This window comes from Neophocaena asiaeorientalis, unplaced genomic scaffold, assembly GCF_003031525.2.
Source record: "Neophocaena asiaeorientalis asiaeorientalis breed wild unplaced genomic scaffold, Neophocaena_asiaeorientalis_V1.1 scaffold138, whole genome shotgun sequence".
NCBI lineage: Eukaryota > Metazoa > Chordata > Mammalia > Artiodactyla > Phocoenidae > Neophocaena > Neophocaena asiaeorientalis.
Window position 1 is genome coordinate 6,373,430 of NW_020172632.1, and position 144,179 is coordinate 6,517,608.

Consider the following 144,179-nt stretch of genomic DNA (forward strand, 5'->3'; position numbering starts at 1 on the left):
AGGCAAGAATATACCCTGATGGTTTGCACACTGGCCCCCTTATATAGAAGGCAGGGAGAGACCAAAGAAAGAGGCAGATCACTCCAGATTGGTAGGTGGCAGGATAGCATTTTAAATAAGCAAGGGGATTTACGAGGCTTGTCTTGGGCAGCCACAAGACAAGTTGATCTCTGAACACACCCCACCATTATCTTAAAAGTTTATACAGAGGACTTAACTGGGTTCAATCATATATACCATCCAGATGGTCTCAACATCTCATTACTATCTCAGGCTGCATACTTGGGTAGCTTCTAGCATGGGGAAAGCAAGCAGAACACACATTCCAAAGACAGGGGAGGAGGTGAGGAGCTTCTGATTGCCCAAGTCCAGCTTACAGGTTAACCAGTGGTCATGTCCTCTCAGTAATCTCTTCCAATATCCCCTCTCACCACTCTTTCAACATCATACTGGAAGTCCTAGCTAATGCAATAAAAGAAAAGGAAATAAATGTATACAGATCAGGAAGAAATAAATAAAGCTTTCTTTGCTCATAGATTACACAATTGTTTATGTAGAAAATATGAATGGGGCTTCCCTGGTGGTGCAGTGGTTGAGAATCCACCTGCCAATGCAGGGGACACAAGTTTGAGCCCTGGTCCAGGAAGATCCCACATGCAGCGGAGCAACTAACCCCGTGAGCCACAACTACTGAGCCTGTGCTCTAGAACTGGCGAGCCACAACTACTGTGCCCACATGCTGCAAGTACTGAAGCCGGCGTGCCTAGAACCCGTGCTCCGCAACAAGAGAAACCACCACAATGAAAAGCCTGCGCACCGCAACGAAGAGTAGCCCCCACTCGCCGCAATTAGAGAAAGCCCGCGCGCAGCAAGGAAGACCCAACACAGCCAAAAATAAATAAATAAAATAAATAAATTTAAAAAAAAGAAAATCTGAATGAATTGACCAAAAAACTACTGGAACTAATAAGTAATTATAGCAAGTTTGCATGATACAAGGCTAAGGCACAAAAGTCAATTGCTTTCCTATATACCAGCAATGAACAATTGGAATCTGAAATTAAAAATCATAATACCATTTACATTAGCACCCCCCCCAAATGAAATACTTAGGTATAAATCTAACAAAATATGTAGAAGATCTATACAAGGACACCTATAAAACTCTGATAAAAGAAATCTAGGAAGAGCTAAATAAATGGAGAAATATTCCATGTTCATGAATAGGAAGACTCAATATTGTCAAGGTGCCAGTTCTTCCTAACTTAATCTATAGAGTCAACACAATACCGACCGAAATCCAAGCAAGTTATTTTGTGGATATTGACAAACTGATTTCAAAGTTTATACAAAGAGGCAAAAGACCCAGAATAGCTAGCACAATATTGAAGGAGAAGAACAAAGCTGAAAGACTGACTCTACTTGACTTCAAGACTTAATTTAAAGATACAGTAATCAAGAGAGTATGATATTGGCAAAAGAATAGACAAATAGATCAATGGAAAGAAGAGAGAGTCCAGAAACAGACCCACACAAATATAGCCATGTAATCTTTGACAAAGGAACAAAGGCAATACAAAGGAAAAAAGAAAGTCTCTGACAAATGGTTCTGGAGCAACCAGACAGCCACATGCAAGAAAAATGAATCTAGGCACAGACCTTACACCTTTCACAAATATTAACTTGAAATGGATCTTAGACCTAAATATAAAACACAAAACCATAAAACTTGCAGATAACACAGGAGAAAAACTAGATGACCTTGAGTTTGGTGATGACTTTTAGATACAACACCAAAGTCACAATTCATGCAAAAAGAATTGATAAGTTGGACTTCATTAAAATTAAAAACATCTGCTCTGAAAAAGACACTGTCAAAAGGCTGAGGAGACAAGCTACAGACTGGGAGAAAATATTTGCAAAAGACATAGCCGATAAAGGACTGTTATCTAAAGTAAACGAAGAACTCTTAAAACTCAGTGATTAAAAAGAGAACAATCTGATTTAAAAATGAGCAAAAGATTGGAACAGACACTTCACCAAAGAAGATATACAGATGGCAAATAAATATATAAAAAGATGCTTAACATCATATGCCATTAGGGAATTGCAAATTAAAACAAGTGAGATACCATTACGTACCTCTTAGAATGGCCAAATTTCAGAACACAGACACCATCAAATGCTGGTGAGGATGTGGAGCAACAGGAACTCTCATTCATTGATGGTGGGAATATAGACTGGTGTATCCACTTTAGAAGACAGTTTGGCAATTTTTTACAAAACTAACCATACTCTTACCATAAGATCCAGCAATTGTGTTCCTTGCTATTTACCCACATGAGTTGAAAACTTATGTCCACGAAAAAACCTCACACAGATATTTATGGCAGCTGTCTTAGTCCATTCAGGCTGCTATAAAGAATACCATACATAGACTGGGTAGATTATAAACAACAGAAATTTATTTCTCACAGCTTTGGAGGCTGGGAAGTCCAACATCAAGGGATCAGTAGATTTGGTATCTAGTGAGTGTCCACCTCCTGGTTCCTAGGCAGCCACCTTCTTGTTGCCTCCTCACATGGTGAAGGGGCAAGGGAGCTCTCTGGGGTCTCTCTTATAAGGGCACTAATCCCATTCACTAGGGCTCTACTCTAATTACCTAATCACCTCACGAAGACCCCACCTCCAAATACCATCTTTAGGGATTAAGTTTCAACATATGAATTTTGGGGAGATATAAGCATTCAGGCTATAGCAGCAGCTTTATTCGTAATTGCCCAAATTTGGAAACAAGATGTCCTTTATTAGGTAAATAGATGAACTGTGGTACATCCAGACAATGGAATATTATTCAATGATAAAAAGAAATGAGCTATCAAGTCATGAAAAAACATGGAGGCGGGCTTCCCTGGTGGCGCGGTGGTTGAGAGTCCGCCTGCCGATGCAGGGGACGCGGGTTCGTGCCCCGGTCTGGGAAGATCCCACGTGCCGTGGAGCGGCTGGGCCTGTGAGCCATGGCCGCTGAGCCTGCGCGTCTGGAGCCTGTGCTCCGCAACGGGAGAGGCCACAACAGTGACAGGCCCGCGTACCGCAAAAAAAAAAAACCAAAAAAACCATGGAGGTTTCTTAAATGCATATTACTAAGTGTAAGAAACCAATCTGAAAAGGCTACATACTGTATGATTCCAACAATAAGATATTCCAGAAAAGGTAAAACTATGGAAACACTGAAAAGATGAATGGTTGCCAGGGGAGAGGGAGGGATGAACAGGTGGAGCATAGAGGATTTTAGGGCAGCAAAACTATTCTTTATGATACCATAATGGTGGATACGTATATATCACATATTTGTCAAAACCCATAGATTGTACACCACCGAGAGTGAACTCTAATGCAAGCTATGGACTTTGGGTGACAATGATTTGTTAACATAGGTTCATCAGTTGTAGCAGATGTACTACTCTGGTGGGATATGGATAGTGCGGGAGGCTGTGCATGTGCAGGGGCAGGAGGTATATGGGAACTCACTGTACTTTCTCTTTAATTTGCTGTGAATCTAAAACTGCTCAAAAAATAGCCTATTTAAAAACAAACAAAAACAGGAAAAAACAACTGACACCAGGGATATAAGATTGCTTTGTACCTGGCAAAATGCTACATACACATGAGGGTTATTATGGCTTGAAGAGGCAGGTGCCTGCACTTTGTGGGCACAGCATGTGGCATTTGCATTGATATGCTCAGAAAGAGAACATCTTTTGGAGCCGGTTTTTCTTTCTCTAAATAAAGTTTGTGTGCTAGAGGCCAAGGCTGACACTTTTTAGAGGTGACAGCCACTTTCCTGATATTCTTCCTTCTGCCCTAACACACAGGTATGTAACTGTCTCAGGAGGGGTAAACTTAAGCTTTGTGAATTAACTCCTTAGAAATTATTAATGGCAGAACTGGCCTGAGGCCACCTCCCCTCTCTGGGCCTCAGTTTCCCTGCTTAAAAAAGAAAGTGGTTTTCGATGTTTTCTAAGACACTTTCCCTCTCTGAGCTTCTGTGATTCTTCTCTCAGTTTCTCCAATGAGCCAGGCTCTCTCTAGCTTGTTTCTTTGGACGTGTGGCTCCTTCCACCAGGACCACTGACCCCACTTGCCTGGTTTACTGCTTGCTCTTCTGTCTTTCTGGTTTCAGCATAGACATCACTTCCTTGGGGAATTCCTCTTGACCTCTCTAAACAGAATAAGCTGCCCCTTCTCCATGCTCCCATAGCCCCCACTCAACCTCCGTCTCTGTACTTAATACACTAAATGGTAATTTTCTGTTTACTTGACGCTTCCCTGCTCCGCACTGCACCCTGCCGAGAGCAGAGCGTTGTATTTATTACTCTACCCCCAGTGCTAAGTGGAGGCGCAGTTCCAGATTTCCCAGTTCTGTCTACCTGGAGAGCTTCCAGACCCAGATCCTCTGGGAAGGGTTATGCCTCCAGAAACTCTCAACCACCAGCTAGAAGCTGTGAGTGGGAAAAGCATCCTTCAGTAGGAAAGAACAATTTACGTTATTAAAAGACTACTTAACATTAGAACTTACTTACAGCAGAGCCTTTCTAAAGAAACACAGAGTCCCTCTAAGTGTGACCTTTTAAAGTTTTTGTGTTTAAAATTTATCAGAGGGAGAATTTAAGATCTGAAGTTTCCCAGTCCAAGTATCTCTCAAAGGCTAAGGCAAAGAATCAGAAATGATCATTAGAACAGACCTTTAGCACCTGGCTTGGAATTTTCCATTCCACTGACGGGAAGGCAAACACCTTCTGTCCTGGCACCTTCTTCATATCCGGGTTGGCTGCTGCTACCCTGCACCTTTGTTCAGCTCCACCCCTTGTGGCCTGGCGGTTTCCGCTCTGCCCACCAGCCTCAGAGCCAGCTCTGGCTCTGCCATAATGGGGCTGCCCCTGCCAGGGCTGTGGCTGAAGAGGCTCTGGGTGCTCTTTCAGGTGGGCCTGCACGTGGCCATGGGCAAAGTGCTTCTGACACTGTTTCCCAGGAGAGTCAAGCAGAACATCCTGGCCATGAGTGAGAAGACTGGCATGGCCAAGAATCCCCACTTCTCCTGTGAAAACTGGATACCCACTTTCTTCAGTGCCCAGTATTTCTGGTTCATCCTGAAGGTCCGTTGGCAGCGACTGGAGGACATGACGGAGCAAGGGGGTCTAGCCCCAAACTGCCCTGTGGTCCGCCTGTCAGGACAGAGGTGCAACATCTGGGACTTCATGCAAGGTCAGGAAGCTGGTCTAAGCTTGAAAGGTGCTTGGATGGGGGTGCTTGATGGGGGTGGGAAGGTGGGTTGGAAAGCCTGAATGCTACTAATCCAGCTGCTTCTTTTTTGGCTTCTTTTCCTCTTCCCACTTCCTGAAACTAGCACCTCTCCTGGGTTCTGTTCTTCTAAGTGGCATTGTCCCCTTCCCGGGCAATCAAACCGCAAACCATCCACACTGGCTGTCAGCTCCTTCAGCCCCTCTCTTACTGCACAGTCACTCTGCCTGGGATGCTCTTCACTGCCGCCCCACTCTACACCCCACACCTGGTCCACTCTTGCCCAGTGACACTTCCTGAGACAAGCCAACCCCCGGTCCCCTGGCCTACTCCCTCTTCTATGCTTAACATCCTAAACTTTTCTTTATCACACCCATTGTGGTTTGTAATCATGTGTGGGTATTTGATTAATGTCTGTCCCCTTCACTAGCCTGCAAGCGCTGTGCAGGTGGAGATCATGCCTCTAACTCACTATTAGGTCCCCCTGGCTGCTGCTGGCTCATGGTAGTTGCTCAGTAAATATTTGTTGAAGATTCTCTCTCTCTCTCTCTCTCTCTCTCTCTCTCTCTCTCTCTCTCTCTCTCTCTCTTCCAGGCAAACCAGCCCTATTTGGGTTCTTAAAGGCCTCTCTGGTCAGTTTTCCCTTTTTGTCCTTCCTCCTCCCCGTCTTGCCATCTCTTCCCACCGAACTTGTGGATGGCTGCCAGATTCCCCTTCCACAAGCACATCCCTGGATGACTGGTACCCCAGCTCACCAACCTTCAGCAGCCCCCATCTGCATTTGGGATGAAACCCAGGCTCAGCCTTGTGCTGAAGGTCCTCCCTGATCTGACTCCAGTTTTTCTTCCCAACTTCACCTGCAGGCTTCCCCTCAGGCCCACTGCCTCCAGATGAACTGCTGGTTCTTGTACATCCTTTGTGCTTTCCCTTCTCTTTGCCTTTGCTGGTGTTGTTGGCCCTTCCCCTCTGTCACCAACATTCCTCGTCGTCAGGGTCCTGCTCTCGTGCCTCCCCCTGTGAAGCCAGCTCAGATCCCTACACTGAGGCCCGCTCTCCCTCCCTTCTAAACTCATGGATCTCTGCCTGCACCTCTCCTGGACATTGATCCTTCCTACCCAGCACCCGGCTACCGCAGCTCAAGTGTCATCCTTCTGCCCAGTGGGGAGGCTTGGGACAGGGCTGTGTCTGATTCATCTCTGAATTCTCAGGGTACAGACACAGCAGAGTAGAGAAGGCCCCTGAGGCAGCTGGCTAATCTAGTGATTTTCAAAGCATGTTTTTTGGAACCCAAATCCCACACATGTGCTTTACTACATAGAGTTCCCTGGTCAAAATAGTTTGGGAAACACTGCATACTATACTCTCCTCCTGGAAGTTCATCGTGCACATGAACATATAAAAGGCTCCAAGACACCCTGAAGCTTAAAAACAAACAAAACTTGAAAAAACTTTAACACAGCACTGACTACTTTTCCTGACATACACATACAACTCCCCACTCTCCACCAGAGGAAAATCTTATCATCATCGTATTGGTTCCAAAGGACAACCTCTGGGAAAGGCTGACCTGATCCAATGTTTTCATTTTAAAACAGAAATGGAGGAAACTGAGAGCAAAGGTTACAGGGCCAGTGAGAGACCAAGTCAGACCCAGAATCAGGGCTTCTTCACCCTGTTTTTTCAATACACCTCAACAGACATTTGTGAGTGTTCCCTATGAGCCAGACCCTTAGCTAGATGCCAAGGACTCAGAGCTAGGAAAGAGCTTGCTGTTTTGCTTGAGGAATGTATGGTTCCACGGAACAGACAGATGTAATAAACAAATCCGTACAGTTCCGTGAGGTGGGCAGACAAAGGTATGAACTTTGCCTACAGGGCTTGGAAGATTTCCTGGAGGAAGTGGCTTTGGAGTTAGGCCTTGAAGAATGAGTAAGATTTTTATAGCTTGAAAAGAGTGTTGCAATCAGACAGAAGGGGAAGAGTTTTTTGCTCATGACTTTAAACCATTGTGCTGAAATGACCTCTATTTATTCAATAAACATTCACTAAGTGACCACTGATAATAAGAGCAATGAGAGTAATAGCTAATCTTCACTGTGCGTCTACCTCGTGCCAAGCACTGTGATAGAACCAGGCCAATTTGCTGACTTTTGATGGTCTAGTGATCAGTTCCATGAAAGCCAACTTGCCTCACGGCCAATTCACAGCATTCACTTGCTTATTTTAACTGTTTACTTTCCAGTGAGCCAGTGTACATTTTAAAGACTGTTCTATTTGTCTCTGCTCCCTGCTGCTACACCTGAAACTGAAGATGGAGAGAGGAGTTTGAGAGACAAAAGAAAACTCTATTTATAAAATAGAGTTGGCTTTCAGCACATTGGCCCAGAGTCCCCTGAAATAATAGATACTGACGACACAGAAATCAACACAACTGGAAGATCTCATAACTCGCAGAGGGAGATGATGGAGCGGGAGAGGGGACCCAGCAGTTCTGGGAGGAGTCAGGTGGGGTAGGAAGGTGGCCAGGGGAAGTTTTCCTGGAGAAGAGGATGGTGAGCTGATGGTCTAGGGACAGAAGCCTTGAGGTGGGTGAGGAAGAGGAGAGTGGTGACCGGAGCCGCGCAGAGGGGAGGAGCAGCAGAGGTCTGATATGTGGAGGGGCTTCGGTCAGTTTGGCAGAAGTGGGGTGTGGGAGGTATGAAGGGGTGAAGAATGAGGCTGGAGACATCATCAGGGATCAGAGCTTGTGGGGCCTCATGCGTCTTAGCAAAGAGGGTATCCTTTATCCTGTATTGGTGAGTTCTAGAAAGATTTTCAAGCAGGAAGTTAACATGATCAGTTCTGCTTATTAGAAAGACATCCTGTAAGTGTTTTGGAAACCCACCAGTTCACTAAAAAGCTCTGTTGTATGCTTTGGGTATAAATATGAACTCATTTGAGAGTCACAGACTGGAAAGTCTGGAAAACTCTTTACAGATAATCTAAAGCAACCTTTACATTTTTCAGATGCAAAGGCCCAGGAAGGTAAAGGACTTGCTCAGAGTCACACAGAGAGTTCTTGTAGAGTGAGAACCAGCCTTGAGCCTTAGGACTCTCAGCTAGTGTACATTCTGTTGTTGGATCAAACAACAGAGGCTCAGAGCAATTCCCAGCCACCTCTTATCCTCTGCATGTACGTGCACACACAAGACATACCCACACTCTCAGAAACACATGTACTGCAAAACATTGATTAACTGGCATGTTGGGGTAGAAGGCAAGTCTGGATGATTTCTTTTCTTGGAACCTAGCAGTTAATCTGAAACAGGATTTATTTCAGCCCCCATTTAAAATCTTCTAGAGTCTCTCCAGGTATACTTATGAGGGGTCAACTATAAACTAGCTTTCTCTGCTGAGAGAGCCTGGTGTAGAGAGTTGATTTACTGGTTTGGGGGTCAACCAGTAAGTTAACCAACAGTGGGTTCGAGTCTAGTGCTACCACAGAGCCGTTTTCCCACTTATACAAACAAACTTTGTATAAGTTTCCCACTTATACAAACAAACAAACTTGACAGTCTTGCCTGATGTTCTTGAACTGGTGTCCTCTGCACTGCGGCCTGTGGACATGGGCAGGCTGCCAGCCCCCCATACAGCCACCCACTTGCGCCCATCCTTCCTCTCTCCGCTAGCAGGAAAGCAGGGAACTAAGTTTAAACTTTGCCCTCACTACTGGTCACTGCACCCAGACACACTATAAATAATTAAACAAATGGCTCTGCTTCTTCCAGTGTCCTAACCAGTGGATGGTGAAATTTTTTTTATCCAATTGAGAACAAAATTCCAGACAGCTCACGTTTTGCACAGGTCCTGACCTTACATCTCCTCTGTTCTTATCTGAAGGGTGACTCCCTGGGGTCACTGGGGGCCAGTGGCCGGCCACTTGGCCATGACTGGCCTCTGAGCCTCTCCTGCTGTGACCTGGGCAAACCCTTCACATGGGTGCGGATGCGACCAACTGAGGCCCTCTCAATGCCTCCTAGGGCCTCCTATGAGGAAATCTGTGAGACAAGGACGAGGAGAACTTTGTATCTCCAGAGAAACTGGCCTGCTTCCTCCTCAGGTACTGAAAAATGAGGAATATATAAGTAATCATGTTTCTCCTTTTCCTTGGCCACCTGGAAACTCAGAGTCAAATATTAGCTCAGTTATAATGAATGCATGAGACCTGTTCTGTGCCTCTCAGAGCGCCATGTTTTTTTTTAACTTTTATTTGATATTTTATTATCATATGTATAAATAAATAATTTTATTTATTATATGTATAAGCTGCTTCAAATCCTTTGCAGAACGAGGTGAGGGAATAACTAACCCAATAAACCACAAGTCAGTTAAGATGCCCTCTACTCCCCATCCATCAACAAGTCCTGTCAGTTCTACCTTTTCCCCTTCCCCACTGCGCACAAACTAGCCCAGACTCCATTATTTCTCATGTGGATTCCACCAACCCCCCCTAACTGCCGCCATTCTCACCCTCAGTCCTTTTGCCACTGAGCAACCAGAGTGATCTTCAAGTGTAAGCTGACAACTTTTCATCTCACAGCCTACTGTAGCAGTCAGAGTTCTGCCTCGCAAGCAACAGAAACTCACTCTGATTTTCTAAGTCATACACATTTACACACGTACAAAGTGTATTAGAAAGATGTTGCAGGCTCCCCAGAATCAACCACAGCTGGAGCACTGGGCCTGGACCATCTTTTAGCATCAACAGTTGGGCCTGGAAGCTGCTGTCACTGTGATTGCCATGGGAATTCGTCACCACTATAGGACTCCACCATCATGACGGGGCACTACCACTGGGCCGTGGATGAATTCTACCATCTCAATAACTCCAGAATCAAAGAGCTATGTGAGAGAGTCCAATCGGCCTGGGTCACTGCCTGTGCCCTGGCTGCTGGGAGCGAGAATGGACCTGGCCCCCCTGCCTTCTACAGAGCAAGGCTGGGCGCGCTCCCCCATTAATAGTACACAAAATCTAAATTCCAAGGAGGAAGGAGGGCTAGAGACTGAGCAGCCAAAATGTAACAAATATCCAGCATCCTTACTTTATCTCCATGATGTCCCCTTGTACCTGGAAGAAAATCCAGCTGCTATACAAGGCATAGGAGAGCTTGCCTGCTTTGGCCCATACCTACCTCTCCAGTCATGTCTCTCATTGCCCCTGGCCTGGTTCCAGTCACAGCGGCCTTGCAGGTCCTTGAACACACCAAGCTGTGCTCTTCTTTGGGCCTTTGGACATGGAGCCCCTTTGCCTGGAATGCTCTTCTCCTCCCTTTGCCCATATGTAGCTGGCTCCTTCCTGTTTCTCAGGATAAATGGCATCTCCTCAGAGGCCTCCCCTGACCCACCTGTCTTCAAGGAGGTCACTCCTTTATAGTCTCTTTTGTGTCACTTATCACAACTTGAAATTACTTCACTGATGCTTTTGCTTGCTTCCTGCCTGTCTCCCCATTAAACAGAACTCCAAGTGCATGCAGGCAGAGACCCGCTGCTCTCGCTCTCTGCTGAATCCCCAGTGTGTGGCAGAGAACCTTGTGCATTATGAGCGCTGAGTAAATGCTTGTAATGGAATGAGAGTGTGCTTGATGTTGGGGATATGAAGAAGAATGAGGGACAGGCCCTACCCTCAGGTGCAATGAGTAGCCTGGGGGATACAGACACAAACCGGCCATGTCACAGTGCGGGACCTGCCATGCTCTATCTAATAGGTGCACGGTAAGGGTTCAGCGACGTCAGCTCTGGTCATAAGTAGCCACGGGGTGCTAGCAGCTCCCTAGAGTTACCCCCAGTCTAGACTGGGGGAGTTACAGAAGACTCCCACCAGGGCTGACTTCATGGGCCCGGGACCAATGAATCATACAGGGTGCCATGTTCAGAAAGGCCCTGAGCTTGGGCTGAATGCTCTGCAGTAGCTGTCTTGAAGTTCTTAATAGCTTTATCTTTTTTCTTTAAATGTATTTATTTATTATTTTTTTATTCATTTATTTTTGGCTGTGTTGGGTCTTTGTTGCTGCGTGCGGGCTTTCTCTAGTTGCAGCGAGCGGGGGCTACTCTTTGTTGCGGTGCACAGCCTTCTCATTGCAGTGGCTTCTCTTGTTGCAGCATGCAGGCTCAGTAGTTGTGGCTCACAGGCTCTAGAGCACAGGCTCAATAGTTGTGGCGCACGGGTTTAGTTGCTCCGTGGCATGTGGGATCCTCCCGGACCAGGGCTCAAACCCGTGTCCCCTGCATTGGCAGGCAGATTCTTAACCACTGCGCCACCAGGGAAGTCCAATAGTTTTATCTTTAATTTGCATTTTGTAAGAGAAGACTTTTCCACAATGGAACATGCCCTGGACACTTGGAGCCTTGGCTCACACAGGCTCCTGCTTCCCACAGCCTCCCTGCCCCCCAACATGTTCTCTAAGGCCCACTCCTCCACTCCCAGTGCCCCAGCCTATCCAGCCTCATTCCTGCTCCCACCCAGTGACTGCTACCACCTTCTGGCCCCAGAGAGGGCCTGGACCAAGGTATGGGAAAGGTTAGGATCAGGTGTGGGCATCCCACCGCATCTCATACTAGGGCGTGGAGGTGGTTATCCCTAGCCTGGGCTGACAGCGCCATGAAGCAACTTGGCAAGTGACTGGGGGTGACTTGGCGGGAGAAGCTTTTTGCCCCCTCTCCCCTCATCAAGGTACCTAGCATGTCCCTGCATGGAGGTTGCAACTGTCTGTGGGTTGGGGTGATGGCAGGTAGGAAGATGATATGTCTGGCTCAGTTTCTGTGCTCCTGGCTGGGGCATGGTGTATTGGTCTGGCGGTTGGAGGGAAAGGAAAGCTGGTAGCCAGCAGCCACAAGCACACATACACATGTGCACAGAGTTTGGGGGCTCCTGGGTGACTGTGAGAGTCTGCATTCGCCCTATGAATATCCCTGTGTCCAGGGGAGCATGACATTAAACAGCAACTGAAAAGCAGCATGCCAGGGCAAGAGAGATACTGCACAAGAAAACTTTATATTTTAATGTATTTAACGGCACTTTCTCCCACTTTTTGAACAAGGGACCCTGCATTTTCATTTTGCCCTGGCCCAGCCGATTATATGGCCAGTCCCCATGCTTCACTCCCCTTTGTGGAGTCTCCTCCACTGCTCCCCACTTCACAGGGAGGAGATGAGAGCTAAGAACATAAGAGCTTACATTTATTGAGCACCTACTATGGGCAGGCACCGTTTTAAGCCCTTTTCTGTTTTAACTTATTTAATCCTTAGAACAATCCTATAAGGTAAGTATTGGTATTATGTCCATTTGTGGGTGAGGAAACTGAGGTGCTTTGAATGGAAAGAGCACCAAATTGAGAATCTAGAAGCCACAATGTTAATTTTAATTCCATCATTGACCTGCTGTGTGACATGGAGCCAGCCTATAAACCAGGGGGAAAAAATCACCCACCTTGTAGTACACTAATTACATCAATGAGAGAATAGATGTGTGCCTGCCTTATAAACTGCATGAAAGGGACTCTCCTTGTCATTATTTTAATTACCACCCCGTGAGTGCAGGTGGTCTGCTGAGACCACCCGATAGAATCCCCTCATTTTGGAGTGGAGTAAACTGGCTCCAGCCTCTGCTAAATCACGCGCTCTAGGCTTCCATCCCGCACTGTGCCCTGGCTCCATCTTAGAGGGGAAATAAAGGTAACAGAATGAAAGCAGGAGTGAAGATGGTGCTTGCAAAAGAAATGCTGTGTGTCGATTATTGGTTGATCGTGATTCTATTTGTTTCAGGCAACAGGCCACTGGTGCTGAATTTTGGAAGTTGCACCTGACCTTCATTTATTTTCAAGTTTGACCAATTCAAGAGACTTATTGACGATTTTAGTTCCATAGCAGATTTTCTCATCATTTACATTGAAGAAGCACATGCATCAGGTAAAAAAAAAAAGATTTCCTGCCTCCATCTCTTCCCTCTCTCTCTCCCACCTTTGCTCAAGGTTGGGGGTAGGGAGAAGAGGAGGAGAGAGAGAAAGAGCCGCTATTTGTTGAGGACCTACCATCTCCCAGTCCCTGCTAGGTTTACCCACCACTCGCTAACTCCACAGTCTGTGCTCTCAACTAGGCACACAGAGCAGAAAACCTGGAGTGACAGGTCTAGCTGGGAGAGCATCTAACATTCTGAATGGATAAATAGGGAAACCAAGGGAGAGGAGCTAATATGAGCACAGCCGCAAGGAATTTAGACCTGAAATGTCACAAGTGAAATGGCGGCTCTATAGCAACCTGTGAAATCCATTCCAACCCTCTCCAAGCTCAAAGGGACTTTGTGGTTCATCTCAGACAGTGGTTCCCAAGCGTCAGTGATCACCAGAAGCGCCTGGAGGGCTTGTTAAAGCAGACTTCCGGACCCCACCCCAGAGTCTGAGTTAGATCTGGGCTGGGGCCTGGGAATTTCCATTTCTAACCAGCTCCGGGTGACACTGAAGCTGCGGACTGGGGACCACACTTTGAGGACCACTGCTCTGGGCCAGCTTCTACCTGGGGCTGGGATCCTTTCTTCAGCCCCTAATAGGTGATGACTCATCTTCATTACCTCATGGGAAATCTTGCTCCTTTGCTGCACAGCTCTGTTTGTGAGAAAGTCCTTCCTTACAATGGGCAGACATGTCCCTTCCTGAAACTTCTACAGCTTGGTCTAAGCCCCTTGAACTTTATAAGATGGTCAGACACATCCCTGTCTCCCTGATTTTCATGGGGACTGAACACATGAGTTTGGCCCAAGTCTCAAACCCAGAGATTGGAGAAGGCAAGAAGGCTCATGTGGCTAAGTGGGACAAGTCCTTTACTCACCCATCTCCCCACAAGATGAGAGGCTGTTTTGATCATCTGTCACACAGCTCCTGGCACAGTACATGTCACAGAGTCAGTGCTCAGTAATAGTTGGGTGAATAAGCGAGCATTTAGGCCAGTATTAGCCTCGCTGGCTTATCCATGTGTTGTAAGCGTAGACACTGCTATTGATTAGTTTTCAGCGAAGCTGGTCCAGCAGCCCTTTCCCCAGTGTGGTCCTTAGATCCCTCATGATTGATCCATCTGGGTTGCTTGTTGAAAATGCATATTTCAGGGCCCCACCCTAGGCCCACTGCATCTTTTTTTTTTTTTTTTTAAACATCTTTATTGGGGTATAATTGCTTTACAATGGTGTGTTAGTTTCTGCTTTATAACAAAGCCCACTGCATCTTAATTCATGTGCACCCAGAGGTTGGAGAACTGCTTTCAACCTAACACTGTGTTCATTTAGCTGGCCATTTCTATCCTCATGTAAGGCTTTGGGGCAACTTAAAGTATTAGCGTAGGGTAACAGGTACATGGAGATTCATTAAACTGCTCTCTCTACTTTTATATATATTTGAACATTTCCAAAATAAAATTCAAAACAAACAGCATCGGTATCAGGAGAGCAAAGGCAAGCACAATGTGTCTCTTTGTTAAATACCCTTCGGGAGAGCAGCTGCCATCAATTAAAGAAAGAGAACTTGGGCACCTACAGGTGTCTGTGGTTTCCACCATTGAGAAGAGGCGATGCCTTGATATTCTCATAGCTGATGGCCAAAGCGCTGCCGAAGCTGATTTACCTGTGGGGTCAGCGCTGCTCAGTCTTTAAAGTGCACTTAAGTCACCTGGTGATCTTATAAAGATTCAGATTCTGGCTCAGTGGGGCTGCGGAGGGGCCTGAGACTTGGCATTTTTACGCAGCTCCCCAGGTGGTGCTGAGGCTGCTAGCGCAGGGACCACACTTGGAGTAATAAGGTGGTAGAGGATCCCGCTTTGATCTCTAAAAGTACACATTGCAACAAAAGGGGTTGGATCCTCCCAGAAATTGTTTCTGGTCCTGATACCTGTCTCCTCCCCCATTCTCCTGGAATCAGACTAGCAGGTTTAACCCTTTCCTGGACCCAGGGCTGTCCACCTCAAGCCACTGAGAAATTTCTCCTGAAAGATGGGTTTCCTAGGGGAAAGGTACTGAGCAGAGAGGACTCGGAAGCATGGAACAGGTGGGGCCAGTTCTGCTGATGGAGTTCAGCAACTTATATTACCCTGCGAGGCAACTATTAGTATAAATGCAAGCCACGTGGCTTCTGAAAGAACCTTCTACCCAAGTAGAAGGGCAAGGCCAGTAGCAGTTTATGGTTATTTTTTCAACCTGTGGGCCCATTAGCTAATGAGTACCCTCTCTTTAAGTAGGCAGATGGCCTACTTAAAATTGGCCTTGCAAACGAGGCCAATTGAAAATCCCCTTCCATTTAAAGTGAAGCAGCTTAAATGGGTTTGGTTTGGGGGTGGGGGTGGGGGTGGGGCATCTCCAGAGCAAAGTAGTAGAATACCTGCAGTATAGAATGAAAACTGCAAAAAAAAAAAAAAGAAAACCGGCTTCTTTCCTACCTGTCTGCTATTTGGGGGCAGTCAGGCAAAACAAACCAATATCTTTCAAGCACCTACTATGAACCAGGCAGAGTACTGGGAATTCTGCAATGTTCTCTCATGTAAGCCTCACAGCCATCTGCAACGTAGGTTCTGTTAATCCCATTTAACAGATGGGAAAACTGAGAATTTAAAGAGCTCGCCCAATATCACACAGCTGGGTGTGTCAGGGAAGGCTTCCTGGAGGAGACGGTGTTACAGCAGTGGTTCTCAACTGAGGGTAATATTTGTCCTGCAGGGTATATTTGGTAATGTATGAGACATTTTTGGTTGTCACGAATTGAAGGCAGGGGGACGCTACTGACATCTAGTGAGTAGAGGCCAAAGATGATGCTCAGTGCCTTACAACACACAGGACAGGCCCCGTATCAAAGAATTATCTAGCCCAAGTTGTCAATAGTGCCAAACTGGAGAAGTCCTCCATCTGCAACTCTCAGTTAAAAGTGTGTGTGGCGGGGGTGTATTTGGCCGACAGGAAGTAGGTGCCATGCCTGTGGGGCTGCTGTCCGGCCTTTCTCTTACAGATGGCTGGGCTTTTAAGAACAACGTGGACATCAAGAATCACCAGCATCTCCAGGACCGCCTGCGGGCAGCCCGCCTGCTGCTGGACAGGAGCCCCCAGTGCCCCGTGGTGGTGGACACAATGAAGAACCAGAGCAGTCAGCTCTACGCAGCGCTGCCTGAGAGGCTGTACGTGCTCCAGGACGGCAGGATCCTGTACAAGGTGGTGACCTGGGGCAGGGCGCCAGGGAGGGCGAGGACAAAGACAGGACTTTGTATCAACGCTCAGAGAAGGAAACTGCCTTGCCCAAGGCCACACTGCACAGGCTCTGATTTCAATTCCAAATCCTCTGGGATGGGATAGGAGTGGCAGGGTTTGAAGCTGCTAATCCCTGAGACAGGCCTGAACGTGGAAGGGGGTGTAGAGGCCAGAAGAGAACCAACTCTGCAGTTAGGAGCTGGAAATGCTGAAGCAGGAATTCGAGACAGGCATTACGTCCAGGCTTCTTTTCTGGTGATTGTGTCACCACCCTTCAGTGCTTCCAGCCTGGCGAGGGTGAGGGGAGTAAGCATAGCCTCCAACCCCGTGGGCACTGGTAGCCTCCCCTGAGAGGATGGAAATTAAGTTTTATAGCTGCTGAAGGGATTCAAGCCTTGGCAAGCACATGAAGCCCAGCCACGTGGATGCTCCTCTGCCCTTTGTAACGGAAGTGCCCCCGATTCTCCATTCACACCCTTCGCTATCATGCCGCAGTGCAACTGTTTTCCCTCTCCACGTTCACATGGTCAGACAGGCCCTACTCACACAGGTGAAACAAGCAACAACCTGCAGATGTATCCTCAGGGTGCTAAGGGTCACAGCACGAGGACTCAGGTCCTTCTTCCTTTCCTCTCTCCTGCGACATGGTAGTAAAGTGGCACGATTGAGGCAAGCTAGGTACCGAGTCCCTACCCTGGAAAGCGCTGTAAACACAAACACAAATTTAAAATGGCCCACATCTTACGTCAAGGTGCTCACAGTTGAGGTGATAAGGAAAACACAAATAGAACGTTAACTTGGCCCGAGTGCTGTGAGACTCCAGAACAGGGATCAGCAAAGCTTTTCTGTAAAGGGTCAGATAGTAAATATTTTCAACTTTGTGGGCCAAATAATCCCTGTCGACATGGTTCAGTTCTGCTGTTATAGCACAAAACCAGCAAAGACAATATGTAAATGAAAGGGCGTGAGACATCAGGACAGATTTAGCTCTCAGACTATAAATTTTCTGAATGTCGGGGAAAGGTAGGCCTTTCAGAGGAGGTGACAACTGAAGCCAGCCACGTGAACATGGTGAGTGAAAACCATTGCAAATATGGGGCAGAGGGTGGGGAGAGGCACTGAGACACGTTAGGGAAGGGTGTGAGTGGAGAATCGGCAGCACTTCTGTTACAAAGGGTTCATTCTGGACCAAGGAGTTTGGCCTACATCTTAGGGCAAAAGAGAGCCACTGAAGAGTTTTGAGCAGGGGAGAGGCACAATCAGATCGGTACTTTAGAAAGATCATGGCCTATTGGGTGAAGAATGGACTGGGGAGAGCAGGGGCTGAGGACTGGGGGTGGGGGGAGGTGTGGCAGCTGCCCAAGCAGAAGATGAAGAGGGCTGAACTGGGGCTGTGGGACTGGAGAGGCAGAGGTAGTTTGAGGTAGAGTGGGCAGAACTTGATGAGAGGTGAAGTAGATAAGGCTGGTCTGAAGGTCTGACTGTGGAAGAGAAGCTTATTTGTATAGACCCCTTTCTCCTTTTAAAACTATTCACTTTACCTGCTCTGGTTTTCCTCCTGCTTCTCTGTCCAGTCTTCCCACTAAGTGTTGGTGCCACTCCACACGGGTGATCTCAACCACCTCATGGATGCCTACCTTGACTACACCATCCTGACGACTCCCACATGTATATCACCAGCCCAGATTTCTCAGTTAAGCTCCAGACCTACTTATTCCTGCAAGGTGGAAATCTGGAAATGCTGACTCATTTTTCTTGCAGGGTAAACCTGGCCCTTGGAACTACCGTCCAGAAGAAGTTCGTGCTGTTCTGGAAAAGCTCCACAGTTAATCTGGACAGATCCCCCAGTTCTAGGTGCTCAACAAAAGGTCTTCTCAAGGCTTGGCTTGCCCCCCATCCCAGCTGACATTTACCTCTTGACCTGTGTCCCCAGCGGAATCACTAGCCCAGATTTTTCTTATCCAAGCAAACAACTGTTACAATGAGAAAATGAAGCTGCAAGTGAGCTGAGTGTTAAAGAAGGTACAACTCCACACTGCCCCCACCTTGGAGACCTTGTTCATTGCACAACGTCTCGGCGTGAGAGCAGGCGCACTCCCTGGGTTTCCTTCTGAACATCCAGCCACTCCACTATGGCATTCCTTAAATGAAGTAACTTCATTTTACCAAATTTGCCATTTATGGAATTGATAATTTAATAAGTAGATTGGTTTTTAGAACTAAGCATGGGGATAACTCCAGGTGTTTAGAGAGAGATGAGGAATTTAAAGAGAAAGGAGTAGGAATGGGAGCAGACAGTACAAGTGGGAACGCTTCCCTTGCCAAAAGATTTAAACCAGAAAGTGGTGGGGGTGATGAGAGATGAGTTTCCCTGGTAATATGTCTTCAATTCTACTGTAGAAGAGGCGGGTACTCACTTTACCATCTTTGAATATATTTCATAGAAGTCTGGCTCTCCATACCCGGGAATCTTCTACTATCTTCACTTACCAAGAGCCACTTGTGGGGAGGACTGGCTTCCTAAAAACATTATAACCTTGACCCAACTAGACCATAGGCACTACAGAGCTGTCATTCAGTTATGCAGAAGCTCATATCTGAAATTCTGCTTCTCTGATTTCTTCACAAGTCTCCTAATGGTCATTTGTGTTAGATTACATCAGACTAATGGATAACCATTGGTATTGATCTGTTTTAACTCTGCCTCTTTTCATATTTGTTTATGACGGCCACAGCCTAAAGTACACACAGCTGTGACTTGATTTGAAAGAAAATGTTTCAAGATGCAGTAAGCTAATACAGAATGATTAAAAAATATCAGGCTATTTTAGATGGCTTCAGTGTGATATTTACACTGTCTTTTCTAATGTGTGTCAGCTTGTTCTAGCTTTTATTATAGACCAATGTAATCTGATCAGCAAAAATAACATATGTTGGAAGGCCCTCCTTTGGAGGGAAGAACACTCAGTCTCTATGTGTTACCTGTCTAACACGGTTTTGTCTTGTGAGCTCCTTGCCAGAGAACGTCCATATGGGAGCCATATTACGTTCACAACGTGACATAATAGAATGGACTTGGGAAGCATTTTTTCTAACATGAAAACACATTCTCCTTGGCTCTGCCTTAGTTGCTACATGTTATTATTAATGTCGTTATTTTATTTTTTAAAAAATAGTTGTTAATCATCTATCAGGCACAGGCACTTTCAGATATGTAGTCTTATTTAATCTCTGTATATTGCAAAGAGGAGATTATTAGCCCCGTTTTACAGATGAGGAAACCAAGGCTCAGAGTTAAGTAACTTGTGGAAGGTCTCAGAACCAGTAAGTAACAAGCTGAGATTCAAACCCCATCTCTAACTTCAAACCAGAGTCCTAGCTGTGCTCTCTGTTGGCTGTGTGTTGGCTGCTTTTGTATATTGAACTATTACAAAACAGGGTATCAATAGGGCCTACCCCACAGAGGACTCATAAATAAAGCACGCAGAACTGTGCCTGACTTGGAGAAAATGCCATCGAAGTGTTGGCTCTTATGGTTACTATCGTTATTGTTCCACAACTGCCTCCTTGGGCCCCCTTCAATTCACGTCTATAAGTGTATAGAAATATCCCGGTTTTAAACAAATAATAGTAGCTGGAACTGAGGAGTTTTCAGAAAGCTAAAATAGATCCCAAACATTCCAATTCAATTCTCTTCAATGTAATGCTTCAGACATTAATTGAGCACTGATTCTTTTCTGGGTGCTGAGTGATGGTGCAAAGATGACAAAGTCCAGCTTTGGTCCTCCAGCAGCTTAACCTCCTAGGGCAGGGGGGATGGGGGTGGACATGCACTGCAATAACCATAATTCAAGCTGGACTCTGATGGGTTAGAGTGAAGACTAAAGCTCAGAGAGCACAGAGGAGAGAGCAGCCCTTCTGAGCTAGGTGCGTCTAGGAAAGCTTTGTGGGGGTGGGAGCCTCTGGGCTTGGCCTTCTAGGATCCCTAGGACTTCTATAATCTGGGATGGGAGCCTGAAGAGTATGGGAAGGGAGAAGAGCATTCAAGTGGGCTAAACAGCATGGGCAAAGGTGGGGAAAAAACCTGCCCAGGAGACTGCAAGAAGTTTGAATTCAGTTCTACTTCATGATCAAGAAAGGGCTTTTCTATTTGAAGGTGACCTCTCTGGGTCTGGATAACAAGAACGATCTTGTTATCCAGAGGAAGTAAAAGAAGCTTGTTAAAATGTCTGGTCCCACTCTGAGTACAGTTTGCTTTCAGAACTTCAACTGATTTGAAGAATCGTCTTCAAAATACCATGCCGGTCTGCTTTCAGTAGGAGGGTTTACGTTTTTAGTTCACTTGTTCTCTAAGGGTGATGACCTTTGTGGTACCTGGCTTTACGTGGGACTCTGAGCCTACACCCCATTCTAGCTGATGCAAGACATTGCCTTATGTGCCTGGCAGGAGGCCCAGGAAACTCAGGCTCTGACTCTCAGAAATTGGCAGATGCCCTCGGAGTGGCCCAGTGACTTTAATGCTTGTTCAACTCCCCAGAGTCAGGCTCTCAACTGGTTCCTGGCCACAGAAAACTTTATTTCTGCTAAGTTCAGCCATTAACTTCAAAAGGTGTATTAAAATATTTTATCCAGCATCGTTAGATGTTCGATTCCAGGATATCCAATTGGCCATATAGATTACATCATTGAAAGTCTCAAGTATGCAGTTTTTTGAAGAAGGGCTCGTGGATCCTGTATTCCCTGAAGTCTTACATGCTTCTAACGACCAGCTGTTGTCCTTAAGCCTGAAAGATATCTGGCTGGGTTTCAGATTCTTATGTTTCAGTCTCTACCTCAGAGATCTGTGGACATTGTTCCACTGTTGCCTAGCTGTCATGAGAGGAAAAGTCTGAGGCCAGCCTCATTTATTTCCCCGGACACTTACTTGCTTTTATTCTGCCTGGAAACTTGTCAGATTCTTTCTTCATATTTGAAGTTCAGTAACTTCACCAAGACGTAGTCTAGCGTTGGTTGTTCTATGTCACAATTTACTGCTGTGGTCTGAATGTTTGTGTCCCCTCAGAATTCATATGCTAAATCTGAAAGCCCAGTGTAATAGTGTCAGGAGGCGGGGCCTTTGGGAGGTGATTAGGTCATGAGGGTGGAATCTTCATGAATGGGATTAGAGCTGGCTTGCCCTCTTCCACCATCTGAGGATACAAGAAGTCTGTAACCCTGTAAAAGGGCCCTCACCTGACCTTGCTGACACCCTGATCTCAGATTTCCAGCCGTCAGAACTGTAGGAAATGTTTCTGTGATCTATAGGTCACCCAGTCTATGTTATTTTTGTTATAGTAGACCTAAAGGACTAAGGTAAATACGACATCCTCTTTCGATCTTAAGATTTCTTTTTTTTTTTTTTTTTTTAATTTCAAGGACATTTTTTGTTGCCTTGAACATCTTCTCTGTTGCTTTTGTTCTATTATCTTACTCACGGACTACAATTATGGGTATGTTGTATCCTTTTTTCTTCCATAACTATTATCTTCTCCATAACTTTTAAAATCTTTGTTCTTTTCAATTCCATGTTGTGATTTTTCTCAATATTTTTCCTCTGATCCTGATTCTTCTTAAGTTGGGTTTGTTATTGTTCCAGGTACAGCTTGTTGGTTCTCACTCTTTCCTACTCTTCCACACTCTCCTCTGGGTTTCAGGAGGTAGAAGCCTGAACGCTGCATTCTGGTTAGGTTCTGCCAATACGAAGCACTGGTGGAGATTAAAGGTGGGCAGAAGGCAGAAGTCATTTTCTCCATCTCTGGCTGTAGGGATTGCAGGAGACTGTGCATGGTAGCTGCTTTAGGATCACCAGCCATGGTGGTGGAGTGGCTTCTGTTCAGAGGCAGTAATGGTGCTTCCATTGATCAACAGTGAGTGTGGCCCATGGGCTTCAGCTCTGGGTTACATTCTCATCTTCTGTTTGTTTTCCCAGACTTTTCAACACTTTGTAACAAATTGCCTGCATCATTTCCTTCCCAGCTTTAACTAAATATCTAGATTGATTTCAGTTTTCCTAACTCAATGCTGACTGCTACAATTATCATCATCATCCCTTTGCTTCTTATGTGGCTTTCACCTCTGAAACAGTTTATTTTTCTCTTCCATTTCTTTTCTCAGCTCTGCCAGCTCAATTTTCATCTTCTGCGTCTTCTTTTTCTTTAAATCTTCGCACCTCTTTGAGCTCTCTGTCTTTTTTTTTTAATTAATTAATTTATTTGGCTGTGTTGGGTCTTAGTTGCAGCATGTGGGATCTTTCGTTGCGGCTCACGGCTGTTTGTTGCGGCAGGCAGGCTTCTCTCTAGTTGTGGCACGTGGGCTCTAGAGAATGCGGGCTCAGTAGTTGTGGCACGTAGGCTCTCTAGTTGTGGCGAATGGGCTCCAGAGCGGGCAGGTTCAGTAGTTGCAGCACGTGGGCTTAGTTGCCCTGCAGCATGTGGGATCTTAGTTCCCTGACCAGGGGTTGAACTCTCATCCCCTGCACTGGACCACCAGGGACGTCCCTCTTTTTGACTTTTTGAGAGATAACTATTGGGTCTCCATTCTTGATGTGTTCTTTGTGTAATTTCTGTTGCAATGAGTGTCCTGTAACTGCCTTATTTTTCTGGGCCCCCCTCCCATCTTTTTGTCTTATAGTTTCTAGTCATAGGTCCCTATAGCACAATGGTTCTCAAACTTTGACATGCATCAAAATCACCTGGAGGGTTTGTTAAAACAGATTCATGGGTTTCCCCCGCCAGAATTTCTGATTCAATAGATCTGGCGTTGGGCTAGGGAATTTGCATTTCTAACAAGTTCTCCGATGAGGAGGAGGTTGCTGTTCCAGGGACCACACTTTGAGAACTATTGTTACTATGGATGCCGTCAGTGTTCTGCCCAGATCCTTTTTCCACATCAGTGCATCCATCTGCCAGTTGCTGTGAGTGTTGGCTGCTAATGGTTCACAAGTGTCTTTTCTCCTGAGAATTGCTCTAAGTGACAGGAGCTACAATGCCTGAGAGGTTATGTTCCCCTGAGGGTGGCCCATGGCCAATGACTGATGGATTTGAGAGCACAAAGGCCTGGTCCCTTGCCTCCAAGTTGGAGAGCATACCTCTCTGGTGTCATTCATGCTCCAAAGCTCCCTGTGGCATCAGGCTGAGGCCAGACTTCAGCTGAAGCCATCTTTGATTAACTTTCTCCCCTGACCTATTCTGCTTCCAGAGAGCACTCCCTCAGTAAATCACTCTTACAACCATTCCTCTCTAAAGCTCTGTTTCTAGAGACCCTGACCTAAAGCAATCCTCTTCGGGATCTTTTCTGATTGCTCTTTTTTAATAGGGCTTGTTATTTGCTGAAACATAATATAGAAAGAGGAACTGTAAGCTAGGGCAATCTGCAACTTTGATTTAGATTGGTTGTCTTGAATACTCTCGTTATTTCCTTTGCAATGGGGCTCATAGAGCCAAGGTGAGCTGCCTTCTCACCACCGGATCTGGACTTAATTGTGCCCTCCCCCCACCCCCATTCATATGTTAAAGCCCTAAGCCCCAGTGTGACTTTATTTGGAGGTAGGACTCATTCAAGGTTAAATGAGTTCATGGGGTGGGGGGGAGGCTGATACTATAGGATTAGTCATTATAAGAAGAGACACCAGAGGGACTTCCCTGGTGGTCCAGTAGTTGAGAATCCACCTTCCAGTGCAGGGGATGCAGGTTTGATTCCTGGTCTGGGAACTAAGATCCCACATGCCGCAACCACTGAGAACGTGGGTCACAACTGGAGAACCCACATGCTGCAACCCACATGCTACAGAGCCCACATCCTCTGGAGCCCGGGCACCACAACTACAGAGCCCACGTGCTCTGGAGCCTGCACGTCACAACTAGAGAGGCTGTGCACTGCAACTACTGAGCCTGCGCCACAGCAGGAGAGAAGCCCACATGCCACAATGAAAGATCCCACGTGCCACAACTGAGACTTGATGCAGCCAAAAATAAAATAAACATTAAAAATGATACCAGAAAGTGCTCTCTTTCCCTCTCTCTCCCTCCCTCCCTCTGCATTTGCTCCAAGAAGAGGTCATATGAGCACACAGCAAGATAGTGGTCATCTACAAGCCAGGAAGAGACATCTCACGAGAAATCCACCATGCTGACACCCCGATCTTAGACTTTCAGCCTCCAGAACTGTGAGAAAATAAAGGTGTGTTAAGCTGCTCAGTCTATGGTATTTTTTACGGCAGCCCGAGCTATCTAAGACGCCTTCCTTCACCATGCGGTACCTCCAGCAGCCTCCGCTGGTGTATCTTGCCTGGCTCCTCCTTCAGCTCCACCTCCTCCGCCATTTTGAATGATTAACCTGAGCCCTGTGGGGACATTCTCCATCCTGAAGCTGCCTACAGACCAAGATCGCTTCAGTCTAATCAAAGGATTGTTGGATAAATCTTTCAGAACTGTGATACGTTTAAGAAAGTGTCTAGCTCTGGGAGAGCATGTCAAGTCTCATCTTCCTCCTTCACTGAATCCTGATTTCACAGTACTTAGTGAGTATGCTTCCCAGTTAGAGGTTGTACCTACTTCCTTGAAGAGAAAATTTTTTCTTCCTCTTTATAATCTTTTTTGTTTTGAATGACTTTTGAGGAAGAGTGGAGTAAAAATCCCTTTACTCTACCATCTTTAACCAGAAGTAACCATTCTATATTTATGTATGATTTATATCCCATTATAAAGTATGATATATGATATCTGTACATATCATACTTACTAATGTATGGATGCAGAGTCATTTCCAGATTCCCATTTTATAAACAGCATTGCTAGACACCTTTGTCCATTTGTCACTTATCTGATTATTTTATTAGAATAGATTCCTAGAAATGGAATTTCTGTGTCAAAGACTATACACATGTTTAAAACTTTGATGCATTCTGCCACACATTAGATTTTAGAAGGCCTGTTACCAGGGTCAAGCTACAAATGGCTGTTGGAACATCACCTAGAAGGGGAAGATCCCAAAAGATGCCTCACACAGAGAGGCATTCCTGAGATATAACTCACAGCACAGTGCTTTTTTAAAAAGTCTGTATAAGTAAGTGATAGACACAATTTTCGCCTGTATAATATTTCTTTGCCCTGCTTGAGTACATGGTTAAAAAGTTATTAGATTTTTACTTTTTTATCCAATCCTTTAAATAAATACTGATTGGTTGTATAACTTTATGCAAGGCATTGTGACAGGCACTGGCCCACAGTAAGTGATCCAAACATGTATATATTATTAGTTAGCTTTATTAAAAATTCCTCAAGGATTTTAAAGTATAAAGAGATATAGACATGCAAATAAATGAACAATGTTCATTTAGTCGACAAATATTTATTGAAAATCTGCTATGTGCCAGGCACTTTTCTACGTCCTGAGGATACAGTCATGATCAAAAGCAACAAAACTCCCTGCCCTGTGGAACTTACATTCTAGTGAAGCAGAGAGACAATAAACATGATATACAGGATAAGTAAGACAAAATAGATAGTGATGAGCAGGGCTGTCCCTAAAAGGGTATGGAAGCCAAGGGCAATTCATTCAGTTGAGCCCCTGACCCAAGATATTCACGCTTGAAAGGAGGCTGCACTGCCCTCTTTCATAGTATGCTTGGGATATCATTAAAGGAAAAAGAATCTAAGTTGAATTTTAGAAGTAGTGAGAAAAGAGGAATAAGGTACAAGAACGCTTGAAGCACAGGACACAGGCTGGCTACCTCAGCTGCCTAAACCCATGGGCATGGGGGCAGGGTTGGGGGTGGGAGTCTGGTGGTGAGGGTAGGGAGGCTCCGTAATTTGAGAGGAAGGCCTCACTGAGAAGAAGATTTTGAGTAAGGATCTGAAATAAATGAGGAAGCTAGCTGTATAGATACCTAAGGAAAGAGCTTTCCAGGCAGAGGAAACAGCAAACTCAAAGGTCTGAATCAGGAGTTCCCTGGTGGTCCAGTGGTAAAGAATCCGCCTTCCAAAGCAGGGGAAGCAGGTTCGATCCCTGGTCAGGGAAATAAGATCCCACATGCTGTGGGGCAACTAAGCCCGTGCATCACAACTACTGAGCTCAGGCGCCTCAGCCAGAGAGCCCCACGCCTCAAACTACAGAGCCCACTAGCTCTGGAGCCCGTGCGCCACAACTAGAGAGAGAAAACCCACATGCCACAACTAGAGAGAAGCCCGCGCGCCGCAACAATGATCCCGCATGCCGCAACTAAGACCCGACGCAGCCAAAAAAATAAATTAAAAAAAACCCCACAAAGGTCTGAATCGCAGTCAGGATTTGGTGGGCAGGTGGAGACAAGGCCAAATGAGGGGGATAGAAGCAAGCCAACTGGGGACAAATGAGACTTTAAAAAGATGATGGGTTCAGCAGTGAAAAACAAAAGGTAAAGCCACATATTATTGTATCTATTGCTTGAGACTTAGAGTGGTTTTATCAAGTGAAAATGAGTTTTTAAAGCCTAGGAAAATGAAGGTGAAAAGATGCTGTTTTCAAATATCATAATGTGGTATTACAAGCACTGCACTGAGAACTTCTCTGCCTTCACAGAAGAGAGAGAGAAAAAGACTTAAAGATAATTTACTAGGCTTGTGCCAAAGAGATCAATCAGATAACCTCTGGAAATCCCTTCCAGCAATCTGTAAGCCTAACACAGTCTAACACAGTATTTCTTTTTTTTGTTGTTATTTATTTTTTTTAACATCTTTATTGTAGTATAATTGCTTTACAATGGTGTGTTCGTTTCTGCTTTATAACAAAGTGAATCAGCTATACACACACACACACATATATATACATAAAATCCCCATATCTCCTCCCTTTTGGGTCTCCCTCCCACCCTCCCTATCTCACCCCTCTAGGTGGTCACAGAGCACTGAGCTGATCTCCCTGTGCTATGCGGCTGCTTCCCACTAGCTATTTTACATTTGGTAGTGTATATAAGTCCATGCCACTCTCTCACTTCGTCCCAGCTTACCCGTCCCCCTCCCCACGTCGTCAAGTCCATTCTCTATGTCTGCATCTTTATTCCTGTCCTAACCCTAGGTTCTTCATAACTTTTTTTTTTTTTAAGATTCCATATGTATGTGTTAGCATACGGTATTTGTTTTTCTCTTTCTGACTTCACTTACTTCACTCTGTATGACAGACTCCAGGCCCATCCACCTCACTACAAATCACTCAGTTTTGTTTCTTTTTATGGCTGACTAATATTCCATTGTATATATGTGCCACATCTTCTTTATCCATTCATCTGTCGATGGACACTTAGATTGCTTCCATGTCCTAGCTATTGTAAATAGAGCTGCAATGAACATTGTGGTACATGACTCTTTCTGAATTATGGTTTTCTCAGGGTATATGCCCAGTAGTGGGATTGCTGGGTCATATGGTAGTTCTATGTTTACTGTTCTCCATAGTGGCTGTATCAATTTACATTCCCACCAACAGTACAAGAGGGTTCCCTTTTCTCCACACCCTCTCCAGCATTTATTGTTTGTAGATTTTTTGATATGGCCATTCTGACTGGTGTGAGGTGATGCTTCATTGTAGTTTTGATCTGCATTTCTCTAATGATTAGTGATGTTGAGCATTCTTTCATGTGTTTGTTGGCAATCTTCTTTGGAGAAATGTCTATTTAGGTCTTTCACCCATTTTTGGATTGGGTTGTTTGTTTTTTTGATATTGAGCTGCATGAGCTTCTTGTTTATTTTGGAGACTAATCCTTTGTCAATTTTTTCATTTGCAAGTATTTTCTCCCATTCTGAGGGTTGTCTTTTCGTCTTATGTTTTCCTTTGCTGTGCAAAAGCTTTTAAGTTTCATTAGGTCCCATTTATTTTTGTTTTTATTTCCATTTCTCCAGGAGGTGGGTCAAAATGGATCTTGCTGTGATTTATGTCAGAGTGTTCTGCCTATGTTTTCCTCTAAGAGTTTTATAGTGTCTGGCCTTACATTTAGGTCTTTAATCCATTTTGAGTTTATTTTTGCGTATGGTGTTCGAGAGTGCTCTAATTTCATTCTTTTACCTGTAGCTGTCCAGTTTTCCCAGCACCACTTATTGAAGAGGCTGTCTTTTCTCCACTGTATATTCTTGCCTCCTTTATCAAAGATAAGGTGACCATATGTGCATGGATTTATCTCTGGGCTTTCTATCCTGTTTCATTAATCTATATTTCTGTTTTTGAGCCAGTACCATACTGTCTTGATTACTGTAGCTTTGTAGTATAGTCTGAAGTCCGGAGCCTGATTCCTCCAGCACCGTTTTTCTTTCTCAAGATTGCTTTGGCTATTCGGGGTCTTTTGTGTTTCCATACAAATTAACACAGTGTTTCTTAAACAAAGAATTACTGACATTCCAGTTTAGGAAGCTGGCGAAAGGAAAATCCTCAGTGTTTGATTTTATTGAACATGAACACAATTGCTCTAAGTCACCTTCCTTTTCAAAAACCTTAAATGGCTCCAGTGTTATGGGAAAATATCTGAAAGCATTAAAGGCTCTTTCTGATCTGGCTGCAATGTCTGGTTTTAGTCTTTTCCTTTGCCCTAGTCAGACGTATGCATTCATCACTCCCTAAATACGTTTTATAAGAGTACTCACCTTCATATCTTTGATGGCACCAACGTTACTCTTGAAGTAGCTTTTCTACTCTCCTCCATTTATTTAAAACGTACGTTTCTGAGAGTAAGTAAATTTGTGCAACAAATCTTGTTAAGCAAATTATCAGAAAGTATCAAAAGCCTTAAAACTGTTCCTAACTTTGTCTAATTCCCTTCTGGGAATCTCTTCTAAAAAATTCATCAGAGGGACTTCCCTGGTGGTTCAGTGGTTAAGGCTCTGTGCTTCCATTGCAGGGGGCATGGGTTCGATCCCTGGTTGGGGAACTAAGATCCCACATGCCGCAGCATGGCCAAAAAAAAAAAAAAAAAATCATCTGAGGGGTAGGCAAAGATTTATGCACAGAGATATCCTCTGTAGCATTATTTATTGTTATTTGTCTATTATGAAGAATTTCAAGCATACATTAAAGTAGAAAGACTAGTACAATGAAGCCCCATATATCCATAACCTGGGTCCAACAATTTATTGTTATATTTGCCTCAACGAACAATTTTTCCTTTAAAAAAATATGTTCAAGTATTTTAAAGCAAATCCCAAATACCATGTTATTTTACCCTACATACTTCTAAATGCATCTCTGAAAAATATGGGCCTTTTCTTAGATAAGCTTAATGCCAGTATCACACCTAGCAAAATGAACAATAAAACCCAGTCCATAAGCAGATTTCCCCAATTATCTTTAAAATGTCTTTTTTTCGGTTGGTTTGCTCAAATCAGCATCCAAATAAAATCCACACATAGCATGTGCTTTTTGGGGCTCTTACATCTCTCTGAATCTAGAGTGGATCCCCTTCCTTAATTAATTAGCATTTTTCATGCCACTGACTTGTTGAAGAAACCAGGTCACTTGTCCTGTAGGATAAGCCATATTCTAGATTTGTCTGTATATCAGCCAGGATAGGCCAGGTTATGCTGGGGTAACAAGCAGCTCCAAAGTATCAGTGACTTGGGAATTCCCCAGTGGTCCAGTGATTAGGACTCTGCACTCCCACTGCAGGGGGCCCAGGTTTGATCCCTGGTTGGGGAACTAAGATCCCGCACATGGCCAAAACACACACACACACACACAACAAACAAAAAAAACAATGAAGTTTTATTTCTCCTCTATGTGTACCTCAGATTGACTGGGACCTCTGCTACCTGTTATCATCAGTCTCACTCCCAGACCTAGAATGATGAAGTAGTTACTGTGGAGAATAAAATTTCTGGTCATTGTGGGAGAGAGAAAAGAGCTTTGAAGGGTCTCTTGAAGGCAATTAAATGCTCAGCCTGGAATTCAACTACCCTTCATCTCATTGGCCAGAAGTGGTCTCATGGCCCTACCCAAAGAAGGCCAGGAAGTATATCTTACCATGGGCAGAGAAGGCACAGATCTGGGCATTTCACTGAGCTGCATTAATGGCTACAAGTCTATTTGCTTCCTTGTGGTGTCATTTTACTTGTTCCTCTCTCTCTTGAACTTCCTGAAAGTGAAAGATAACTCTAGAACTTGATTTGATTCAGGCTTAGTAATTTTGGCACGAGCACTTCATAGGTTGGTCTATATGCTTCACATTGCATCATATCAGGAGGCACCATGTTTAATTGTAGTAGATTCTAGCAGTAGTGGCTACCACTTCCTCCCCACTCCCAATTTAGTCACACCTCCTTATATCCATTCCCTTGGGTAGACCCCTCTTGTTCTGACTGTGGGCTTGGCCATATAACATGATTTGGGAAACAGGACAATAGCAAATATGATACAAGCAGAGACTCAAAGCGTTGGCACTTTGTGGCTGCCCCTCTTTTGCTACTTTTTTAGAATGCTGAGACTGGTAAGAAAGTATCATGTGATAACAAGAAAGCTGGCAAATCCAAAATTTGTAGGGTTGGTCAGTGACCCAGGGAAGAGCTGATGTTGCAATACAAGTCTGAAGGCCCATCTGCTGGCAGAATTCTTTCTTGCCCAGGGGAGGTCAGTCTTTGTTCTACTAAGGTCTTCAACTGATGGATAAGGCTCACCCACATTATGGAGGGCAGTCTGCTTTACTCAATGTCCACCAATGTTACTGTCATCTAAAAGATACCTACACAGAAACATCCAGAATAATGTCTGAACAAATATCTGGGCACTGTGACCCAGTCAATATGATACATAAAATTAACTATCACATATATATTTCACTAAGACTGTGTTGTGGCTTGAACTGCGTCTCCCAAAAGATATGATGAAATCTTAACCCCTGGTACCTGTGAATGCAACCTTACTTGGAAACAGGATCATTGCAGATGTAATTAGTTAAGATGAGATAATACTGGAGTAGGGTGCACCTTTAATTCAATATGACAGTGTCCTTATAAGAAGAGGAGAAGGCACAGAATATGCATTGAGGGAAGATGATGTGGAGAAACACAGAAAGAATGCCATATGACGATGGAGGCAGAAACTGGGGCTATGGTGCCACAAGTCACGGAATGCCAAGGACTGCCAGAAACACCAGAAGCTAAAAGAAAGGCATGGAACACATTCTCCCTCAGAACTCTGATAGGAACAAACCCTGCCAATACCTTGATTTCCAACTTCTAGCCTCCAGAACTGAGAAAATAGATTTCTATTGTTGTAAGCTACCAAGTTTGTGGTACTTTATTACAGCAGCTATAAGAAACTAACATACCCGCGCACCGCGATTAAGAGTGGCCCCCACTTGCCGCAACTAGAGAACACCCTCGCACAGAAACGAGGACCCAACACAGCCAAAAATAAATTAAAAAAAAAAAAAGAGAGAGACTAACATAGACTGCATAGATAAAATACTATATTCTAATGCCATTTTTTTCCCCTGTGGGTTTATCAATTGTAACAGAGTTAGGTTCATGCATTTCTATTGTTTTCAACATTTTGGAATTGCTCTTTAACTTTTGGCTATATTATTTATGTTTTCAAATTCAAGTTGTATAATAAGATATATTCAGAGAAGTCTTATATCCCCACCCGAATCTGTCCTATCCTGTTCATTTCCTTCCCAAAATATAAAGAAAATCAAATAATATCAATAATGGTTGTCTCTGGGAAGTAAGATTATATGTTTCCTAACTCTTCTCTGAGGTCTTGAAATCAAAATAAAATAAAATAAAGACAAAATGATTTGTCCTACAGGGCCCAGTTCAAGTTCCATGACCTCAAAGAAACCATCCCATAAATACTTTCTCTTTTTTGAACTCGTACATTGTTTATTTTCCATATTGCTCCCTTAGCCCTTTGCATCAATCAATCAATAAATTTAAAAAATGAATGCACTGATATCTGAAGGGTACTATGTTAGATACTGTGGGGACACAATGTATTATCAGTTGTTTTCATGTATAGTCACATCCTTGATTAAGTTGTATACCGAAGCAAAAGCTTTCTTATGACCTACACGGTGGCCGTCACTGCTGTCTGATGAACCAAATTCCTACAAAATGTTGAGGAGAAAATAAATAAAAACTGAAACAGATTGATACAAATACCTTTAATAATAACAACTTCATGTTTAAATAAATATATTGTTAAAAAATAGTGCAAAAGTATTTTGTTATAACTATTAAGAAAGATTTGAGACTGCTATTCCCTCTGCAGAAACACTATGCACAGATGCAAAATGATCAAAGGCTGATACAATAATGAATCTCAAGTAAGTGGCGTGGCCATCACGTACCTGTAGGGGAAAAATCAATATAGATGATTTAGAATTCTAGTTAACTGTTAAACAAGCAGTTAGCAGAAGAAAGTGTTTGATGCAAGAATAATATTCTAAATATATAATGATTTATAAGATATAATGTTCAGAAGAGAAGCCAGCCACACGTAACAGTACAGTTATTCTGATATGTAGCAGCCAAATATCAGCCTTGGTTTGAGGAAGAATAGCAGGTGGAGTTAAAAATTGCACTGTACAATTCTGCTTAAAATTTTCAAGTAATTTATTTTATTTATTTATTTTTGGCTGCATTGGGTCTTTGTTGCTGCGCATGGGCTTTCTCTAGTTGCGGCGAGTGGGGGCTACTCTTTGTTGCGGTGTGCAGGCTTCTCATTGCTGTGGCTTCTCTTATTGTGGAACACGGGCTCTAGGCACACGGGCTTCAGTAGTTGTGGCACAAGGGCTCAGTAGTTGTGGCTCACAGGCTCTAGAGTGCAGGCTCAATAATTGTGGCACACGGGCTTAGCTGCTCCGTGGCATGTGGGATCTTCCTGGACCAGGGCTCGAACCTGTGTCCCCTGCACTGGCAGGTGGATCTTAACCACTGTGCCACCAGGGAAGCCCTGATTAATTTTTTTAAGTGTTTTTCTGAAGTATTTTTCATAATAAGAGATTTCATTTGTTGGATGATGCCTCAGAATACACTACCCTGAATATTACTATACTTTTACATTTATATAAAAATGTAAAAAAAGTCTCCAAAAAGCAATTTGGCAGTATATATAAGAAGCTATAAATATGTCTATACCCATGGACCCAGTAATTCCATTCCTTGAAATTTAATTTTAGAAAATAATTAAAAAGGTGAACATTGTGGTAGCAGGAACAGGCATAAGATGTCCCCTGTAGTATTAGTTATAATGACAGAGAGAGGAAAAAGGAAATCAGTTAACATCTATCTGCATACATTTAATTTTAAAATTATAAAGCTTTTGATACATTATTAAATTTTTAAAAGATACAAATTTTTTCATACATACTATTATAACTATGTAATGCATTTGGTTAACAACTAGAAGAAAATAAGTATAGTAAAAGCTGTTGTGAGACGGTACTAAACTTTGGGTGATTTACAGTCTTCCATTCCCCCTTACTTTTCTCCAAATGCTCTATGATGCTGCAACCCTCCCTGATCCACAGTGAGTCCTGAAACAAAATACTCAGCAAAGGCTTACTAGCCATAACCCATTAATAAAGATGGAGAAAAACAGGAAGATAAAATTCAGTCTAATTAATCATTTTTCTGGTCCCCACTGGCCTCCCCAGTCATTGGGCACACTTAGGTGGTAGAGAAGATAATTAACAGGATTCAAAAACTCCTAGAGAATCATTTGAAACACCGATTTCATAGCAGCTGCCAGTAAATTGTGAAGAAGGAAACCTAATGGACAAGGTACCTCTTTAACCCTTATTTAGAGACACCTTAGTTAAATAAACACTACTACCTAAAAAACACATATTCACAGTTGTTTGGCTTTTTGTGTTTGTCTAAAACCAGGGCCTGACAAACTAGCAGGAACAGAGAAACTCCTGATGAGGCAGCAGCTTCCTCATCAACGGGCATTCATTCCACTTGAAAAGCAAAGCCCAATGGAATGTTGTTGGAAACTGCTGGTTCTCTTTTCACCTCATCTCTCTTTGGCTTATTTGTTGCTGATCCTATGCTCCAGTTCCCTTATCTGAATCTCCCTTGTCCTTTCATACTTAAATTAACATCCGATTTTGGCATCTCAACCTTTTTTGATTCCTATTCTATAAGGCCCACAGAATCAAATGAAAGGAAAGCAAGTACATACTACAAAATAAATGAATAAACAAAACAAAAACAAGTGAATTCTGTTCTATCCTTGCCGTCATATTATTATTATGCTGTCATATATTATTGAGAATAACCGTCTCTATTGGTTGATGAGACACAGAACCTATAATATTATGAGGGTATTTATTAACTTTATGACTATGGAGATAGGTGTAAAATTTAAATATGCTGTGCTGGCTAAAGATAATGTTTATCTCTTCAAAGTATATTTACTTACCATAATTTCTTCATTTTGAAGCTGCCCCTCTGTATGTACCAGATCTAAAACACAAATTCAACAGAATTGGGGTAGGGCTCAAAATGCATGAGGACATATTGAAATTTATATTCAGCAACACATGATATCTGGTAAACTATAGTCAGACCAGATTTACCAGTGTTTTGGGGTTAAAATTCAATATAAAAATAGAGATATTTGATATAAAAGGTATGAAAGATAAACTATGAGCTATAAAATATCTCTAGTGAGTATAAATAAAAGTAAATGTAAATTACAGTAAAGGAATATAAAGTGAAGAATTGATAAAATGTGAAAGTCCTTTTTAAGGATCAAGTTACTAAGAGTAATTGCAGGCCTGAAAGGAGCCATCTTACCATTCTCATGGGTACAGACTAGGGCTCAATTTCTCACAATGAATTTTCACTATGATGCTGAGTTATGCCACCCATGAATTGATCTTTTCTGGTGTCCAGCTTTAGAAAACCTTTAATTGTGTAATTTTAGGACAGATTATCTTATTTGGTCATGAGTTAATCACATCAAACATTCTTTTGGAAACATGAAATATTTAATTGATACAATAATGTCGACATTATTTAGAAATTAATTTTGTTTGTATCAAAATAGTGTACATAATTTTAAAAGGCATGTAGTACAAAAAGGGAAGTTTCTGGGAAGTAAGATTATGTATGACTTTCTGTTTCCTAACCTTTCTCTGAAGTAATGAAAAATAGTAATTCCCTGCTTGACCCCTTTTCCTCCAGTTCTGCTCCCTAAAGGCAAATGTTTTCAACACTTTAAGCTGTTTTTCCTGGAATTATGTTTTATACTCCTTTTCTTGATTTATCAATTTTTTACTGACTTTATATTATGGTAGGTAAAATTTATGTCTCTTGGACCAATATCCTCTTCCTCCTCCTCCTGCAAATTTTCCCTCCTGCCATCCTCTCAATTTTGAAATCAATACTTGATGGTTATACTATTATCTATATAAACATTATTTACTGCTGAAATAATAAATTGTGACACATTTTCTTTCTTAGACAACTCCTCCTCTACTAGAAGTTAATAATAACCTCTTCTTTCATTTGCTTCATTTTTTTAAATTATGAAAAATTGGAAAATCTCAAACATACATAAAAGACAGGATATAACTCCTATATATACCCATAATCTTGAATTTGCAATTACTAAAATTTCACCATACTTGATTTATCTAATTTTTTTTGCTAAAGTATTTTAAAGAAAGTCTAAGACATAAGTACATTTCACCTTTAAATATTTGGTTATCTATCTCTAAATAAGAATATTTTCTTATATAACTACAATGCCATTATCATATTACAATAAAAAATGCTTTAATATCCAGTCCATATTCAAATTTCCCCATTGTCCCCCTAACAGTCTTTTTATAGTTGGTTTATTCAAATCAGAATTAAGTCTCTTTTAATCTTGAACTGCTTTCTCTCCCACACACATTTTTTTCCCACACCACTGACTTACTGAAGAGAGCAGGTCAGTTATCCTGTAAATGTCCCTCATTTTCTCATATTGCCTCCTCGTGGTTTCATTTAATTTGTTCTCTATCCCCTTTTCCTATAGATTGGAATTCGAGCTAAAGGCTTGATTATATTGAGGTTTTAAGGCCTTCATCATATGTCTGGTGATTTTTGGCTTCTGTTACTCATGAATAGATCATTTGAAAAATGTGCATGAGCCAGACTCGTTGACTACTGGACTTTGATAGGGTGACCAGGAATGACCTAGCCTGTGTCAGTATCCATAGATCTTCTGGGACCATTCAGTTTCTCCAAAGATGAATCCTCCAATCTCCTGGCTGGGGCTATATTCCTGGTTGCTGAGCAGAGCACAGGAAGGAGGCTGGAGTTCCCACCACTCAATATGTACACTTCCACTTAAATCCCTTGTTTTCTACTCCATGTCTCATTCACTCTCTTTACTATGCCTCGTCTCCTTGAGTCCTGAGCCTCAACATTCAATGTTCCTAGTCACCTCTTGGGGATGGTTTGTGGGAGGAAAGACTGGTCACTAGCTTTATAGGGGAGAAGGTACCTAGGGTCCTTTTTAATATACATATATATGTGTGTGTCACAAGTATCATTCAAGTCATCTTTTTTCACCAAAATGCAGCCCAGTTGGAAATACAGAGTAAAGGACAATTCTCTACTTCTTCATGATCAGAACAATGTTGGTGAAACAGTACATACCTCTTTCAATCCACTGCTCAAAATCAACTGGCTCTTTAGAAGTGCTCTTTTCAATCCTCAAGGTCCGTACTGACATTGTAAATAAACAAAATAAAGTGTTAATATCTATCTAATTCTATGTTGCTGTCCCTGTATTCCCTTTTTCCTTTGTCTGAGACCGTCAGGCATTGGTGGGACTGCACAAAGTACTGGGATCAGGAACAACATGTTCTGAAAATCACTCACTTCCTCCGTTTTTCCGTAAGTCCCTACAGTAAAATGCAGACTGTGTAACTGTAATCTTACAAGTGTTTGCAAGCATACAACACAAAGCTAGTAGGGTCTTTCTGCATTTGGAATTATCTAGATTTTTGGGTTTTTGTACACTGGTAAATAATACCATTAGTGGTCTTGATCATAAAACTTTATGGAGAAACTACGAGTCAGACATATTCATTGCCTCTTCAATCTTAGGAGAAAGCTATTATTAACTTACTTTACTGATGAGGAAACAGGCTTAAAGAAATCAGGCAACTTAGAGAAGCCAGGTGAAGTGTTCAATGATATAGAGCTAGTAAGTACTAGAACTGGAATTCAGACTTTAGGTCTGACTCCAGAGCCTTCGCAATTAATGACAGAAGAGAAAATGCAGTCATCTTCCTTCTGCACTGTTTTTTTTCCTTTACCCCTAAATCAGTTCCCTTCACCCCAAATCCATTCTTCCCCTTCTGTGTTCTGTGCCCTGTGGGGAGGACCCCTGGGGACTGCATCACCTGGACTCACTTGCCCACTGCCTACTGGTTGGATTTGGCCAACTGGAGGCACTGGAAGGAAACTGAAGAGCAGTGGGGAAGTGACATCAGGTTGTATTTTCTCTGCGCCCTTCCCATTTCAGTGCCGTGTCTGACAGTTGTTATGTCCGTTCATGGTTACGGCTCCTGTTGGGCAGGCTCTTATGCATGGGCTCCAGCACTCACTGGGCTCCAGCAATACTATTTCCGTCCCTTGGCCCAGGGGAGGTAATGGCTTACTGCTGTAGCCACTTTCTGGGTGTCTCACCATCCCTAGTTGTTCCCTTAACCCAGGCCATAATTCTGTAAGTAGTCCCATCAATAATGTCTCTTCATCTGAGTCATCTGGGGTGTATCCTGTTTCCTGCCATGATTTTGTCTGACATACTTTATCCTTAAATAAACATAAGACAGGATTAGGATGATGTTCCAGTGGGAGATAGTCTTCCTGAATCACTCGGAAAATGCCATTATTAATAAAAGAATCAAAATTATCAAATGCAAATAATCAGGGTTATCAGATTTTCAGTAAGAATTTGACAGAGAACCCCTAGCCAAAAGAATCTGGAATAAAGATGTCAAGAAACCTAGTGTTCTGGCAAGCTGGCTTCTTATATTCATAACACGGTCTTTTGCCAAAGGCTTTCACGTAGTAAATTGCATGGAAATTATTATGTGCTTTGGAAGGGTTTCAAATTTGCAGTTTCAGAGAGGCTAACTGTGCTCAAGGCAGTTAACCCATACTCCCCACCCATCAACCCCACCAAGAAAACTGGATTCCATGCGGTAAAAAAAAAATCAGTGTTTTGCCAAAAGTTTACATATGTGCCTTCTGCCTATGGAAAAACTGAAAGATGATGAAAATTAATGAAATGAAGTGAAATGAAAATATCATGCTTACCAAAGTAACTCTGGATTAAAAGCCTTTCAATCCTTACATGTTTGTGAAAACAAATAATGAACTCTTGGGGAAACATTCCTGTGGTGGTCCAAAATGTTTCTGGATTTCTATTGTTAATTTTAAAGAAAAAGAGAAAAAAAACAGCCAAATGTTTAGAAATGTTTAATCACAAAATTCTAGTGAATAACTATTTAAAAAAATAAACGACCACCGGATTCTTGCAACCCCTTTCTTTCTTTCTTTCTTTTTTTTAAAATATTTATTTATTTATTTGGCTGCACCGGGTCTTAGTTGTGGCACATGGGATCTTTACTTGTGGCATGCGGGATCTAGTTCCCTGACCAGGGATCGAACCTGGGCCTCCTGCGTTGGGAGCACAGTCTTAACCACTGGACCACCAGGGAAGTCCCACAACCCCTTTCTAACTGTTCATTCTGCCTCTAATCTCTCCCCAACTTTAATAATTCTTTACTATTACCAGATACATTTTTTAAAAAATGGAATTGATGTCACTCTTGCCTAAAAGCAGTGACCCCTTACTGCCTATGAATCTAAACTCCTTAGTATGGCATTTTATGACCCTGTACAATCTGGTCCCATCATTAAGTATATCGTCCCCCATCGTGATATCATCTCCCATTATCGTAGTCACGTTGGACCAATTAAAATTCTGCAAACACGTCATGTAGGCTCATGCCTCTGTGCCTTAGTTCATGAGGTTCTCTTGACCTAAAAAGCCCTTCTTCCTGTGCAAAAGTTTATTCACTTTTTGGTCACATCTCTCCAACCCCAACAAATCACAGTAACTTTCTCCCTCCTTTGCACTCACCTCACACACAGCATCCATTTTTACATTAGCACTTTTCTCTTGTGTTTTTATTGCTCCAGCTACACCCTCTGTAAGTCCAACCACTTTCTCTTAGTCACCTTTATATCCCCAGCAACTATCACAATGGCTGACCCACAGCAGATACACAACAGATGTTTGTTGAAAAAAATTAAAACATGCACTCAATGTTGGTCATATACTATGTAAAATTACATATATACCTAGACACACACACACATATATAGTATTGACTACAGAAATAATCACTTCTATTTTAATTATATAAGGTTTTTCTTTCTCTTTTGGAGGTAAAATTTACCTACAGTGGAATTTCTCTTAAGTGCAATTCAAAGTTTTGATAAATGTATATGCTTATGTAACCAATATCGCAAGGTAACCAATACCCTAATCAAGATAAAGAACGTTTCCATCACTCTAGAAACTTCCCTTCTCTTCCCTCCAAACAACCTCCCTTATGCAACCACTGCTCTGATTCCTATCACCACAGACTATGCTATAGTTTGTTTATTCATTATTTGTTTGATATTTTTGTTGAATATTTGAATGGCTTCCAATTTTTTACTGTTATGAGTAAAACTTCTATAAACATTCTTGTACAGGTGTTTTTGTGGATGTTTTCATTTTTCTTGGATAATTACTAGGAGTGAAATTGCTGAGTCATAAGGTAAAGGTATGTTTAATTTTATAAGATGATGTCAGACTTCCAAAGTGGTTGTGCCATTTTCCATTCCTAACAGAAATGTGACGGAGTTCTAGTTGCTCCACATCCTTGACAACATTTGCTGTTGTCAGGCTTTTTAGCCATTCTAGTGGATGTGAAACGATATCTGACTATGTTATTAATTTGCATTTCCCTGATGACAAATTATTCTAAGCCCTTTTTCATGTGTTTTTGGCCATTCATATATTTTCTTTCGTGAAGTGTCTGTTAAGTATTTTCTCATTTTTAAAAAAGCTCTTTTGGACTTCCCTGGTGGCGCAGTGGTTAAGAATCTGCCTGCCAATGCAGGGGACATGGGTTCAAGCCCTTGCCCAGAAAGATCCCACATGCGACACAGCAACTAAGCCCATGTGCCACAACTGCTGAGCCTGTGCTCTAGAGCCCACGAACCACAATTACTGAGCCCGTGCGCCACAACTACTGAAGCCCATGCACCTAGAGCCCATGCTCCACAACAAGAGAACCCACCGCATGGAGAAGCCCGTGCACTGCATCGAAGAGTAACCCCCGCTCGCCACAACTAGAGAAAGCCCGCACAGCAATGAAGATGCAACACAGCCAAAAATAAATAATAAATTTATTTTTAAAAACTTTTTTTTTTTTTTGTGGTACGCGGGCCTCTCACTGTTGTGGCCTCTCCTGTTGCGGAGCACAGGCTCCGGACGCGCAGGCTCAGCGGCCATGGCTCACGGACCCAGCCGCTCCGCGGCATGTGGGATCCTCCCGGACCGGGGCACACACCCACGTCCCCCGCATTGGCTGGTGGACTCTCAACCACTGCGCCACCAGGGAAGCCCTTAATTAGTTTTATTTTTGGTGAAGTCCAGTTTTATTACTCTTTTCTTTTATGCTTAGTAATTTTTGTGCCTGCCTTCCTTCCTTCCTCCCTCCCTCTCTTTATTTTTGGCTGCATTGGGTCTTCATTGCTGTGCGTGGTCTTCCTCTAGATGCGGTGAGTGGGGGCTACTCTCTTCGTTGCAGTGCGCGGGCTTCTCACTGCGGTGGCTTCTCTTATTGCCAATCATGGGCTCTAGGTGTGCAGGCTTCAGTAGTTGTGGCTCGCGGGCTCTAGAGTGCAGGCTCAGCAGTTGTGGTGCACGGGCTTAGTTGCTCCATGGCGTGTGGGATCTTCCCGGACCAGGGCTCAAACCCATGTCCCCTGCATTGGCAGGAGGATTCTTAACCACTGCACCATCAGGGAAGCCCTGTGTTTTTATTAAGAAACCTTTGCCTACTTCATTGTCACAAAAGTACTTTCTTGTATTTTCTTTTAGAAACTTAATTATTTTAGCTTTGAATTGAGTTCTATTATCCATATTGAATTAATTTTTGTGTTTAGTATGAGGCAGGGGTTGAGGGTTTTTTTTAATCCACATGTTTATTCAGTCATTCCAGCACCACGTTGAAAAGACTTTCCTTGGACTTCCCTGGTGGCGCAGTGGTTAAGAATCTGACTGCCAATGCAGGGGCCACGGGTTTGATCCCTGGTCCAGGAAGATCCCACATGCCGCGGAGCAACTAAGCCCAACTACTGAGCCTGCGCACCACAACTATTAAAGTCCGTGCGCCCTAGAGTCCACATGCCATAACTACTGAGCCTGTGTGCTGCAACTACTGAAGCCCGTGCACCTAAAGTCCGTGCTCCGCAAGAGAAGCCACCACAATGCGAAGACAGTGTACCACAATGAAGAGTAGCCCCTGCTCACCACGGCTAGAGAAAGCCTGCACACAGCAATGGAGACCCAATGCTGCCAAAAAAAAAAAGAAAGACTTTCCTTTTCCTATTGAATCACCTAAGTGTCTTTTCCTAAAATTAATGAACTGTCTATGGGTGTATGTACTTCTGCCCCTCCATTTTATTCCATTGACCTGTTTCTGTATCCTTAGCCTTTTGTCAAAAAGTAATTGACTTTATATCTGTGGGTCTATTTCTGGGATCTCTAGTCTGTTCCACTGATCTATATAGATCTATCTTTACAAAAATGCCATGTTGTTTTGATTACTGTGTATTTATTTTAAATCTTGAAATCAGATAATTTAAGATTTCTTCTTTTCAAAATTAGTCTGACAAGATTAGTTTGCATTTCTATACACATTTCAGAATCAACTTGTTAATTTCTATGTAAAAGTCTATCGAGATTTACTGAATCTATAGGTCATTTAAGGGAGAAACAGCCACTGTAACAATATTGAGTTTTCCAATCATGAATGTAGTATACCTTTTCGTTTACTTAGTTCTTTCATTTCTCTCAGCAACGTTTTATAGTTTTGAGTGTAAAGGTCTTGCATGTCTTATTAAATTTATTTTTAACTATTTCACATCTTAAATGCTAATGTAATTGGAATTTTTAAAAAATTCATTTTCTAAATGCTTCCTACTAGTATATAGTAATACAATTGATTTTTGTGTATTGACCTCGCTAAATTTACTTATTAGCTCTAGCAGTTTTTTGCAGATTCCTTAGGGTTATGTAGATTCACATAATCTGCGAACAAAGGCAATATTTTTTTAGTGGCCAATAGCTCTTGCTTTACACACACACACACACACACACACACACACCTGGAGAAACTGAAACTCAAATAAATATTATGAATAGTTCAAAAGGCTACTTGGTTACAAGATATGTAAAGAGGACTCATTCTAAAGCTTATTTTTCCTTGTTGCCATCTGGAAGGGGAAGGCTCTTTGGGGAAATACCACAAGGGTGCATTTTGATCATTATCCTCATTATGTCTAATAATTTTCTTTAAAAAATTTTTTTTTAATTTTATATAATTTTAAAGGTTACTTTGCATTTACAGTTATTACAAAATATTGGCTATATTCCCCATGTTGTACAATACATCCTTGAGCCTATCTTACACCCAATAGTTTCCCCCTCTCCTCTCCCCACTGGTAAACACTAGTTTGTTCCCTAGATCTGTAAGTCTGCTTCATTTCTTGTTATATTCATTAGTTTGTTGTGTCTTTTAGATTCCACACGTAAGTGATATCATACTATACTGAACAAAGATAATTTTGCTCTCTTTCCAATCTTTATGACTTCTATGTCTTTTCTTGCCTTATTGCATTGTTTAAGACCTCCAGGACAATACTGAATAGAAATGGTGAGAACAAACATCCTTGATTTGTTTCCAATACTGGAGGGGAAGCATTTTTTTTTAACCGAACAGTTGATTTACAATATTATATTAGTTTCAGGTGTACAGCACAGTGATTCACTATTTTTATAGATTATACTCCATTTAAGGTTATTACAAAATAATGGTTATATTTCCCTGTGTTGTACAACAGGGGTCCCCAACCCCTGGACCACGGACCAGTACTGGTCTGCAGCTTTTTAGGAACCAGGCTGCCCAGCGGGAGGTGAGCAGTGGTCAAGTACGTGGAGCTTCACCTGCCACTCCCCATTGCTTGTGTTACTGCCTGAACCACCCCACCCCCACCCCCTGGTCCATGGAAAAATTGTCTTTCACAAAACTGGTCCCTAGTGCCAAAAAGGCTGTGGACTGCTGCTGTACAATATATCTTTGTTGCTTATCTATTTTGTATGTAGTAGTTTGTATCTCTTAATCTCATACCCCTATCTTGCCCCTCCCCATTTCCCTCTCCCCACTGATATCCATGAGTTTGTTTTCTATATCTGTGAGTCTGTTTCTGTTTTGTTATATATACTCATTTGTTCTATTGGGAAAGCATTTATTATTTCATCATTAAGCTGAAAATTTTTAGTAGATACCTTTATCAAACTGAGAAAATTCCCTTCTCTTTTTAATTTTTTGAGAGTTGTTATCATGAATGGATGCTGAATTTTGTCAAATGATTTTTTGGAATGATCATATGATTTTTTTTCTCCCTTGTTCTGGCAATATGGTAAATTACACTCAATCTGTATTCCTGTGATAATGTGGTAAATATGCCAATCTTGCATTCTTATGATAAACTCCATTAGCTGAATTCAATTTATAAGGTTTTTTGGGTCTATGTTTACAAAGGATACTGTTCTTTAATTGTCCTTTCTTGTAAAGTCTTTGTCAGGCTTTGGTATCAGGGTTATGCTGTTCTCATAAAACAATCTGGGAAATGTTTCTCCTCTATTTTTGAAAGGGTTTCTAAAAGACTGGTACTATTTTTTCTCTAAATATTTTACATAATTTCTATAATTGATATAAACTATTCAAATTATTAAATTTCTTCTTGTGTCATTTTTATAGGTTGAGTTTTTCAAGGCATCTGTCCATTTCATCTAAGTTTTCAAACTGATTAGCCTAAATCTGTTCTTGATACTGACTTACTATTGTTTTAGAATCTATAGTGATATTGCTTCTTTCATTTCTGGTACTAGTAACTTGCATTTTCTCTTTTTATTTTAGTCAGTCTTGCTAGAGGTTTATAACTTTTATAAACCTTTTCACAGTCAACTTTTGGCTTTGATAATTTTTTCTGTCTGTCTATTTTCTATTTCATTGATTTCTGCTCTTACCTTTGTTATTTATTGTCCTCTACTTTCTTTTGGTAAAATTTGTTCTTTGTTATCTAGCTTCCTAAGGGAGACATTTAATTATTGTTTTTTGTTTTTGTTTTGTCTGCGGTACACGGGTCTCTCACTGTTGTGGCCTCTCCCATTGTAGAGCACAGGCTCTGAACGTGCAGGCTCAGCGGCCATGGCTCACGGGCCCAGCCGCTCCGCAGCGTGTGGGATCCTCCCGGACATTTCATTGCTGCATGTGGGATTCCTCTAGTTGCAGCGAGTAGGATCTACTCTTCATTGTGGTGCGTGGGCTTCTCACTGCAGTGGCTTCTCTTGTTGCTCCGCGTCAGCTCTAGGCGCGTGGGCTTCAGCAGTTGCAGCACGTGGGCTCAGTACTTGTGGCAACAGTCTCTAGGGCACACAGGCTTCAGTAGTTGCGGTGTGTGGGCTCAGCAGTGGTGGCACGGGGGCTCAGTAGCTCTGCAGCATGTGGGACCTTCCTGACCAGGGATTGAACCCATGTCCCCTGTGTTGGCAGGTGGATTCTTAACCACTGTGCCACCAGGGAAGTCAGAATATTTATTTATTTATTTGGCTGTGCCAGGTCTTTGTTGTGGCATGCAGGATCCTTAGTTGTGGCATGCGGGATCTTTTAGTTGTGGCATGCAGAATCTTTAGTTGTGGCATGTGGAATCTTTAGTTGTGGCATGCGGGATCTTTAGCTGCGGCATGCGGGATCTTAGTTGTGGCACGTGGGATCTTTAGTTGTGGCATGTGAACACTCAGTTGCAGCATGTGGGATCTAGTTCCCTGACGAGGGATAAAACCCGGGCCCCCTGAACTGGGAGCGTGGAGTCTTAGCTACTGGACTACCAGGGAAGTTCCCATCTGTCAGTTTTTGCTTTATGTATTTTTAATAACGATTATGAGGTCAACATACATTTAGATTATTTCTTCTTGAGGAATTGATATTTTGACATTATAAAATGTCCCCTTTATATCTGGAAATACTCCTTATATTTTACTTTGTCTGATATGACTATAGCCACAGCCACCTTCTCATGCTTACTATTGATAGGGTGCATCTTTTTCATCCTTCTTTTTTCAAACTATTCATGACTTTATATTTAAAGTACATCTCTTGCAGACACCATATACTTGGGTCTTTCATTTTTACCCAGTATAACCCTCTCTGCCATTTAATTGAAGTGTTTAGAATACTGGCATTTAATATAATTATTGATATGGTTGGGTTTAAGTCTTGCTATTCATTTTTATTTGTCTCTCCCATCTATTTTTTCTTGTACCATTTCTCCTTTCCTACCTACTTTAAAAAATATATATTTATTTATTTATTTATTTTGGCTGCACCGGCTCTTAGTTGCAGCACGTGGGCTTATAGTTGAAGCATGCAGACTTCTTAGGTGCGGCATGCAGAATTCTTTGTTGCAGCATGTGAACTCTTAGTTGCAGCACACATGCAGGATCTAGTTCCCCAACCAGGGATCAAACCCAGGCCCCCTGTATTGCGAGTGTGGGGTCTTACCCACTGGACCACCAGGGAATTCCCTCCTTTCCTATCTACTTTTGAGTGAATCAACAAAAGTTTTAATGTTGCTTAATTCCTTTATTAGTTATTTAACTATAACTCTTATTTTTAGTGGCTGCTCTCAAAGTTATCAAACCTCATGACAGTCAATTTGCACTGAACTCCACTTTTGTGCCATTGTTTTAATATATTTTATACACACATATATAATAAATCCCACAATACAAAATGTTTTTTCCCATTAAGTGGTTAGCTGTCTTTCAAAATTATTAAAAGAGGGCTTCTCTGGTGGTGCAGTGGTTGAGAGTCCGCCTGCTGATGCAGGGATTGCGGGTTCATGCCCCGGTATGGGAGGATCCCACGTGCCGCGGCGCGGCTGGGCCCGTGAGCCGTGGCCGTTGGGCCTGCGCGTCCGGAGCCTGTGCTCCGCGATGGGAGAGGCTGCAGCGGTGAGAGGCCCGCGTACCGCAAAAAATTTTTTAAAAATTATTAAAAGAAAAGATAGTCTTTTATATTTACTGAAATATTTACCATTTCCAATGCACTTACTTTCTTCCTGAATGTTTGAATTTCTATCTAGTATTTTATCATTTTAACCTGCAGAACTTTCTTTAGCATTTCCTGTGATGCAAGTCTGTTTGTGGTAAGTGAAAAGTCTTTCTTATATCCTATATTTTTTAGTGATATTTTAACTAGACACAGAATTCTGGGTTGACAGGTTTGTTTCTCTTTTCTCTCCAGCATTTTAAAGATATGATTCCATTGTCACCTGAATTCCATTGCTTGTGATGCAAAGTTGGCTGTCACTGGTACCACTGTACCCCTGTATGTAATGTATTTTTTTGCTCCAGTTGTTCAAAAATTTTTTTCTCTATCTTTGTTTTTCAGCAGTTTGGCTATGATATGGTCTGTTATTCATCCTGCTTGGGGTTTGCTGAGTTCCTTGGATCTGTGAGTTGGTATTCTTTAATAAAACTGGGGAAAATTCAGCCAAAAAGTAGAAACAATTCCGATATCCATCAGCTGATGAATGGGTAAATAAAATTTGCCATATACATACAATGGAATTATTTGGCAATAAAAATGAATGGAGCACTGATACATACTACAACATGGATGAGCCTTGAAAACATGTAAGGGAAGGAAGGCAGTCCAAAGACAACATATGTATTATTCTATTGATATGAATGTCTGGATAAGCAAATCTGTAGGGACAGAAAGTAGATCTGTGGTTGCCTAGGGCTCATGGGGATAGGGGATGACAATGAAAGTGTGTGAGGTTTCTTTTTGGGGTGCTGAAATGGATTGTGCAAATGGCTGCATAACTCTGAATATGCTAGAAGCCACTGAATTGTATATCTTAAATGGTTGAATTTTATGGTATGAGAATAATATGTCAATAAAGGTGTTACAAAAAAGAAAAGAACAGAATCCAGGTCTCTAACTCACAATTCTTGATTTTTTTATACTATGCTTACTATTTCACAATTTCTTTTTATTTATATTTATATGGTTTAAAATTTTATTTATTTAAATAAATTAAACAATTTTTACTTGCCCTGTGTTTTTTCTTGGGTGCTTTTAATGAACATGATCAAAGTAATAACATAAAGATATATAGAGATGCACTTGGATTTTAAAATAACTGAATTCCTATAATTAAGTAAAATGAAGTCATCAAAATAGTAGTTTCCTTTAAAACAAGGCCTTATAGCCATTGACTGTTCAACATCTATCATCTTATGTGATAATAAAAAAAGTCACGTAATTTTTTCACAACTCTGAGGTAGTCAGGGAAGGTGGTATTATCCCCACTTTTCAGACCAGGAAACTGAGGCTCAAAGAATAACACATATATTCTTAGCCCAAAGTAACACACATAGTTCACTTACCCAGGAATTTTAACTGTAAATCTCTCATTCTTTTACATTATGCCAAAGGAACCAATTCTCTCTCTCTTCTACTTTTTCTAACTCATTTTTTTTGTGTAAAATTTTTCTCCTTTTTCATTGACATGTTAAATACCAGGGGTCAAAAGTAGAGTCAAGAGGAAGTAGAAATATAATCACTTTTTAAAACTCTGTTTCTGAGGAAATTGAGAATTGGGAGCACTATCCATTAGGGGCTAATTTATAGCACTGTTTTCTCCAAATAATTCTATTGTTATTTCCATTTAGATAAATCAACTTATGAGCAAAGAATAAATTTTACTATCTACTATATAAAATCTAATTGTTTGGAATGCATATGAATTAAAAGTCTCTGATGTGCTCTGTTCAGTTTATCGGGTCAGTAACTACTTTACTCCATATAGTTTTCTGTATTAAGGGTCTTTGTCTAATCTAAAAAATATTATGTACTTATTCATTAGTATGGACTGATAAAGTCTGAAGTATTATGTTACATATAACAGCCAATTTTAATGATCTATAAACATATTCCCTTGAAAGAAAGGTCACCAAAAGGGTGTAAGGTAAATTGATCTTGCCTTGAAAATTTGATTTATCTCCAATCACAGACAAGGAGTATTTTTGGAAAGATCTCTATTTCTGGCAAATGATTTAAGGTACATCTCTATAGGTCTGTGATCCTCATAGCAGTTCCCACATTTATATCTCTACTCTAAGGCAGAGTGAGATAAATAACTATTACCTGAATTTCAGGAAATAAAAAACTAAGAAGGATTAAGAGGCACATATATTAAGTTTTTTATTCAAACCTTAAGTTTTAGAAACTGGGAGTTAGAAGACATGAGTGTTAGTTTTGATTCTGACACTTGCTTATCTGTATGATTTTGAGTAAGTCATTTTACCTCTAATCATTCTTTTCATCATCTTTATAATGAGGGTGAAAATACTTTTTTTTTGGCCTCTTACTCCCCAAGCTTACTTTGAGGGTCACATGACATAACATCTATAAAACTATAAAGCCCTATGCAAATATATATTAACAGATGCATATATGTAAGTATGTATGTATGTATATGTGTACATGTTGAGTGTATGTATGACTAATCTTTGATGGTCTAATTCACAAGCTATTCCACAAATATTTTAAGACACTGTGGAGTCAAAGATGAAGTCATAGTCTCTGACTTCTAGAAATTTCCAGTTGAAAGGGGAGACATACATTAAAAATAAATAATTATATAATAAAGGAATAAATAAGATAATAGAGGTATATATATCAAATTCTACTGGAGCCCACCAAAAAGGGAAACTATCCTACCTGAGGGAAAGGGACAGATGTCAGTCAGAGAGGAGGTAAGAACTGGGCTTAAAGGAACAGGTCCAATTGCTAGAATTTTATACAGATACATGGACCTCACAATAGAACACAAAGAGCCACGAGATCTATGTTACAACTGGCTCTGCCTTCAATAGTTAAAACTAGTACCTGACCTCTTTAGATCTCTCTTACCACAAGTCTAAATGAAAGGTTTCAATAAGATGAACTCATAAGTCCTTCCAGCTCTAAAATTACATGATTCTATGAGTCAAACTCAGATCACTGTACAAATACCAAGAAAGAGAATTCAGGAGGGTAATAAAAGAACTATTAAAAAAGGAGTTTTTCTTGGGTGGACTTGGAGGGTATTTGCTTAATGAAATAAGTCAGACAGAGAAAGACAAATACTGTATACCACTTATATGCAGAATCTAAAAAATAAAACTAGTGAATATAATAAAAAAGAAAGAGACTTACAGATAAGGGGAAAAAACTAGTGGGGAGAGGGAAGTGGAGAGGGGCAAGATAGGGCTGGGGTACTAAGAGGTACAAACTACTATGTATAAAATAATTAAGCTACAAGGATATATTGTACAACACAGGAATTATAGCCAATATTTTATAATAACTATAAATGGAGTATAACCTTTAAAAATTGTGTATTGCTACAGTGTACACCAGAAACTTACATAATATTTAAGAAAGCCTGCGTGCAGCAATGAAGACCCAACACAGCCAAAAATAAAGAAATTAAATAAAGAAATTTTTAAAAAAAAGGATCAAAACCCTAAATATACACAACTGAATTAGCTCCAGGAATGGTACTAAACTAAAGCAACTATACTTCAATTTTTAAAAAAAATTTTTTTGCTGTGGCATGCGGGAACTTACTTCCCCAACCAGGGATTGAACCCGCACCCCCTGTAACGGAAGTGTAGAGTCTTAACCACTGGACCACCAGGTAAGTCCCATATACCTCAATTTTTTAAAAAAAGAAGTTCTTCCATTAACTACTTTTTTCCTGGAATTTAAAAGTCTGAGAATGATATCTACCCCTACCTAGAATAAGCTCTAGCACAGTGAAGAGTGGTAACTGGAATGATATCAAGAAGCTGAGAACCAAACAATGCAGGTGGATAGCAAGAAGTGAAGCATTCAGTTCAGCAAAGATGTTGCTTAGACCAGAAAGAAAATAGGCAGTACATAGTAAGCCATACTGTTTATATTCCTATTTACCAAGAAAAACTTGGAATAAAACCATAACCAGATATTAAAATGTATACTTCCATAAAATGAGGTAGCTGTTGTTTGAAGTTTTGCCTTGTTAGACCACATCTTTAAAAACGATTTTTCTAAAAAGTTCAGTTTAGGAATTCATAAAGAAAAGGATCAGGGACTTCCCTGTTGGCACAGTGGTTAAGAATCCGCCTGCCAATGCAGGGTACATGGGCTCGAGCCCTGGTCAGGGAAGATCCCACATGCCGTGGAGCAACTAAGCCCGTGCACCACAACTACTGAGCCTGCGCTCTAGAGCCCACACACCACAACTACTGAACCCGCGTGCCACAACTACTGAAGCCCACACACCTAGAGCCCGTGCTGCATAATGAGAGAAGCCACCGCAATGAGAAGCCTGTGCACCGCAACTAAGAGTAGCCCCCGCTCGTCACAACTAGAGAAAGCCCGCGCGCAGCAATGAAGACCCAACACAGCCAAAAATAAAGAAATTAAATAAAGAAATTAAAAAAAAAAAGGATCAAAACCCTAAATATACACAACTGAATTAGCTCCAGGGATGGTACTAAAGTGGGTAGTCAGGTAATTTAGTTCACCAGACATTTATTAAACTATGTTTAACAGTGCTAGTTGTTGTAAAACACATAATCTCAGTACTCAGGGGGTTCACTGACTTAATATTAAGACTTTAAGGAAGAAAGAACAGTAACTCTTACCCATCAATTATATTTTCAGGTGGGTGTTTTTCATCACTTGATGTAGCTAAAATCACTTCAGTCCCTTCAGAGCTCAAACATACATCAATGTTTCTCATCTTAAAGTATTTAACCTGCAAGGAAAACAAAACAAAACAACAAAAGCAACCTTTTTATTCTCTGAATTTTATCTTGAGCAAAGGAAGAGAGAGAAAGCCTGTTGCCTAGCACAAAGCTTACCAACCAAATTATTCAACAAGTGGGAGGGACTCTTAACATATTTACTTAGGTAAACTTCTGACCTCTCCCAGGGATAATCTGTGAGATAGGAGTATTTGCACTACTCTACTCCACAAAAGAAGTCCCTGACACCAACATAATTTTTGTTTCTAAAATTAAAACCCTCAACAATTATATGGAAACAGTTAATACGCTAGAGTGACATGACTTAGTAGGTAAGTTTTTAAAGTGTTTATACAGTTATAATTCAGAAATTTAAAAAAATGAAGAGCATAAAAACAGACGCTTTGTAACTATTTATCCATACACATCAATTGAAATAGCAAGCAATATTATTTAAATCTTAAAAAATACTTTATGATCGGTATTTTTTTTTTTTTGAGCAGAAATGGGAAATGAGAGAAGATAACTTTTCACTTTTTTTTAAAGTCTAAATCAGTCACTTGGTTCATGAACTTAAACACATTTCTGTTGGAGAGTAATATTTTAAGTCTGATAAAAAGCATATGAAAAGATATTGCTGAGCTCTACTATGAACCCTGGAGGGTAAGACACAAGGAAGACCATAGAAGATTACATCAGAACTCACCCTTCTCCTTGATCTACTGGTGATAAGGCACAAACCAAAATATAGATGCAAAGTGATGGGGAAAGCTGTATCTATAAAGAATTAAAAGATGAAGAGTGTTTGGAAAAGGAAGAAAGGCTTCTAATACACCTCATAGCCTAGCCCCAGTCTAACTTAAAAAAAAAAAACAAACTATTTCAAATAAACAAACAAGGTAGAGCTAATATTACACTTATTAAACAGCTATGTACTGACTTCCCAGATTTGATGTTAACATTTTTCCATAGGTACTTTTTTTTTAAGAAATAAGTAGCCCCTTACTGTCCTTATTCTCTTCCTTGCCCAGTGGTAACAGCTATTCTGAAATTGGTGAATAACCTTCCTATAGTTTTATTTATTTATTTATTGGCCAAGTCACGCAGCATGTGGGATTTTAGTTCCCCAACCAGGGATTGAACCCACCCACTGCAGCGGAAGTGCAGAGTCTTAACCACTGGACAGCCAGGGAAGTCCCTGACTATAGTTTTATACTTTTACCATATATGTATCAATATGTACTGTTCTTTTAAAACTTAGATGTTTTCACAGTATATATACCCCTTGCTACTTATTTTTTTCATTCAATATTATGTTTTCAAGATTTTACTATGTTGATACATGTATATCTACTTTATTCATTTTAACTGCTGTAAGGTATTTCTCCATTTCTCTAATGATGGATATTTAGGTCTGTTTCCAATTTTTTGCTATTATAAACAAATTTGCAATGCACATCCTTGTGCATGTATCCATTGGCAAATGTGGGAGATCTTTATATTAAAGAGTATCTTTCTTTGTAGAAGTAGAATTGTAAAAATTTAGAATCAATGTATCTCCAAGTCAATAATTGATCTATTTGATCTCTAAATTATAACAATTTATTTTTTTTTTATTTTTTTTTTATTTTTTAAACATCTTTATTGGGGTATAATTGCTTTACAATGGTGTGTTAGTTTCTGCTTTATAACAAAGTGAATCAGCTATACATAAAATTATAACAATTTAAATTATCATTAGCAGTGTATGAAACTTTCTGCTCCCTCATACTCTCACCAACTTGGTATTGTTAGACATTTTAGCTTTAGCCAATCTCATTGGTGTGAAATGGTATCGCAATAAGGGTTTTTTTTTTTTTTTTAAATAAATTTATTTATTTAGTTTTGGCTGTGTTGGGTCTTCATTGCTGCATGCAGGCTTTCTCTAGTCGCGGCAAGTGGGGGCTACTCTTCATTGTGGTGCATGGGCTTCTCATTGCGGTGGCTTCTCTTGTTGTGGAGCACAAGCTCTAGGCACACGGGTTTCAGTAGTTGCAGCATGTGGGCTCAGTAGTTGTGGCTTGTGGGCTCTAGAGTGCAGGCTTAGTAGTTGTAGTGCATGGGCTTAGTTGCTCCGCAGCATGTGAGATCTTCCTGGACCAGGGATCAAACCCATGTCCCCTGCATTGGCAGGCGGATTCTTAAACACTGTGCCACCAGGGAAGTCCTCAATAAGGTTTTAATTTTTATTTCCAGGATTACTAGTGAGGCTGAATACCTTTTCACATTTATGGGCTATTCAGGCCTCTTCTTCTCTTATTCGCTTTTTCTTATCCTTTGCTCATTTTCTATTGGGTTGCTTTTTCTCCTTCTGTCCTTTTCTTTTTGATTTGTAGAAAAATTTAAAACAAAATAACCTGTACACAAGTCCTTTGTTATAGCATTGCAAATATCTTCTATTCTATAGCTTGATTTTTCTTTTTAACTTTGTTTTTTTGTGCAAGAGCTCCTCCCCCACCATACACACTTTCTTTTTTGTTTTTGAACTATAACACACATAGAGAAAAGAACACAAATCATAAGTATATGGTGCAATAGATTTTCACAAAGTAAACACACCCAGGTAACCACCACCCAAGTAAAGAGACAGAACATCACCAGCATTTGAGACAAGCCCTTCTTATGCCCCCTCCTAGTCACTACCCCTCTCTCCTTCCCAAAGGTAGCGTGGTTCTTACTTCTAATCTACAGATTAATTTCACCTGAACTTCATGTACATGAAAATAATACAGTTTATACTCATTTGTATCTGGCTTCTTTCACTCATCATTATGTGTTTGAGATTTATCCATGTTGTTATGTATAGCAGAGTTGAAGTGCAACTAAGTAACCCAGCCCCAACCCAGCTCAACTCTTAATCAGATCAAGGAAATCAACCCCTAAGTAGAGTTTCACAGGAAACTGGGTGTGAGCTAAAAAGCAAAGAAAGATTTCTATGGTCTTGGGTACTTAGATCCCAAAGCCCTGATGAAGGAAGGAACTGATCTCACTCTCAAATATGTGAAATCAGAGGTAAACTGAAACAATTTAAATAAAACTACAACTCATTACAATCCCAGCATAACCCCTAGTTGGACTGAAATGATCTGCCCCTTATCCTAGCTACCAGACAAAGAAAATGGTGTGTTCTCTCTGGGAAAAAAACATTATCTACTTCAGTGTCTACCATTCTTTTAAACACAATGTCGAACATGCAAAGTCATCTGAATAGCACAAGGAATTATAGCCATTATCTTTTAATAACTTTTAGTGGAGTATAATCTGTAAAAATACTGAATCACTATACTGTACACCTGAAATTAAGATAATATTGTAGAGAAACTATAGTTCAATAAAAAATTTAAATACAAAAACTTTTTAAAAATTAAAAACTTAAAAAAAAGTCATTTGAAGCAGATCTATAGATGACCCAGGTGCAGGAATTATAAATTGATTAAAGAATTCAGTGAAAAGATGGACAAAATGGGTGAACAGAAAGGGAATTTTAAAAGAGAAATGGAAACTATAAAAAAGAACACAGTAGAAATTCTAGAACTGAAAAATACCATATCTGAAATAAAGAATTCATTAGATGGGTTTAACATCAGATTGGACACAGCACAAGAAAAGGTCAGTGAATTTAAAGATAGGTCAATAGAAATAATCCAAAATGAAACAGAGGGGGAAATAATGAAAATAACAGAGCATCATATACCTGTGAAACAATATCAAACTAATCTGAAATACATGTAACTAGAATCCCAGAAGGAGAGGAGAAAGAGAATAATATGGAAGAATAATTTAAGGAGATATGGCTGAAAAATTTCCAAAATCTATGAAAGACATAAACCGACAGATCCAATAAGTTCAGTGAACCATAAGTTACATAAGTACAAAGAAGATCCCACCTAGGCACACCTTAGTCAATTGTTGAAAATTAAAGAAAAAAGTTAAAAGCAGTCGAGCAAAAAACACCTTATATGCAGAAAAACAACAAGAAGAATCAAAACTGACTTATCATTAACAGTGGAAGCCAAAAGAAAATGGAATGATGTCCATGACATGCTGAAAGAAAAAATATAGAATCCTATACCCAGCAAAAATATCCTTAAAAAGTGAAGGCAGGGACTTCCCTGGTGGCGAAGTGGTTAAGAATCTGCCTGCCAATACAGGGGACATGGGTTTGATCCCTGGTCCAGGAAGATCCCATGTCCATGGAGCAACTAAGGCCATGTGCCACAACTACTGAGCCTGCGCTCTAGAGCCCATGAGCCACAACTAATGAAGCCCACATGCCCTAGAGTCCGCGAGCTGCAACTACTGAAGCCCGCGCACTCTAGGGCCTGCCTGCCACAACTACTGAGCCTGTGCGCCTACAGCCCACGCTCTGCAACAAGAGAAGCCACTGCAATGAGAAGCCCGTGCACTGCAACAAAGAGTAGCCCTTGCTTGCCGTAACTAGTGAAAGCCCGCATGCAGCAACGAAGACCCAACACGGCCAAAAAAAAAGATGAAGGCAAAATAAAGACAAACAAAAACTGAAAGTATTTGTTACCAGTAGACCCACAGTACAAAAAATATTAAATGAAGTACTTTAGGCTGGAGGGATATGATTCCAAGCTGAATCCTGGATCTGTGGGAAGGAATGAAGAGCACTGGAGATGGCAAATATATTGCTAACATAAAAAAATATTCTTAAAATTTCTTTAAGAGGCTACTGAGTAGGGGACTTCCCTGGCAGTCCAGTGGTTAAAACTCTGCACTTCCACTGTAGGAGGCACAGGTTTGATCCCTGGCCAGGGAACTAAGACCCCACATGCTGTGTGGTGTGGCCAGAAGAAAAAAAAAAAAAAAAAGACTACTGACTAAAGTGAAAACAATATCAATGAATGGTAGAAATTTAATAGATGTAGAAGTAATAAATATAATAGCAACACAAAAGGCAATAAAAAGGTAAATGACACTGTGCTTTCTGTAAAGTACTTTTGCAAAGTTCTTATGTTGAACATGAAGTGATATGCTATTAATTCAAAGTAGAGTAAGATAGTAAGGATGGGGCGGAGTCAAGATGGCATACTAGGAGGATACGGAATTCACGTCTCCTCACATCTAGGGCACTTACCAGGCACCGGTGAGGGACCGTGGACACCTAAGGGGATGGGAAGAACCCCCAGCGACTGGCTTGCGGGACCTTGGTCCCCAGGCCAGAGGTCAGGCCCATGCTCCTGTGGTGGGAGCTCTGAGTCCAAACTGCTAGACTAACAGAGAACCTCAGACCCCAGGGAATATCAATCGTAGTGAGGCCTCCCTGAGGTCCTCATCTCAGCACCAAGACCCAGCTCTACCCAACTGCCTGCAAACTCCAGTGCTGGATGCCTCAGGCCAAAAAACCAGTAAGACAGGAATACAGCACCACCCATCAAGAGAACAAAAAAAATGAAATGACAAATAAATACGTTACAGATGAAGAAGCAAGGTAAAAACCTACAAGACCAAATAAATGAAGACAAAATAGGCAACCTACCTGAAAATGAATTCAGAGTGATGATAGTAAAGATGATCCAAAATCTCAGAAACACAATGGAGAAAATACAAGAAACATTTAATAAGGATCTAGAAGAAGTAAAGAGCAAACAAACAGTAATGAAAAACACAATTACAGAAATTAAAAATACTCTAGAAGGAATGAGTAAGAGAATAACTGAGGCAGAAGAACAGATCTAAGTGAGCTGGAAGATAAAATGGTGGAAATAACTGCCAGGGAGCACAAAAAAGAAAAAAGAATGAAAAGAACTGAGGAGAGTCTCAGAGACCTGGGACAACATTAAATTCACAAACATTCAAAATATAGGGATCCCAGAAGAAGAAGAGAAAAAGAAAGGTTCTGAGAAAATATTTGAAGAGATTACAGTCGAAAACTTCCCAAACATGGGAAAAGAAATGGTCACCCAAGTCCAGGAAGCATAGAGAGTACCATATAAGATAAACCCAAAGACAAACATGCTGAAACACATACTAATCAAACTATCAAAAATGAAATACAGGGCTTCCCTGGTGGTGCAGTGGTTGAGAGTCTGCCTACAGATGCAGAGGACACGGGTTCCTGCCATGGTCTGGGAAGATCCCACGTGGCGCAGAACGGATAGGCCCGTGAGCCACGGCAGCTGAGCCTGTGCGTCCGGAGCCTGTGCTCTACAATGGGAGACGCCACAGCAGTGAGAGGCCCGCGTACCGCAAAAAAAAAAAAAAAATTAAATACAAAGAAAAAATATTAAAAGCAGCAAGGGAAAAGCAACAAATTACATACAAGGGAATCCCCATAAGGTTAACAGCTAGTTTTTCAGCAGAAACTCTGCAGCCAGAAGGGAGTGGCAGGACATATTTAAAGTGATGAAAGGGAAAAACCTACAATCAAGATTACTCTACCCAGCAAGGATCTCATTCAGATTCCAGGGAAAAATTAAAACCTTTACAGATAAGCAAAAGTTAAGAGAATTCAGCTCCACCAAACCAGCTTTAAGACAAATAATAAAGGAACTTCTTTAGGCAGAAAACACAAGAGAAGGAAAAGACCTACAAAAACAAACCCAAAACAATTAAGAAAATGGTAATAGGAACATACATATCAATAATTACCTTAAATGTAAATGGATTAAATGCTCCAACCAAAAGACACAGACTGGCTGAATGGATACAAAAACAAGACCTGTACATATGCTGTCTATAAGAGACCCACTTCAGACCTCGGGACACATACAGACTGAAAGTGAGGTGATAGAAAAAGACATTCCGTGTGAATGGAAATCACAAGAAAGCTGGAGTAGCAATACTCACAGCAGATAAAATAGACTGTAAAATAAAGACTGTTAGGGCTTCAATAAAATAAAATAAAGACTGTTACAAGAGATAAGTAAGGACACTACATAATGATCAAGGGATCAATCCAAGAAGAAAACATAACAATTATAAATATTTATGCACGCAATATAGGAGCACCTCAATACATAAGGCAAATGCTAACAGCCATAAAAGGGGAAATTGACAGTAACACAATAATAGTAGGGGACTTCAACACCCCACTTTCACCAATGGACAGATCATCCAAAATGAAAATAAATAAGCAAACACAAGCTTTAAATGACACATTAAACAAGATGGACTTAACTGATACTTATAGGACATTCCAACCAAAAACAACAGAATACACTTTCTTCTCAAGTGCTCATGGAACATTCTCCAGGGTAGACCATATCTTGGGTCACAAATCAAGCCTCGGTAAATTTAACAAAATTGAAATCGTATCAAGTATCTTTTCTGACGACAACACTCGCTCTGATACTAAATATCAATTACAGGAAAAAAACTAAAAACATACAAACACATGGAGGCTAAACAATACATTACTAAATAACCAAGAGATCACTGAAGAAATCAAAGAAGAAATAAAAAAGTACCTAGAAACAAATGACAATGAAAACATGACGACCCAAAACCTATGAGATGCAGCAAAAGCAGTTCTAAGTGGGAAGTTTACAGCAACAATCTTACCTTAAGAAACAAGAAACATCTCAAACAACCTAACCTTACACCTAAAGCAATTAGAAAAAGAAGAACAAAACCCCCCCAAAGTTGGCAGAAGGAAAGAAATAATAAAGATCAGAAATAAATGAAAAAGAAATGAAGGAAACAATAGCAAAGATCCATAAAACTAAAAGCTGGTTCTTTGAGAAGATAAACAAAATTGATAAACCATTAGCCAGACTCATCAAGAAAAACAGGGAGAAGACTCAAATCAACAGAACTAGAAATGAAAAAGGAGAAGTAACCACTGACACTGCAGAAATACAAAGGATCATGAGAGATTACTACAAGCAACTATATGCCAATAAAATGGACAAATTCTTAGAAATGCACAAACTTCTGAGACTGAACCAGGAAGAAATAGAAAATATAAACAGACGAATCACAAGCACTGAAATTGAACCTGTGATTAAAAATATCCCAACAAACAAAAGCCCAGGACCAGATGGCTTCACAAGTGAATTCTATCAAACACTTAGAGAACAGCTAACACCTATTCTTCTCAAACTCTTCCAAAATACAGCAGAGGGAGGAACACTCCCAAACCCATTCTATGAGGTCACTATCACCCTGATACCAAAACCAAAGATGTCACAAAAAAAGAAAACTACAGGCCAATATCACTGATAAACATAGATGCAAAAATCCTCAACAAAATACTAGCAAACAGAATCCAACAGCACGTTAAAAGGATCATACACCATGATCAAGTGGGATTTATCCCAGGAATGCAAGGATTCTTCAGTATACACAAATCAATCAATGTGATACACCATGTTAACAAACTGAAGGATAAAAACCATATGATAATCTCAATAGATGCAGAAAAAGCATTTGACAAAACTCAATACCCATTTATGATAAAAACTCTCCAGAAAGTAGGCATAGAGTGAACCTACCTCAACACAATAAAGGCCATATATGACAAATCCACAGCCAACATTGTTCTCAAAGGTGAAAAACTGAAACCATTTCCGCTAAGATCAGGAGCAAGACAAGGTTGCCCACTCTCATCACTATTATTCAACATAGTTTAAGAAGTTTTAGCCACAGCAACCAAAGAAAAAAAAAATAAAAGGAATCCAAATCAGAAAAGAAGTAAAACTGTCACTGTTTGCAGATGACATGATACTATACATAGAGAATCCTAAAGATGCTACCAGAAAACTACTAGAGCTAATCAATTAATTTGGTAGAGTAGCAGGATACAAAATTAATGCACAGAAACCTCTTGCATTCCTATACACTAACAATGAAAAATCTGAAAGAGAAATTAAGGAAACACTCCCAATTACCACTGCAACAAAAAGAATAAAATACCTAGGAATAAACCTACCTAAGGAGACAAAGACCTCTATGTAGAAAACTGTAAGACACTGATGAAAGACATTAAAGACGATACAAACAGATGGAGACATACACTATGTTCTTGGATTGGAAGAATCAACATTGTAAAAATGACTATACTACCCAAAGCAATCTACAGATTCAATGCAATCCCTATCAAACTACCAATGGCATTTTTCACAGAACTAGGACAAAACGTCGCACAATTTGTATGGAAACACAAAAGCCCCGAATAGCCAAAACAATCTTGAGAACGAAAAACCGAGCTGGAGGAATCAGATTTCCGGACTTCAGACTACACTACAAAGCTACAGTAATCAAGACAGTATGGTACTGGCACAAAAAAAGAAATATAGATCAGTGGAACAGGATAGAAAGCCCAGAGATAAACCCACACACATATGGTCACTTTATCTTTGATAAAGGAGGCAAGCGCAGCGGTGAGAGGCCCACGTACAGCAAAAAAAATAAAAAAAATAAAAAAAATAAACAAATGGGACCTAATGAAATTTAAAATCTTTTGCACAGCAAAGGAAACCATAAACAAGACCAAAAGACAACCCTAGAATGGGAGAAAATATTTGCAAATGAAGCAACTGACAAAGGATTAATCTCCAAAATTTAGCAGTTGGGGACACAGGGAGGGGGAAGGGTAAGCTGGGACAAAGTGAGAGAGTGGCATGGACTTACATATACTACCAAATGTAAAATAGATAGCTAGTAGTAAGCAGCCGCATAGCACAGGGAGATCAGCTCAGTGCTCTGTTACCAACTAGAGTGGTGAGATAGGGAGGGTGGGAGGGAGACGCAAGAGGGAGGAGATATGGGGATATTTATATATGTATAGCTGATTCACTTTGTTATAAAACAGAAACTAACACACCATTGTAAAGCAATTATACTCCAATAAAGATGTTAAAAACAAAAAGACAGCAAGGATACATGTTATAATCCTAGACTTAGGATAAAGCAACCACTAAAAAACATAAAGAGTTATAGGAAGGAGGCCAACAGAGAGGAAAATATGGAATACCATAAAATACATGGTAAATTTGAAAGAAGGTAGAAAAAGAAGAAAAAAAGAATTAAGTCAGTTAGGACAAATTGAAAACAAATAGCCAGAAGACAGATTTAAGCACAAACACACAGATTATTCCATTAAATGTTAGTAAACTAAACACTTTAAGACTGAAGAAAAAAAAAAAACTAAGTACTCTTTTCAAGAGACACACTCTAAATATGAAACTAAAAGAATAGAATAAGATAGAATAAATCTTAATATCTGGTAAGGTAAATTCCCCTACTTAATTTTCAAAAATTTTTTGTTTTATTCTTTATACTTGATTATTATAGTTTTGTTAAATTATATTAAAACATTTTCTGAGATGTTAACTATAATTCAATTCCATTATAGATTAATTGGGAGAGAAGTGACATGTTTATAATGAGTTTTCAAATCCATGGATCTGGAGTATCTTTTCATTAACTTAAGACTTCTTTTAAGTCAAATTGTTTTACAGTTTTCTAGGAACATATCTTCGCCTTTCATTAGATTCACTCTTAGATACCTCATCATTTCCATTGCTACTATAAATGAGACCTTCAAAAAAATAACATTATTTTTTAAAAAATCTTATTCTTTACAAGGAATATTTCTAACATTTCACCATTAAATGTGATGCTCAGTGAAGGTTTTGTTAGACACTGTTCATTGGGTTATAGAAATTCCCTTCTTTAGTTTGTTAGCTTTTATTTTTTAAGCACAAATGAACGTTGAATTTTATCAAATGCTCTTCTAACATTTACTAAGGTGATCACATAGATGTTTCTACAGGTTAATGTGATAAATTAAATCAAGATTTTCTAATGTTATAGCATCCCCAGTTCTCAGCATAAACTCTATCTACACAGCCAAGGTGTACTGGTATTTTTATCCATAGTTGGATTCAGTTTGCTATTATTTCTAGAAATTTTGCAAATATATTTCTAAGTGAAATTGGCCTATAATTTTTTTTGGTGTTATTTAGTCTATGTCTGGATTTGGAATTTAGACTGTACCCTGAACATAAAGAAGCTGGAGAGCTTCCCTTATTTTTCTATTTGCTGGGTCATTGGATCCTATAAACCTAGTAAAGTGTTTGTACGTAGATTTTTGACTATTTTCAATTCAATAGTTCTTTTCAGGCTTTCTACACTTTCCTGAGTCAATTTTGAAATCTGTATTTTGAGAAAATTCTTTCTTCCTAGATTTTATATTTATTGGCACAAAGTGCATTTTCTATTGTAATTTTAAAATCTAGTATTGATAGTGTTAAAAGCTGTGCTAAGATTGGTCAAGTGTTAAAAGCAGTGGTTCAGAAAAAATCATATATTCGAATATGCTTTTATTTTGCCTTTTTTCTTGCCAATCTTACTACAGCTTTTAATACGACTGATACCAGAGAACAGGTGTTATATGAACACTGTTAACATTTAGTTTGAAGACAAAAAAATACGGTGAATTCCTGGAAATAGAGACTGATGTACTTGGATGTGAATTTTCAACAAAATTCTAAAATTACTAAATTTCATTATTATTAAAAGGATAGCTTTGAAAATCTAAACAAGAAAGTAGTAAAATTGGAAAGCAACAATTTTACAAGTTATACCAAACCTACATATTTCTGTTTGCTTGATAGAGTTACTACCTATTAGGGATATTCCTGAACATTTCAACAAAACTTCAGACAAAGCATCCCAAGACACCCTGTGGATGAGATGAATAAATATGGGATGGGTGACAGGCAATACTTTAGGTAGATATTTATAATTCTTGGAATGGTAATACTCAAAGAATGGTGATTAATGGAACAAAATGAACTGTGTAAGACCTCTACCCTTATCCCATGCAAGATTATTGTTAATTAAGGAAGGAAAAAATATGTTTATCAGTTTTGCAGATGACACAAAGCTGTGATGTCAGCTAATATACTGGATGAAAGAATTAGCACACAAAAAATCTGAGCAAGCTAGAAAGATAGGTTGCAATGAGTAAGATATTTAATATACTCACTTAAAAAAATCAATCACACAAGGAACGGCCTAGATCAGGGATTGTCAAACTACTGCCTGTGAGCCAAATCTACCCTGACACCTGTTTTTGTATGGCCCATAAACTAAGAACCGTTTTTACATTTTAAAATATGTTTTCAAAATCAAAATATTTTGTGGCACATGAAATATGAAATTCACAGTTCAGTGTCCATGAATAGTTTTATTAGAAATGGCCACACTCATTCATTTATATATTGTCTATAGCTACTTTTGTGCTATAGTGACAGAGCAGAATAGCTGTGACAGACTATAAGGCTCATAAAACCTAAAATATTTATTATCTAGCACATAAAAAGTTTGCCAACCTTTCATCTATAACATGTAGAGGATTAGTTGATTGCAAAGTCACTATAAGGCAAGAGTGTACTATATCTGCCCCCAAAGGTAAAGGAATGTTATTTTAAATTACATTAATGTAGCTAAGAAGGAACTAAATTCTACCAAAATCTTTGAAAACCAACTAAGGGCCAGGCACTGTGCTAGTAATGCAAAGACACTACGTAGTAATCTTTGACTATGTAAACCTAAGACAAAGATGGTGACTTAAGAGTTGTTTTTGCCTTTAAGTTCAGAGTCAAGGAGAATGGACAAACATGAAACTAATAATTTGTTATGTGCAAATAGTGTGATCCACATCTAGAATACTGTGTTCAGTTCTAGGTAGTATAATTTACGTAGGACATTATCAGGCTTGATATTGTTCAGAGGAGAACAGAAAGTTCATGATGATCTATAAACTATGTTACATGGAGGGAGTTGAAAGACTATCGTTTAAAGAAGAGATACTTTAGTGAGAGAAATGTGACTACAAGTTTTAATATCACAAGTCTTCACAAATGGAAAAAGGATTTAACTGGACTCAACAAATACGAACTGTAAGCAGGAAGACATCATAGATGTAAGAACTTTCCAGCAAAGTAAAGATTTTTAATCTTTTCCATCCCTGAAAGTGTCCAAGAAGACTAGGGGATAACCTACGGAGGAAACCAGAGAAAGAACTCTTGCACTGGGGTTCTTTTAGCCTGAATGAAATTCTAGGAAAGGTAGATTAGGAACAGATAATGAAGAAACTTGAAAGCCAGGTAAAGATGGTAGGCTTTAGCCTGTAGTCCAGTAGTTCTCAATTGGACTGGGGGTGATTCAGCCCCCCAGGGGACATTTGTCAATGTCTAGAGCCAGTTTGGCTGTCATACTGGGGGTGGGGGGGTGATGCTATTGGCATCTAGTGGGCATTTCATGATGCTGCTAAATATTCCACAATGCACAGGACAGTCCCCCAAATCAAATAATTATCTGACGGAAAATGTGAATAGTGCAGAGGTAGAAAAACCCTGTGGTAACCTACTTGGCAGTGGAAATGTGGGGGTTGGAGACTTAAGGAGAGAATTTGCTTTAAAAAAGTAATATGTTTTAGGGAAATATATCTAGCATTGATGTGTAGTAGATAAATAAGAGCGTGTATTCTCCAAATGTTCAGTTCTTTTCTGACGTCACATTCTTACCACCTAAACTGTCTGAAGGAAGCAAATATGTACTTTAATACAAAACTCATTTCATACGTCCTATAGCCACCAATACCCTTCCTTTTTCCTGTGTTGGGTGGAATTATTTAAATAACAAGTAAGAAGCGGCAGAATTTGGGTTCACTTTAAGGTTCCTTTGTTGCGCTTAATGCGAAAGAGGCACACCAATCCCGAAGAAACCCATAACACAACTCAACAGATATGATGCTTCCTTAACTCCAAAATGCAGGTTCAGGATGTAATCTAACCCCCCATCCTGGGATGCCTTACCTAACTCACACGTGTTCACTCAGGGCCTCAGTTCATCAAAGGTGGTGCACTCTGGGGTGCCATCCTCTGCATTTTTAAAACTCCCTGACCCTGGACTTCCCTGATGCCTTATCCTCCTCTAAACCCAGTGCCACTTACCCAACCCTTTCACCTCCAGTTCACGTCACCTTTCTTTCCAAAAAGCTTTCTGCGCCAAGCCTTCACTTTCTTCTTGTGGTCAGGAAAGAGTACCCCTTGCGTCTGGTACTCTTAGAACCAGACTCCTCAAACCCTTTCCCATAACATCATCCACTGGAAACTTTTGTGTAAATTAGAAAACGGCCATCCTCTGCCTCCCCAGGGCCAGGGCCTATAGCTTGGTATCACTTGAAAGGCAACCAGCCCTGACACTACCCTTTCACCTCCGTCCCACACCCTTCTACTCAGTTCAAGACCATTTCAATAGCTCCAAGGGCCCTAAACACATACTTTTGGACGCCCGGCCCAAATTACATAAAATATATGAACCCACATCCTATATCAAATATAATTCTTAAGTATATGGGTTACGTTCCAGTTAATAGATTACATTTGGATACATTTATTAATTTCTATTTGGAACTGATTTTCCCTTTTGGGGGTCAAAACATTATTTCTGGCTTCCAGAAAGTTCGTGGGCTGGCACTAGTGTCTCTAGGACTCAGGGGAGTGAACAGACCTGCGTCATGCGTCAGTGTTCCACCATCCCGGTCACCTCACCGCCCGCCCACTGTCCGCCTCCGCGCCGCGCGTCTCCTCACAACCCCAGCCAACCTCGCTCTCTCCCTCCTCCACCAGCATCCCCCACCTCCGTCGGCCTCGCCCAGCCAGGCTCCCACCTCCCCCGGTGCCAGCCGAGCCCGCCGAACCACCCTGCTCGCCTGGGCCTCCGGTTAGCTCTAAGCGCGCTGATTGTCGGGCCTCGAGGTCTCCCTACCGCCCCGCCCCCTTCCCATTCCGCAGGCCTCCGCGGAGTTCGCGGGCGCTCAAATCCTACTCCCGGATCTTCGCTCCACCCCGCCCACAGGTTCTGCCCCACTTCCTTACTGCGCGGGCTGAGCTCCGCAGCCCCGCCCAAGGGCCTTTCCCTAGGCAAGCGCCTGAGCACACGATGCTTACCCTCCCCCAGCTAAGCTGGCTCCCTGGGGCTTCTGAGACCCACGGGACCCGCCCTCGCAAGAGCACGCACGCGCAGTCCCCACCTCTCACTGCTCAGAGCCCTAGGCCCTCAGGTCGCCAGCCCCGGGTCCGGCCCCGCCTCCAAGCAGAGGGGGCTGGGGTGTGGTTGGGTGAAAGGTGTGAGGGTCTAGGGTTGTCAGAGACGGGTTTAAGGGTGGAGTTGGGGTGCTGGGGTAGTGTATGGGGGCGTGTGAGACTTGGGGTTCGGGGCCTGGGTGGGAAAAGGGAGCAGGATTAGCTTGGGTGGATTTGGGGAGGGACATGCGTGGGAATTTAGAGAGAGAGGGAGAATTGCAGTACTGGGGAGGGGGAAAAAGTGGGATTAGAGGAGTGCAAGGAGGAAAGGATCTGGGATGGGAATAGGAGAAGGGGTGGGGTTTTGGGGGCTGGGAGAAGTTGTTGGGGCTGTGAAGTTGGGCATAGTGAGCGTGAAGGATTTTGAAGGTTGAGGGCAGAAGACAAGGAAAAAGATGGAGAGTTTGGGGTCCTGGGAGAGGGAATCTCAGAATGGGAGGAAGGGAGGAGTACATGGTGAAGGACAGAGGAAGAGTGCATGGGGGCTAGAGAGGGTGTGGGTGGAATGGTGTGGGGGGAAGGAAGGAGAGCCAGGTGGAGGTGGGCTTGCAGCTGGGCGACAGGGAGCCGTATTTCAGAAGGGATGGAAGGATTGGAAGGGCGTGAGGTTTGAGAGGTGGGGGCAGGGAAGCTGGGCGTGGGTGAAGGGGGTGGATTAGGATTTTTGGTGTGGAGATTGGATCTTGTGTGAGAAGCTTAGAGTTGGCAGGTAGAAAAGCTGTGAAATGTCAGGGTGTAGGAGAGATTGGCCTGTTCTAAGAGGGAAGTAAGGAGCTAGGTATGGGTGAGAAGGCAGGTAGGAAAGTGCAAGTTATAGGACAACAGAAATGAGTTGAAAACTGGATAATGGTGGTGACCCAGAACAATAAACTTGAGATTGTTAGTTGGTTCTTGGTGGTTTGGAACTACTTTCTGTTCAGGTTTTTATGTTAGAAACTTTCTTCAGAATACTGCATTTTCAAATAAACCAAGGGTGTCTGCAGCCTTGGGATGACGGCCATGGATTGACAGGTGTTTTCCTGGTGTGTGGATTTGGGTAATTTCTGCCCTGGCAGAGGAAGGAGGGGAGGCCTCAGTGTAGCTCTGTCCTGGCTCTGTTCCCACCAACTCTTTCCTCAGTTGTCCACTGTTTTTTTTATCTCCTCCCTCTCTCACCCCTCCTCCCCAGCTTGAGTCAGTGAATACCAGAGGGATCCAACAGGTGGGTGAGATTAATTTTTAACATTTTTTTATCCTTAAGGCTGATGTCATATTTTTATTCTTGAGAGACAGCATCATGCAGTGGCAAGAGCTTGAGCTTTGGAGTGATACAGCCTTGAGATTGAATTCTGGCTCTGCCACTTATTAGTTCTGTTTCTTAAGTAAGTTACTTTACATCTCTGAGCGCCTTCATCTGTTAAATGGCGATCCTGACTTCACAGGATTGTTGAGAATTACAGGAATCATTTAATATAGTGCCTAACAGTGCTTGGCAGCTCAGTGGTAGCTCACACCCATATTGTTATCATCATAATCTTACTATGATTAATATTCCTGGGGGATTGTTAACTTACTCTACCTACTGAAGTTAGGCGTTTTCTTCTCTTTCTTTTCAAATTAGATATCCATAGACTCAGCTCACAAATTTAATTGTCTGCTTCCCTGACTCTGTCCTTCCAGTCCACTTGACTGGATAGTCATGAGTCTTGCTTGGCAAACTGGCTTCAAGATCTAAAAAGCTGTTAAGTTTAGTTATCAATTATTTTATCTTGCCTCTTATTCAAAGAGGCTGAAGAGCACTGAGTTTTTAATGTAGTAAGGCTACATCTTAGTATGCATTTGATGAAATGACATGCTTCGTGGTAACTTTGGCTCATTTGTGGTGACCACATACTAGAACATGCGCTATTGTAATAGTTTTCTATGAGGTTTTATGGGTTACAAAACTCCCTCCCTGGAGACAGGCTTAGAGGCTATCAGAATGCCCTGTTACTCTGTCGCTCTAATATGAAGTATAGCTAATACAGATCTCCACTGGACATTGTTATTCTTTCACATACCAATTACTTAAATTTTCCAGTTCGTGTAGTATTTGTGCCATGGTATAGAATAGGCCCTGTCTCCTGAGGGGCTCCCTTATAATAGACCACTCTGTGTAACAGCCAGGCACAAGCAAAGGCAAGTTACAGAAGCTTTGTTTGGAATTTTCTCACCTTTATGGTTCTTAACCGTGAAAGGCATAAACATTAATTCAATTCTGAGATCATTTTATAGTACTTCACAGACTCTCAGGAAGCTCCTTATTGTGAGAGTGCAAGATGCACAAATTTAGTCGTAGAAATCAAAGGTCACCAGGATTTCCTGACCATGGTCAGTTCCTCAAGTATCAGAGTTGAAGAACAGAGAGCCCTTGGGGTTTCTGGACAGATGATGTGGGCTTACTCTTCAGGAAATATTTGATTTTTTTCATCGTTTAGAAAGAGAACTAGCATTTGATGAGTAATTTAAAAGTATAATACAGCCAGAACTGTGCCGTTTTTGAAAATGATCCATGGAAGCCGAAGCTGCCAGGATTTGGGGCAGCCTGGGTAAGTGTCCTCACTTTGGTCCCAAGCTGCTTGTGCCCTCTGCTGGATGGAATCAGATTTTTCTGATTTTCACCGGAAGTGGTCATCCATTCATCCATTTGTCCATTTTACTCCAAAGTTTATGGAAGACACTACTGTAGGTGATGGTTAGGGGTACTACAGATAGGCAGACCCTATTTTGTTGCCAGGAAGTTTAAGTGTGCTGATTACTTATAATATGTTATCTTCCATGGAATTTGTCTTTCTACTTTTAAAATTAAGTCATTCTTGTTTGGGGCCATATCTGGTATCTACTTTCTGGTCTACAGGTAGAGTAGGACTCTGAATGTCCAAATCCAGAGATAAAGACTGAAAGGGATCTGCTTTATCTCCTTATCAAGATTAAACTCTGTGAGACTGAAGGGGCCAGGTGCTTACCCCTGGAAGAAAAGCTTAGAATAACTGAAGTATCTCCTCAGCAGCAGGCACTGAATACTGGCGAGAGTATGGGTTGTGAGAGCTAGCCAATTTTTTTTTCTGGTTTTTAGATTTTTTTTTTTTCCTCCCTGGTAGTACCAGTAGCAATATACTCCCATCATCCTTTTTGCTTCTACCACCTGCAAAAGGGTCTGGCGAGTGGGGGAGGAGTCTGCAGCTGTTGCCTGGTAGAGGAGCTGGCTCCTAGCAACAGTATCAGCAGGCCTTGCAGCTCAGAGTACTAAGTCTGTCCCTTTGAGGTCTCACCCTTCCTCTTCATTTGGTTCAGCAAATATCTGTTGAGGACTTATTCAAGCTAGGCTCTGTGTTGGACCTGGAAAAGAAAAGAGAGATGAATCAAGTTAAGTGTCGTGTACTCAAAGAGCTCACAGCTTTGGGAATATTAGCAAGTGAACGGACAGTACACAGTGCGAGGTGCTATGTAGAAAGAGACATTGGTGCTCTGGGAAAACCAGACAGATGTGTGCACTAGTGCAGGGGTTAGGAAGTTTTCTCAGGAGAGGGATAGTGGTTGAGCTGAGTGTTAATGATAACCAGGAGTTAGCTAGGTCAGGGAAGCAGAGAAGGATGTTCCAGCCAAAGGGAGCAGGATGTGCAAGGGCCAGTGAGACGAGAACACAGCCAACTTACCTGGGTCGTATGGCTTAGCCAGAGAGTAGGGCATAAGGAGATGAGCAGGGAAGAGTGAGGCTCTCGGGCGTGGCAGGGCCCTCTTTTCTGATGTGCTTTTATACACATAATTATCCTCAGGAGAAACATGGATCATACTGATACCCACAAACAGGATCAGTGTTTGATCTCCAGAGACTCAGCATTTTTGATCACTGACTTGATTGATTGTTGACACTTTTAAGTGGCTTCAGAGCTACATCCTAGTCCTGCATTGATGCAGAAGAAGCTGGGTTTGTTCACTCTAAAAGTCAGTCAGAGTCTTTTAGAGATTATAGCGGCTTTTTGACCTATGTTATATTAAGTTTTACCTAAAAATTGTAGCAATGATAATCATATACTTTCATTTTATTTAACTTGGCAATTTCTCGAATATTTTGAAACCTCACAGTTCCTCAGGAAAGCAAGTGTTTATTTCAGTTAGTGCTTGGACACAAAATGTCACCCATATGATTGCATAAATACCCTGCTGGTTTTTGTTCTTTTTACCCTGCTGTTTTTGATATGTTGCCTTACTTCGGAAGTGCCAGCTAACTGAAGAAGTTAAGGCACAAGAGCTAACTAAAGGCTATTCTAGCCCTTGGAAGCATCACACCTTAATAGCTTTTAGTTAGCTCTTGTGGTGGAGGTCTTTATTTGTGGATCCAAAAAACCATGTTGCTTGTGGTCTGTGTAAGGTTTAGCAAAGGAGTAAACTTTAGTTCTACTCAGGGACTATTACATGCCAGAGCACTATGTTGTTAGGGTGGATGAATTAAACATGATCTTTGCTCTCAAGGAGCTCAAATCAGCAGAACACGCCCAGAAATAAATCAGTAGCAGAACTGTGAGCCAAGTGCAATAAAGAAATGTGTGGAAGGTGCCAAGGTAGCAAGGGAGTTATTAGTTTCTAGCCTTTGTTCTGTGTGTAAACATGTTTTAAAAAAACAGAAATAGTTGGACTTCCCTGGTGGCGCAGTGGTTAAGAATCCGCCTGCCAATGCGGGGGACACGGGTTTGAGCCCTGGTCCAGAAAGATCCCACATGCCTCGGAGCAACTGAGCCCGTGTGCCACAGTTACTGAGCCTGCGCTCTAAAGCCTGCTAGCCACAACTTCTGAGCCCATGTACCACAACTACTGAGCCCATGTGCCACAACTACTGAAGCTTGCCTCCTAGAGCTCATGCTCCGCAACAAGAGAAGCCACTGCAATGAAAAGCCCGTACACTGCAACGATGTGTAGCCCCCGCTCACTGCAACTAGAGAAAGCCCACGTGCTGCAATGAAGACCCAATGCAGCCAAAAATAAATAAATAAAAATAAATTAATTAAAAAAAAACAGAAATAGTAAATTCCACGTGTACAATCTGTAACTTGCAAATCAATAAAAAATTTTATCATTTTAATGGCTGCATTCCATGGTATGGATGTATCATCATTTATATAATAACACCCTTGTTGAACAATTAGGTTATTTTCGGTTGTTTTGCTAATATCAGCTGTGCTGCCATGACTTTCCTTGTAGGTGACTCTTTGACCACTTCTGTGATAACGCCCTTAGAGTGAATTTTAGAAATGAGATTTGAGCTGGCTTTTGAAAGATGAATAAGAGTTCACCAGATAGACAAGAAAAGGGGGAGCATAGGAAAGGGCATTCCAGGTCGAGGTAATAGAGGTAACCTCCAGTGCCAGAGTTCACAGGCAACTGGTAAGCTTTGGTTCCCCAAATCAGCTACAGGGCCTGCCTGGAAAGCTCATAAAGCTCTGGGCACAGCAAGATGAAGTTACACGTTACAAATGGCATTTTAATTGGATTTGATTTCCTTGTGCCTTGCTTTTACAGTTGCGACCAAGGCAATGTCTTACTACCTCAACTCAGAAAACCACCTGGACCCAGGGCCCGTCTACGTGCGAGAAAATGGGCAACTGCACATGGTCAATCTGGCCTTGGATGGTGTCAGGAGTAGCCTGCAGAAGCCAAGGCCTTTCAGACTGTTTCCCAAAGGCTTTTCGGTGGAGCTTTGCATGAACAGGGAAGATGATACTGCACAGAAAGAGAAGACTGATCATTTCATCTTCACATACACCCGGGAGGGGAATCTTCGGTACTCTGCCAAATCCCTCTTCAGCCTCGTCCTGGGCTTCATCTCTGACAATGTTGATCACATTGATTCCCTTATTGGCTTTCCTGAGCAGATTGCTGAAAAGCTGTTCTCTGCTGCTGAAGCCAGACAGAAATTCACAGAGCCAGGTGCAGGGCTGAGAGCTTTACAGAAATTTACAGAGGCCTATGGAAGTCTGGTGCTTTGCTCCTTGTGTTTGCGAAACAGGTGGGTGTTCTGATTAAGACAGTGAGTAGTTTATTGGGTGTGTGAATTCTGTCAAGCTGTGGGGCTTAGTGGGCTTGGGCACTTTCCCCATCAAACAGCCCTTGAGTTCAGAATTTCCATACACGAAGTGGTAGGCCATTTTGAGAAAAATCATTGTCTTTCTCCCTTCCCTTACCCTCCCAGACAACACTTAGGTTTATTTTGAAAACGCTTTAAAGGATTAGTTGATTGCCACAGCTCCTCCATTAGGTAGTAAATACTCCTCTACCAACTTTTCTAGAAAGAGAAAATAGAAAAGAAAATGTGATTTGCTAAATATCTCTTGGTATGTATGCTCTCGGGGATGTGAAGATTAGTAACCAAAGTTCCTGTCTCTATTCCAGTTTTCAGACCACTAGATATTGAGCATTAGATAAAAAGCAACTTTAGAAGAATAAGTGGTTAAAATTTCAAGTGTCTTAAAGTTTGGAAATTTTCAGTAAGGTCCCAACACCAGAACCAAGGTCTGTCTGTTTTCTAACAAAGCAGATGTTTTCTCTTATCACCTGCCTTTGCTCATATACTTTTATTGATTTATTTAAAATTTTTATACCACCATCATGTAAAATGACTTTCAAGGCATCTACTAATTAAAAAGAAAAACTTGAAAAAGTACACAGAAACTTTAAACACAAACACAAAAAGGTATAACGTGGAACATAAGCCTCCCTCCCATCTCTCTCCTGTTTCCCTTCCCCAGAGGCAACTCCTGTTATCAATTTCTTTTACATAATTCCAGAGATATTCTGTACATATACATGCATGTATAGCTGTCCCCTTTGTTATACAAACAACAACACACACACAGTGCTCACACTGGTATGCACTTTGCTTTCTTCACATATTTTGAAAATCATTTACCGTCAATATGTGTGGATTTTTAAGATAGCAGTATAGTATACCATTATATATATCTTTATACATTTGGGAATATACTCTATCTATAAATTGTATTCTGTTTTTTCCTCCACGTACCATTATACCTTAAGTATTTCTCACAATAGGGAAGATGCTTTTTATCCATTTGTGATGTCTGCACACTGTTCCAGTGGTCAAATTGGATGAGAATAGCACTTTCATTCACATTTGATGAGCACATAAATTAATGTAGCATTTCTGGAAAGAAGCTTGGCACTATGTATCAAAAGCTTTAAAAATATTCATATCATTTGTTTGACCCATTAATTCCATTTATTAAGAGTCTGTTCTAATTTCTAATGTAATAATCAGATATGAGAACAAATACTTTACATAAGGGTGTTCATTGTAGTACTATTTGTAATAGTGAAAATCTGAAAGCTGAATATCCAACAAGAGGAAATTAATTAAATAAATTATGGTACATTCATATAATGAAATAGTGTATAACTTTTAAGATAATATCCAAAGATCATTTAAAATGGTGTGGTAAAATGTTCATTATAGAATAAATGAAAAAAATAAGAATTAAAATTATATGTATGATCCCAATTTTGTTTGTATAGAAAATTTTACATGTATTGCATATATGGGGGGGGAAGAGAAGCCCACTGAAATGTAATTTAGGTAATGAGATTGAAATTGGTTTTAATTTTCTTGATAGTTTTCCAGATTTTCTTAATTTTTTTCTCCAAGGAATGTGTATTACTTTTATAATCAGAAAAATATAAGAAACATTTTTAGCAATCTTTTGGCTCATATTTTATTGCAACAATTACAAATAAGACAATAACTAAGACAATGCTGCCTTATTCAGATATAAGAGTAAGATTTTTCAGTTGTGATCAGAAACTTTCCTTCTTTTGAATCCTCAAAGGAAAATAGGAAGAAGGCAGGAGATTTGGGTTTGCATTTGCAATTCTCAGCTGAAGCTGCAGCAGCAAAGGTTTTACCAGCACGAAAGGGTTCAGGTCATGGGGAAAGAGCTTGAGAAAATAATTGAAAAATAAGATAATCGTGTAGGTACAGGCACTTGCTTTGTGGGGTTGGGTCACAAAGCTGCCTGCCAAAAGGGGAAGCCAGTGTCTTTGCAACTGGGTTTCAACCCTACAAAACTGTCTCCTCCCTGTGATTTTTAATCCCACCGGTAGTCACAGGGAGGCAAGTATTTGCCTTAAAATATCACCCTGTGTAACCGAAGTAATTATAATAGCTACCATTTAATGAGGGCCTATGAGATGCCATTTACTTTTGGAAGATTTTTTCTGATTTTCTTAATAGTCCTTAAAGGAAGTGATCATCAGCTCCATTTTCTAGCTGGAGAAATTGAGGCTCACAGAGGTTAAGTAAGTTTCTTACAATCATACAAGTAATTAGTATTGCTGGAACCCAAACTCAGGTCTGACACTAAAATATCTGTGCTGTTTCTGTTGCTTCTCCACTACACTCTTCTGAACTTTTTAAGGGGCAAGTTGTAAGACTAATTTTGAGCGAGACCCTAGAGCTTCAGTTACGTCCTAGATAAGCATGTAGTAGTGTCTGTGGTTTTGCATGTTCGTTTCTCAGCTTTGATTTTTGTAATGTTTGTTAATCATGTTATATGTTTTTGTGTCCTTCCCAGATAACCCTTGTTTCAGAATTACTAAATATCTTTTGGTTAACTGATCAAAGGATGTGTGTTTTCCTTTCTGTAATTGCCAGTAATTCCCCAAATTCCCATTAACCCACTTCAACTCTGTGATTGGAAGATGGAAAACAGCAGCTTTATTTACAATGCAATTAAAATATGTCTGAGTAAATAAGGCTCATTTGTGTACCCAGCTGAGCTCAGTCACCAGGCAGCTTAGAGGGGGTATCAGTGCCCCAGGCCATCTGTACCCAGCAGTCAGGCCAGCGATCAGCTTCAGTATATCTTATTCTGATTGGAAGTAGGAAGAAAAGAGATCTAACTCCCTTCTTGTCCTTGGATTATTCAGTGCTGTTTTTGGTTATTATGATTCTGGCAACAGTAGAGAAATGTGAACACTTTTAAGTATAACCCCACTGATCCTAGCTTACCATCTCGCTGTGGAAACTTCTAGACATCCATGAGAAAAGTGGATGAGAAAGGCACGCTCTTGCCCACAAGCATTTCCCTGTTCTCTTAGACTCCTCTCCTGTTTCCTGTCACTTCTAATCCCTTTTCATTTTTTCTCACTGACATCATATGAAATAGATGGACAACTAGAAAGCAGGGTGGAGGCCATAGCCTGGGCTGTGCAGTGTCTTTTTGATCTTCTTTTCCTCTCCAGAGGCCTCCTGATACTTCCCGATAGCAGTTCGGCAAGGTGCCCCAGTGTAATTAAAGTGTTCATGCTCACAGGTTTGCCTTAATAACCATCTAGTTTAGAATGAGTTCTTATAATAGTCATGCTGCGCATACTTTTGGAGTAAAGTTAGCGGGATAACAGTGGCACAGTGACGTGGGCAGCTACTCAAACTTGTGTTTGAATAGAAAAGATAAAACCTGACTGTCAAATGTATCTTGGTATGCTCTTGGGGATGTGCTGGTTAGAACCCAGAATTCTTGGCCTGTTCCAGTTTTCAAAGCACTAGATACTGAGCATTAGATAAAAAGCAACCTTAAAGGAATGAGTGATTAAAATTTCGAGTATTCTAAAGTTTGGAAATTCTCTGATAAAATCCCAGCATTGACACCAAGGTCTGTCTGGCTTCTAACATAGCAGATTTTTTCTCTCGTGTCCTGCCTTTGCTCATATGTATTTATTTATTTATTTAAAGTTTTTATTCCACCATCACTTACAAAGATTTTTAGCTTAAAAAATTCAACCTGTGCCTACATAGTAATCAGTAAAGTCTGCTTATTACATAGTACCTTGTCCTGATGGAATGTTGATGTGTCACAAAGCCACAAACGGTGATGTTTTAAAAGAAAGAAAAGAAAAGCTGTTGATTGTTCTCCACACCCCACAGATATCTGGTGATTTCAGAAAAACTCGAGGAGATTAAGTCTTTCCGGGAGCTGACCTGCCTGGATCTATCCTGTTGTAAGCTTGGAGATGAGCATGAACTTCTAGAACATCTCACCAATGAGGCCCTCTCTAGGTATTGACCTGCCACCATTTGTAGATGAATTGTTTTGTTTCTTTTTTTAAAGGATGATCAGTTGGGATCATCTTGAAGAATGTTGATTACTTCCCAATCCTGTGTTTATTTGCTAATTCTTTTTTCTAAAATGATTCAATCTCCATTTACTCAGTACAAGCAGTATAGATTGGACAACTCTTAGGAAAGTAAGTCACTAGGTTCTTTACCTAAATAAACTTTATTTCAACATATAATACTTGACGCTACCTGTGTTGAAAAATGATTTTGCCCTGGTTTATTCTAGCAAGAGATGAGAAGTTATACAATTTCTACAATCATTATCATTTTCTATTTTAACTGCTAATTAACTATAAATTATTTAAAATGTGAGCTATTAAAAGACAGCCAGATAAATCCTTTTCAAGAACCATAATTTAAAGAAATCATCCAGTTCATACCATTCACAAATAGTCCGACTGATCTCAGTATGGCCAGCAGAGAGAAGGCCAGATGGATTCCTTTGTGGTTTAATAAACACCCAGAAGGATAACAGTACTACAAACCTGAGTCTAACCTGTACAAAGGTTTTTTTTTTTTTTGAATTTTATTTTTTTATACAACAGGTTCTTATTAGTTACCTGTTTTATACATATTAGTGTATATATGTCAATCGCCATCTCCCGATTCATCCCAGCATCAGCACCACCCTCGCACCCCCGCCACTTTCCCCGCCTCAGTGTCCGTATGTTTCTTCTCTACATCTGTGTCTCTATTTCTGCCCTGCAAACCGGTTCATCTTGTACAAAGGTATTTTTGTACAAGGTTAGTAAAGGTTCGGATTTCTTGAGTGTGGGACAGTGGGACACATTAACAACACCAGTTACAGGTTAGCTGAATGGATTGGCTTATGTCTGTACCTTATAAACCCAATCTGAGAATTGGATTTATAAAATAATTAGAATGAAAGAATTGTGCTTTGCATAAAGAATTCTCATAGGAGTTCTTAGCAGACTTTCCCAGTATATTTAGAGTGGTTTTGGTTTTCACACAGCATTTGTCAGGAATGCAGCTTTTGTGATAAACAAGTGTATTTATATCCTTAATGCAGTCCCTGTTTACCTCATTCCATCATATACCTTTAGTGCCCTCTGCCATCTGAGACTAGTACTACATGACTCTTTGATCTGTAAGTTAACCCTCATTTAGCAACTGAAGTAGCACCAAAATATCTTTAACTTTATTAAATGCATTATGTGTGAAATAGCAGAGGTTAGAAGATATATTTTTGAATGAAATTTATGAAAGTATGTTCTCATGACTAGACTTTCTCAAATGCTCTTTAAGTAATTTACTTATGGACTTTGTTTTCTAGTGTAACTCAACTCCACCTGAAGGATAATTGTTTATCTGATGCCGGGGTGCGGAAAATGACGGCACCAGTTCGAGTGATGAAAAGAGGCCTTGAAAATCTAACATTATTAGATTTATCTTGTAAGTTTTATTAGAAGTTATAGATGATTAACGTTGGAAGAATGGACTTAGAAATCATTTAGTTCTTCCTCTTTGTTTGAGAGGTGATAAAATTGAGGGGAGGTGACTTTCTTAGGTGCCACAACAAGTTAATGGCAGAGCAGGACCTAAAGCCAGAGGCTCTTGATGCCTGGCCAAATACCTTTCCTGGCATGGTGCCACCTCTGTAAGGTAGTAAAAGCCCTTACAGATTCACCCATGCCACTTACTCTCTGCAGACAGGGCAACCTTTCATCATATTCACAGCATATATGAAGGACGTTTGGCTTATTTTTACTTTCTTTGAGTTGCTGATCTATAGTGTCTGTCAGCTAGGTCATTTTTTATCAGTAATTGCTTGGTGAAAATCAGGATGAAATTCACAGTTTTGATAACTTGCATGGAATGAACCAGTTATTGACTCCAGTAGTAGAAAGATGGTAAGATCCTTTATGATTTAACTGAGCATTTATTAAATATGTGGCAGGATGGTATGGTGTCAAAAAAATAGAAGGAGCAGGGGTTTGAGGTCAGAGGACACTCCTTGCTCTGCTACTGTGTGCCCTTGTGCAAGTTATTTAACCTCTCTGAGCCTCGGTTTTGGCTTGTGTGAAATGAAGATAATAATGAATGCCCTCCCTTCCTCCCAGGGAAGTCTATTCATTTAACAAATATTTTTGGGGTGTCTACAATGTGCCAGGCACTGTGCTCATGGTCTTTAGGACTCAGTGCTAAATGCAGTACTCTCTGATATGAGAAGGTGATATGTAAGAAAGGATTTTTTTTTTAAATGCAGGTTAGTAAGACATTAATAGTCTCTGTGCCTCAGTATCCTTGAAAATCTTTTTAAAATAAATCTTTTACTTTGGAGGTAAAATGGCTGTGAACAAAGTCTAATATACCATTCTAATACATGTTTACATATGTTGTTTTCATGTGGTTCCAAATTAAACCCTTTGGAATAACTGTCTGGTTCATTAATTTTTCTGCTAACCCCCAGCTCCTAGAAAGTTAAAGCTGTGAAGGATCTTAAGGATCATCCAGCGTGGCTCCTTCACATTACAATAGGAAAGATAAGATTTCTATATTCAATTTACTCTGAAAAGCTTGTTCACTCAGTATTTTCTATTTTATCATTGTTTGGCCTTTTTTCCTGAGCTTATTGTTGGCATTGTAGCAATACTTATAACAGAATACTATCTATGTTTTGACATTTAGGTAACCCTGATATCACAGATGCAGGAATTGGATACCTCTTTTCTTTTAGAAAACTAAACTGCTTAGATATCTCTGGGACGGGACTCAAGGTAAGACTTCTACTCCCTTCTCTTGCTTTTCCAGACTTACAATTTGATATTTTGCTTCTGCTAATTGGCATTTAGAAAGGACTGGGATCTGTGATGGTGTTTATTTCCTACTGAAAGCAAGTAGGAGTTAACCAGATGTGTGTGCATTAGTGTTCTGGTTTTCCCTTACTAGGACGTCAAAGCTGTCAAACACAAGCTTCAGACCCACATAGGTCTCGTTCATTCCAAAGTGCCTTTGAAGGAATTTGATCACAGTAACTGCAAGACAGAGGGCTGGGCTGACCAGGTAAGGCAGATATTTTCTCCTACAGTTAACGTGGCTTCATTTTAATTCCAAGTGTCTTATTCAACACTTGAACAAATGTTAATCCTCTTGGTATTCCTTGGCTGAATTGTCATCTTCAGTCGAATCCGAGATACTGATGGCCTGGTAACTAACCCAGTTACTTAAGAAAAGGTGTTAGATGCCAGTCCTTAAATCTCATGCTCTGGTTGCTAGATTGTGCTTCATCCGTATGGGACCTGGAAGAAAACGCCTTCTTATAAATGACTCAGAAAATAAATGAATTCTTGCTTGCTATGCAAAAAAGCAGTATGACCCAGCTTCACAAGGACAGATTCTCTTAGCAGTGGTGTATACTGGAAAGAGAATAAGTCACACTGATAAGAATTCAAATCTAACTCTTTCCCTTTTTGGGGGCAAATTTCTTAACTCTTAGAGCCTTAGTGAAGAAACATCTTTTTTCATCCTGAGCTCTCCCATTTTCTTTCTTTCTTTTTGAAGTTTTAAAATTTTTATTTTATGTACAAAGAACTAGGACTGTTTGGAAAGGTAGATGTCCTGGATGAACCATTCGAGGAAGTTCACTTAGTCCAACTCAATGAAGCCGATATCCTCCAAGTACTGGCAGAAACATGGGTGACACATATTGAGGCCATATTTCCAGATCAGACTATGCTAGTTTGAGCACACTGAGCCCTTCCATTTTCAGCTTCTTAGCTGAACTTTGATGCTCTCTTGTCTTTTTGATGGCCTTCCTTAAGTTGGTGAAGTACAGACGTAAGTAGAGAGTCAGAAGGTAACCAAGTAGTAGAGCACCAGTAGATGCCAGCCTCCCTGTGGCTGGTGCCTTTCTCCTTCAGATACTTTAAACCAATGTTTATTGCTGGAGGCCTAGAGGACCCACCAAATTTTTTGATCTGGATCCCTCCTTGGCTCCAAGCAATAACGCATGGTTGTGGACCTATCCATCCACCTGATTGTAGCATCACCTCCCTATAAGTAAGCAAGAAGGGGTGCTGGTGAATCAGTGTTTCAGAAGCACTTTGAAGTTTGTGAAAATGCATGCTGAAATAATTACAACAGTTCATTGTCAGACAAAGTTTATAGTGCTGGAAGAATCCTAGATACATCCAGTAGACTTGGGGCAGGTGTGGGATGGTCTTACAAGGGCTTGATGTAGTTTGGTTATGGTAGCAGGTGACATGGTGGAAAGAGCATAGGCTGTAGGGTCAGAGGCCTGAATTTGGGATCCTGGCTCAGCAACCCAATAGGGATATGACCTAAGGCAACTTTGAGTCTCTGTTTATTTATCCGTAAAATGCAGAAACCAGGACCTTTCTTGCAGAGCTAAGGATGAAGTAAAATACCTAACAGCCTGGACTGAAAGCACCATGCAATCTCAGCTGGACCCTAGGACTTGGCAGCGGTGCTTTATCTATCTTTTATTGATCCTTATTGAAACTGTTTCAGGCTGACTCCATCCTCCTCCTGCCTCATTCTCAGAAGGTGACACAGAAAAATGAGGCCATCTAACAGGAGTTCCTTTACTTCCCTCTGTCTCAAAATTTCTACAGTTCTGCAACATACCCCACTTCCCTCCTATCTAAGGGAACAGGTATGCCTCTTTATTCCAGTGATAAGCCCTTTAGTGGCTTCTTTTCCTTTCAGTTCTGTTCCCTGAGATCTCCAGCATACTCTGTGATATTTTACTAATAATTATTTCCCTGTACTGCCCCACCACTACATCTTCAATCTCACTCTCTGTTGGCCGTTTTCTTTATGTGTATAAACATGTTACTTCTATTCTCACATGTTCTTTATCCCCCATTGCGATTGTGAGCTGTTTTCTTTTCTTGTCTTCCCACGTCCTCACTGCCTACTCAGTTCTTAATCCCTTGTAAGCTAGTTCTGGCCCTCACGGCTCTGCTGCAGGTGTCGTCCTGAAGGTGGCATGTGATCTCATTCTTCACCTTCCTTGGCTTTTCTGCAGTTCTGATATAAACATGCATGCCTTATGCTTTTTCTCTCTGGCCTTCCTGCTCAGTATCCCCTAACTTTCTCGCTTCTCCCTTTAGCTCTTGCTGATTCCTCATTTCCTCTTCTCCTCTTTTCTTCTATCTCCACCCACTCTCCTGGTGATCTGAACTGTTCTCAGAGCCTTTACTGTCCCTGCGGGAATGATATCACCTTCTCTTACACGTTAGACCTGTTCCTAAATATTCTCCATAAATCTCTGCCAGGTACCTCAAATTCAGCTTGTCCAGAACCAGGCTTGTCTTCTTCTTCCCCATCCCCAAACAGCTTTTCCTAATTGACATTCTTATTTCTGTTAGTAGAAGCACAGTTTTCCTTATTGTCCCCTGAGCCACCAGATTCAGTTCATCTTAGCATTCTTTTAGATCTGTCCCCATTTTCCATGCTCAGGGAGGTATCATAGAGGGGCTGACAACTAAGATTTATTGAGTGCTTCCTATATTCCAGACACTGCTAAACCCTTCATGTATGTTAATCTCATTTAATCCTCACAACCACCCAATGGGCTATGTACTATTATTAATCCCGATTTTACAGATGAAGAAATTGAAAGACAGAAATTAAATCACTTGCCAAGGGTCCCCTGGCTAGTAAGTGGTGGAACTAACTCTGGAACAATATTCTTAAACTATGTGTTGTGCTGCCTCTGTGACCTGAAAATGTTTGTCTTGACTTTCTTTTATGATCATTTCATTGCATACCACGAGAAGTGCTGAATTTAAAGTTCTTGCTACTTGTGCTATATGTGAAATAATTGTTTACTTTACTTATGTGTAGTTTATACTAAACCAAATTTTCAAAAGAATTTATAGTAGCTTGTAATAAAAATACATTTGTAGCAGTTTAAAAAAATGGAAACTGATCATGAAGTGTCATGAGAATATGGAAACATGGTCCTTTCACACACGTACAAGAGTGAGTTACAGTTGGTATAGTTTAAGGCATGAAAGTGAGTCTAGGAATGTGTGAAAAGTATTATGACTAAGGTTTTAAATTTTAGTATTTAGTTTAAGGTTATGCAGTTTATTTCTAGATTGGAATAGAGATGAAAATAGGGAGTCAGCTTTGTAGATTTTTTCGGAGTCATGCAAGTATGTATATCCAGCATGTTTGTATTCTGACCAACTCATGCCTTAAAACAGAAAATCCAGACTTGACTTGGTTCTTTTTCTTATCCCCATCATCTGAAGTAAGATTACAATGGGGGTTTGTGTTTATGGAAAGAGAGGGGTGGGGACCAAGGAAAGCTTGAGATTTTGTTTGGATTCAAATCTTTCCAAATACATTTTAGATTGTTCTGCAGTGGGAGCGTGTGACTTCGGAAGCTGTGAAGCCACGAGAAACCTCGGAGCCTGGAACAGCTGCTCAGCATTTCTGTGAGAAATTCCCTTTCCTTTGGAGTGTTTTGCCCTTAGGTTATTTGCCCTTAAAGCACTTAGCTCATCTTCACTCAGTGGGAAAATTAATTATGATAGTATTGACTTAATTAGATCACTGAGACTTGTATTCTGTCAACACAGCCTACAGTGTAAGTTCACACTTAGCTTTGAGTACCAGCACCAGGAAAATACCTTATTAAATGTATGTATGTATGCACATATGTGCTTATTGACATCCCATCTTGTTCCAGAAAAAATTTGCAGTGGTACAAAAGTAGATGGATATAGAACATTAAAAAGGAATTAAAAGTGTAGCCAAAAGGGACAAGCAACCCAAGTGTCCATTGACAGATGAATGGATAAACAAAATGTAGTATTTACATACAATTGAATATTATTCAGCCTTAAGGAGGAAGGAAATTTTAACACATGCTATAACATTGCTGAAATTTAGAGACATTCTGCTAAGTGAAATAAGCCAGTCAAAAAGACAAATGTTGTATGAGTCTTCTTATGAGATTCCTAGAGTGGTCAAGTTCATAGAGACAGAAAGTAGAATGGTGGTTGCTGGGGACTGAGGTGAGGAGTGGTAGGGAGTTACTATTTAATAGATACCAAGTTTTAGTTTCCGGATACCAAGTTTTAGTTTCGCCAAGCTGAAAAAGTTCTGGAGATGGATGGTGGTGATGTTTGCACAACAATGTGAATGTACTTAATGCCACAGAACTATACACTTAAAAATGGTTAAAATGCTAAATTTATGTTATGTGTATTTTACCGTACTTTTTTCTGTAAGGAGTTAAAGGATGAAATCGAAGTGAAGGAAAAATAAACGTAGAAAAATAAGAAAAATTCAGGGCAAACCAAAAAATATAGGATAAGGTTGTATCATTTGCTAGAGTTGTGCCGCAAACTTGGCTGTTTTTAGGAGACAGAGTCAAGTCCAGATTTTGAGTAATAATAGCTGACGTTTTTTCGAGCTTTTACTATTGTGCCAAGCATTGTGCTAAGCACCTTATGTTACTTTATCTTCACATCACCCTTATGAAATAGGTTTTATATCCCTCTAAAGATGAGAAAACTGAATCTCAGAGAAGTCACTTGCTCAAGGTCATTTATGCAGCAAGTGGCAGATCTGAGATTTAAATCCAAATCTGTGATACTCTCATGTGAGTACATACCTTCAACCTGTGCTGGTGCATTTGCTGTAAGTTACTTTACAGGGCACTCAATAGGGAATAAAATTAATCCAAACCTCACCCTGTTTGGGCCTCTTATCACTTCCCTTGGATCATCTTTCTGGACTTAGGCAGCCGTTAGCAGTGGCATAGGAAAACTCGTTGCCCTTCCGTTTGTCACCCTTACAGATGGGAAACGGGCTCGAACAGAAGCCCCAGTGAAGTGTCACCTGGCAGACGCCCACATGAATTCTTCTGAGAAACTCCAGTTCTATAAAGAGAAAGCCCCAGATTGCCATGGACCACTGTTGAAACACGAAGCCCTCTCAGGCCAGGAGTCAAAGAAGAGCAAGAAGAGAGCTTTCGAGGAGCCAGAGAAAGAACAGAGCAACTCTTCACAGTCTTCAAAGCAGAAATATGTGTGTCTTGCTGTGGAAGACTGGGACTTGTTAAATTCCTATTGATTGGCGGATATAAGTTGACCATTTTCCCCTCCAACTCTAATGTACGAGGAAAGGGGGCTGATGATGTTTTCCTTTTCGTTTGAATTTACCTATGGCATTAGCATAGCAAGCGGATATTTCTACTTTTGTGGTGGGGGAGGGGAATGCTATGGAAGTATGTAATAATTTCTAATGTATATTTTCAATACATAGTAATTTTTTCAAATAAACGTTTTTGCTGTCCTTAGGTTCTCCTTGTGAAAAATAGACTGGAGCCACAGGAAGTAACACTTTGGTTTGGGACGAAGGCCATGGGGACTAACGAGGCAGCTTAGCGTCATTTGTTACTACTCCGGTTTGGCCCAGCCTCAAGTTAAGTGAGTTGTTTAAGGTCCGGAGCTTATAAGAACCAGAATTTATATTTCTTTCTGTCCAGCTGTAAAGCCCACTCTATTACATGGCCTTCTTAAATAATAGTTACCATTCATTAAAATCTCAAATATTAGGTCTATTAAGTAAACCACCAAGAATCTTCACGATAGTCCTGCCAAGTAAGGATCATCCCCTCCATTTATCAGATGAAGAACCCGAGACCAATGACTCACTTTAGACCAGTGCTTCTCAAGCTTTATTGTGCATGCAGATCACCTGGGGATTTTTTTTTTTTTTTTGGCCACGCTGCGTGGCATGTGGGATCTTAGTTCCCCAACCAGGGATTGAACCCACACCCCCTTCATTGGAAGTGAGGAGTCTTAACCACTGGACCCCCAGGGAAGTCCCCTGGGGATCTTTTTGAACTGTAGATTCTGATTCAGTAAATCTGGAGTTGGGCTTGACATTGAACATTTCTAACAGGTTTCCAGATGACGCTAGCACTTCTAATTTGTGGGCTACACTTGGAGTAGCAAGGCTCTAGACCTTCATTGTCCAGTACCGTGGCCCCTACTCACATGTGGCCCATGAACACATGAAATGTGGCTAGTCCAAATTGAGATGTGCTGTAAAATGCATACTGGATATCAGATACCAGAGTCCAAAAGTATGAATAAAAAAAAATCTCCTTTTTTTTTTTTTTTGGGGGTAAGCCACCAGGGAAACCCAAAAAAATTTGCATTTTTAAGTATTGATTACATGTTAAAATGGTAATTTGGGGATTAAAATATTAACTTCATCTGTTTTTATTTTTCTGATGTGGCTACTACAATATTTACATGGCTTGCATTCGTGATTTGCATTATATTTCTGTTGAGCAGTGCTGCGCTAGACCATATTCCATCCATAAAGGTGAGCTTAAAGCAAGACTTACTGGCAAGTAAAAGGAAGGGAGAGAATGCCTCGAGGAATTGAGAGCATCGTTGTGGTAGATTTGACATCTGGAAATGCTCTGGAGTTTAACCAGGATTTTAATAAAAGTGGATCTTGGATCTGATATGTGTTCTATTTGCTATTCAGAGCTAGTCAAGGTGCTACTCTGTAAGTGTGGCCTGTTGCCCAGGATCATCTCAAAAGTTCTGATTTTTGAAATTTATCCAATGAAAAAGCAGATTCAGTGCAGATTGGTTTTTGTTGTGGAAGTAGGGTTGAGCTTTAAAATGTCATTTGGGTGAACAGGAGCACAGCTTGCCAAATTCCTAGTACAGGCAGCCTTACTTGTCAAACTTAGCATATATTGTTAGTCAAACCTGAGTCAAATTTGATCACCCCCCACTATCACCACCCCCTTGCTGCTGTGGTGCAATGCTATGTCAGAAAGTGGCGTCTGATTACTCTTCAAACATCCCACCTGTTCTGATCATTTTGGAGGGCAAATCTTCCTTCACAGCAACTTAGGATTACTTCTCTTTTATAAACACAGTATACTTTTGAAGCTAAGATTTCATTTTCTTTAATCCTTTTTTTCTTTCAAGGTTCTCATTTTCCTCTGCTGGTGAGTCCTTTAAGCAAGTATTTCTTGTTTGATCTGAACAATTCATTGTAGTCATTCAGATGGAGTTATGAAAGTCTAGTCTTTGTTTTAATGATTGAAACAAATGATGAAGTTCAAGAAATTATGACTAGTACAAAATAGATGAGGTGATCTGTGTGTGTGTGTAACTTACATGTAAGATTAACTTTTTTATTTTTTTAATTAGAATTTCTTGTTTCTTCTTAGAATTCACTTTCTGACTCATTATGAACTTTGGGCAAGTGACTCAGTTCTGCTAACACTCAATTTACCTCTTTAAAACTGGGCCACCTACCTACATAATGCTTGCAAGAATGAATAAATCAGTGTTACTCAAAAGTATGGTCTGTGGACCCCTGCCCCAGAGTCTCCTGGGGTATTTGTTAAAATGAAAATTCCTGTACGCCACCCATATTTACTGAATCAGAATCTTTTAGTTTGTTAGAATTACGTAATAATCTGACATTAAGCCAAATTTTCTTTTCATACATTTATTCCAAAAAATGCTGAGCCATTCATTTGAAAAAGTATCCATTAAACATTTAACCTGTGCCAAGTGTTGGGGATTCAGCACTGAACAAGACAAAAGATGGTGTATGCCTTCAAGGAGCTCCCATTCAAGGGAGGTGAGACAGACATGTAAGTAAACAGGACAGTGAGTCAGCAAGCTAAGTTCACATAGTGAAAAAGTGGAGCTGGTAATGAGATACTGGGGGACGGGATGGGGAGAGTTCGGTTTTTAATTTAGGGGCTTGCAGAAGGCCTCTCTGAGGAAGAGACGTTGAGCTGAGAAGTATGACAAGAAGGAGATAGTCATGCAAACATCTGGGTCTGAGGAAAGGAAAGAACAAGTGCAAAGCCTGAGATGGGAAATGCTTGACACATTCTAGGGACAGAAAGAAGAAAAAGAGTGAAAGCCAGGTGGCTTGTGCATTGTGAACAAGTCGTAAAAGATGAGTTTAGGAGAGAGACAAGTGGCAGATCATCTAGGCCTTGTGGGTCGTGGTCATTTGAATTTTACCTTAGTGTAACAGAAAGCCACTGATTAAGCATAAAACATGTCATCTAACTTCTCTTTTGAAGAGTGAACCTTTGCTGCTCTATGGGCCCAACGTGTAGGGCATGGATCACAGTGGGGGCAAGAGTAGAGCAGGGAGGTCCAATCAGGACCATTAAAGAAGTCCAAGTGAGAGACGATGGCAGCTAGGACTAGATAGTAGCGATGGTAGTGATGATGAGAGGTTGGATACAGGGGCTAATTTGAAGGTCGAGCTGACAGGTCCCATTGATGCATTTGGTGTCAGGGAGTAAAGGAACAGAGGGAGTAAAATCAAAGGTGACTCCTTGCTAAGGTTTTGCCTGAGCAACTGAATGGATGGTAAAATGCAGGAGAGGAGTAGGTTTGGGGTAGGTGGGGAAATCAAGACTTCTGTCTTAGACAAGTTTGAAAGGCCTAATGAGATGCACAAACAGGCAGTTGGACACATGACTCGAGGTCAGGGGAGTGATCAGGACTAAGATATAAAGTTGGGGTTCCGCAGTATAGAGTTGATATTTGGAGCCCATGACTGTATACGATCACCTAGAGAGAGTGTAGATAGAAAAGAGATACGGGGCCTGGGGCCTTCCCACACTTAAGATCATGCGAAAGAGGAATGGGTGTTGAAGACAGAGGTAAAACCGGGAGAGTATAAGCCTAGAAGTGAAAATGTAATGGGAAGAAGGGAGTGGTGAGTTGTGTCAAGTACTTCACATTGGATGAGGACAGTGATTTGGCAATTTGGAGGTTGGTTGTGGCTTTGATTAGGTTTGGGGGAGAGGTGAATGTTAAAAACCCAACCGGAGTGGATTAAAGAGAATGGGAGATGAGGAAGTGGAAATAAGAACCACAGAAAAAATTCCTCAGGCCATGTCTCTTTTCTATCTGTACGACGTAAAGGAGTATAAATTCCAAATTCTTGTAGTAACTGGAGTCTTGGGGTCAAAGAAGTATTTTCTTTTGTAGATTTTTATTCAAACATTTAAAAGTAGAATAGAGCATGCTTGTTACTCATTGTGATAGGCGTATAATAGCCCCCCAAAAATGTCCAGGTCATAACCCCTGGAAATATGTTACTTTACATGGTAATGGGGACTTTGCAGATGTGATTAAATTAAAGATCTGGAGATGGGGAGATTATCCTGGATCATCCAGATAGGCAATGTAATCACAGGGGTCCTTCTAAGAGGGAGGCAGGAAGATCAGGGTAAAAAGCAGGAGATGTGACGATGGATCCAGGAGGTTGGAGTGATACAGTGAAGGGGTCACAAACCAAGGAAGACAGGTGGCCTCTAGATGCTGAAGAAGGCAGAGAAATGGATTCTCCCCTGAAGCCTCCAGACAGAGGGAAAATACATGAGAATGAGAAAGCGTGAGGAGTGTTAAAGAGCAAGGAATTAGCTCTCCTAATAATGGATGTGCTTGGGACACTTAGCTTCTTGACAAGTCTTGCAGAGTTAGCTTGCAGCTTTTTTTCTGGTCTTGAGATTCTCCCCACTGCCTTTTAGTGTTGAACTTAGCTTTGATCTTCTAGATTCCTGTAAGTAATACCATGTCAAAATAAATAGAACATCTTACCGGAAGGCCTTGCTCTGTTTCTAGTCCTTCCACTGAAGGTTTTTCCATACCTTTGGGGATAACATGAAGGCCTAACTTTGCAATAGGTTTATAAGAGAATATTCTGGCAACATTAAATGCAGTATGACTTCTGGGTAGTAAAGAGCAGTGACACAGCTTTTCTGGCCACCTTTAACCATGTGTCTTTGGCCATCCTTATATTTTGAAATTTATCCTAAAACCCAAGTTAGTTCTTGGTATATCAGTGTTGAGCCCTGGCCATACCTGTATCCTCTCAATTGGAGAAGAGAAATTATATCCTGGAATTCTTAGATTGGCCTGACCTGGATGATTTTGACATCCTGCTGTTACGGTCTCGCTCTCAGTATCTGTAGCAAAAATTTCCCCTCTGCTTCGGCTTCAGCCTCTTGTTCCTGGCAACTTCCTCTCTCTATCAACTCTCAAAGATGGTTCTTTGGGCTGTGAAGGATCAGCTCTAGACTAGGAGTCAGAAAACCCAGGCTCTAGTCCATGTTCTGTCGCTTACTAGCAAATCTCTTGCCTTCTCTGGGCCTTGATTTCCTCATCTGTGAAAGAATGTAGTAAACTTACTTGTTTGATAGGATTGTTATAGGAATTAAATGATATAATGTGAGTGAAAGTGCTTTAAACTATAGAGTCGAATTCAGATGTTATCTAATTATTTATTTCTTTGTAGAATCCTAAAACATTACCACAGCTCTTCATGTTACAGATAGGGAAGCTAGGGCTCAGAGAGAAGAAACTTATTCATTATGGTGGTTAACTTTATGTGTCAAGTTGGTTAGGCTGTGATGCCAAGTTCTGTGGTCAAAACCAGTCCAGGTGTCACTGTGAAAGTGCTTTATAGATATGATTAACATTTAAACCAGTAGATTTTTAATAAAAGAGATCACTCTCCATAATGTGGATGAGCCTCATTCAATGAGTTGTAGGCCTAAGAGAAAAGACTGAGCTCCCTAGAATAAAATTTTCTCTCTCTCTCTCTGTTTGGGAATACACATATACACATACACACCCTACTGGTTCTGTTTCTCTGGAGGACTCTTACTAATATATTCATTCTTTCATTCATATGGCAAACAGTTATTGGGTGTCTACTGTGGGTTTTGTTAGAGCAAATAAGACAGGGTCCCTGCCCTCAAGTAGGGAGCAGACTAGTGACTTCCCAAGTACAGTTTAGTGTGATCATTACTGTGATTTGGGCGTGCTTTGGGAGCTTTGGGACCACAGTGAAAGAATGCTCAAATGGGTAACCAAGACCTGTGAGGCAGGAGTTGCTTCCTGAATGATGCTTGAGTGAGTTTTGAAGGATGAATATGAGTTAGCAAATCAAAGAGAGGGACCAGGCATTTCGGGCTCTATAGAGTGTGGAAAAGAGTGACAGCATTTCCACGTGTGAGTCCCTTAGGAGTTCTGGGTGGCTGGAGCAATGGGAGTTGGAGAGAGTTGAGTGATGAAGCCAGAGCTGTGAGCAGGAACCATTTAGGGGAAAGCCTTGATCCTGAAAATCATAGGGAGCCATGCAGGGATTAAAGTAGGGTGACAGGGCTTCCCTGGTGGCGCAGTGGTTGAGAGTCCGCCTGCCGATGCAGGGGACACGGGTTCGTGCACCGGTCCGGGAAAATCCCACATGCTGCGGAGTGGCTGGGCCCGTGAGCCGTGGCCGCTGAGCCTGCGCGTCCGGAGCCTGTGCTCTGCAACGGGAGAGGCCACAACAGTGAGAGGCCCGCGTACCGCAAAAAAAAAAAAAAGTAGGGTGACAGAGGTCTGTGTTTTAGAAAGATGCCTCTGGCTACTAGGTGGAAGCTGACCAGGAGGGGAAGTCCAGTGAGTAGCCGAGGGAGACCTAAGGCAAGGCGTTAGGAATGCAGCCGTGAGATGTGATCATTCCCTCAATACATACTTGTTGAGCATCTGTTCCGAGCCAGGTACTTTGTCTGGCGATGGGGATCCATAATGGACGCAGACTCTGCTGCTGTGGAGCTTGGTGTGGAACTGAAAGGATTTGGTATTGACTTACAGGAGAGGAGGGGTCAAAGAGGACTTCAAGGTTTCTAGCCTGAAGTAAGTAACCACTGAGATGGGAGCATTGGAGCAGGAAGAAGTTCGTGGGTCAGATGAGTTCAGTTTTGGAGCTTGTAGAGTTTGAGGTGGTACAGCCAGATGAAACTGTCCAGGAGACTGCTGATCTGTTATTTTGCAGGGCAAGAGAGCTTTGGGCCTGGGAGAAAGATTGGGAAGAAGCTGGGGGTGGGAATGAAGTCACACAGGAAGAACAAACGTCAGGTTAAGAACGTGGAATTGTATGCAAAAATGCTGTGTGTTTGGATCATGTGGGTTTCCCCCCTCCCTGTGAAGTAGATCCATAGCCGTCATGACAGTCTCAAAGGGGAGAAGACGTGTGCTTCCCCCTCACCCCTGCCAATTATGAACCACTGAGATAATGCATTTTAATTAAGCAACACATCCCCACCCCTCCCAAGAATCTGATGTGGCAGATCCCAGGACTGTCTTTGAGAAACTGAATGAAGGTGTGGAATGAGGGTAACAAGGATCCTCCAGGTAAAGTGCTCTGTAATTTCAGTGTGCTTTGCAGATGGGAAACTAGTCTCAGGTATTGGGGCTTGCTGGGAAAGTCAAGATGTAATCTCAGATTGACTCTCAGGTTCAGTATTTCCCCACGGCGTTGAGCAGGCTAAATGGAGTTTTGCAGGCCTTAATCTTATTCACTCCCACATTCCCATCTGAAGAGAATAGAATCTGCAATGAGATACCACTTAACACCACTTGAGTCATTGCCTAAGTCTCCCAACCTTTAAAATGAAATAATGATGGTTGGACTCTGTCTTCTCAATGAAGGACGTAGAACAAATCTGGACACTCTGGGAAAGTGTCTCCCTCTGCCTTGCTCAAAGGATTCAGAAAGCAGCCACAATGCAGTAATGGGACCAGCTTTGCCTTTCTGCCTGGAACAACCGAAAAACCAGGCAGAATATATGAAGCGTCAGTTTAAAAACACTGGGCATCAGGCAATAAAGGACAGTCATCCCCAAGAGACAGGAAACAAAGTGAGCCCTACGACTGCTTCAGCTTACTGCCTAGAGAGAGTTCCCAGGCTGCAGCACAAAGACAGGGAGTCCAGGCAGAGCCTAACAGAATCCATGCATTGAGGAGTTGGAACTTAGAGTTCAGGGAAAGCAAGGCAGCTAGAGTTCACAGGACAGAGTAGTAGAGAGGAGAAAGCTGCAGACACAGAGAACTCTGGAGATATGCAGAGAGTGCCCCTCCAGTATTCAGCAGAGTACTGATCAGCACACGCATGTAGGGAAACTACCTCAGGCCAGGGGAAGAACCACCCGGAGGGATTAGAGAAAACAGTGCTTGATGGCCACACAGGGCTGGGAATACTGGAGAGCCTCATTATCCATGGGTATTGAATTCAGAGAAGTCTTACTTCAGTAGTGGAGAATAATTAGTCATAAATAGTAATTAGCCTAAACAGCTCTAGTCCTGCCCAGTAAGTCTTAAAAGCAAGACCTTAAAGGATCAAGTGTTACAAGTAACTTAACTGCATCCAAGAGCAGTATCAAGAATATTTATAGGAAATCAAAAATATCTAACAAACACCCAACAAATTAAAATTCACAATGTCTAGTATCTAATAAAAAATTACCATATATAGTCTAGAAATAAATCCTCAATTTACAGTTAATTGATTTTTGACAAGGGTGCCAAAATAATCCAATGGGGAAAGAATAGTCTTTTCTACAAATGATGTCAGGCACCTGGATAGCCACAAGCAAAAGAAGAAAGTTAGATCTTTCCTCATACCATATACAAAATTTAACAAAAAATGGATCATAGACCTTAATGTAAGGGCTAAAACTGTAAAACTCTTGGATGAGTTTATAGGCATAAATCTTCATGACCTTGGGTTAGGCAAAGTCTTCTTAGGTATGACACCAAAAGCACAGTCGACCAAAAGTAAAAGATAAAGAAGACAGGTTAGACTACATCAAAGCTAAAATCTTTTATGCTTCAATGGGCAGCAGTGAAAAGACAACCTACAGAATGGGAGAAAATATTTGCAAAGCGTGTATTTGATAAGGATCTAGTATCCAGAATATATAAAGAATTCTTACAACTCAGCAATAAAAAGTTAAATTACTAAAACAAATGGACAAAATATCTGAGTAGACATTTCTCCAAGCAAGATATACAGATGGCCAATAAGCACATAAAAAGATGCTCAACATCATTATCAGGGAAATGCAAATCAAAATCACAATCCACAATGAGATACCACTTCACATCCACTAGGATGGTTATAATCAGAAAGAAGCGATAGCAAGTGTTGGTGAGGATGTGGAGAAATTGGAACCCTTGTATATACTCTACTGGTGGGAATGTAATATGATGCAGCCACTGTAGAAAACCATCTGGCACTTCCTCAGAAGGTTAAACATAGTTACCATATGACCCAGCAGTCCCACTCCTAGAGAAATTAAAATGTTCATCCATACAAAATCATACATGAATGTTCATAGCAGCATTACTCACAGTAGCCCAAAAGTAGCAACAACCCAAACGTCCAACTGAGGAACTGATCAACAAAATGTGATATATCCATACAATAGAATATTACTCAACAATAAAAAGGAATAAAGTACTGATACATACTACAACATAAATGGACCTCAAAAATAATTAAGTGAAAGAAATCAGCCACAAAAAAACACATATTGTATGATTTCATTTATACAGAATGCCCCAAACAGGCAAATCTATAGAAACAAAGTAGATTAGTGGTTGCCTAGGGATGGGGGGTCGGGGAGAAATGGGGACTGACTGCTAATGGGTGTGGGGTTTCTTTTTCAGGTGATGAAAATGTTTTTAAGGTGATTGTAGTGGTGGTTGCACGACTCTATAGATATACTAAAGACTATTGTACACTTTGAAGGAGTGAATTGAATGCTATATAAATTATACTACAGTATAGTTGTTACAGTATATGAAAATAAAATTACCAGGCATGAAAAGAAGAAAGAAAATATAATCCATAGTGAGGAGAAAAATCTATCTAAATTTACCCAGAACTGACACAGATATTAGAATCATCAGAGAGGGACATTAAAAGTCATAATTGTGTTCCATGTATTGAAAGAGTTAAGTAGAGACATGGAGAATACAGAAAAAACCCAAGTCCAGCTCCCAGGGATGAAAATAACCTTGTATAAGATGAAAAACGCATTGTCGGCATTAATGGCAGTTTAAAATTGCAGAAGAAAATATCAGTGAATTTGATGACATAAAAATAGAAACTACCCAAAACAAAATATACATAGGGAAAAATAACTTCAAAAAGATGAGCAAAGCAGCTTCAAGCAGCCAATATGTGTGTAATTGGAAATCCAGAAGAAAAAGAGAAAAGGGGACAGAAAAAATGTTTAAGGAAATAATGGTAAAAATTTTTGCAGATTTGATGAAAGGAGAGCCAAGAAGCCCAATGTCCCGTAAGCACAAGAAACGTGAAGAAAACCACACCAAGCACCATATCATAATCAAATTGTTCAAAAGTAATGATAAAATCTTGAAGCAGTCAGAGGAAAAAAAGTGCCTCATATACAGAAGAGCAAAAATAAAGATGACAGTAGGTTTCTCATGGGAAACAATGCAAACAGTGGAATGACCTTTTTAAAGTACTGAAAGAATTTATCACCAGCAGACCTAAAGTACATGAAATGTTGAAGGAAGTCCTTCAAGCAGAAGGAAAATAATATGAGGTGGAAATATGAATCTACACAGACACACAAATAAGGAGCACGTGGAAATAACTACATGCTTAATACATAATGGCTCTTTCTTACTATTTAAATCTCTTTAAAGGCAATTGTCTATTTAAATGAGAATAACAGCAATGTATTATAAAATGTATGACAATAATTGCACACAGAGGTCAGGTGGAGAGAAATGGAATTATACTGTTGGTACTATTAGGTTCTTAAAAGTGAACTGAAAAAAAAAAAAAAAAAAAAAAAAAAAAAAAGTGAACTGGTGGGCTTCCCTGGTGGCACAGTGGATGAGAATCTGCCTGCCAATGCAGGGGACACGGGTTCGAGCCCTGGTCTGGGAAGACCCCACATGCCGCAGAGCAACTAGGCCCGTGAGCCACAACTACTGAGCCTGTGTGTCTGGAGCCTGTGCCCTGCGACAAGAGAGGCCTCGACAGTGAAAGGCCCACGCGCTGCGATGAAGAGTGGCCCCTGCTCGCAGCAACTAGAGAAAGACCTCACACAGAAACAAAGACCCAACACAGCCAAAAAAAAAAAAATAACTATAAAAAAGAAAAAGTGAATTGGTTTAAAATCACTTAAAGGTAGACTGTGCTAAATTAAAGATGTATACTACATACTCTAAAGGAACCACTAACATAACAAAACAATTTTGTTTATAAACCAACAAAGTAGATAAAATGGAATCATAAAAAGTATTTAATCCAAAAGAAATTAGAAAAAAAGGAAAAAGGGGAGAAAGAACAAATGGGGCAAACAGAAAACAAATAGCAATATAATTTCAACCATATCAATAGTCACAATAAATGTAATGTAAATGGTCTAAATATCCCAATTAAAAGGCAGAGGAGACTGTGAGATTGAATAAAAAAGCAAGACTCAACTATATGTTGACTAAAGGAAACACATTTATATTTAATATTTAATTTAAATATAAATACACAAATAGGCTAAAAGTAAAAGAATGGGAAAATGTACCTTACTGACATTAATTAAAAACAAAACTGGTCAAGAGGGAAGAGATATGGGAACATATGTATATGTATAACTGATTCACTTTGTTATAAAACAGAAACTAACACACCATTGTAAAGCAATTATACCCCAATAAAGATGTAAAAAAAAAAAAAGAAAAAGAAAAAAACCAAAACAAAACAAAACTGGTGTGGCTAAATTAATATTAGACAAATAGATTTCAGAGCAAAGAATATACCAGAGATAAAGAAGATCAATTCATAGTGATAAATAGGTCAATTCATCAAGAGGATATAACAATCCTAAATGTTTATGCACCTAATAACAGAACTTCGACATGCATGAGGCAAAAGCTAATAAACCTGCAAGGAAAATAGACAAATCCACAATTCTGGTTGGCTATTTCATTACCCCTCTCTCAATAAATGATAGAACAAGTAGACAGAAAATCAGCAAGTTTATAGTAGACTTGAACAACGCTATCCACTGTCGACTGAAAAAAAGAAGCAGAACTTGAGAGCTGTGAGTTAAGTTTTATTGACATTTGGGGCAAAATAAGGACAGCAGCCTAGGAGACAGCGTTACTGATAGCTCTGAGAAACTGCTCCAAATAGGTGGGGAGGAAAGTCAGTATATGTGATTTTGGAGAAGGGGATGCAATCAAGCACATATTTTTTTGCAGAAGGTTTCTGCTAGTCTCGTACAGGTTACTGCTAGTCACAAGGAGCAGATGTCACCATGAAGGATTTTAGTGCTTTTCTAGATATGAGGAGATGCAAGAATTGGGCTCATAAAATCCTCTCCTAAAAATAGCTATCTGAAGACCTGTTCTGCCAGTTTTTCCCAGAGCACAGAGTGCCTCATTCCTGATCTCCACCCTAAACTCCTTTCAGGGGGTGTTGAAGGTCAGCAGCTTTAGCGGCTCATAATTTGATCCTTGTAGAGGTAGATGGCAAGTGCCAATTTGTAAGTGATACCACCAACCTGATTTATAGAGTCCCACAGCAGCAGAATACACATTCTTCTCAAGTGCACACAGAATGGTATATTTCTACCAAGATCAACAAAAAAAGAGAGAGAGAAGACATCAGTAAAAGTGATAAACCTCTAGCCAAACCGATCAGGAAAAAAAGAGTGGAGACACAAATTACAATATCAAGAATGAGAGAGGCAGTATTACTACAGATTGTACAGCTATTAAAAGGATAATAAGGGAGTATTACAACCAACTTTATGCCAATAAATTCAACAACTTTGAAGAAATAGATAAATTGCTTGAAAGACATTACCAAAGTTCACTCAAAAAGAAATAGCTAATCTGAATATTCCTGTATCTATTAAAGAAGTTGAATTTGTAGTTCAAAACCTCCCCACAAAGAAAATTCCAAGCCCATATGGCTCCACTAATGAATTTTACCAAACATTTAAGAAAGAAATAATACCAATGCTACACAAACTATTCCAGAACACTGGAGAGGAGGGAACACTCCCTACCTATTCTATGAGGCTAGTGTTACTCTGACAAAGACATTACAAAAAAAGAAAAATGCAGGCCAATATCCCTCATGAACACAGCTGCAAAAATTCTTTTTAAAAAAATTTTTACTTATTTTTTATTGAAGTATAGTTGATTTACAATGTTGTGTTAGTTTCAGGTATATAGCACAATGATTCAGTTATATATATATATATGTATATATATATATATATATAGTTATATATGTATATAACTGAATCTTTTTCAGAATCTTTTCCCTTAGAGGTTATTATGAAATATTGAGTATAGTTCCCTCTGCTGTACAGTAGATCCTTGTTGATTATCTACTTTATGTATAAGTAGTATGTATATGTTAATCTCAAACTTCTAATTTATCCCTTCCCGCCCTGCAAAAATCTTAATAAAATTTTAGCAAATTGAATCCAACAATATATATAAAAAGCTTAATACATTGCAACCAAGTGGGGTTTATCCCACAAAAGCAGGATTAATTTAACATTTAAAAATCAATTTATGTAATTCACCACATTAACAAACAAATAAAACATAGGTCATCTCAACTGACACAGAAAGAGCATTTGACAAAATCTGACATCAATCCTGGTAGAAACTTTCAGCAAAGTAGGAAAAGAACGAAAATTTCTTACCTTGATAAAGGTCATTTATGAAAACCTACAGCTAACTTATCCTTAATGGTGAGATTGAATGCAAGTCATCCAGATTGGAAAGAAGAAAGAAAACCGTCTTCACTCACAGATGATATGATTATATATATAGAAAAGCTGATGAAATCTACAAAAAAGAAAATCTAGAATGTACAAAATTTAGCTGTATTTTTATATACTAGCAATGAAATATGGGGAGTTAAAATTTTAAAATATGACTTGCTGTCAAAAAATATGAAATAGGAATAAATCAGACAAAGGACATACAAAACTGTACACTATAAAACTATAAACATTATAGTTTTGAGAAAACTTATAGTTATGAGAAAAATTAAAGACGAACTAATAAAGGGAGATATGTAATCACAGGTGAGAAGACTCAACAATGTTAAGATGTCAGTTCTCCCCAAACTTGATCTGTAATTTCAATGCAATCTCAATCAACATTCGAGCAGAACTTTTCTATAGGAATTGGCAAACTGATTCTAAAATTCATATGGAAATGCAAAGGAGCTAAAATAGCCAAAACAGCTTTGTGGGGGGAGGGAAATGGTAGGAGGACTAACACTACCTGATTTCAAGGCTTATTGTAAAGCAACGGGAATCATGACAATGTGATATCGGCAACAAGACTGACAAATAAGTCAATGGAACAAATAGACCACAAATATATGAATTACCGTTTTTTTCTTAACGTAGATGCAAGAAAAATTCAATAAAGGATCGTCTGGGCTTCCCTGGTGGCGCAGTGGTTGAGAGTCCGCCTGCCGATGCAGGGGACACGGGTTCGTGCCCCGGTCCGGGAGGATCCCACATGCCGCGGAGCGGCTGGGCCCGTGAGCCATGGTCGCTGAGCCTGTGCGTCCGGAGCCTGTGCTCCGCAAGGGGAGAGGCCACAACAGTGAGAGGCCCGCGTACCACAAAAAAAAAAGGATCGTCTTTTCAACAAATAGTGCTGGAACAATTGGATTCCATGTGCGAAAAGAAAAACAAAAAGAATTTTGATTCATTACTTGCACCATATAAAAAATGAGCTCAAAGTTGATCACAGACCTAATTAAAAAACCTAAAACACCAAGGTTGCCTCATAACTGGAGAGAGGTCAGGACAGATGTTCAGCTCTGTGAAAAGACTCTGAAAGCACTCATGGACTTCCCAGAAGCCTCTTCTTCCAGATGTGATATGTATTGGATAGCCATTCCAAATAGGAAATACTGATACTTTAAGCAGTTTGTTTAGGCTATACTTACAGTTCTATCTAGGTCACAGCAGAATACCCTTACTGCAACTACACACCGAGTATCTGATTCCAAAACAGAGTAATTCAACATAGAGGATGAGGCATTGGAAACTTCTGGATTCTTTTTCTAGGCTTTAAAAATGCTTTACTGAACAAGTCTAATTACTCTATTTCTTTGCCAGAATTTCACCACTGGTTAAATGAATTCAGTATCATTCACTTCAAAGTAATATTTTGAAGTTTAATTAATGAATGTCTTATTTATAAATCCTTACAAAGAATTGTTTGACTTCAAACCTTCAGGATGAAACCAAATTGAACTTGAATGTTTTTTTGCCAGTGGCTTTTCAGATAAATGGTCTCTTTTTTCTCCCCGTGGAGAAATCAGCATAAACACTATTGGAATTTATCTAAACAAAAGAATGGAGCATTGTTAACATTCCATGATAAAATGGAATTTTTCTTGGAAAGGGGAAAAAAAAAACTAAAACTATAAACCTTCTAGACGAACATATAAAATAAAATCTTTGTGACCTTGGGTTAGGCAATTATTTCTTAAATACAACACCAAAAGCATGATCCATAAAAGAAAAAATTTGATAAATGGGACTTCGTCAAAATAAAAAAACTTTTGCTTTTTGAAAGACACTGTCAAAAGAATGAAAAGACAGGCCATAGATTGGAAGAAGTATTTGCAAATCATTATATGATAAAGGGTGTGTGTATTCAGAGTATATAAAGAGCTCTCAAAACCCAACAATGAAAAAACAAGCAATCTAATAAAATTTTAAAATATTTACACAAACCTTTCACCAAGGAAAATAAGCACATGAAAAGATGCCCAACATCATTAGTCATTGGGGAAATGCAAAGTAAAATCACAATGAGATGCTACCACACACCCATTAGAATAGCTAAAATTAAAAATACTGATTATACCAAGTGTTGACAAGGATATAGGGCAACTCAACTTTCCTACTCCAATGATGGGAATGTAAAGTGATACAACCACACTAGAAAACAAGTCGTTTCATAAAAAGTTAAACATACACCTACCACATCCAGCCATTTACTTTCCAAAATAAATGAAAGCATATGTCTGTTGCAGGAAGGGAGACCCCTTTCAGGGCCCGAGAGTGGGCTCGAATACTCAGAAATGAATTGTCCAAGGAGACACACATGCTGACAAAGCAAGAGACTTTATTGGAAGGGGCACCCAGGTGGAGAGCAGGAGGGTTAGGGAACCCAGGAGGACTGTTTTGCCACATGGCTCACAGTCTTGGGTTCTATAGTGATGGGATTAGTTTCCGGGTTGCCTCTGGCCAATCATTCTGACTCAGGGACCTTCCTGGTGGCACACGCATCGCTCAGCCAAGATGGATTCCAGTGAGGAGGATCTGAGAGGTTGGTAGGACATATGGACTGGCTTCTCCTTTCTCCTTTTGACCTTTTCCGGATTCTTCCGATTGGTGGTGGCTTGTTAGTTCTGCATTCCTTACCAGGACCTCCTGTCGCAAGATAACTCGAACGGTTGCTGTGGTGCCTGGCCAGGGTGGGCGAGTTCAGTCAGTGGTTCCCCTAACATGACCATGTAAAGACTTGTGTATAAATGTTCAGAGAAGCTTCATTTGTAATAGCCCAAACTTGGAATAACCTAAAATCTATTAACAAATGAATGGATAAGTGAAGAATGCATTTCTTCAGCCTGGAATTCAAAAATCATGGTACATGCACACGATGGAATACTACTCAGCGATGAAAAGGAATGACTATGGGCATGCTACGACATGGATAAATCTTTATATGTTTTTTTTCTGGCTGCACCTCTCAACATGTGGGATCTTAGTTCCCCAACCAGGGATCGAACCCATGCCCCCTGCAGTGGAAGCTCAGAGTCCTAACCACTGGACTGCCAGGGAAGTCCTTGGATAAATCTCATAATAGTTATTCTGAATGAAAGAAGTCAGAGAGGCCAAAAAATAAGAGTATATGCTGTGTGATTTCACTTATATAACATTCTAGAAAAGTGAAAACTAATCTATACTGACAGAAAATCAGTGGTTGTCTAAGTATGGGAGTGAGGATCAGGGCGGGGTGAGAGTGAAGGATTACCAAGGGACACAAGAACTCTTGAGGGTGATGCACGTGTTCACTATGGACATGAAACTATGTGATAGTTTCATGGGTATTCATCAATACATGTGTCAAAACTTATGAAAGTGTACATTTTAAATATGTGTGGCTTATTGTTTGTCAATTATACTTCAATGAAGCTGTTTTAAAAAAACTCACTGAACTATATACACTTAAGATCTGTGCATTTCACTAATGTAAATTACAACTCAATAAATATTTTTTTTAAAAAATGGAATCAAAGAAATCGCTTCTACCTGACCTGGAGTTGCTAGGTGAGGCAGTGCCAGTTTGGGCTGGTCCCTTCCCTCTCTGCCTCTCTGAGAAGCAATGTCCTCCTGTTAAAAGTCTGGCTGGGCTCTGAGCTCCTCGCAGTTCTCTGATGTCTGTGGTTTCGTTAGTCTAAGGATGAATGGAAAGTCCTGGGAAACGGTGATGGCAGAAGGTTAAACCAGACCAGATTTCCAGTCCAAACCCTGCGGTGAAGCCTGAGTCACTTTAAATTCCATTCATCTGTATCTGCATGTTTGCACAGCAAAGAACCTGTTGTACTTAAGGCACTGATCTTGGAGCAAGGACCAGGGAGGCTGGGAGATGGCAAATATTGACGCTCTATACCTAAGTTCTCTCTGCAGGCTGTGGCATTAAATCCCCTGCTCTGCTGATGTGAACCAAGGGAGGGGCCTGGCTGGCTGCCCTGGGCTCTGTGTCTTCCTGGACCTAGCTTAAGGAATGCTGTTTGGGAGGTTGCTACAGCACCTGCTTCTTTGTGAAAGGAAGAACCAATAAAGCAGAAAAGAACAAACACCGTTCTTCTGCCAGCACCAGCCACCTCCTGTTTACAGGCTGCCTCCCCCTGGCCTGGACTCCAGCTTCCTCTTCTAGGGAGTCCTGGCTAAGAAAGAGTGAGCCATCAAGGAGTGGGGATGGTGGGCTCTGGGTTTGAGCCTATCAAGCTTTGATCCTGACTCCACCCTTTAAAAACTGTGTGATCTTCGCCAAGCAACTTCATCTCTCTTAGCCCCTGTGAGGTACAAATAACCAAACCAGGTTCCTGGAATGGTTGTGAGGATAAGTGAAAATGGGATATAAGAGCTAAGACATGTACCAAATGCTCACTAAATATTGCCTGATAATATTTGTGGACAGGGACTGTTGCCTGCCAGTCCAGTAAAAAAAGAATGTTGCCCACCATCCCAATCCTATAAAGATCGAGCCATTAGGTACTGCAACCTCCCACCAATGGTGTACCCTGAGGGGAATTCAGGATGGAGAAAAACAGGAAGCATTCTGTGCTTTGAATTAAGATACATATGTAAAGAATAATCTCAATGAACGCAGATCCTTTCATTTTTCCATACACAGAAAAGTGCCAAAATCTTTCATTTTTGATGTCTGCTCTTTGTGATTAGCAGTAATCTTTTGGTGTTAGACTACATGTTTTTGTTTTTTCAGCAAAAACCTCCTATATATCCTGGTTCTTCCCTTCCCTCTTCAGAGCAGTTCCTAGAACTGTCTGAGAGGCTGTCTCCTGGGCTATAGTCCTCAGTAAGGTCCCTGGATAAAACTTAACTTGCAACTTTTAGTTGTGCATTTTTCTTCTGTTGCCATATTCATTAAAGGCCCTCTCCTTTCTTCTGCTTGAAGCTTTACTGTTTCCCAGTGGTATTCACCTTTTGGACGTCACTTTTCCCCCTAATGCCTGCAAAGTAGTTTGATCATGACATCCTTATTCCTGCTGTACAGAGGAAAGCCTTCTTTGCAGCCTCTCCTCAGATGGAGGAATCAAATGTGTTTCTCCTGCTGAATACCTCTGCCAGAACCCAGAAGCCAAGACTCTTCCTCATACTCCAGCCATGGGGGACAACTTCACGTGCCCTTAGGTGCCCCTCTTCCACTGGCCCCTGTGGCTCTTCAGCCTGGTCTGCCCTGTCCCTGGCTCCTTCATCACCCTGCTCAGACATCACTGCCACTGGAAGCTTCCCAGACCTCCTGAGACATAGCATGAAATAGCCAACTGCCGTGGCTAAGTGCCCAGACTCCTGGTGTTGTCAAACGCAAGTCCACGTGCCTGAGGCACAGTGAGGCCAGACAAACGGAAACAGAGTTTGGAGCAGAGAAAGGTTTATTTCAGGGCCGAGTAAGGAGAACAGGCAGCTCATGCTCCAAAGACCCAAACTCCCCAATGGCTTTCAGGGGAGCATTTTTTTTTTTTTTTTTTTTGCGGTATGTGGGCCTCTCACTGTTGTGGCCTCTCCTGTTGCGGAGCACAGGCTCTGGACGCGCAGGCTCAGCGACCATGGCTCACGGGCCCAGCCGCTCCGCGGCACGTGGGATCTTCCCGGACCGGGGCACGAACCCGTGTGCCCTGCATCGGCAGGCAGACTCCCAACCACTGCGCCACCAGGGAAGCCCCAGGGGAGCATTTTTAAAGGCAACATTTGGGGGTGAAAGCTGCAGGATTCATGACTTTCTTCTCACTGATATGTTGTGAAGCAGCAGTGTGGTGTTTCAGGAATCCTAATCATCAACTTTCTGGTTCCGAACAGTCTGGGGTCTAGTGCTTGTGTCAGCAGGTAGTCGCCATCCTCCACCTGAGTGCTGGGGTGGGGGGTGGGGGCTCTCAGTTCTTGTAGAACAACTTAAAGATATGCATCAGATTGTTATGTATATTCCTTGAGGAGGAACTAGGACTCTGTTTTCACTAAACTATTATCATTACTTTTCTTGTTTAACTGCTTTTCCTTTGTTTCTATATTCCCACACATCCCTAGTTAGTAACTGCTTGAATCTGCTCTTTGGAACTCAGGGAAGGCCTAGGAGACTAAGCAAGAAATGAGGGGGCGGGGCATGGAAAGGGTCCCCCCTCCCCTTCCTGGGAGGCCCTGCAGGGTTCTTCTCAGTTTCCCTGGCTCCCCCCTTACCAGCCATACACACTTCCGCAAGCTGCCTGGCCACTCTAAGCCTCATATAAACACAGTACCGCCCTCAGAGCCTTGTTGGAGGATGAGAGGTAAAGCTCCTACTTTAACATAGTGCCTGGCTCATAGTAAGAGCTCAGCAAGTGCCAACTGTGTGCACCCAGAAAGCTGCCTTTTGGTCTTCCCCCTGCTACTGACACACTGAATGGACTCGGGGAAAATTGGTCTCAGCTTTGGTTTCTCCATCCTGTAAAATGAAGAATCTTAACCCCATGGGCCTGTTGGGGAACTGTTGACTGAAACCGCCTGCCTTGGCCAGACACGGTGATAAATACTCATGGGTTGTCTCACAACAAGAGGTCCCACCAGGAAGGACCCTGAGTCAGACAAGATATGGGCCAAGCAAGATGATTGGCCAGAGACAACCTGGAAATTAACCCCATTACCATAAACCCCGAGACTGTGAGCCACGTGGCAGAGCTGTTCTCTTGGGTTCCTTTACTCTCCTGCTCTCCGTCCAGGTGCCCCTTCCCAATAAAGTCTTTTGCTTTGTCAGTATGAAACCGTGCACCTCAGACTGGGACGTGAACCCACGTGCCAGCACTCGAACCTGGCCAAAACTCAGATTGGGACTTGAACCCACACTGCCGGGACTCCAACTCGGTCAAAACCCATAGTATTCCAACTGAGATCACACACCTGGTTTCAGGACTTAATGAAGCTCAGCTTCTTGATGTCTCATCGCAGAAAGAATTCAGTGAGAGACAAAGTAATAGGTAAGAAGTAGATTTATTTAGAGAGAAACACACTCCACAGACAGAGTGTGGGCCATCTCAGAAGGTGAGAAAGGCACCAGGTTATGGGGTTGTCAGCTTTTATAGGGCTGGGCAATTTCATAGGCTAATAAGTGGGAGGAGTATTCCAGCTATTTTGGGAAGGGGCGGGGATTTCCAGGAATTGGGCCACCGCCCACTTTTTGATCCTTATGGTTGGCCTTGGAACTGTCATTGTGCCTGTGGGTGTGTCATTTAGCTTGCTGATGTGTTACAGTGAGCGTATACTAAGGCTCAAGGTCTAGTGAAAGTTGACTGGTCCTCCATCTTGGACCCATTTGGTTCTAATCAGTTTATGTCATGTCCTTGGGCTATGTCGTTCTTTGAAAGGTTGTGCCCTAACCCCTTCCCTCCTATTTCAAGTACACATGTCTCCTCAGACAATTCATTTCCAAGTATTAGACAAGACGCCCACTCTCAGGCCGTGGAAGGGGTCCACTTCCTGCAACAGGCCCATAGATGGGCTTGGTTGGGAGGGGAGGGCAGAATTATGTGCAACCCGTGGTGCCAGTGCCTCTGGGCATTTTTCTGAGAAAGCCACAGCCCAGTGAAGAAGCCCAGGAATGGATGACCACTGAGGTCTCCCTGTCTCTCTTGCGGGGACCAACTGCAGCACCACCAGCCCCTGGCAGGAACTGGGCCTCTCCTACACCTGAACCACCAAGGCTGACTGATCTTGAAACAGCAGGGAAGTGGGCAGGGCACAACCTATAACAGAATGACATAGCACTTGAGGATACAACAAACACTGGTTAGAACCATTAGGTCCAAGATGGTGGAAGATTCAACTTCCAGTGGACCTTAAGCCTCGTTATACACTCATTGCAATATATCAGCAAATGCTAAATGACACACCCGCAGGCGCCATGACAGTTCCAAAGCTAACCATAAAATGTCAAAAAGTGTGCGGTGGCCCAATACTTGGAAATCTCTGCCCGTTTCCCAAAATAGTTGGAATAATCCTCTCATTCGTTAGCCTATGAATTTACCCAGCCCATAAAAACTAACCACCCCATATTTGGGGGCCTCCCGCCTTCTGAGATGGCCCACACTCGTCTGTGGGGTGTGCTTCTCCCAGGGCCATTCTCAACTTTTGAGACGGACCACATTCTGTCTATGGAATATGTGTCTCTCTAAATAAATGCACTTGTTACCTATCACCTTGTCTCTCACTGAATTCTTTCTGCCAAGAGACATAAAGAACCTGATGTTCGTTAAGTCCTGAGACCAGGTATGCGATCCCAATGACAAGACAGCGGGTTCAAATCCCCATGTGAGTTGCACAGTTCCAGCATGAGCAAACATAGGCTCCTTCATCCTTGGCCTCTCCCCAGTGGCCTTGTTTTCAACAACCGATGCTCAGGATGTCAGGAACATGTTGGTATTTGAACGCTGGAATGAGTTTCTGAAACTTTTCTTGTTCCTCAGGGGTCAGTCAGCTCAACTCTCTTGTCCTCTCTCAGGCTTCGGGGCCCCTGCTGTCCTCATTCTCCCTACTTCCCTCCCCTCCACACACACACATGTTCCACCAGTAAATAGCCCTTGATCATCCTCTCTTCTCTGCCCACTTGGTCATGCCCTGGCATGTTCTTCTTGGACTTTTGTAATTAAAGGTCACTAGCTCCAGGTGACTTCCTCGCTTACCATGTTTTGATGACACCCACTGCCCTTAGGATGAAGTGTGACACACTGTGCCCTGCAGGACCATGTCCTTGCCCACCTCCTCACCTCCTACTGTTCTATTGCTTTGGCCATGTGGCCTGCTGGGCATTCCCATGCCTTTCTTCATGAGGCCCCTCAGCCGGAAATGCCTTCTCCTCCACCTGTACCACTGGAAATTCTCCTGCCCTCCAGAGCCAGCCCAAATGCCCCTCCTCTGGGAAGGAGCGGCTGCCCTGGATCAGTCTTCAGAACCAAGGATGCCCTGAGTGCGCCCGTAGTACCTCACTTGTGCTGCACTTGGAGAGAAACTCAGCCGAAGATGCCAGAGCTCATTGCTGAGCCTCCCCCAGGCAGGATCGCTGAGGCATCCCGTTCCGGGAACTGATCTTTAGGTCATCAGAGCCCCAAACACGATTGTGTCCTGGCTCCCAAAGGCCCCTCCTTGGCGCCTTCAGCCCAGCATTTTCTGCTGTCCCACCCCTCCTCCCAGTGTGAGGTGCCTCCTCCGTGGGATCCTGTGCTCCTCCAGTGTTGGACCCAGGCCTGCTCACTCCTGGGTGCCTGGCGCCCGGCTTGGCACAGAGCAGGCATACAGAGACTGTTTAGTGTGTGAGTGAATGAATTAACGTGGCAGTGAATGAACTAGAGCTCACCCGTCTCTCTTGGTGCCCATATTTATTTCAAAACTCACGTGAGACTGATACACAGAACTGATTTTATTAATTTCCAGTGGGGATATGTCCGTCTCCCTCAACAGGAGTCCCTTATTGGCCAGATTCCAAGTCCATCTTTCAGAATAAGGGTGGGACACTTTCTGACCCTCAAGCTACCTTTTTATTTGTTTTTTGTTTTATTTTGCGGTACGCGGGCCTCTCACTGCTGTGGCCTCTCCCGTGGCGGAGCACAGGCTCCGGACGCGCAGGCTCAGCGGCCATGGCCCACAGGCCCAGCCGCTCCGCGGCATGTGGGATCTTCCCGGACCAGGGCACAAACCCGTGTCCCCTGCATCGGTCGGTGGACTCTCTACCACTGTGGCACCAGGGAAGCCCCAAGCTACCTTTTTAAATACACTACAGAGACTCTGCCTCCACCCTGGCCAAGATAGAGTCACACTGGTAGATGGAAAGACTTTGGGGTTGGGACACCATGGATGGTATTTGAGTCCCAGTTCCAGCCCTTACTTTGCTGTATGATCCTGGTTATTTCTCCCTCTGGGCCACAGTTTCCTCATCTGTTTAATGGGGATAACCATCCTTGCCTGCCTGGGTGCTGTGAAACTGGAAATGTATGCCGAGAAACAACTCCTTCACTCAGGCTCCGAAATCAAAATACAATCCCTACTTGAAGGAACCTGGGCTGTTTTGTTGGGCAGCTGGTCGCGGGGTGAGGGTGGGAGTGGTTGGGAAGAGAAGGGATGGACGGGGGGTGGGGGAGGGGCTCCTCAAGCTGTTCTTCCTACAGCTCAGAGCTTCCTGGGGTGGCTTCCTAGGGGCAGGACGACAAGTACCCCGTCTCATGTGCATCTCATGTGATCCATCAGTGGGACCTGCTAGGATTACTGAGCTGAGAAAACACTGAGGCTGCATCCAAGCCCAGGAATATCTGCCTTAGGTGCCAAAGGGGCAGGAAGTGGCATATACTTCATATATGTGCCATCCATAAGGACTAAAGTTCTCAGCTTGGTGTTTAAGCCCAAGACTTATCTTTTCTCCAAGGGGTGACAAGGTCAGTATCTGCAAGCCTGTCTTGGAGTGGAGGAGCAGATTTCCTCTGTGCGGCCCCAGAGGCAGGCCTCCGATCATGGAAGCAGATTCCCTTCGTCTTTGTTAGGAGTTGCCTAACATGGTAGTGAGCTCCCCATCACTGGAAGAATTCAAGCAGAGGCTGAAAAACTTGAAAGCAGGAGAGGCAATTCCTATTCAGAGACAACGGTGTGTAGATCCCACTACATGATCTCGAAGGCTCCTTCCTGCCCTTGTGTACTTGGCTTCATAGCACACGTGACAGGTTATCAGTGCCATTCCAATCAGCCTCCCACTCCGGACCCATTCAGGGTCCAGGACAGGAGTACTCATCCGACCAGTCAGAGCAATGCTGCACGTGATCACGGCAGAGGCTCCTGGGGATACAGCTGCAATATTTGAAGACGGTCGAGGGACAGCGCCACCAGCCAGGGCCGCAGGGTGGGCACACAGTCACTGGGAAGACAGAAGAGCAGCTGCTCTGTCCTGGAATGCCCCATGCACCAGGGCACTCTTTAGCTCTGAAACCTACCATTGCCTCCACAGCCCTGCCCCATCTGACACGGGTTGACTATATTCCTTATTTCCCTGGAGAAGAGAGAATCTAGACTCCCCAACTCATAGGCTGTGCGACCTCAAGCAAGTCTCTCTGTCTGAACCTCAGTTTCCTCATGTGCTCAAGGTCGTTATCAAGGAAGATAGGCAAAGTGCCAGGCCCACAGTCAGTGTTCAGTTACTAGTGGGCGCATATAGTCTCCCATCCTCCTCTCTCACCTTGATTCGGTCCCACCAGCCCATTTATGATTCCCTGAGGGCACCTTGCAGACCTCCCTCCTTTGCCCTGGACCCTGGGCCTCCAGCATTCTTCCCTGCCCACCCAGCCTCTGCCTGTTGAAGCCCTGTCCATTTTCTAAGGCCTGCTTGAATACTGCGTCTTCTGAGAAGTCTCCCTTGATGATTACTTCTCCTATCCAGCCCCTCCACAAAAAACCTCTCTGGGACCCCAGCACTTCCTTTTGGCATCATCACGGTGTGAGTCCTGGGGGTGGGACATATGTTTGACTCCTGACTGTGCCCCAGCAGAACTTGGCACCAGGCCAGCCCCCAACAGTGCTCAGAACGTGTTTGTGGGTTGAACCTTGGGGAAGAAATTGAAAGGAAACTCTGGAGCAGTGAAAGAACTCGTCTTAGAGTCAGGAAACCTGGGTTTACACCCAAGCCCCCTTCCTATCACTCATCATATTAAGTTACTTCTCCTCTCTGGTCTCAGTTTACCTACATATAAACTGGGGCCAGCGATTCCTGCCTTCCTTTCCTCACAGGGTTGTTGGGTGGTGCAGAGAAGATGAAGGAAGCCCAGGTTCAAACCCCGGCTGGGCCATGTACATACTCCTTACATGACTGCCCTCTGGGTCCCAGTTTCCTCCTCTGCGACCCTGAAAGCAAGTTTCCCACCACAGAAGAATAACTCTCCAGAAGGAGCCCCTTGGAGTGGTAGTGAGCACCCTACCACTTGAAGCATTCAAGGAGGAGTGGAAAACTTCTTCCTAGGATGCAAGAAGGGGATGCAGGGGGAACTTTGGAGATTCTCTCTGTTTAACTTCTGCCCTCTGGCCACTGCCTGGCCACCTGCCCCAGCCAAGCTTGTGCCCAGACCCCTACCTGGGCTCAGTTCATCTGAGCAGTCCCCACAGTTGTTGATCCCATCACACTTTTGGTCTGAGTAGATCCAGGAAGCGGGGTCTCCGCAGTGAGCCACGAGGAAGCCAGGGAAGCTCTGGGGCATGTCTCCTACAGAGGGAGAGATGAGGCAGGAGAAAGTCCACATCTGGCTGCAGCTGTCTCAGGACTATCTGGAGGTGGATTGTCCTGGCCACCCTGGCAGCTGTCAAACTCGGGGTCACTGCCCATCTATCCAGGAAGGGCAAAAGGAGGTTTCTGGGGGAGGAGGTCATCAAGGAGAGAGGAGGGTTCTTTCCCTGTTCACCCAATAGAATGCCCAGAGCCACTTCTCCCTTCTCAGCTCTTGCGCCTTCCCACTCCACACCATTGCTTGCTTTATTCCTCCCTCCAGAAAAGTCCTCCTTGACACCTGTCCAAAACCATTCCAACTGCAAGTCCAGGTTCAAGTTCCTTCACCTCCAGGAAGCCTCCTCCGACTGGAACATAACAAGAATAAATATGAAGCCTTGCGCTTGGGTCCCAGAGCTCAGGGAATGTGGGATCACATGCTTTGTGAAAGAGAGTCAGAGTATCTTTCTTGAAAGTGGGTTCTGTGTTAGACAGCAGTGTGACAGGTATACCAAAAATTAACACAAACTCAGGCCACATCATTAGAGGTATAACCCAGACTTGGGAGGGGAAAAGCCTTTGTTCCTTGGACTCACCAGAGCCAGCCAGAAAGAAGTATCATGGATGCTTCTGGGGCCAGTCCAGGGAGAGGGACATAGGCATTTGGTATGTGTTCTGTAGAGTGCTGGTGGAGTGGGGAAGACCAATCATAAGGGGGTGACTGGGAGTTCAGAGGGTGGCCCGGGTAAGAGGACACTCATAGGGGACAAGAAAACAATCTCCAAATCCATGCAGTGCCATCATCACAGGAGACAGATTGAAATGTGGTTCTTGGGGGGCAGGGGTTAATGAGAGGACAGAGTTGGAACCAATCAAGGATGCTACTGGGAGGCAGCTCTAAACTCAGTACAAGGGAGACGTTCCCGTGGAAAAACCAGGCAATGACGGGAGCAGCTGCCTCAAACTGTAGTGAGCTTCCCATCCTGGGAATGTGCAAGCAGAGGCTGAGGGGATTTGGGCATGAGCTGGGACATGGACTAGATGACCTTTAAGATCTCTTCTGGTCTTGAGGGTCCATGATGCAATGACCCTACCCCCATAAGCTACCCCATCCCACCACTCCGACTCACCAGGCTCTCTCCCTCCTCTGTGGCAAGTGCCACGCTCCTCTCTCTTGAGAACTGTCAGGTCTCTAAGGTCTGGGACTAGACCTTCCCATTCATTCACTCATTTCATCATTTATTCAGCAAATCATTCTCGATACCTCTCTGTGCAGTGCCCTGCACCAGGCACTGGGCCCCAATATCAAGCAGATTAGGCTTGCCCCATAGGAGTTCACAGTCTGATGGGGGTGGCAAACATGCCAATTGAGAGTGACAACCAGTGTGACTAGGGCTGGGGTGCAGGGAAGCACAGGGGTTGTGAGAGCCCAAACGAGGGAACGTAATTTAGTTTGGGTGTCAGGGAAGGCTTCCTGGAGGAGATAGCACTTGAAATCTGCCTTGAGGGTTGTACACAGGTTCTCTGGGCACGGAGAGGCACAGAGTGGAGGCATCTCCTAGTGTGGGCACATGTGTGTGCGTGTGAGTGGGACAGGGCGGGGGAAGATGTTCCTGGCTGAGGGCAGCATATAAGCAAAGGCCTGAGGACATCAGGGTGCCTGGTATGTTCAGGGGTGTTCGAGCTTCAGTATGGCTGCAGGGAGAGCTGGAGTTGGGGGAGGCAACTCCCAAGGGGCCCTGGAGTAACTACTCACGGCACAAGGCCTCCTCCTCGTCCTCGCCGTGGGCACAGGTGTGGATGCCATCACAGACCCTGCTGGCTGGGATGCAGCTCCTCCGGTCGTGGCATAGGAAGCCCGTCCTGTTCATCTGTGTCACGCAGGGCTGGGCCCCTGAGTGGGCAGGGCGAGCCCCGGAAGGGTCAAGGGTGGTGTTTACAAGGGCATCACCAAGTTCTCCCCACTGAGCCCCACCTGAGCTGAGGTGAGAGGCTGGGGCAGTGGGGAGGACACTGGGCGCAGCGTCGGAGATGGGGTCCAAGCCCCAGCTCAACCACTTGCCAGCTGTGTGACCATGGGCAGATGACCCAACCTCTCTGTGCCTCAGGTTCCTTTCTGCAAGATAGGGATCATAGCACACACCCCACAGGACAGTTGGGGAGATTACATAAAAGCCTCTGTGTGTGGGCTTCCCTGGTGGCGCAATGGTTGAGAGACCGCCTGCCGATGCAGGGGACACGGGTTCGTGCCCCAGTCTGGAAGGATCCCACATGCCACGGAATGGCTGGGCCCGTGAGCCACGGCCGCTGAGCCTGCGTGTCCGGAGCCTGTTGCTCCGCAACGGGAGAGGTCACAACAGTGAGAGGCCCGCGTACCGAAAAAAAAAAAAAGCCTCTCTGTTTGAATAACCCTAGAGAGAATGCAGAGAAAGTCACGGTTTATTGAATGACTGTCTCACGGGAAGTTCCTGAGGACAGTGCTCAAGTCAGTGAAGTGGCTTTCACAGTGGGGCTCCTGGTGCAGGTGAAGGTGTCAGAGGCAACGTCCTGGGGCTGGCTGGGGACCGTTATGCCACAATCCCTTACATCTGGGACAACTTTACGGGCTGCAAAGCGCCTTCACATTTTTATTCTATTGTTTCCCCAAAAACCTCTGTGAGGTGTCATCATTAGCCCCATTTCCTAGATGAGGAAAGTAAGACTCAGAGAGGTGCGACGTGCCCGGCCACATGGCTAATAACCCAGGCTGCTGCCTCTGCTCTTTCCTGAGGCCGGGTCGCCTCCCCAGCATCCAGGAATGGTGGGGACCATCTGAGTGTCCATCCTTCTGAGAGTCTGCCCTTCCATCCCACTGCGGGGAACACTCAACCCTGGGGCTTCCCCCAAAGAATTAGGGGAGAGAAAGTGGCAGACGGACTGGGAGGTCTGGCTCCGCAGGCTGGGCACGTGTACACGCATGAGTGCAGGTTGGACGTGGGAGCGGGTTTGTGCCTGTGTGTTTGTGCACATGTGAACCACGGCTCATCTCCTGGAACTGCCTCAGCTAGTGTGAGGGGGCCGACCCTCAGAGACAGTTACATTGTCATACACACACAGCTGCTCACACAGACATACATCAGTACACTCGCACATATACAGACGTGTACACACACGGGCACACACACACAGATATGTACCTGCATACACAGACATGTGCATAGATACCTGCACACACACGTACACGCACACATAAACACACAGACACACAGGTACATACAGGCAGGCAACTCCTTGCGTGCTCATATCTATCCCCAGTGCCCATGCTCAGGCATGTAGGGTACTTTGGATTTTACCCCCTACTCCACCTGTCCCCTTAGCACCTCCTGCTAGATGACAGAGCCATCTCTCAGAAAGGTAGGTCTGCTGACACCCTGCCCCCAGCTTAATCCCTGCCCATGGCTCTCTGGATGGTGACCTCCTTCCCCAGTGCAGCCTTTGAGGCCCTGGACCTCGGCCCCACCCACTGCTCTGTCCTTCGTGTCCACTGACCTTCTCCTCACATTTCCTCCCATCCCAGGGACTCTGCACAGGGTGTTCCCTGTGGTTTTCCTGCCACCGCTTTCACTAACCAATCCCACTTTCCCTTCATGCCTCAGCCCCCTTTCACTGCTCAAGGAGCCCTTCCTGACTCCTGGACTGGGTCAGAGCCCTGCTCCAGACTCTCAGAGCCCCCACTAACCCTGCCTTACTGTACTTATTGGATTAATATCCGCCTCACTCTCCAAACTGTTAGCTGCATGATGGCAGGGTCGGTGTTGGGGCTCACCACTGAAGTCGGGCCTCAGGGATATGTTGGACAGGTCCCTGTCCTCTGTAGCGAAGGCAGACATGCAGATGGATGGCACCACCCAGGGTAAGCAGACTCGGGGAAGAGGAAGGGTGAAAGTTATGGGAGCTGAGACAAGGCTCCTAAACCAGGCAGGCAGGGAGGTCTTCCTGGAGGAGGTGGCATCAGAGCTGGGTCCTCTCAATAGCTCATGCTTATAGATGTGCAAATGGAAGCTCAGAGATGTGTATATGTCAGTGTCTGTGTGTGTCTGCACATGCACCCTAAGGAACTGTCCAAAAGTCATTTCATGGAGAAGCCAGGCAGGGTCAGTTTTCCCCCATCTCTCTGTGTCCCCCTCCCCTCCCAATAAGTCTGACCCACCCTCCCTTGCCCACCCTGACCTGGCGTGCGAGGTGGGGGTCCAAGGATGGCGACCAGGGCAATCAGGGCTGCAAGAGTTGCCAGCAGGAGCATCAGGAAGGCTGAGAGGCAGGCCCCTCGGCACGAGCAGCAGAAAGGGCTCTGGTCTGCTGTGTGGGGTGGGAAACCAGTGATGGAGCAGCCAGTGCTGGGGCCCAGAGATTCCCTGCCCTGACCGCTGCTAGTGGTCCCTACCCACTGGGGTCCTGGAGGCAGAGGGCTCCCAAGGCCACCATTATGTTCTCGGCTCTGCCTGTGGGCCACCCCCACCAAACACCTGTCTCTGGCCCAGGTCCAGTTGCTGGTGAGTGGCAGTCAGGATGAGGGTCCCAGGTCTCTGCTCCACCCCCCTCACCCTCCTGTCCTTCCATGAGGCTGTCTCCTCAGGAGGAAGAGAGAGATGTACACCTGCGTATCAAGCCCCTACCATGGGGCAAAGACCAAAGCAGGCCCTTCATAGCCATTATTTGTAGTTTTCAAGACAAGATTTATTTTATAAATGAGGAGACTGAGGCTCAGAGAAGAAAAGGTTCAGGTCACCTTGTGTGGAGCTGGGATGTGAATCCACACTTATTTGCTGCCCAAACGGGTGCCCTTTCCACATGCCAACTGATTGCTCATTCTGGAGCCCGTCAGGATGCTGACTGGAATCCCAGCTGCACCACTTTCCAGTTGGGCCACACTGAAAAGCCACTTTACTTCTCTGTGTCTGTTTCCTCAAGTGGAAAATGGGGGTCATAATGCCCACCTTAGAGTTGTTGAGAGGATTAAGCTAGGTATTGTATCAGAACAGTGCTTGGGACATAGTAAGTGCTGTAAAGGTTTTAGCTACTATTCATGTTTATTGAGCATCTACTATGTGCCATTCTGTATCTGAAGTACTGTGGAAATAGGTGATGTCCTCCTCCTTTAACTGACTTCGATCCTTTAATATTTGCTTGCTTGTGAAATAATGAAACAAAGTCTTCTTAGGATCCTACTAGATGCCCTGCTCTGTAGAGGACACAAAAGCAGTCACAGCTCTGATCCCCTTGCCCTCCAAAAGCTTGTAGTTGCACTTAGAAGACAAGATGTAGACAGGTAAAAAGAAGAGTGTGGGCACTCCTGCTGTCCTCTGGGGCACAATTATCTCAGAGAGGGGGCAGGAGCGGGTCTGACGCATCTATGTCTCCAGCCTGGGGACCTAGTAGGCAGGCACACAGTAGGTGCTTTCTGAATACTCTGATCTAAAGATCCAGGAAACAAGGGAAGGGCCCAATTCAGGTCAGTTCATGTCATTTCCATATAATCCATTCACATTTCCAGAGCTGCCTACTCTGTACTCAGACTATACCTGTACACCAGCTGCTCACAGAGCCAGGTGGCAAGTGTGGTTAAGAAAGCGTGAACAAGGTGTCATGGTGCTTGAAGGAGGGTGGGATTTCCACAGGCAGGCGAGGGGAAGGTGCGAGGAGAGGGCACTCCAGGCAGAGAGCGCCTGGATGGCATGTGGGGGACAGCAAGTGGCCCCGTGTGTCCGGAGCCTGGAGTGGGCATGCATTGGGAAGGGAGATGATAGCCGATTTATGCTGTAGGAGATGCAGCATAAATCTAAAACCCGTATTCCCTGCAGCCTTAGTCCGTGGCTCCCTTGTAAACTCAGGTAACCAGGGAGACAGCGGGAAGGCTGGCAAGGAGCAGCATCCTGGTTGGCCAAGCAGCCACTCCTCAAACATTTGTGCAGCACAGGCCAGGTGGGTGGGGTCACGGGCGAGCCTCGGGGCCCACGGCCAGATGAAGGCTGCACTTCAAAGCCTGAAAGCCCTTAGGTGCCGATGCCCCAGGGGACAGATGGGGAAAGGAGGCCATTTTCCCACATCATGCCCACCGTGAGCCAGGCTTGAAATAAACAAGCGCCAGTGTGGAGCAGCAAAGGCACCGGGGCTCTGCAACCAGAGGGACCCTGATTCGAATTTGAACGCTGCCTCCCTCCTCCCATCCGTGTGGGATCCCAGCTTGGCTGAGCTACCTTCACCTCCCTCCACCTCAGCTGCCTCATCTGTTATTGCCCCCTAATAGGAGCCCCTCTCAGAGCTGTCCTGAGGGTTGAAACAGGCCCTGCGATGCCGGGCACATAACAGGGCCTTGATCCTTGATAGATATTAGTAGTAGCTACCTCTCTGGGGCTGTTTCCTTAAACGATCAAATGAGGGCCAAGTTTGGAAACACATAGCAGGTGATTAATAAATGTGTTCTTTCCTTCCTTTATTCCACAGAGGTAAAGCAAACTGTCCTGGTCACAAGGTGAGCCAGTGGCCAAGAACAGGTGCTAAATAAGTGCGTAATCCTGCCTATTTTATCCCTCAGAGGTAAAGAGAATCACCCAGGTCACCCTCTGAGCCAGGGACTCGACTCCAGAGCTCTTTCCTCTATAGGTTGCCGGGGGTACTGTATGTGGCTCTGTGCCTGTGAGCACACAGTAGGTGCTCCACACATGCTTGTGCATGGAGAGAATGAACCACCCTATTAAACAAATGGCTGTCATCATGGTTGGCCAGGATGCTGGGAGCAAGGGGACATCAGCAAGGGGACAGAGGTCTGAGAGAGCGGGAGCCTTAGGGAGCCCCCTTTGTGTCTCTGTAGCAACGGCCCAGCTTCAAGGGAGCCCCACAATGGGGAAGGACTGGCCCCAGGCCCTCCGTCATTTACCTTGCCTTCTGGGGAGGGCTTTGCTTCCAGCGGCAGCAGCATTGCCATCCCCCTGCCCAAGAGAACAGAGTGAGGGGTGGGCTGAGGTGAGGCGAGGTCCAGCCTCAGGAAGCCAGACTGAAAAGTTTTTCAGAAGTGTCACCAAGAGCCTCGGGGGAAACCACGGGCCCTCCCACTCCAGCATGCTGAATGCCCCAAACTCATCACGTCCACTTCACGTTCCCACACCCATGCCTGTACTGTGCCCTGGAATGCCTTTTCCTCCACTGTCCACTTGGCAAACATTCATCCTTCAAACCAGCTCAGGCGGCTCTCCTTGGAGAGGATCCCCCTGATGTCCCCTCCCATAATGTCGATCGTTCTCTCCCTTGGCCTCTTCTCCCCTCCCAGCACTTATCACCTGAACCGTGTACCTGGTTCACCTGTTGGGTCCCCGTAGAGAGCCTCCAGGGTGGTGGAGGACCGGAGTCACCTCAGTGTCTCCCCTCTTTACTGCCCACCCTAAGCCTGAGGTTGGCTCCCCCTGGTCAGGAGCTGTCTCAGGGCAGCTCTTACCTGGGGGAAGATCTTTTTCATGTCTCCGGCTCCTGGCTCCAGTCTCCAGGCCCTGGGTGGGTGCAGAGAACTCAGCGCAGGTTCCCTGCCTGTCACCAGGGGCAGCCTGGAGGAGGGATGACAGCAGGCCTCGCCTGGCCGCACCCTCCCTGTGGGCAGGCCCCTCCCAGGCTGCCTCCCATGCTGCGGAAAGGGCAGCAGGGCCCTGCTCCTGCCTGGCCCTTCCCCACTCTGCGGTCTGACAGAGACACTCCAAGGTTGGAGTTCTCATCCCCATGTTACAGGCGGAGAGTCTGAGGTTCATAGAGGGAGAAACTGCCCTCAAGTCACACAGTGTGGGTTTGGTGGGGGCATTAACCCAGGAATTTTTCAGGGTGTGATTTTTCCTCCACATCAATTATGAGACTGGAGGATGTCAGGCCCCGCAACTGCATGAAGATCCAGGCAGAAATACCCAGGATTAACGTTCCAGTGGCTAAAAAGCAGGGGTCATTTTTTTTTCATTGATGTTTGTTCAATTAAATATGTAACCTAGGTGGAAAGAATATGCATTTCCCACTAAAATTATAAAGCAAATATAATTTTAAATTATTTTCTTTAAAAAAGTGGCCGTGTACTTTAAATTTTTCCGGAGATGATGCCTGTGATGGGGGAGGGGTGGGGGCAGGTTGCTTCCCTGAATAATGCCTTCTACCAATTCAGCTCATCCCTCTGCCGAGGAGACCAACAACCTGGGAGCTTAAGGGTCTGGTTGGAAGCCCTGGACCAAGGGAGGAGTGGTGTCCACCTCCAGAAGTGAGCTTGGGGGCTCCAGGGAGGGTCCCTCTGTACGTAGGCTGCCTCTGATGCCCATGGGTTGCCTAACCTGTAACCAGCCTTTTCTTTTTTGTTGGGATATAAACTACCAAGTCCACGGGGATGGGGGTGGAATGGACAGACTCAGCGGCAGCCCTCAGAAGGCAGCAGCGCTGGGAAGGGCTAAGCTATAGGTCAGGGGAACACGATTCTCATGCGGGCCCTGCCACTGGCTCTGCCATGGGCAAGTCATTTCCTTTCTCCGAGTCTCAGTTCTCTTGTCCAGAAAAAGAAGGAATTGCACTGGATGAAGAGGATGTCTTAGTTTGGGGATCCCCATAATCAGACCTAAGAGCAGTTTTGAAGGCAAGCAGATTTAAGAGGGAGCAATCCCAGGAAACACCGGGGGAGCGAGGGAAGTGAGGCTCCAGTAACAGGAGTGTTATCACACTCATCCCACTGTGGGCAAGAGGAACTTTCTCTTGCTAAGGATTTCGGGAGAAGATGCACATCAGAGTCACCCCACCCGAGGGTAAGGGAACTGAGGTATGCATTTGCCAGTTCTTGCCAGTCACTGGCTGAGAACTGCTGGAGGGTATTTATTCCTGGCACCCCTTGGCCCGCCTTGGGCAAAGAGATGCCAGTGTTGGCAGCTGCAAGCTAGGCTGATGTGCCCTGAAATGGAAAGGGCTGAGAGGTACGGGCAGGACCCTCGTGGCATGTGCTGAAGGTGCATCGGCATTTCACCTTGCATGCCAACTCCAACTGATTGTTGAGAGTGTCTGGAACATGAGGTTCAGAAGGATTATGAGGTCAGGACTCAGGATTTTGTGATTGAATAGTGATGTCTGCCATGGGTATAAGAATGGAGAGTGGTATCATGCATGATGACCATTTTGCCATTCTGGGACCAACACATGTCCTTAAACTCTGGTTTTCCTTTTTTTTTTTTTTTTTTGATAAATTTATTTTATTTTTATTTATTTATGGCTGCATTGGGTCTTTTTTGCTGCTTGCGAGCTTTCTCTAGTTGTAACGAGCGGGGGCCATCCTTCGTTGCGGTGCACAGGCTTCTTATTGCAGTGGCTTCTCTTGTAGCGGAACACGGGCTCTAGGGCACACGGGCTTCAGTAGTTGTGGCACACGGGCTCAGTAGTTGTGGCTTGCAGGATATACAGCACAGGCTCAGTAGTTGCGGCGCACGGGCTTAGTTGCTCCTCAGCACGGGGGATCTTCCCGGACCAAGTCTCGAACCCATGTCCCCTGCATTGGCAGGCAGATTCTTAACTACTGCGCCACCAGGGAAGCCCTGGCCTTTCTTGACTGTGATTCTTTAGTGTTCTTTTATGAAAAGACTCTTCAGGGATATGAAATTTCCCTTCCTCTGGACTCCTGCTCCAGTCCAGGTACAGCCACACCTGGCTGTGCTGGCAGCGTTGTATCTCTCCAGGGCTCAGGCTGTCACCAAGAACCCTTGAGTGAAGGGCAACAGGGGGTCCTGGAAAGATGGAGGAGAGGACCTGGTGCCTCAATCCCTGAACTTTCTGGTGTCAGAGCCAGGTTATATTGAGGAGAAAAAGGACTTGGGCTGCATTGTACAACCTCCAGCTCCACCCTGCTGGGCTCCCTTCCCTGCTTGGGCCATGGCACACCTGGGTAAACTTCTAGCAAGAGTGGGAACTTTGGAGCTGATGGTCCAAATGGTCCCACCACTAGCTGTGTGACCTCTGATACGTCACTTAACCTCTCTGAGCTTCAGCTCTCCCATCTACCTCTCTAAACTTCTTTTCCACTCATTCCTGAAGAAAGGTGGTGCCCCAGTAGATGGACCTCTTCGTCCTCCCCACTCAATACCCAACACTGCACCAGGCCCCCTTGGCCCACCTGCTCCAAACTCTCCCTTCTTCCCCCCCTCCCTTTCCCTGGGAAAAAAAGTTTCAAAAACTTAATACAGAAAACTTGGAAGAATAATGTATCCACCATCCAGAGATAAAAAACGTTAAAATTTTTGTCATTTTTGCTTCAGACTTCTTTTTCCATCAAGTATAGCAAAAATTGAAGGTCTCTTATTTCCCCAGTTGTATTATTCCTTCCCCCCCTCCCCAGAGTCAACCAGTTTCCTGAATATGCCTTGCATGATTCCAATGGCTGGTTTTTACACACTCTCTAGACACACACATACACATACATCTAGAATCACAGTGCAGGGGCCCCTCAACTTTACCAGATATGGCCAAACTGCTCTTCCAGGTGGCTGTACCAGTTTGCGCTCCCGTTAGCAGCATGTGAGAGTTTCTGTCTCCCCAGTCTTGAAAGTGTCAGACTTTCCAACATCCATCTCGGTATGGTTTTTTTTTTTTGGCTGTGTTGGGTCTTCGTTACTGAGTGCGGGCTTTCTCTAGTTGCAGCTAGCGGGGGCTACTCTTCACTGCAGTGCGTGGGCTTCTCATTGTCGTGGCTTCTCTTGTTGCGGAGCACAGGCTCTAGGCACGCAGGCTTCAGTAGTTGTGGCATGTGGGCTCAGTAGTTGTGATTTGTGGGCTCTAGAGCTTAGCTCTAGAACTTAGGCTTAGATGCTCCATGGCATGTGAGATCCTCCTGGGCCAGGGCTCGAACCCATGTCCCCTGCATTGGCAGGCAGACTCCCAACCACTGTGCCACCAGAGAAGCCCTCGGTATGGTTTAATTTGCGTTTCTCTAGTAATTCCTATGGCCACCACCAATTGCTAACATTTATTGAACACCTATTTTGCCACATGCTGTACTACATGTGTTACGTATATTAACTCATTCAGTCCTCCCAACCACAGATGACGGGAACTATTATTATCTCCATTTTACAGATGAGGAAATTGAGGCACAGAAACAATAAGTTACTCGCCCAAGGTTCACAGTTGAAAGGAAGCATAGCTGGGATGCAGACTGGGGTGGGTGAAAAGTTCACACTCTACTCCTACCTATCCCCTCACTTCTCAAAAGTGTGGTCTTCGGACCAGCAGCTTCCTCATCATCTGTGAGAGATGGGGTCTCACCCCAGAACTGCCAAGCCAGAACCTGCATTTTAACAATGCTTTTCCATGTCATGGAAAAAGCCAAACGAACTTTTTGGCCAACCCAGTATATTGGTCATATGGATTTCTTCCCTGGTGAATGGCTTTTTCCTATCTGTTGCCCATTTTTCTATGGGTGGTTCATCTTTTTCTTATTGATTTATGGATTTATGTTGGATTTGAATCATTTGTTGCATGGATCATACATCTCTCTCCCAGTCTGCAGCTTGTCACTTGCTTAGAGTGATTTTTGCTGGCTCCCTCCACCTTTCTAAATCCATCTTTCTTGCCCAGAACCAGGCGATAATCTCACTTCATGAAGCCTTCTTCGACTCTCCCCCTTACCCTGGATTTACCTTTCCCTATATTCCTTATGGTCAAGGGCCCCATCTTACCCTGGCTGTGGCTAGCGGAGACCCTCTGCACATGAGATCAGTAAACCTCACCTTGAGTCAGGCAAACCTGAGTTTTTATCCCGATTCTGCCAAATTAATACCTACCTGATTTAAGATGGCAAGTCACAGCCTCTCTGTTTCCTCGTCTGAAGAATGGGGATAAGAATACTTACCTCAAAGAGTTGTGGTTAGAACGAAGCGAGTGCACATATGTGAAAGGGTTCTGCACCCTGGGAGGGTGCGATATTGTTTCTGGATGACTTGGTTTGTTTATAATTACAAAGAGATCTGCTCGGGGGCTGGGACTGCTTCTTAGTCCAGTGCCTGGCTCTGGGTTGGACAATGCTAAGTGGGCGCCACAACTAGATTGAGCGAGGGACCTGAGAGATCAGCTTCCATACCTGCCTAGAGGTGAGGCCAAGTCCCTGCCTCAATATTTACCACTCCTCCCCTGTGCCTTCCATAACTCTGAGAGCCCTGGCTGGCCACCTCTCCTCTCTGGGACTGTTTCCTCAATTCTAAAATGGAGATGTTAAACCCCATCCTGCTTTCCTAGAGGGATGCTGTAAGGACCCATTTAAAATGATAGAGTGCTATAAAGGGCTTTGCAAAAGTTGTGGGGAATCAATAGATAAACTTCATCATGAAAGGTCTAAGTAGACACTTTTACAAGACAGCTTATAATATTGCTTAGGCCGATGATTCAAATTTTATCGATGCTTACAGACTTAAGTGTTATGAAATAATCAGATGTGGGGCTCCAATAATGACTGCATGATGGTATATCCTGAGGTAACATTATCAAGAGCTTTGGTTGAAACCTCTCATTTCTAATCAGTTGTTGATTTCTTGCCATCCAAGCCTTCAATTATTGCTGCAGTGTTGCAGAACAATTCAGGTACGAGAAACATACAAGAAACAGTAAAATGAACCCAAATAATTTAGAATTGAAGAGGCAAACAAAAATATTTTACTCTTAAAACGACGAAGTAAAATTAGACAACCTCTAAACCAGGGGTTCAGGGAACTTGGATGAGAAAAAAATTAAATATTTTCACTAATGTCTAACTGAAATATAGCATTTCCTTCAATTATGAACATAGGCAATAAATGACAGGACTGTTAGCAGTACTGTGACTTTATCATTAATAGAAATCAGATTTAGATATCACAGATGTTGCAGAGATTTCAAAACAATAGTTTGAAATTACTTTGAAATTCCAATAGATTTAGAACCACCAGTAGGCCTTATTTTATGTGCTAATAAAGAAGTACATATATACATAATTGCAAAATTTTGAAAATACCTTAATAACTGTATTTTAATATAGTTTACTTTGCAATCCTGCATACTTAGTTTTATGCATGTGAAAACATTATTCTGAGGAACAGTCCATAGGCTTCACCAGATTATCAAACGGGTTCATGGCATGAAAAAGCGTCAAGAACACCTGCTCTAAACAGATAAGTCATTAACATCACAGGAAGAGAATACTTAATAGTGAAATATGTAAAGCTGGCTTCAACAATTACACACTTAAGAAAAGGTATATAAACTGTACTTCAGAACTTACAATATTGCAAGGAGTCAGAAAATCCACACTAATTGTACAATCTAGCTTTCCACAGAAGGCTGCATTTCCCACTATCTCAATCTTTTATCTCTGTCACTGTACATACCTCCCCCAGACTCTAGTCTAGAACAAGGAGGCAGAGAAAGAAAGATAAAAAAGGTAGCTCATACTGCTGATACTCATATGCAAACATAACCTGCTCAGCAACTGGAAATGTGCTGGGAGGGGCTCAGGAACACCTGGGTTAGTTGAGGCTGGGCCGGCAAACCTAGAATTTGAGGACGGTGATAAGTTGACCAAGTACTGTGGTTTAAAAATTTAGCCCAATGTGAAATCTGGTAAGAAGCTTAGGAATGCATGGGACAGCCTTCCCAGTTTGCTTGGCAATACTCAGATTGTGACTGTGGCCCAAAGACTAGGCTTACCATCCAAACAATAAGGTGGAGGAACAGACAGCCTTATACATAAAAGCTCAAAAATATACGTGAAGCACAATGAAATAGGATTACTGGGCGTTCAAAAACAAAAACAAAACCCTGGGAAGGGAATGGAATTTGCCATTTCTCTGTGGCTGGATAAGCACAAAATTTAATAGACCCTGGTGGTTACCGTAGAGCTAAGACATTGCTGGCCTCTGGACTTGCCCCTCTGGTCTATCGTGCACGCTGTTGCCACGTGCATCGTTCTAAAGCACTGCAACTCTTGCTTAAAACCTTTCTATGCTTTCCACCCTGCTCAGGACCAAGTCCAGGTTTAATGAGGTCCTTTATTATGTGATCCGCCAAGCCCTATCTATAGCTATACTTTTGTATGCTCTGTGTCTGCCTGCTAAACAATTATTGTTCCCCACCCTCTTGCCTCTAGGTCTTTGAGCATACTGTCCCCACTGCCTGAAACACTGCTCCTTATATTTTGTTTGGCTTCCCTTTTCCCTCTAGGTTTAAGCTTGGTTATCACTTCCTCCCAGAAGTTCGGGGTCCCCTCGCAGTACTCCATGCTTATCTGGTCACAACACTTACCACATTAATAATAGTCTGTCTCCCTCTTTAAAATCTGAGCGACCAGAGTTGGGCACTGGGTCTTGTTTGTTGTTGCAGTGCCATCTCCCAGCATGGGGCTTGGCACTCAGGCTCTCAAGTGGTTGTTGAATGGTTAAACTGTGGATCTCTAATATGGTATCTCGGCAAAAATCACTACCGTGGTGTGGGGACTCAGCTGAGAATGTTATATAGACTGCACCAGAGGTTGGGGGGCCTGATTAGCTTTACCGAAAAAGGTCTAGAACCCTCTGATTCTCCACATGTAGTCCTAAGATACTTAAGAGCCCACAAAAATTATAATAGAACTATTTTATATATTTAAAAAATCATAATGGAAATGGCACATTTATCTAAGATAAAGCCACACAGACTAATAATAAGGGGTAAAGTTTTTGCTTTTGGCTCAAAGTACCAGGTTTCACACGCTGATGAGCAGCTCAAATTCGCTGATAATACATCATATGAATTTTTGAGATAAGATTGATAGACCAGATAATCTGGTAATTTCTGATTTACAAAAAATATATCATATATAAAAGGTATTCATGAAGTTTTGTGAAAAGATTGGGAATCTTGGGCCTAAATCATTCATTATGGTGATTTCTACTGTGTTTGTAATTGCCTGAATCAGTGTATCTCTTACACCAGGGACCTGAACCAAGCAAGAAGGACCTTAGGAGTCTGGGAGGTTTGAACCAGAGACTCAAGGGTCTTGATAATTTGCCTAGAACCAAGGCAAGCTTCCCAAGAATATGCTGTGTGGTAGGAAAGAAGGTGATACCTGTCTAATGGAAACAAGTAAAGTTGGGTCCACCCAAAGGGCTAAACTGTTACTTTAGAAGGGGCCAGTTTCTTTGCTTTTGTTGCAATTTTCAAGTCACATATTTTTATGCTGTATACCTTTGGGGGGGGTGGTGGTGGTCGTTTTTCTTTTCTTTTTTTAAAAAGTAAAACTGGGGCTTCCCTGGTGGCAAAGATCCCACATGCCGCCAAGCGGCTGGGCCCGTGAGCCAAGGCCGCTGAGCCTGCGTGTCCGGAGCCTGTGCTCTGCAGTGGGAGATGCCACAACAGTGAGAGGCCCGCGTACCGCAAAATAAATAAATAAATAAATAAAAGTAAAACTGTTTTTGAAAACATCAGTCTGGTTTAATCATGTGAAAATAAAAAGGCAGGACACAAATATTTGAGTGCCTGATAAATAACAGGAAAGATTGGGTATTTCCTCATACAAGGAATTGTCTCTTACAAACAAGAGGGGAAAGTTTGTCTAAACTTGGATCAATGCTTTCAAGAGGATTGAGGGTATCTCAGGGGTATCTCATTCGGGAAGCAAAGAGAAACAAAACCAAGGGAAGGTGGAACAGCATAGGACAATTATACAGTTGCTCTTTCTTATCGAGATATTCTTTCGCTTTGTTTTGTTTTTATAAGGGAGGCCTTTCCTAATAGTGGGCTCTCTGACTCCTATAAATCTGCAGCATTTTGAATATATTCCCCTCAGTTGGCCTCACTGGGTGCATTGCAATTAAATGTGTGTCTGATTAATGAACATAAGTGTATACCATGGGTGGTAAATAAGACAACTGGGCTTATTTTTTTTAAGGTAAATCCAATCCATTTCTCATGTTTTATAACTGTTTTCTCACAAAAAATCAGAAAGAGACGACTGCCTGACATACTTTCTAACCCTCTATCTTCCAAATCTAGACAACCTACTATTTAAAAAAGCAAAACCTATATTTTGTGACCAAAGCCTTACTTGATTAGTTAATTGTATTTTCTTTTGACTCAGAGAAAGCTAATGACTAGGCTGAAAGCAAGTGTGTGACTCACTCTTTATTCAAACAGCACTAGTGCAGTTGCCAGTAATGCCCATGTGAGGAAAGTATTGGTTAGCAAAGTCATTTAACATTTCACGTCTAATGACACTGAATCACATTAAGACTGTGGTGTACTATGTTACTTGATGTCACTCTTATTTTTTTATCTGTTTTATTGACAATAATAATAAAGGAATGATAATAACAGTTTTTGCAAAGTGAATTCTATACTTAATTGTGCAACATGAGAGTCTAATTCTTACTATCAAAATGAAAAGCTTGGGGCTTCCCTGGTGGTGCAGTGGTTGAGAGTCCACCTGCAGATGCAGGGGACACGGGTTCGTGCCCATCTGATAATATCTTTAACTTATACTTGATATGCTTTCTAACAGAGAAAAATAGTTCTTTGGAAAGATCCATCCAACAAAAAATCTATAGCCTGTGCAAAATAACATAAAATGCATTTGTGAATCATTTTTGCTTTAATTTGCTCCCTGATCATCACATAGCAATAAACAGACATAGAACATTTCCTCATTATTTTCTGGGTTGGGTAGGGGTGAAAGGGACAATCTGGAAAATTAGTATATTAACTCAAATTCCAGCACATAATTATTCAAATAAAATTTTAATGATTTCAGTTCAATACAACTGAAAATGTAGCGTATTAAAGGGCATTTTCTACTAAATTTCAAATTACAGATTGTGGGCCATTGCTGAGTAGGAGTGTCATATCCTACTGAGTATTCAACTTATTAACTAAGGTGACTGACATGGTAGGAGGTGGGGAAAAACAATGATCAGCTCACAGAATTTGGCTAAGAAAGGAAACAAACAAAAACAATGCAAATAATAATTAAAACAGCACAGATATTAGTAAAATAAAAATACAATCCCAAATATCCATCTCTTAAATTACTAGAAAAAAATTACAGGTAAAATTACAGCAAATACAGTCGTCACAGATTTCGGTAACTTTATTTGCATTTAATAGTGATTTTTAAGTCCTATAGCCAATGAAACCATTTTAAAAAGCACTATGAGGAATGGAAATTTAGATGTCTATACACTTTTCTTAAAAAAAAAAAAAAGCTTATATTTCTGAATGAGCAAGATTCACTTTTGCAGGTAGAGGCCCTGCTTCTTCATGATCTTCACCTTTAGATCTAACAACCACAAGAGAAGAAGCTGGATATCTGTTTAGCTTTTGTTCATTCACGAATTCCAAGTCACCATAGATACTCAGCTTCTGCAAAAAACAATCAATGAACATTAGCAATTTGGATAATTAGGAACCTCTTCAAGTAAGTCTTCAAAAATAGCAATTTAATCTGTGGGTATCTGGTAAAAAAAAAATTTCTATAAACGTCCTCAAGAATGCTTTTACTCAAAGTGTTACAGATATGTGATTCAGTTCCCAGTGGATGGCCAAAGAAAACTTTTCCACATGTACTGACTTAAAATACTTAGAAGTTAACAACTGAGCATCAAGAAAAATTGCTCAGGTTTAAATGGAGTAAGTGTGGTCATACAAGAGCATGGATTCTGGATGTTTGATGCCTTAAGTGATCAATTCCTTTAAGATCTTAGCTCTCCAACCAAGTGGTCAAATGATCTGGGGTTAAGTTTCTCTGCTACTAAATGTTCTAAATTAACATATATGGAAAATGGTATGTACTATTTTAAAAGGCTGTGAGTAGAACAAAGAATGTACATGAAATACTTTAACACTGATAGAAACGTCTTCATAAACATATAAAAGCTCAAATTATTACTAACATATCCAAGAAGATAGATACTAAAACGAAAGAATGAAAGCATAACACAGAATCAGTGCAAATGTCATAAAATTCACTGAAGTATAATGGAAATGTCTAATATCTTTTGAGAGTAGGTCTATTTAGATATAGGCCTATCTCCTAAAGGAAAAAATAGAAAAGGAAAAGTTTTTACTAACAAACGGGATAGATTTTGTTGTTAATGCATATGGCAATAAATCTCTGATTCTGTAAGTTAAAAACTGAAGTGCTGACATTATTGACAGGGCAACTGACTATATTAAAAAGACAGACCGACACAGAAGTACCTGATGTTGGAAAGGTGCTTTTAGAAGATGCTGAATAAAGAGCACCTTCAAAAGTTTAAGTATCTACAATACCAATACATGCTACAACATGGATGAACCTTGAAAATGTTATGCTAAGTGAAAGAGGCCAGTCACAAGAGACCACACATATTGGTCGTCTATGGCTGGTGAAGATGCTTGGGAGGAAATGGGGAGTAACTACTAGCATGAGTTTCCTTTTTGGGGTGATAAAAAAGTTCTAAAAGTGATTGTCATGATGGCTGCTTACTTGAACACATTTCAGATGTGGTCTGCTGTCTACTGTTTCAAGGCAATAACTAAATCTATGGCTGGTGAAGATGCTTGGGAGGAAATGGGATGCTGAGTTTCCTTTTTGGGGTGATAAAAAAGTTCTAAAAGTGACTGTCATGATGGCTGCTTACTTGAACACATTTCAGATGTGGTCTGCTGTCTACTGTTTCAAGGCAATAACTATCCTGCACCAAGGAATGAGAGAAAGTCCGCGCATAGCAATGAAGACCCAACGCAGCCAAAAAATAAAGAAATAAAAGAAATAAATTTATATATATATATAAAAAAACCCCAAAACCCAGCAACTGAAGAGATGGAAGTGAAAGACAGTATAAGGGAACTAAACTCATCCTTTAGTAGGAGGACATCAGATAATGTCTAAAATTGATAAAACAAGAAATAAAAGATAAAATTTTTAAATGGCAACTGCTTGGAAAAAATTTTAAAAACTATTAACTGGTTTATCTGAGAAGTGAGGAAGAGGAAGTCAATTTTATGTCACACGTATTACTTCTAAAAGTTAAAAATAAACTCAATTAGTATGTATTTGGGCTTTAGGCCTGCCTTTGCCACTAACCAGTTATGCAATCTTAGATGTACATAAATCTTTTCTAAAACTCATTTTCTTAACAGAATTTAGATTAAAAAGCTATGGCATTTACATCGTTTTCTGATTGTCTCTCTTGAGACTTAACGCTTCTAAACAGCAAGATTCTTGGTCTTTTTTTTTTTTAGACAAATAATGTTTATTATAGTTTAAGACATGTTTCACCTACTATTTAAAAAAATTAACCTCATTTATTTTTGGCTGCGTTGGGTCTTCATTGCTGCACATGGGCTTTAACTAGTTGCGGTGAGCGGGGGCTACTCTTCGTTTCAGTGCACAGGCTTCTCATTGTCGTGGCTTCTCTTGTTGTGGAGCACGAACTCTACGCACGTGGGCTTCAGGAGCTGTGGCTCATGGGCTTTAAAGCGCAGGCTCAGTAGTTGTGGCGCTTGGGCTTAGCTGCTCCACAGCATGTGGGATCTTCCCTGACCAGGGATCAAACCTGTGTCCCCTGCATTGGCAGGCAGATTCTAACGGCTGCGCCATGAGGGAAACCCCCACCCTACTTCTTGAGTCATTGCAGCCTTTAACATTCAACTTTGTTCCACCTTCATGTTATTCTTCATTGTACCTCTAATCTCTTGAACAGGGCCTAGCACATCATATGTTATCCATAAGTGTCTGTGATTTACTAACATGAATGTTATTTGAAGTCTTCTAAAACCTTTCTTAACTAACCATTTGAAATCAGATGATCATGGTCTTGACAAATAAGAAAAAAGGATGCAAACAGATAATGAGATTAACACTGAGGCAGCAGTTATATTATTATTTGTGGCTTTGGCAATTTTCTGAGGCTGCCTGGTCTCTAGAAAGGAATATCCAATATTGCTGAACCCTGTTTTTGTAAGTCAGGTTTGACCTGCCTGACAAGGACCACTATGAATGATAACTCTTTATTATCTTAAATAGACAGCTCAATAAGAGAAAAGCATTATTTCATGAAGTTTCAAAAAAACATCATAAATGTGAAAGAACAGGGAAAAACAGTGGAGAAAAAAGGATCAAAATCTTTGTAAGTCACTCAAAATGATACTGCTTTAAGATCAACAAATGCCAACTCTTTCTGGCATTACTATCAAATGGTATATGATGAGTACCTACTATATACAAAACAGGCTAAGGATAAATTATTTCAGAACTTTCCTAAATAAAAAAAATAAAGCTGCTCATAAGTTTCCAAGACCACATTCCTGGCCCTTATTAGCACCATTTTAAGCTTTATTTGTAGTGAATGAAAAGGAAGCTTTTAATACTTCATGTTTGAGCTCAAGATACCAGGTCCATACTGAAGAGAAACAATCTCTCAGCAGGTCTATGATTTCCTATAAACACATAGGATTATATATATAAATAATATAACAAAATATAAATAACATTGCTTATTGCTTGTATTTCTTAACACGGAGTCTCATGTTACTATGGAGAGGGGTCAGAAGTAACTTATGTTCCAATAATAAAATCAATGAAAAGGTTTTATGAAAGTAAAGTTTAAAATAGGTAGCTTTTGATTAAGAAAATCTGAATAACTTTCCTAATACTAAATTCTCAGCTACTTTTACAATAAATAAAGGAGAAAATACCAGGGAAGGAGTATTTACACTGCTATATTTTACAATAAGAAACAAAACATTAATATTGAAATAGTTTATACAGCTTGTTTTTTCTCCTTTTTGTGTTGGCTGTGCTGTGAGGCATGCAGGATCTCAGTTCCTCTACGAGGGACTGACCTCACACCCCTGCAATGGAAGCATGGACTCTTAACCACTGGATGGCCAGGGAAGTCCCAGTTAATACAGCTTTTTAAAAAAAAATATATTTAATTAATTTATTTATTTTTGGCTGTGTTGGGTCTTTCTTGCTGTGCACAGGCTTTCTCTGGTTGCGGCGAGCGGGGGCTACTCTTCATTGTGGTGCACGGGCTTCTCACTGTGGTGGCTTCTCTTGTTGCGGAGCGTGGGCTCTAGGCACGCAGGCTTAGTAGTTGTGGCTCACGGGCTCAGCAGTTGTGGCTCGTGGGCTCTAGAGCGCAGACTCAGCAGTTGTGGTGCACGGGCTTAGTTGATTCACGGCTTGTGGGATCTTCCCGGACCAGGGCTTGAACCCATGTTCCCTGATTTGGCAGGCGGATTCTTAACCACTGTGCCGCCAGGCAAGTCCTACACAGTTTTCAATTGTGAAAAGAAATCCACTAAAATGGCAATATGAAATAGTTCTGGATGAGTGATTTTTTTCCTGCTTCTTTATATATAACTTTATAAATTCTATACCAAGTATATAGAATTTTTATAATTAAAAATACAGTTGAGTGCTTCTCTGGTGGCGCAGTGGTTGAGAGTCCGCCTGCTGATGAAGGGGACACTGGTTTGTGTCCCGGTCCGGGAAGATCCCACGTGCCGCAGAGTGGCTGGGCCCGTGAGCCATGGCCGCTGAGCCTGCGTGTCCGGAGCCTGTGCGCTCCGCAGCGGGAGAGGCCATTACAGTGAGAGGCCCGCAAATGGCAAAAAAAAAAAAAAACAGTTGAAAAAACACTATTACTTAGCTAAAGTGTGGTTTCAGATACAAAGTAAAGCCTAAAAGCAGTGAATTCAAATAAGTGTTTTCGATATATTTTTCTAGAAGATGTATCTTAGGAAAGCATAGGCTCTTTGAGGATGTCACCATACTTTTGATTGTTAAGGACAGGAAGAAGAGTTCTAGAGAGGGGAAAGAAAGTGACACCCACATGCAGATATCAGGAGGGAATGTAATAGCTGCCAACAGGACTCCACGTATGGTTCTGATGCTTTAGGCTTTATGATCCAGGGGCCTGGGCATATGTGGGAACAACAAGGCGTTCTACAAACAACTTGGAAATAAGGGGAAAGAACTTCTCATAGAATTAAAGCTATACAATCAAGACAAAATTTATCACAGCAGAGACAACATCTAAAAGGAAGAAAAAGACCAAGAGTATTCTGAAAGGGAGGGACAGATCCCCAGGTCTGTAAGATGTAACCAAAACCACAATGTGAAGCACTGTTATGTCTAAACACCACCAGAAGAGGAGATCAATTCCATAAGTAAGGAGATAAGAGAGGAAAAACTATGAAATGTCCATCTAAGAACTGTTTCAGTAAGAGAGTTTGAGCATCCTGGCTCAAAAACATGAAACATGTGGTCCCAGTGGTGTTCAACTTCCTAGTGTCAAAAGAGGTTACACAGAAGATGAGCTCCTGATACGAGTAACATAATCAACTTCCCTAGTGATGACTCCAGGTTAACTAAAAAACTTAAGGGTACTGGCTTTGGAGTCAGATGACCTGGGTTTAAATTCTGGTTCTACCACTTACTAGTTATGTGACACTGGGGCAATAATACATTCTCTCTTTCAGTTTTCATATCTGGAAAAGAGGATAATAATAGTAGCCATCTCACGGAGTTACTGAAAGGACTAAATGAGCTAATTCATATAAAATGCTTAGAACGCTGTCCAGCAGAAAATGCTCAACATTAGTCAGTAGTCCTGGGAACCAGAAGCCAGGTAGTGGTGATTTTATCAAGGTAAATTCCACCTGAGGCCAGTAATTCAATCTTTCCAGGAAATAACCACACCAATCTCTACGCGTATCTTTCTTTTACAAGGGGCATCCTAGAAGTAAAGAGAAGGAATTGTGCTAATGGAAGGAATAAAGTACCACAGTGTCAATAAAGGTTTACCACTCTGCGTTTGTAGCTTTGTTGTCATGAGGATTTAGAGTGCATGGGGCAGTTCAAAAGCAAGTAATAGGCAAAGGCAATCCTATGTAAGATGTGTAATTTCAACTTTATCAGGAACAATAAAATGATTAAAATATGGATATCAGAACTAAACAAGAACACAAATAGGTAATTAGCAAGAGAATGTTCAGATCATATCATAAACAGATGAGTTCTACAGAAATTTACCCATTGTCTAACACTTCCACAATTCAATGTTCTTCCCAATCCTGTCTAACTTTATTCATTTGGTTTAATTTCCTAATTTAAGTTCTTTTAATCAAGTCAGCTGCTTACAGTCCTTCCCTGATAGTAGCTTATTCTTGTCTGTACCTGGGAATATTGTCCACCCTCCTGTCTCTGCCAATCCATACCATTCTTCAAATTTCCCTCCTTTCTTCTTTTCTCTCTTTTTCTATTGCATTCTGGAGGCATATGAGAACTAAAGTTTATTTCAGTTGGATCTGATGTCAATAGAATTTATTATCTTATGTTTAGTTATATAATTAATTTTCCTTCCTTGAAAGCTAAGTTGAATCATCAAATTAGACTTTTTTTTAAGAGCTCAAAAGTCATTGTTTTTATTTATTTCTATTTATTTATTTAAACATCTTTATTGGAGTATAACTGCTTTACAATGTTGTGTTAGTTTCTGCTTTATAACAAAGTGAATCAGCTATACAGATACATATATCCCCATAACGCCTCCCTCTTGCCTCTCCCTCCCACCAGGAGGTGGGTCAAAAAGGATCTTGCTGTGATTTATGTCATAGAGTGTTCTATGTTTTCCTCTAAGAGTTTATAGTGTCTGGCCTTACATTTAGGTCTTTAATCCATTTTGAATTTATTTTTGTGTATGTGTTAGGGAGTGTTCTAATTTCATTCTTTTACATGTAGCTGTCCAGTTTTCCCAGTACCACTTATTGAAGAGGCTGTCTTTTCTCCATTGTATATTCTTGCCTCCTTTATCAAAAATAAGGTGGCCATATGTGCATGGGTTTATCTCTGGGCTTTCTATCCTGTTCCACTGATCTATATTTCTGTTTTTGTGCCAATACCATACTGAAATTAGACCTTTTTTCTGAAACAAAAATCCTTTACCTTAACAGTATGTTTCTTGAGCCAGTTAAAGTTTAATTACCAAGAAAGTCAAGACAGTTTTCCATCTCTATCAGGGTATACCAGAACACATTACTCAAAATCAAAAGCTCTAGCCTTGCTGCTTCTAAAGCAGCAATTATTCCTTAACATTTGTGGCAATGTTAAATTTAAAATTTTAAGTAGTTCTACAAGTTTTCTTTCTTTCTTTCTTTATTATAAGAAAGAAACTGATGTCACTGGGTTTTTTTCAGTCTCAAAGGTCCAGGGAGAAGAGACACTGTACTCAAACCAGGCGGCATGCCCTGGTCACTACGGTAGTTAGCGCCACAGAAAACTGGAAAGTGATTCTTGTGCTGAGAACCTGTAATTCTCATGTGTGCCAATCTCGGTGTGTGATTAAAACCACCAAATCTTCTCTCATTCTATTAGTAGAAAGGCTTTGCGTTTCTAGCTAAGCCAATAAGGCATTAAAAAAAGTAAATCATATGGCTCAGTCTTCAAAAGGCCTGAGAGTTAGAATTAAATTTACCTCAGAGGGAACATACTGCTCCACAGCTGTAGCAACGGTTGCACAACAAATCCAGAGCAATACCATCACGGAGAGGACAAGAGTCATGGTTAAAATCCACCCGGAGTTACTGGGGGAAAAAAAAAAAATCAACAATTAGTTATGCTAAAATTGCATAATATAAAAAATAGGAGGCTCTTAACAATTACAGGCAATCAATCTTGTGTACTTATTTAATAATATAATTAAAACTTTATGTGTACTACCTTTAAAACTATTTTAAAAAACATACTTAGAGAAGAAAATATTATAATAGCTATTATATTAGGGTGATATGATGTCCTTTCCTCCATTACTCAAGTTTCTATAACATGGCTATGTTACTTTTATAAATTAAAAAATCAGACATACTGGCTTTCTGCTAAATATATGAAATTAAAGCAAATTACTGTTAAGGGTATTTTTAAATTACTAAATGAGATAAGGCAAATCAAAGTGTCCTATAAACTGTACAGTGCTACACAAATGTCATATATTATTTTGCAAGGTATTAAGATAATACTTGCTTTAAGAAAACCCAATATTCCAAAGAATTAAGGTACAGAATAGATAAATTATGAAATGATCATTTGTTTTATAAATGGATTCACAACAGGCTTCCAGAAGTTAGCTTCTCTACTACATTTCAAATATTTAACTTAGCACAATTACTTGAATTTCAACTTATAAGAGCATATCTATTATGAAGCATTCTGTATCCATTAGCACATATCTTAAAAAGAGATAGTTATATTTTTCTTATGATTAAAATATCTTAGGGTAGAAGGCCGGTTACAAGAATCAGCACCTGGAGTTTCTTCCATAAGTGCCCTATTGTTTACTAAACTATAGATTAAGATTTAAAGAACAAGTGAAGCTATTTTTAAAATGTTAGATTTAAAAGAATAACATAAAACATGACAAAATGTTAAAAGGCAATAAGGCATCAATAAGATGCCAGGTAATGCAGTATTAAGGATAAACTGTAGGGAATTCCCTGGCAGTCCAGTGTTTAGGACTCAGTGCTCTCACTGCCAGGTACCCAGGTTCAATCCCTGGTTGGGAAACTAAGATCTGTCAAGCCGCGTGTCATGGCCAAAAAAAAAAAAAGAATAAACTATAACATAAGATTAGATAATTATTTAGGTTCCATAAAACGTATCAAACTGCAACAAAAATCCAAAATACTGAGAGAGAGAAAAACTGCCTTTTTTTCTGTACAAGGTCAAAAGCAAGTTTAGCAATGAAAGGAAGGGAAAATTTTAATTCTCATTTTCTTACGCAGTCTTTAAAGAGCTTATTCAGTAAAAAGTATTAATTTTTAGGTTCTAACAGAACCCTACTGATATCTGATAAAACCTCTCAAGAAACTATTTCTACTCTAAGAAATTACAGGAAGCATGTAGCGTGGGCTACTGAAGTGTTACACTTGAGACAGAATAGTCCACTAGAGTATATACACACTTGTTCACCTCTCTACTCAAGTGCTTGGTCTGGTATCTGACACAGAATAGATAATTATCACCAAGTGCTATGGCCTACTGTCTCTTTCTCTCTCTCTTTTTTTTTTGGCTAGGGGTGGGGGGTGGTTGCAGGGAGAAAGCTCATATCACAACTCCTTGGAGGAGTAGAAGCATGCATACTTTGATAAAACCCTCCTCACCCTCAGAAGGCCTGATATTCCTTCCCAGGAGGGCACAAGGTAACAATTACCCTCGCCTGCCCACTTTCCCTTGCCACCCTTAAGAATCCTTGGCATGGGTACTTCCCTGGTGGTCAAGTGGTTAAGAATCCACGTTCCAATACAGGGGACGTGGGGTCCATCCCTGGTCAGGGAACTAAGATCCCACATGCTGAGGGGCAACTAAGCCTGCGTGCTCTAGAGCCCGTGCGCCACAACTAGAGAGAAGCCCACGCCGCAACTAAGACCCGACACAGTCAAATAAATTATTTAAAAAAAAAAAGAATCCTTGGCATGGAGATAACACTCAGTATAGAACACAAAGCCCTCCTTTATCTGTAGCCCTTATCTACCTCCCCTAGCCTCCTGTGTGGCCATATAGATAAAAACAAAAATCCAACCCCCAAACCATTTAGACACACAGTCATCCCTTGGTATCCCCAGGGCACTGGTCCCAGGACTGCTGCCCCTTCCCATACCAAAATCTGAGGGTGCTCAATTCCCTTATATAAAGTGGTGTAGTACTTGCATATAACCTATGCATATCTTCCTGTATACTTTAAATCATCTCTAGATTGCTTATAATATCTAATAAAATGTAAATGCTAAGTAAATACCGTTGACCCTTGAACAACATGGATTTGAACTGTGTGGGTCTACTCATATGTGAATTTTTTTCAATAAATATTAAATTAAAGCTTAACTGAGATGGCTGAAGAAGCACGTATCGTAACATAAATCAAAGACTCCCAATAAGAACAAGGATGCTTTTGTGCTGTGAAAAAAACTACCCACTCGGGTTTGATTAAAGTAGTATGAGAATTACCTTTTAAACAAACTAATAAAATATCCAAAAGTACAACTTTGGATTTGGTAGGGAAAAGGGAAAAGGTAAAAAAAAGTTTTCTACTCTTGAGCAGCTAATATAACTTTAAAATAATAAAAAGGACTGCATCTCTCTGATACAAACCAGATTTTATCTCCTATATGCATAAGTGAAGATGAATACATACAGAGAGAGACATCTTAAAAAACCATCACGTTCTCCATCTTCAAGATAGTTCCTATGTGCGTGTGAACTTCTCATATGAAGATCTGCTGAAATAATAAGGTACAAGTTTATGATATCCTATATTCCAAAAGCTAGTCTCAAATGACTGCTTCTAGATATATACACTGTACAGATATTCAGCTGCTTTTGTAAATGTAATCTGACATATTTTATAATGAATGCAAGTTCCTCTGGCACATTAAAAATCAACTGGATATTATACAACATTATGAATTTCCTATTTTACTTTCAAATTTTTATTGATGCTTTCTGTTTAATTATATTTCTGAATGTAATAATAGAATTTGGTTTGTTCAAATCTAAAGATGGCCTTGTGTTATGTGCTGTCATTATCCACCCACCAAAATAATTAAAAAGTTAATAAAATCAGTATCTAAAATAAGGTATGAGCTAGCACATTTTAAAAGGTAAGCAGTTTTAGCCTGATGTTTTCTATTCCTATAAGTTTAAATTCACTTCTAGCATAGAAATAAAAATAGAATAAAAACATATTTTCAGGGTAGTTTCACTATTTGGTTAGTTTGTTGGGAGATACCAGAATCTCTCATTAGTTCATACTCAAAACATCCTTCAAAGCAAACTAAATGTTTTTAGAATAGTGATTCTAAAGTGTGGTCCCCAGGCCAGCCGCAACAGAATCCAGGAATTTGTGAGAAACGCAAATTCTCATGTCCTATTCCAGATTTAGTAAATTGGAAACTTTGGAGGTGGGGCTCAGAAATTGCTTTAACAAACTCTACAGATCTTAATGCATATTAAAGTTTGAGAACCACAGTTTTAAAAATTATTTATTTACCTTCCGTTAGTATAAAAACAATCATACAACCAATTCTAACACCACCAGATTTGACTGTTAATGTTTTTAATCCCAAGCTACTTAAAATAAAACTTACAGGACATTTTGCTTAGTGACGGTTCTTTCAAATTTGTAGGCTCCTGCTCCAACTGTGGTGCATACTGGATCTCTGGCTTAGACTAAAATGATAATGAAAGCAATTAAGTCATTTGTACTTCTTCTTAAGCTTTTCTCAGTAGGAAGTTCTATAACATATCATCTATACAAAGATTCAAATTGAGAAAAAGTAACAGAAGTATGGTATAAAAAATAAAACATGTTAACCACAATATATTTTAATGGCACTTGCTAAACATTAGATCCAGTGCCTTGCAAAGAAGCAGACTTACAGCATCATCAAGAATTTAGTCAGTTTAATTGCCTGACAACATAAAAAAAAAAAAAAATTACAACATAGTACATTAAGTATCATACCATGCAAAACTGAGTTCTAATTCTGGTTGATCAGGAATAATTTAGCAGACTGCCAAAATTTCTGGTTAAACACATATTATCTCTATTCTTTCTCATCTGAAACATTCCATTCTTCTCTAAATATGAGTAATTCATAAATTATAGCTCAGTGCTCCATACTTTATATCTCCTATGTAGCACTGATTCTCTGGAGTGGCGTTTTCTCCATCATAGTCACACTTAAGTTGACATAAAGAGAGGAACAGAGCTAATCTCACATCTAATCAGGAATGAAGGAGGACTCCACTCTGAGAGTCAACTTAAGCTTTAACTTAAGTAGCTTTCAGACACAGAACTTATTCATGAACTTAAAGAGAGAAAACTCCTTCTGTGTTTTACATATTACCAAATTAAGTACAGGGTACCCAAGACTCAGGACAATGCTAAAAATCACAGACTAGCCTTATAATAAGCCACTCAATTGGCAATAATAATTAAAGGGTTTACTTTAATTATTACCTGAGAGAAAGCATCACAACATAATTTGTTGGCTGGTAAGTTTGAGGAATTTAACAACCAAATTAAAAGGAAGACAGCATGGTAGGGTGGTATATGAGCCTTGGAGCTAAAGTAACCCAGGTTTGAGGCCTAATTCTGTTATACTGGCAGCGTGACCTTAAATAAGTTAGACTCACAGTTTCCTCATCAATAAAATAGTGATAATACAACCTCATGAAGTTGTTTGAAGATTTGAGATAATATATGTAAATGCCTAGTACACATGAACCTTCAAAGACAGCAGCTATTATTATCATATCACATGGTAAATAATGAGGTAGGAGAAAAGTTACCTCTCTAGAAGGCAATATGCTTCTTCAACAAGCTCTCTTATAAGAGTTATGAGAAAAAGCACTATTAACAACTAAAAATTATGTTCTATTGCTTTTCCCTAATATCCATATGTGATATAAATACACACCATTATTTATATTCAAACTACATTAACTTTTCTTACGTTTCATATCTAGAGGTTTCATTTTTATCAATTTAACCACTCTAAAATTTAGCAGATTCAGAGTTCTTATACGATAAAGAACAACAGGCTTTAAATAGGTTTCCAATGGGCAGAGGGAGGGGTAAGTCAAATTGGGTCCTGATGCCCAATGTTTTAATGTAGGTTAGGAAGTAATTATTATTTGATGATAAATATTTGTAAGGGACTAAGTACATGGCTCTATACTAAGACATTCATTTAAGACACATACATTACTACTGTTGGTATTTAAATGAATCTATGAAGCACAGTCATCACCTGGAATATAACTATTTTTCCATCATCAGCTTGAAGATAAAAAGTCCACGAAGAGGTTATGAAGCTCTGTGCAGAGTCCATCATATCACTCCAGAATGACCTTACCAGAGTTAGAGGGAAGAGTAGATGCATTTTTGGCATCAGGGACATGAGCTTAAAAAAAAAAAATTAAACCATGAGAAATATATTATTTTTTTATATATGTATATTCAAGAGAGCAACATAATCAAATCCTTATTGGGACAGAATATAAACCATTAAGTGATTCTACCAGTCATCAACATTAGAGTAAACTCTTCATTACCTATGCAAATTAACTATGAGAAGCTTAAAATCACAGGATCCTTTAATTTGCGACCAAACACACTTTAAGCTACCTGTCACCTCTATCAAAATAACAGGCTTTTGAATTAGGTCCAAAAATGTGGAGACTCTTAAGATTTGATTAAATAAGGATTAGCAAGTCCTCAAGAGGTAGAAGGGGAAGGGACAAATCATACTATTCTCATCTTTAATGCTTTCATGTAAAATAAACCATGCTATAATGAACACCAATGGAAAAAAAAAAGAATATATGCATAAAATGTAAGGTATCTGATAACAGGGCAGAGTGAGGGAAGTTATTTATGGGTTGACTATATACAGTAAGCTACTGATGAGATTTTTACATTAATTGGTATCACCTCCTCTCCAATTCTGACTTCTTGACTTATTTAGGAGCAGTGGGCCCCTCTAGAGCACAAGTGTGGGATACAACTTGCTGAACTCTAGGGATAGCTTTGGTTCTGCTATATTCCAAAAGAGAGGCAGTATGGGGTATTAAGAGAGAAGAGTTTTTAGAATCAGAAGATCTGTATTCATGATCCAATTTTCCCACTTAATAGCTGTGAAATCATTCATTGATTAGTTCACTAAACAAGCATTCGTTAAGATTATAAATTTTAAGATTTTTAAACCATGTGTGTTTATTTATCACTGTATATCTGTGTTTAATCTGTATAGGACAGAGGTGAAACACAGGGTGAAACATGTGTATGGGGAAAGGCACATAACCCAAACTGGGGTCAGAGGTGGTTAAGAAGGCTTCGCAAAGGACATGACACCTGCTCTGAATCAAGAGGATTCACTGAGCAGATGGGGAGTAGAAGGGACAGAGGCAAGAAATAATGTCATATTACAAACATTAAGGACTGTTCAGTATGTACTTAATTAAGAGAAAAGGAAATAAATATGGGTCTTAAAAAATTAGAAATTATTTGTAAAGTTACTCATAAGAGAAACACAAATTAAAACTGTAATAAAAGTTGTACATTGCCAAGGACTGGGAGGAGGAGGAAAGGAGAGTGACTGCTAATGGGTATGAGATTTCTTTTTTTGATGATGAAAATGTTCTGGAATTAGGTAGTAATGATGGTTGCACAGTTTGTGAATATACTAAAAACTACTGCACCGAATACTTTAGAAGGGTGAATTTTATAGAATGAATTATATGTCAATTTTAAAATCTGATACAAATTCCATGGAGGGCAATTTTGCTCTATTTCTCAAAATTAAAAATGCATATACCTCTTAACTCAGCAATTCTACTCCTGTGATTTTATTATAGATATAAATGTGAAAAATATGCAACATCATTTATAAATTTAAAAAATTAGAAACAACCTACATGTCCACAAATAAGGGACCGCTTAAATGATACATCCATACAATGAAACATGTATGCAGTGAAAAAAAGCGAGTAGACATTCTTTATTTATTACTTATATTTTAGAAAAGAAAGAATACATGTATTCTTGTATATATATAAATTACCTCTGCACTGGTAACCCTGGCTACATTAATGGAGCAAAATGGAGTGGCTAAGAGATACAGGAGTAGGAGACTTTTCACTATACAGCTGATCCTGGAACAATGCAGGGGTTAGGGGTGCCGAAATCTGTGTATATACACAGATTATTGTTGGCTCCCCATATCCGCCATTCTGCATCTGAGAATTCAACCAACTGCAGATCATGTAGTGCAGTAGTAATATGGGTCAACTTTTTTTTTTTAACCTTTTGAGTTTTGTACCATGTGGCTGTACTTCTTATGCCAGAGTTAATAAAATTAAAAAACTTTTCCCAGTATGTTTGGACAGAGTATGAGGGGTGGGGAATTATAAGAGATGATATAGAAGAGGTAATCAGGAGCCAGGCTGTGATAAGTGGTTTGGACTTAAACCTGTATGTAATGGGGAGCTACTGAAGTATATAAGATAGGAGAATGACATGACGAGATTCCCATTTAGAAAATAAATATCTGGACACAGAAAATAAATATCTGGACACAGACTACAGGATGGACTAGGGGGGCTGAAGTGGGAAAATAGATCGGAAGTTAATTTAGTAATACAGATGAGAAATAATGATGATTTGAGTTAAGGCAATAGCAGATGGGATGAAAAAAAGGAACTCTCAATTTTTCTGAGCCTCAGTTTTTTCATATGCAAAATGGGGATAATACTGTCACTGGACCTAGAAAAAAAAAAACCAAAATGAGATTATAGGTGTGAACATACATCTTAACAGTAAAGCATTATACAAAAGTAATTAATCAATTGACTTTTCTATTTGCAAACATATAATTTGTTTGCTGAAGACTAATTATAAAATATAACACTAAAATATGATCATGTGGGCAATATACATTTCAATACAAAGTGCGATCTAAGCAGGCATTTCTGAAAGGCAGAATTGTTTCGTACTTGTTCTTGTCTCAATTCAGCGAATGGCAGCTGATTCTGGCAACCAAGGTGACAAGCATATTGCTCATCAGATTGGGAATATGCTTCTGTACATGCTGGAAGAGAAAAACAGTCAAATTACAAGGAAAAAAAGAGAAGGAGAGAAAGAAAAGGGAGAGAACATTGGCATCTTATAAAGAAATTTTATAAAGAAATTTATTATACTTAAAAAGTATTTCATCAATATGAATTTCCACATTTGGTAACAGTAGCAAATGTATTCTTTTAATAAAACCCCGTATCTTCTGCCTCCCACAAGTCAGATCTTCCAGGTATAAATCTATTAATTACATACTCAGGCTCTGGCTACATGATGACATTCATATGAGGTGATCCTCACAGCTAAGGTTTGCATAGTGGAAAAAACACTGAACTGACATCCTGAAATTCTGGCTTCACCACTTGTTGGCAGTGTATGTGACTTAGGTGGAGCTGTTTAACCTCTCTATTGATTTCTATAGATCTAAAACTGAACTACCACCACCTATTTCATGGGGTTGAACAAAATAATATACTTTAGTAATTTACACAAATATATGATATTACTGTTAGGAACTGAATCACTTAGTTGAGAAGCAAGGGTATTCACATGGCAAGGAAAAATAAAACAATCAGTCTAACATCCTAAATTCTGAGAAAACTGAACTTAGAAAATGTTCTACAGCAGGATTCTAAAGTC

General features: G+C 41.6%; 5 protein-coding genes across 13 annotated transcripts in view; 2 read left to right on the forward strand and 3 right to left on the reverse strand.

The window, feature by feature from the left end:
* The first annotated feature begins 4,882 nt into the window (after positions 1-4,882).
* Positions 4,883-20,062, forward strand: DIO1 (iodothyronine deiodinase 1). 2 transcript variants are annotated; one of them, XM_024739338.1, is made up of 4 exons: positions 4,883-5,265; positions 13,102-13,245; positions 16,317-16,516; positions 18,314-20,062. In XM_024739338.1, the coding sequence occupies exons 1-4, from the start codon at positions 4,929-4,931 to the stop codon at positions 18,380-18,382; spliced, it is 750 nt and encodes a 249-aa protein (XP_024595106.1). In that variant the 5' UTR covers positions 4,883-4,928; the 3' UTR covers positions 18,383-20,062. The 2 variants fall into 2 exon arrangements, with proteins under 2 accessions (XP_024595106.1, XP_024595107.1); XM_024739339.1 differs by lacking the exon at positions 18,314-20,062 and adding an exon at positions 18,127-18,292.
* Positions 20,063-32,691: 12,629 nt separating this feature from the next.
* On the reverse strand, positions 32,692-66,579 carry IFT25 (intraflagellar transport 25). 6 transcript variants are annotated; one of them, XM_024739342.1, is made up of 7 exons: positions 66,410-66,554; positions 52,458-52,528; positions 51,650-51,762; positions 38,875-38,981; positions 37,204-37,272; positions 34,973-35,016; positions 32,692-32,894 (listed from the first exon to the last, which is right to left on the reverse strand). In XM_024739342.1, exons 3-7 carry the CDS (start codon positions 51,745-51,747, stop codon positions 32,781-32,783), a joined length of 432 nt encoding a protein of 143 aa, XP_024595110.1. In that variant the 5' UTR covers positions 51,748-51,762; positions 52,458-52,528; positions 66,410-66,554; the 3' UTR covers positions 32,692-32,780. The 6 variants fall into 6 exon arrangements, with proteins under 6 accessions (XP_024595110.1, XP_024595109.1, XP_024595111.1 ...); XM_024739341.1 differs by having other exon boundaries at positions 66,441-66,499; XM_024739343.1 differs by lacking the exon at positions 52,458-52,528 and having other exon boundaries at positions 32,694-32,894; positions 66,483-66,579.
* A 5,813-nt stretch (positions 66,580-72,392) lies between these two features.
* On the forward strand, positions 72,393-85,297 carry LRRC42 (leucine rich repeat containing 42). The gene is made up of 7 exons (XM_024739366.1): positions 72,393-72,877; positions 76,808-76,939; positions 78,294-78,412; positions 79,649-79,737; positions 79,910-80,023; positions 83,346-83,430; positions 84,801-85,297. The coding sequence occupies exons 1-7, from the start codon at positions 72,405-72,407 to the stop codon at positions 85,073-85,075; spliced, it is 1,287 nt and encodes a 428-aa protein (XP_024595134.1). The 5' UTR covers positions 72,393-72,404; the 3' UTR covers positions 85,076-85,297.
* Positions 85,298-109,405: 24,108 nt separating this feature from the next.
* Positions 109,406-118,381, reverse strand: LDLRAD1 (low density lipoprotein receptor class A domain containing 1). The gene is made up of 6 exons (XM_024739364.1): positions 118,361-118,381; positions 117,806-117,857; positions 115,099-115,227; positions 112,646-112,783; positions 110,761-110,889; positions 109,406-109,554 (listed from the first exon to the last, which is right to left on the reverse strand). Exons 1-6 carry the CDS (start codon positions 118,379-118,381, stop codon positions 109,406-109,408), a joined length of 618 nt encoding a protein of 205 aa, XP_024595132.1.
* A 9,265-nt stretch (positions 118,382-127,646) lies between these two features.
* TMEM59 (transmembrane protein 59) overlaps positions 127,647-144,179 on the reverse strand; it is a 22,996-nt gene continuing 6,463 nt past the window's right edge. The window contains exons 3-8 of one of the 3 annotated variants that reach the window (XM_024739322.1): positions 143,462-143,556; positions 140,719-140,871; positions 139,051-139,132; positions 138,099-138,180; positions 135,387-135,495; positions 127,647-128,283 (exon numbers count right to left, since the gene is read on the reverse strand). In XM_024739322.1, coding sequence (XP_024595090.1) covers positions 128,128-128,283; positions 135,387-135,495; positions 138,099-138,180; positions 139,051-139,132; positions 140,719-140,871; positions 143,462-143,556 — 677 coding nt within the window. In that variant the 3' untranslated portion in view covers positions 127,647-128,127. Of the gene's footprint in view, positions 128,284-135,386; positions 135,496-138,098; positions 138,184-139,050; positions 139,133-140,718; positions 140,872-142,771; positions 143,232-143,461; positions 143,557-144,179 lie in introns of those variants that run through there. The other 2 variants (XM_024739321.1, XM_024739323.1) reach the window with 2 other exon arrangements.

Bases quoted from the DNA above. Each gene is read 5' to 3' on its own strand.
- IFT25 (XM_024739342.1), bottom strand. From the start codon at position 51,747: ATGAGAAACATTGATGTATGTTTGAGCTCTGAAGGGACTGAAGTGATT. The intron at 38,982-51,649 runs GTAAGAGTTACT...AATTAACAATAG, and splicing joins CCTGAAAATATAATTGATGG to AAATCCAGAAACATTTTGGA. The intron at 35,017-37,203 runs GTATGTACTGTT...TTTGTGTTTTAG, and splicing joins TGAGCAGTGGATTGAAAGAG to ATCTGGTACATACAGAGGGG.
- LRRC42 (XM_024739366.1), top strand. From the start codon at position 72,405: ATGTCTTACTACCTCAACTCAGAAAACCACCTGGACCCAGGGCCCGTC. The intron at 78,413-79,648 runs GTAAGTTTTATT...TTTGACATTTAG, and splicing joins AACATTATTAGATTTATCTT to GTAACCCTGATATCACAGAT. The intron at 83,431-84,800 runs GTGAGAAATTCC...TCACCCTTACAG, and splicing joins AACAGCTGCTCAGCATTTCT to ATGGGAAACGGGCTCGAACA.
- LDLRAD1 (XM_024739364.1), bottom strand. From the start codon at position 118,381: ATGAAAAAGATCTTCCCCCAG. The intron at 110,890-112,645 runs GTGAGTAGTTAC...CTCCCTCTGTAG, and splicing joins CGAGGAGGAGGCCTTGTGCC to GAGACATGCCCCAGAGCTTC. The intron at 109,555-110,760 runs GTAGGGGTCTGG...CTGTCTTCCCAG, and splicing joins CTCAGATGAACTGAGCCCAG to TGACTGTGTGCCCACCCTGC.